The 144,179-nt window shown below is 34.8% G+C and overlaps 3 protein-coding genes across 8 annotated transcripts; 1 reads left to right on the forward strand and 2 right to left on the reverse strand.

Annotated features, from left to right (window-relative positions):
- Positions 1-3,370: 3,370 nt before the first annotated feature.
- LOC128999911 (calcium channel flower) lies at positions 3,371-20,362 on the reverse strand. 3 transcript variants are annotated; one of them, XM_054426686.1, is made up of 7 exons: positions 20,211-20,362; positions 19,944-20,064; positions 17,742-17,823; positions 16,668-16,793; positions 13,516-13,623; positions 11,716-11,850; positions 3,371-5,732 (listed from the first exon to the last, which is right to left on the reverse strand). In XM_054426686.1, the coding sequence occupies exons 1-6, from the start codon at positions 20,211-20,213 to the stop codon at positions 11,739-11,741; spliced, it is 552 nt and encodes a 183-aa protein (XP_054282661.1). In that variant the 5' UTR covers positions 20,214-20,362; the 3' UTR covers positions 3,371-5,732; positions 11,716-11,738. The 3 variants fall into 3 exon arrangements, with proteins under 3 accessions (XP_054282661.1, XP_054282662.1, XP_054282663.1); XM_054426687.1 differs by having other exon boundaries at positions 11,713-11,850; XM_054426688.1 differs by lacking the exon at positions 11,716-11,850.
- Positions 20,363-22,237: 1,875 nt separating this feature from the next.
- Positions 22,238-72,377, forward strand: LOC128999402 (RB1-inducible coiled-coil protein 1). Of its 4 annotated transcripts, none has more exons than XM_054425894.1 (24): positions 22,238-22,336; positions 37,025-37,188; positions 37,535-37,755; positions 38,352-38,516; positions 38,838-38,964; positions 39,807-40,017; positions 41,336-41,506; positions 41,936-42,120; positions 42,361-42,547; positions 46,795-46,974; positions 47,212-47,358; positions 49,059-49,144; positions 50,400-50,496; positions 51,284-51,478; positions 52,131-52,292; positions 52,791-52,901; positions 54,292-54,447; positions 63,815-63,954; positions 64,690-64,869; positions 65,771-65,840; positions 67,635-67,684; positions 68,349-68,482; positions 69,116-69,183; positions 71,141-72,377. In XM_054425894.1, the coding sequence occupies exons 2-24, from the start codon at positions 37,121-37,123 to the stop codon at positions 71,249-71,251; spliced, it is 3,222 nt and encodes a 1,073-aa protein (XP_054281869.1). In that variant the 5' UTR covers positions 22,238-22,336; positions 37,025-37,120; the 3' UTR covers positions 71,252-72,377. The 4 variants fall into 4 exon arrangements, with proteins under 4 accessions (XP_054281869.1, XP_054281872.1, XP_054281871.1 ...); XM_054425897.1 differs by having other exon boundaries at positions 54,295-54,447; XM_054425896.1 differs by having other exon boundaries at positions 51,287-51,478.
- A 982-nt stretch (positions 72,378-73,359) lies between these two features.
- Positions 73,360-93,607, reverse strand: LOC129001128 (uncharacterized). Its single transcript, XM_054428326.1, has 7 exons — positions 93,529-93,607; positions 82,730-82,829; positions 79,945-80,194; positions 79,329-79,447; positions 78,834-78,965; positions 74,773-74,878; positions 73,360-74,220 (listed from the first exon to the last, which is right to left on the reverse strand). The coding sequence occupies exons 1-7, from the start codon at positions 93,540-93,542 to the stop codon at positions 73,394-73,396; spliced, it is 1,548 nt and encodes a 515-aa protein (XP_054284301.1). The 5' UTR covers positions 93,543-93,607; the 3' UTR covers positions 73,360-73,393.
- Positions 93,608-144,179: the final 50,572 nt, after the last annotated feature.

Below are 144,179 nucleotides of genomic sequence, written 5' to 3' on the forward strand. Positions count from 1 at the left end.
TATCTCAGAGAGCTCCTCGCAGTCAAAGAATACTGAATAGGTGATCAGCTTTTTCCTCTGACCTACCACATTTCCTACAAAGTGGTGAGCCATCATGAAAACCCATACGATGCAGATGTTTTCTAAACCGACCATGTCGGGTAATCAGTTCTACTGTTAGTCTAATTCTTCGCCTATCCTGCCTTCGGACATTTTGAGACCGGATAAGCGAAGAATTAGACTAACAGAAGAATTGATTATAATACAACAATAGAACTTGGACGGTTCAGAACACATCTATTCCTACCGATTTTTCAAATAATTGCGACACCTGAGAATATTTTACAAAACAATGTCTTTTTATCATTACTAGCAGAGTACCCATCCTTCGTACAGGGTTGGCGTGTAATTAGTATGAAATGCTTATTGCAGTTATACTCGTGATTTGCGTTTGCAATGGGAGAGGACACGGTTTGTGAAAAGGTAATTCTTTTAATTTACAATATGCTATAGTATAAACATCTACCATAGCCATAACGTTCTACCCACTGCAACTAAACAATAGACAAAATTAAAGTTCTCGCAGATTTTTGTTGCTGCTTGGTTCAAATTAGCTGTTGTCGTAAATGCAAAAAGAATTAATAGTGCTGCACCCGGTTGGCAAACCTATTAACCTTTTAATGCTCTTGAATATCAGAACCAACTTGTGTAGTTGTAACAGCTGGCAAAATTCTTTAATTCCTTTTAAATATGAACAAGAGGTTCTACCCGCGAACTCACGGGTGTACATAGCAGCCACCATTAAGTTAATTAAATCAATTTTGATTTTATATTTCATATTTAATGAGCCCAAGTTTGAGAAATTCAGAAGGAATGTTAAAAGCAGCAGGACCTTCATACATGTGACTGAAGTGGTCGAGGTGAGTCGGCCTACGGTTGTACCTGAACTCGTCGCCCTCTTTCACGAGGTCCTGTTACAGATCGGTGACAGCCTCTTGGACGACCAACACACATGTATTGTTCATCTCATTTGCATTGTCTTTTCAACACTCTAAAGCACTCACTTGTATCAAACAGCTAGAAATAGCATAAGTGTTCATTTACCTCTTTTAAGGAAATAAAAGTAAATAATAATATAAGTAAACAAAAAAACTAATAATGTCAATTGCATTGGCCAGCTGTTGTTCACTAAATTAATCAAATAATGTTAACTTCTAAAACGTGTAAGGCCCTTTGGAAATCGGCCTCTGGGGTAAGAGCCTAAGTTTATACCAATACCTTTCGGCAAATCTACACACACTGAGCTTCATTTTGATGTGCATTATGCCTATAATTTTATATGGTTAATGACCTTAACCATTTACATAAAATTTTATTGTATCACTTTAATAATAACAAGCTGCTATACCCGTGCTTTGCAACGGGAAGAAAATGTGACCTAGAGAGCTATTGAAGTGGTGCTGATGTGTGTTTTAAAATACAGCAACTCTAAGATTTAGTTTGAAAATATAAACTGATTTAAAAGCGTAAACCTACTTACTTTCAAACCCCTAATTTTGATGTTAATAGATCCATAAAAATATGACAACATACCTTAGTGTAGCAATAGCGTCAATTGCTTCATATTGATGCTTCATGAATGACATGTTTTACCATAATTCTTCGATTTTAGTCAAGCCTCTTCACATGTAGCTTACTACATAAATTAAGAAATGAAACTTTGAGCAATACTTTACAAAACACAAAAACCAGCTGTTTCATTAACTAAATTAAATTAAATCATTTAAACATTGTAAGCATGCCAGGCGTAGCCCTTTGCAAATCAGCCTGTGGGGCAGAGCCCTTGGGAAATTCGTCAATATCAATACTTTTTGGCAAATCTACACACTCTCAGCTTCATTTTGATGTGCCATATGCCTATATTTTTATTTGGTAAATGACCTTAACCGTTTACATAAAACTTGATTGTATCACTTTAATAATCTATATAAATAAAATTAGAGTTTTGTCTGTACATTGCTCAGAATTATATATTTTTAGGTTATTTTTACGTTTTATACATTAAAGAAACAGAAGCAAGTCTGTTCTCTATTTCTGTCTGTCTGTCTGTCTTTCTGTAACACTCAAGATGGCATTTTACGCAATCTTCTCCATGAAAACGAGAGTACCTATCAAGATCCAAGTCATTTTAATGTATTCACTGGATTGGCGAGAGTGTCTTTAGCCATTAAAACATGGCCTCACTACTTTGTAAATAAAATTACGGACGTTCAAAAATGCGGTTTTGTGCAATTTTTACCAAGTTTTCGGTAAATTTTTATCACATAATCATCTATGAAATAACGAACAGCTGTTCGGATCAAGATTATTTTTTCTAGCTGTCACTGATATGTTTACAAATGTTGTTTACAAATACCGCAATCATTTCCGATCTTGTTTTGAAAGCAAATCCCAAACAAAGTGAGATTAAAAACATTTTTCTTACATAACGGATTTAATTAATCGCAAGTGTAATATTATAGTGTAACCGTAAATGAAATTAAATAACTAGGCATCATCCAGGTCAGGAACCAGAGATTATTTGTGTATGAAATTGTTCTTGAGTTTTGATAACCAGAAAGAAGACCTTGAATCAGTGTTGTATAGGACTGGGACACTTATAATGATCGTCGCCAATAGCTTACAAACAAGGTTTCCACTCACTGACGGCGCTTCAATGGCGATTGTGTAAAGTAAAAAAGTACAACTGTACAACGAGTAAAAAAATTACAACTGCAGTGGGTGATTGTAAGTAATATAGGTATACAGATGATGCTAAACTCGCTTTTCCAATGTGTCACTTTCTGTTTCTACTCACCGTGTGATGCAATCGCTGGACCATACAGCCAATAGGCTCATAGCCCATCTCTTGGGTACGTACGCCTACCTACTTATTAATATCAACCTTTTCGATGACGATCCTTGATACCTTTACTTTTCCATGGAATCCATGGCCTACCTACTTGAGAAATAAAGTTACATATGTCCAAAAACCCAACACATTTTGTGATTTTTGTCACATTCAACTGACTAAGATCCCCGTGCGTAGAACAGGCATACAGCTAGTATAATAGATAATAGAAACAGATACTGATAGGGTTAACATGGGAAACTCTACACTGTTTGTACAACATAGATTTCTAACTTACTACCCATGTCTTCTTTTATCCCTCAAATATTGTTGAACAAATTAAGGATTTTACTCTTGAATGGTAAATGTTCCCATGTACAAACAACGATAAAATAACTCATGTATCTAATATTAAATGGTTACAATGTAATGTGATGAATAGTGTTAATAATTGTTGATACCGTAGTAGGAAATAAAAATAGGGTAAATAAAAGTTTAGCATGGATATTAATAGTGTAATTAAAAAAACACAAATTATATACATACAATATTGTATTCATTAAACATTTTTACAATGTAGACCATTTTGATATCATGTTCTTTTAGAGGGCTTCCAACACAAAACAGTAAAGACTATTATCATTAGATGATTTTGACAAATATTTTCACTTTTAATTTTTTATAAATATGAATTTTTATGACATCAAAAACAAAATCTCTATGAAAATTGTGCTTTCATGGCAAAAAAATAATAATTGTGTTTATATTAATTAAAAACTGTTTTGCTTAACAACTAGAGGAAACTATTCCCCTTTTATTCACTCACAGCTACAAACAACTGATAAAACATTCTTTCTACAAGCTAATTCTACCAGATAGTCAGATGATGTTTTCTTATTGACTAGTAAGAACCCAGCCTATTCCACCAAGGCCCCACTAGAAAAAACAGGCCATGCTGCAGGATCCATGACGTCACACTTGTGGATAGATTCACTGCCATATCCCATTTTTTTTAGGCAAATAAGCTGGCTGTTTGTCAGACTTAATGGTATTACATCTGGCAACTTTAGTACAACTATCCACCACTGTGACATAGTGCTGCGCTGCCCGCGCTGCAGCATAGCCTTTTTTCTAATGGGGCCTTAATTCCACTCTATATTATACGTTATCAAACATTACTAAAGATATTTTAAATGGTATATCTCACAACTAACACACGCTATATTGTCCTTGGGTCAATTGTTTTGGAAACTGACTGTTTCAAATACTGTTGTTTTCAGTTGACGGTGTAAAGGGAGTAGAAACATTGTTGGATTACCTGGTAAAACCATTAACTTATTCAATTTTTTTACTGTTCACTTTTATAAAATTACTTGTTTTTTGCAAAACATTATTGTAATTTACATGTGAGTTCCATCTGTATTTATCTTTTGTTATTTACATTGATTAGTATCAATTTGGAAGGATACTTTTTAAATGCTTCTTCATTTGTGAAGCTAGTTATGAGGCAAAAATATTACCAGCATAATGATTTCTATAGTCTGTTAAAATTAAAATAAATCACAATTTCAATCTATATTATTAAAATACTTGTTAGACAAAAATAATAACCCTCAATTGACCAAAACTATTTATTAACTTTTTGGACAGTTTTTAAATGCAATTCCACTAATGTTAGTATTACCACACAGTATTTACTAAATACATCTATTACACATACAATAAATAGTACAGCTATGGATAAATAATACGGCTTTAGTTGACGATCTAATAAAAACAATTAGCTGCAAAAGTAAAATTTTTTTGCCTAAAACACCTGATTCGTTGCTACTAAATAAAGTACTTTATTACTATTAACTATAAAATATCTTAAGTGAGCTATCAAGGAATGTAAAATATAATAAAATAATCAGTCAATTGCCTAACTTTATAATAGGATACACTGAGAATCTTCTATAACAGTGAACACGACATACTATCAGCTGTGGCAACAAACATACACTCTCAAACAACTTCTGTACACTAGAGTAGCATCTCAACTATATAGACAGTGATATGCAACCTTAACTTATTACCCTCCTAGTTAAGTGATGTCGGTAAAATATTGGCAAATACTTTTTATTTGAAACCATTGAAACTTGTATGTGCAGAAAATTACTAGCCTAACAGTGTAAGGGGTAAGAAATAGGAAGAACTGGGAATAGGAAAGTGCAAATATTAAACTAGTGTATTAGAGACGTGATTGTTTTATCACTATTCAAGGGATATACGTTGTCAAAATAAAATCTGTTATTAGAGCTGAAGGAAGCATCTTTGACCAGGATAATCAGATATGTTTTTTTTTTTTGGGGGGGGGGGATTGATATTGCCTAGATTACAAGAAACTACCGCTGTATCAACCAGCCAGTTTACTATAATTTTGCAATTTTAGAAACATCAATTCTTCGTATTGTTTTTTAGAATCTCCTCATCTCCACGCTCATTGCAAATATACAAACTTTGCTAATAAGTACCGATATCACTTATATACAATGACTATACAATTTTTAGAGCGACAATCATAGCACGGCTAAAACTATAATCACCAGGACTAACAATTTCATTGGGTAACATGAAAGACAACCTAATTACACGACTGTCTTAGACAGTCTAACAAAAAATATATTTATTCATCGAAATTCAACTATTAACAACTGAAGACACGAGTTTACCCCTAAGGTCGGAGGGTAGGCCACAGCTGAGGAGGGAGGGGGTAAAGAAGGGGGGTCACACAGGGGGCACCTTGGCAGGTTGGCTGACTCCGATAGGCTGCGCGTTGTCTACAAGTTGGGATGCATTCTGTCTCATCTCCTCTGGTGATGCCCTACAACAACACTTAGCTTATCATCTCAGCATAAAATATTAGAAGCCTTCACAACTAGGTGTCATCACTAATCAAAAGTCAGGATGATAAGGTATAACGGTTTCATTTCAACGTAGAGCATAATTTTAAGTTGCGTTTTCAAATTTGAGCTACAAGAATTAAACGGGCACAACCCAAGCAGTTAAACACCTTAAACATAGTTAAGCATGATTGTTAAAAGTAATACTGCGTGCCTCTATCAAGCTTAATTATATTATCTAGCTCCACATAAGAAAGTGCTCAGTTGCCAGCAATTCCTTTGAAATTTTGATGTTTTAATCCTAGAATACATATCTTTACAATAATGAACTCCACTCAAAATAGACAAGCTATATTGGAATGCAATAGTGTTAATAGTGGAGGACATGAAACCCTCATGGTGGTATCTACTTAAGCCTTAGCAGTAAATTAAACTGAAATAACAACTTGTCTTTACTTTACAAGGGGGAAAGTTTTGGGTTAAATTAGTTGTTACCCACAGAATAAATCTAAATATATTTTTGATGAGTATGTTTGGTTTTAGTGAAAGTAAACGAATAAATGTTTGCAGATTTTCATTACATTGGTCATATTTGGTAGAGATCAGCAAAATGAATCACTAATATATGAAAAAAAAAACTTTAAAAATTGCATTATACACAAAAAATTATATTAAATCACTTTCTACCTTATCGTAAAAGCTCAAATTTCAAAACAAATGTATTACATCAACAGTGTTCAAGAAAGTGTACTTTGAAATTTATTGTTGTTTGACTATTCAATGCTAATACTACTATGATGTAAAGTAAGAAAATAATTAATGTGATTTTATTATTTCATCAATCACACTTTCACTGAAAGCCTAGGGCAAAAGTGATAAAAGTGAAACTCATTAGACCTTATTTCCTATTGCAAAATATGTTCAAAACGAGGAAATTTAATAAACACTTTTACGTGAATATGGGATGTTGTGTTATACAGATTACTTATTCAAGCAATTATGGTAATGTTAGGTTGAGATGTCTAACCTAACCCACAACATCTAGAATAGATTGGATTGAGAAAATTTTATTGGCACACTGGTTAACGTAGCAAAATACGGAAAATAACCAGCTGATGAAACTAGATCTTTACCTTATCTGGACCTGGACACAACAAGTAATCTGTCATAATAATATTAATATATTATTATTCTAAAAAGAATTTGAAGTGGCTCTGCCTAACCTAATTAATAAATGATGATGTTTTTGGTTAAGATGGCTTTATCCTTAAATTAATAAATTACCTACTTGATACAAGGACAGTCATCCCCGTTTCTACCTTCTACTCCTCAATTCATTGTAGCAACATTTTCTCATGTATTTATGTAGTATCAATTATTCATAAATTGGATGTTGGTATACCATGCAGAATGCAAATATGACATGAACATGCATCGGTTCTCGTAATGAGGTGTTTTTTTATTAAAATGTTGATAGCTTAGTACAAAATAAAAATAAAATGGCAAATTGCATTAAAAATATATCCATAAACTACAACAGTGAACAGTTTATATTCACCATAAGAATAAAATGGAGATTTTTAATCAAAACTTTTTTTAATTTCCTCCATAAACGTTAGGCATACAATAACGCTTCAATGTACTAAATTATTTCTCAAAATTCATGTTTCTGGCCCCTGGCCAAATTATTAAGACAATAAAAGGTTTTTACGTACCTCTGTCAAATAGTCAAATGATAAAGATTGCTCAGTAGCTTACATGTTTCGTTGTAAAGACAACATTCTCAAAGCTTGCAACTCACCAAGAACACAATTAAAACAAATGCGACCAACCCGGTGCTGGGCTAAATCAGTTCCATGATGGCGCTATTTAAATGTTTGTGTATACATACCGATTTTATGTTTTTTTTATGTTTGTGTCGTATTTGTTTTAATCGTGTTCTTGATGAGTTGCAAGCTTTGAGAATGTTGTCTCGCAACGAAACATGTAAGCTACTGAGCAATCTTTATCATTGGACTATTTGACGGAGGTACTGAAAAACTTATTATCGTCTTAAATTATTTCTTTTTTTAAGGTCAACAAAATGTTTTGGAAATATCAAAATTTTATGTTTCAGTTTCAAAAATGGGAAAAACCAATTTTTACCTCATAAAACCCCCCTTAAACCCCCGTTTCCATAGTTTGATCATGCTGGTTCGCGAACTCGTTCAATGTAGGTTTACACGTTTGTACACAATTTTATTAAAATCTGATTATTTTTGCTCGAGCTATCGCGCTAACGGACACATACAGAGTGAAAAAAAGACCTGGGACAGGTAAATATTTCAGAAATGATAAAGATACAGCGACAAAACTTGGCCCAAAGTTACTGGGCATTAACACCATTTTAATTTTTTATAATTCAGTGATATGATACCTCCTCAGAGAAACTCAGGGGAACTTCGGCCCGCTATGAGTCAGAAGTAAATCTTAAATGTAAGCCAGATTAATGTGAAGGTCAAATTAAAGGCCTTTATTGGTAAAATACAATGCTGCAAACCGGATCTCAAACTGACAACTGAGTAAAAATTTACAGCTATAAAGATTCCTTGAATTTGCTATGTTATTAGGCCTAGATAGAGACGCTACCTCCTCAGGGGTTCTAAAGGTCGGAAGAAAATCATCAATTTACAGTGCGTTCAAACAGCCGTGGCACCTGACGGATTAGGAGACCCCATGGAGTAAAAAAATGACCCCTTGGGGTCTCCTAATCCCTCAGGTGCCACGGCTGTTTGAACGTGCATTGTAAGAATAGATATGCAGACCAAATTAAATATCTTTATTAGTAAGATACAATGTCACAAGCTTAAGATAAAAATAACAACTGACTAAAAAATGGCAGCCGTTAAAAGATTCAAAATTTGGCAGATTCAAGAAATTTTTGAACGGTAGCCATTTTTGACTAGGTTGTCCTTTAAGTTCAAATTTGCGGCAATTTATTCTACTGTAAAGACCTTTAATTTTATTCCCCTTTGATTTGAACTCCTAACAGAGCCCCTGAGGGGTGGTGTATTATTGAATAATGGGTAAAAATAATTTTAATGACCAGTAAATTAGTACCAAAATTTGTAGCTCCATCTTGATTAATTTTTGAAATATTTAACTGTCCAGGGACTTTTCTTCCACCCTGTATACATTCTTAAATAAATAAATATAAAAGGCAAACACCACTGACTGGCAGATGATCACTATATATCTTAAAACAAATACTACCTAGGATTATCAAATTTGGTATAGGTCCCTTTATGGTGTAGATAACTAGATATACAACAAGACGGGGTTTAAAAAAATTGTAAATTTAAGGGGGGTTTGGGGAGGAGGGTTAAAGTGGTTTCTGGTGAAATTATATAATGTAAGCTTTTATATTTTGGTATACAAGCTGAAACAACGCTTGGATCTTAAATCTGATGAAATAGTATATTACGTTAATAGTCCTGAAAATAGGTGTTTACCGGACGAGTCTGGTCGTTCACACATTTTTTTCGTGAACACATTTTGGACGAGTGACGTACAGTATTTTACGCCATATCACTAAATCCGTATAAATCCTTATATATTACCACCGACTAAAGGGCTAACAATCACTAGTCATAACCTCTAAGACTATAATCAGCTGGTTGGTGTCCGGTAAAACTCATTACAGTACAGTAGTACGTAATGAAACCCCATTTGATTAAGCTGACGGCAAACAGCTGTTTTCTGGATTAAATCCTTGTGTGGGAAGTTCGTCAAAACTGTGTAGTGTGGCATAAAATCTTTTGTGTAGAATTCAATTATCAACAACTTTTGTATTTAAGGTTATTTTCTATCTCAAACAGTTTAAGTAAAATCCATTTAAAGTCAAAACAGTTTTAAAATTAACTTTTTCCTCAGTCATATTTGCGCCTCAAATCAAGGCAGTTTCCAAAGGCAGTGAGGCATATATTCTACATAATGAAAATAAATCAATCAATAAAAAGCGGTTAAAATATATCGAACAGTGCTTAAAGTACACACTTTATTAAATTTTAGGAGTTATTGCTCATGCTATTTCTTCCAAAATATGTACGAAATAAAACCAGTAAAAAAATTGGAAATTTTCTTTTTTTTTTATTTTACCTCACTATTAGTTGTTACCATTAGCTAAACTGTTGTAAAATTTGTTGTAAAACGATGATAATTTTCGTTAAAAGTTAATACAGGCAACAGGTATAAATTACAGCAAACCTGAGTACTCACAACAATTCCCAGCAGATTTTCATCAAGATAAGATCATAACAGCTGCTCAAATATTTTGTTTTTGTTTGCATTTTTGATCATATCAAAACAAACTGTTTTTAAAATTTTTTGATTGCAATGATGTGAAGCGTCCTTTTCCTACAGTTTCTTCAAAAACTTCTAATAATGTGGTACATTTTGATGAGATTAACTTCACAGAACTGCCTGCTGCTATGAACTCAGGTTAAAAATTCAAATGTAGTATCGGTGGCACAAGAATATTAATTAATAGAATTTTTAATAGAAGAGACAGCCAAAATCAACAATAATTTCAAATCAGGAGCATGTCGAGAGAGTGAAAGAAAACATTATGACACAAAGAAAAGGTTTTTACTTTTTATGTTACTTAATGCTAGTTTAAGATAGACTATCTAATACTTTTCAATAAATTTATGAGAAAGCCAACCATACCATTGTCAAATTTGGTTTAAGGGTATAGTTATATGCGAATGGAGATAGAACAGGAATAGTATTTTTGGTAAAAACATTATGTAGGTTATTCTTAGTGTAGTTCGAATCGAAGCTACTGATAGAAGACCGTTAATTCGTCAAATGAAGAAGTTCTCCCTTAGTTTGACTTCAGTAGTCCCATGTTGTTGGCGGCTTAGATGATTAGGTCACATACAAATGGATTTGATTTAATTGTTAATAACTGTACTACATGGACAATTAATATAAAAATAGTCATTTTAGCCTGTCACAAAGTCACAACTTCAGTGGAATCATAGTAGTAAAAACCCCAAAAGTATGTCAGGTGAAGCCGATGGGCAACAGCTAGTGTAAATATATATGAATTTGAACGGAGGGTGCTTTTGGCCTCTGAGGGCCTTAAAACAAAAAGTAAATCTGTCCCGAGTCCAAGTTTTACCATGAGACCTACAGTAGTAATAGCTTATTCCCTATGGAAAATTAAAAGAATCAACGGAAGTCAATTAGATTCTCTAACTTCATCACAATAGCTTTCTCCATTCAGTTGGATTATATCTTAATGTTTCTTATTCTTAAGCCTGGTTTACACGATGCCAGTTGGTCAGACAGTTTTCTTTGCCTATTGTCATCATGTGATTGCGGGATTGTTGGAGGGCAGTTATCCTCAACCTACTCCCGGAAAGAAATGGGTTCCAGGGCAATTGGCCTGAAATGTTTACATGAAGCCAATAATTTCATGCCAGTCAATTAATTGTCTCACCTACTGGCATCGTGTGAACCTGGCTTTAACGCAGCAATATAGTTCAAGGCAGCAGATAGTTTTCATGTCAAGTATTTTACAAAGCAACGTAATATTAGTCTTTGTTTTCAAACAGGTTTAGGTCGTTGTTACTATCTTATGTCAACTATCGTCTTTAACTGATAGGCCAATGACAAATGGCATCTGGGTCCTTTAAATTTGAATGCACTATACACTTGTCTAACTAGACAATAATAATCGATGATGCACTCTCAAACCACTTTGAAAAAAAAGCCAAACAATATAGAAAATGAGACTACAGGTAATAAAATCCATATATGGATCACTACAATACACCAAGTATAAATCACAGATAAATCATAAACCTCTTCATTTTCTATTATCAACTAAACTGAATGCGTTTACTACGGGTGTAAGCGGTGAATGACAACAACAGGCAGCTACAAGCGAGACATGCGAGGTTAGTAAGATGTTACTGCCTCAGTGACGTTGGCGACACTGTTTACGTAGGACGCCACACATCCGGGTCCTCCATCAGTGTGGTGTGGTGGTCGGCCTGACTCACCACTCCGGTGGGAGAAGACGCCATGGCTGCCATGTCTTGCTGTGACCCTCTACAGGGCGAACAGGACTTAGTTTCTCACAACTATTTATTTCCAGTTAAAGTTTTATATAAACTTTATTTATAATTTTTTAAAGGGTTTGAATGTTTTAAAACATAGACATTTTTAAATGTACATAAAAAACCCTATGACAACAGGAATTGTCTGCAATGGTGCAGCCGCAACACCTGGTTTGCCCCGCTTGGCCTTAGCCATTTTCGCAGCAGCTACTGACCTTGTAAACAATTGTGGTACACAGTTGTAGATTTTGAAATAACAGTTATTAAAATATATTGTAAACAACTACTGTAAAAGATCTCTTTGAACCAAAAAATAGGTAATCTGAAACAGCTTTGCCCTCTTCATCTCAATTAATCAAGGTTTTACTGTTTACACAGTAATGAAAATAAGAAAATAACTGGTTGGCTGATGTAAATTTTAATGTTCCATTTGGCTATTTTATTTCGTCCTAGGACGCTAGGCACGAGCCCGGGATTGTTTTTCACATTACTTCAGGCTACACCTAGAGATTGCGGCATTATCACTTAGATAAAATCCATTGGTGATTTGGCGATATTTGAACCCGGGACCTCAGGCACCGAAGTCCTGCAATCTAACCACTACACCAGCTCACTCCCCATTTTGGCTATAGATAAGCACTAGATTTAAATTTTGCTTGAGAACACTGTTAAAATTAATGTGATTTGTTTATTATTATTTAATTTAGCACAATAGCTTAAATTATTGTACTTTTACGTACATTAAATTTTTTAATTGATAAAGTATTTATAATTATCAACTTTGACTTGGAAACCAATAGACTCAACTTAAAATGTGAGTAAAAAATCACATTACAGGTAACAGCATTTACAGTCAAATTTGACAGCATCAAAAATATTCAAAAATATTATATGAAAAATATTCAAGATAAGCAAACGGCAATCTTCAAATACATAGCAATTAACGGAACAAGTCCTAGAAATGGTTTTGGTATTTATATCTTAGCCTGTGCAGTTATTATTGTTGAAAAAATACCTGACATTTAACTGACTTATCATACTAATAAATAGCTCGTTTGATAATTACTATCCTCGCATTCCAAGTATGACAAATATTACAGTGAATATTTTTTTCTGATATAAATCCTGTTCACCCAGCCCCACACCATTAGGGAAGGATTAATGTGTTGTGTTAGTTGTTAGTATCACTTTAGACACACACAAGACAAATGCCAAACAAACAATAACACAGCGTATTAAATTAGTAATGTAAATTGCTAACATTGAATGGACTGTGAAATTGAATTATGAATATTTTGCTAAATCATTAATAGTTTATTAATATACAAGTTTTATTTCATTTTATGCTTTCCAGAAGGTAAATATATTCATTCCCCTTGAAAATAAGGGCATAAGTAACGAGTAGTGTTGGTATACATTGTGTTGGTATACTATACATATGTTATTTTATCTGTTTGAAAACCTTTTTCAATAATCAATGCATAGGTCAAAATTGATGCTATAGTACTGTGCTATTGATACCTTAGCACATCAATACCTTAGCTAGTCAACCTTGAACATTTGAGTAATTTGTGTAGTAAATTACAGATGGTGAATGTGTATGTATAGACACATTATGTACGACATGCAAAGCTGTACAACAGGATGACAAACTTACTTGCGACCCAGAGCCATCATCCCGTAAATAACGCCGGTTCCAAGTATCAGACCACTTCCAAACAAGCTTCCCAATCCCGGGCAGAACACAATGGCCGGAATAGCGATACTGGAAACAAAACAAGTAATTACCATTCGATATTTCAACTCCTTGTTTTACGAACATGATGCATCCAAACCAAATCTCAAATCCTCAAGAAGAAATTTGAGAATCAAATATCATATTCAGTTACACCCTTGATAACCAGTCCACCACAACCCGTGGGTTCATTTAAGGTGTTAAAAATGTAATCAAAATATGAATGAACAGTTCAATAACCAAAATTTGCTAAGTTTTCAGGAACATTTTACTTTTCTCTTACCGGTGTGATTTAAATAATTTAGTGATTTTTCAGAAAATTATAATACTGCAATCACAGGAAATGATCACACTGTTGTCGTGATTGTGTAAGATTATCTCCATGTTGCCAAGATTCTGGAATTCGCTGTAATGAAAACCAGTCATAGATTATAAAACTATTTTGTAAGTTGGGATTGTTTTCAAATAAAGTGAATCATAGATAGAATTAAATTCACATATTGCATTTTATAAAAATTGTACTAAGGGGTACAGAATTAAATTTTTTGGGACTCAGATTTTGTTCCAGCAAAATTCCTGAATTTTGCCATTATTATTTTCCACTAGTTACTTCACTCTACACCAGATCTAAAAAAATTAAAGGTATAATGATGTATCCATAAAGATCTATAAGCCTATAGGCTGTTTACTATTCTCAGGACATGATAAAAGTTATCTTGAGAGCAGTTTTTACATATATTTTCTCACATGATTCAATATTTCAGTTAATGATTGTTATTGATCAGTTTTATCTCCTATATCCTTATAATACAACCTAACCTTGATATAACAAACCTCGATATAACGTATTACTTGATATAACAAATTTTTTAAATCCACTAGAACTCTCCATAAGACACAATGAATATTTTACTTCTACATAACAAACAAACCATATCAACAACCTTGATTTAATGAATTTTTGATGATCCCGGCTAAAATAAGACAATGCAATATAGCGAATTTATCATTGTCAGAACCTCTACATAGCAATGTAACTTCTACTTAATGAATTGTCTACGTCTTTCCCTCAATATAACAAACCCCCTCCCCACATTATTGTTTTTGAAAAATCACAGTTTCTTGATAAAAAATTAAATGGAAAAGTGACGTCAACGCTTGCGCTAACATTCGCCTGATCTTTTTTACACATCTGTCCGCCGTGCGCTATGTCCCAACTGATTTCATTCACTGAGGATTGATGACGACGATATGCTTAGTAAACTTGGATTGGGAGATAAGCAACCTGACTTGTTGAATCTGTTGATGAAGAGAAACCTGAGAAAGAATAGAAGAACAAAGAGAAAATATAGCAACATCGTTGTCTTTATTAGCGAATTTCCCATATCGGGAATAAGCTATTACCGTAAGTCTCATGGTAAGACTTGCACCCGGGACAAATTTACTTTTTCATTTTGATGTCCCTAGAAGCCAAAAACACCATGCGTTCAAATTCATATAGGCCCTATATATATATATATACAGGGTGATCAACTCAAGGAGGACACCATTAGGATATCGGAAACAGTAAGAATTAGAGAAAATTTTTAATGGGGGACATTGACATTCGTTTATTTTTTGTGGCAGTTAAAAATATGAATTTAGTTTTTCGAAATTCAGCCACCATTTTCCAAAATGGCGGCTAACTTTGAAATTTATTATGGAACACTGAAATTTCTTAAGTTCTATCCAAAAACCTGATCAAATATAGGGTATTCCATAATAAATTTCTAAGTTAGCCGAATTTCAAAAAACTAAATTCATATTTTTAACTGCCACAAAAAATAAAGGAATGTCCCAAATTTAAAGTTTTCTCTAATTCTGACCGTTTCCGATATTCCAATGGTGTCCTCCTTGAGTTGATCACCCTGTATATGTGTGTCTGTTAGCACGATGACTTGAGCAAAAATGATCTGATTTTGAAGAGTTTAAAATAACAAATAATTTAGTACAATGAAGTGTTTTTGTATCGTTATTGGTTATGGAGAAAATTGTAAATAAAAAATTCCCATGTTATTGTTATAGAGAATAAGTAAACTGTTGTAGTTTGCTTGTTTATGGATATATTTACTGTTAATACTGTTCTATGAAATGTTTGGATCAAACTTGGCAGATCTATTTGTTTTATACTAAGCTATTAATGTTTTACTAAAAAACATACTTTATCACCCTCCCTGTAGGCAGCAAACCTAGGCACTCGTTAAACCTAATGTTATTTGGATGGATATAATTGAAAATCAAATCAGGCAAATGGAAATTTGCATAGTCTGTAGGTTTGTTGCAGCGGGGCGATATTATCTTTATATGATTACACACTTTTATGATGACTTATCAAATGTTTGTATTGTTTTCAATACAATTTGTTTCAACTAAGGCAACACCAATGCTATAGTTGATTACCTATTATTATTGACATTCCTCTGTTGTGATAAAGCAGTACAGTAGCCTATCGGCCTATCTTGAGCAGTAGTTTACAAAACTCTCTACTGTTTTGTTTTGTTCTTTACATGATTGTTATTTATTGCTATACAGTGTTTGGCTAGATTTGAGGTGAGTTTGAGTAAGCTGTGATTTTAAACGTTAGGCTACAGTTTGTAAACTGAACCAAGGTCCAAAGTCAATGACTCAAATTGTGAAAACCCATAAAAATTTGTTTATACTATGTTGGACAACCGTTGTTGTGTTCACTATCCGTAACCTCCCTTCACCTTAATACCCCGGATAATCAAGGTTCTACTTTACAATGCCAATACTGTACTGTAAAATATTGTAGCCAATGCTACTTAATTGTGTAAATGAGGTCAAATCTCGACCTATATTGACCAATGATGTTTCTGAACTTCGACTTTGCGAAATACCTCCAAGCCTAACCTCAATATAACAAACCTTGTTTTGACAAAATCCTTGCTATAACGAAAATGTAGTTCGGTCCCTTCAGATTCGTTATACCGAGGTTGGGCTGTACAAGAAAATAGGCAGGGTGAAAAGCATATTGTAACCAGTTTAATAAAACTCTGTTATCAGTTGACACTCACCCTCCATAAAGAACAGCTCGGTTCCAATACGGACGCTTGTCTACATAGTCACTGAGAGTCTGTACAAAGTCAATAAACATGCAGCAACATGGAGCCTCGATGACAATCACCAAGAATCCGGCAACCCTGCAAAGTCAAAATCAACAAAATAATATATAAATAATAATATTATATAATATATAAATGGATCAATTTATTTTACCACCATCACAATGAGTCAATGAAAATCTTCACTTTAGTAGCCTACTAAGTTAGATCATGTGAACCTTTCCAATGAGGAGGGACGGACAGGGCGGTTGCCAGATCCCTTGGCCTGGATAACCTTGCAGGATATTTTTTTTTCTTGAAAAATTAATTTCACCAACAAATTGTGTTTGAGGTTTCTATTTTTAAGCCTAGCTTTTATTCTTGCAATAGCCATAAGTGTTACGAAGAGTATGAGATCAAAAAAGACAATTTCGTGGGAGACGAATATGGAGTTAACATAACTGTGAAAGATGTTAAATTTCGGCAGAATCACGAGAGACAATAATGGTGTCTCCGCCATCACGGAATATTTCATGACCACGCTGCAAACAGGGAAGATGATCAATTCATGATTTCACCGTCTTCGCAAGAGATGTCGAAAATGTCTCCACGACCATGGATATGTTAACAATTTTGCCGTAACCGTGACAGACGATGATGATGTATGTTGGCACTTAGCCTCTTGCCATATATGAAGAAAGATTTGAATAAAGATCTAGAATAAAGTAACAGAAGCTGGCTTATTATACATTTTGCAGAAGACAATAAACCCCAAATCTAATTATTTATTCTTTCATTAAATCTTTTATCTAGAGGCTGTTCCAATCCAATGCAATCAAAATCATCTCTATATAAAAAAGTCAAAATATGCTACCAGCAAAATAGGAAACTTGGTAGATAAGTGGTAAAAGCCAAATAAAATAAAACGGTACTAAGAGCTCGTTAGCACAATGCTTTTATTTGCTCTTTCGATCAAGCTTAGTTTCTATTACTAAGCTCTGAAACAAATTTATAAAATTTAAATTAAAGACTACTTGATCTACTCACATTTGCCACATGCCGCCTAATAAACAATCTATGTTGCCCAAAAGTATTCCAATACAGTTCCACATGCCCAGGAAAATTGCCACTGAAAAAATCCCAGCCATTAGCCTTGAACTAAAAATATGCCAATACACTAAGTAAAATTTAATAACATTATTCTACAACAAAAATTACAAGTATAAATACATTTTTTAAAGATATTGTATTCCCGTTCTCAACAACACGACAAAATACAAGACAGGTATCCTCCAAATTAAAATTTAATTTCAATTTACGCCTAAAACTTTTAATTTTTAAGATACGGTACCGGTACGCCATTCTGTGAATCATAGGACTATCCTAGTGATTGTTGGTCTATCAAATCAATGGTTCAAACTCAAAAGACTCAACACAGCTGGTGAAACTAGTTCAAGTTCAGTGTGAAGTTTAAAGACTAAATCTATAGTATTGGTATAGGTTAATTCTGCAAGGCTTCATATATTTATGTTAGGTATTGTTAATCTGTGTCTTTATAACTGATAAAGCATTCGTGATCCGGGTTCTATTTTAGAAGAAAATCAGGACCAGGACCGTGAAGTTTTCCCAAGTTTATCTATTAGGCTACATGCGAAACTATGTCCTTGTCAATCTTGTTTTACATCTTGGTCACATAAGTTTACAACTAATGGCTGCAAGAAACTCGTCTTCGTTTGATGAACTAACCTTTATCCATAACAATTATTGTTGATAAGACTTCACATATAAACTAATTTAATTATAAAGAAGGCCTAATTTAACTTAGTTGTACAAACTTATTTGTATATACAACATAACCTAATCAAATGTATAAAATTAAAATTGATTACGTTTCAAAGTCATAAGGCATTCTGGCGTGCATTTGTAAGAAAACAAGACTGAAGAGTTGTATGTTTTAAATTCAGGTCCATAAGGGCCCAAGTAATTAGAGGTTGACTTATTTTAAGTCGGCTTAATGTTTAAACACAAGGTTCAAATATATTTTTCCCTTCCAGATAATTTGTATTTAACATTGATTGTTTTACCTAAACTGTGATAGATACTAGGCCCGACAGCATTTCAATCACTAGGCTATCTAGTTGAAATAAACAAACAAGCACTTTAACCCCTGCTTATATCCATTCCTCTCAACTCTTGATGCAAATAAACTTACTTAGCAAATTACAAAATACAGAACGAAGAGAAAAACATCAGTTGTATTGTATCTATTGAGCAAAGATTACACAAAAGAATTGATAGTTTGTGGATGTTTTAAGTACCGGTAGCCTAAATGTATTTTGAAACGATTGGAAGAATATGGTTGTAGTTTTAGGAATTGATAAGAAAGTTGCTGAGAAATAAAATAATTTGGTAATTTAGAGGGCTACACTTTAGTATCCGGTCCTACACTAATTTGAATGAAGTTTTCGATATATCGATTATTTCATTCGATAGGCCTATATCAAGTTTGTTTAGTTAGGTTAACCTAACCTATCTAACCGAATGAAATAATCGAATATTCAATATTATCGATCGATATATTCATTCGAATGAATGTAGAACAGATACTAAGTTAAAGTGCAGCCATTTAAAGTATTAGCACTGGAATTATGGGGTTTTAGATCAGAAAAATACAGACCAGAAATAGATTTGATCAGATCATAATAAAATTAAACAATAAATCGTTATAAAACTCAAACATTATGTGTGAGTAGCACTTAAACTTACAGTAATCAAAATCATAATAGTGTATCTTATTTTTGTTTAAAAGTACATAATTTTACAGACAACAACAGCAGAGTTGTTTCTTATTTCAGCGTTCAGATCTCAATGGTTTGTACTTAACAAAAATGTTTTGAGTAAATTATAAAATGTGTCTGTTTAAACGATATATTGTTTTATAACGATTACACCCAATTAACTAATACACCCAATTAACCAAGCAAGGCTCGATCCCCCGGTACTGATAAACTAATTACAATATTTGAAAGTCAACAAATCATTAAACAAACAAAAATATGAATATAGGCTACCGTACTTTACTGCAAACAATAAAATTCTTAAATTAACTTACAGTTTTAAAACGTAAGGATTATCCTTATTTCCAAGTAGGATTTATAAAAGATAAGACTTAAAAATACAATAGAAACAAATTGTAGTATATTCGTTAAAGCTTTAGAAAAAATCGGTTTGCATAAACTACCTACTTACTTCCACCACCAACAGTACCTAGACCTCTTCCAGCATATTTCATCCACCATGGAACATCATCCTTTGGCACTGGATCTTCATTTGGTCTCTGCAGTAAACTTCCAATTTTTTCAGCAAAGGACTGTAAAAAATAAGAACAGATTATTTCTTTACTGAAAATTTATTTGGAATCTTAAGCTTTTGTAAGAATCGGTCAATATGTTAGTTCCCCTCTTGCTTTAACAGATTTTACTTCCAGGTTTATGATGAATATACCAAAGATCTTACCATTGTATAATATAATGACCGGATTACTTTCTAAAGGTGAAAAAATCTTCAATATACTGAAAAACGCAGTAAAATCAACAAAGCTACAAAATATGTACGCAAAAATTGAGAACGAAGAACGAAGACACCACACACAGAGAAACAGAAGTGACACAAACTGACAAAGTGAAGTGACGTTTACGTTACATCAATTGAAAAAAATCAACTCAATAAACAGCAGTTTGTAGCAGAAGACAGGGAATTAGGCAAAGGCAAGAGAACTATTTTAAATTTTGTCCCTTCCTTGCTATATATAATTAAAGTTAAATAAGTTAATAATTAAAATGTCCAGACAGTCTTGAAAAGATTAATTAAGTTGACGGTATGCCTGTGTAAGTAGATTGGTTTGTTTGCCTCAACAGGATTGTTTTATTGTAGAGTAGAAAGCATGGTTTTGTTCTTTCTAACTTAAGTTCGAGTGTTTTTGCATGGTTTGCACTGTATGATATATGCTACTTATTTTATAATTAAGTTATTTCCACGATTGCAATGCATGTTATTTCCATGTTAAAAGCAATAAAGACATTTCATTTCGTATGCTCATATATATCATAAGTGTTCTATTTGCGTTTTAGGTTTTATATATAATTAACTTTTTTAGGGGGTTGGAAAAATTGTGACTAAATGTAATTTTTAGCCACTAACAGCTTTTGATTTGTAAAGATTTATTGATAAAATAAAACTACTTTAATTAAAAATATGGCAACTGGGGAGTTCGTCCTTAAAACACCTCATAAACAAGAATACTTCAAATGTTATCTCTGAAAATTTAATATGTACCCAAACCCCTAAAAACGATGAATGTCTTAGACTGCAGCAGAAATAAAACTTTGGGCTAACCAATACAAATAGACTCATTTATTGTAAATTTTGAAGCTAGTTCATGGCCGGTGACACTGATCGCTAGTGTTGACGAAGTTTTTCTATTATTTTAGAGTTTACTTATTTATTCATTCTTCCAATGGTAACATCATTTTTACATTCAAAATTGCATTAAATAAGTTAAATCACTTTATTAAGTGGCATGCATAAACATAGCATGATTAGGTACAAAATAATGCATAAATAAAAAAAAAATTTAAAACAAAACGTTTTTAAACGCACTAAAAAGAAGAAAATAATTTATAAATATGTGGAGAGTATAAATACTTTTAAGATTTAAAACGAAAAACGTGGGGTGCATGCAATAGATAATTTACAATTACCTTCACCTATTGAACTAATGTATTATTATCAGTTGCATGCACCCCACGTTTTTCGTTTTAAATCTTAAAAGTATATACTCTCAACATATTTATAAATTATTTTCTTCTTTTTAGTGCGTTTAAAAACGTTTTGTTTAAAAAAAAGTTTTTATTTATACATTATTTTCTACTTTTTAGTTTTTATTTGTGTGGGTGTTAAATCTATTTCAAGCATCTATATCAGATTACACAGAGGCATGTGGGAAATCTAAGGCTTATTTGAGTTTCTTTTCATATAATTATGTATTACATTAAGGTAATCATGTATTACATTATGGCAATACATTAAATGTATTGCCTACCTACTAACTATAAATATATCAATCTATTTAATTTATTGTTTACGTTATAGAATACTAAATAAATAACATTTGACATTATTAACAACACCATTATATATGTAATCAGATTGTTTATCTTTATTTTGAATCAATCGTAGTCATTTCAAATCAAATCAAATCATTTATTTGGTCATTCAATACAAGCAATGTACAATAGGCTAACATAAGCATTAATAAAACATGCACAACTTTGATACCCTTGATACACTTGACTGAGGGAAAAATATTGAAAAGGAATGGGCAGGAAAAGGCAGTAGCTTATATACATACAGTATTCATTTGTTTGTAATTATTTCGTTAAAGAAGTACTTAATCATTGGTTTCTTGCATTATGTCTCCGCGTTCTTGAGTCAAGGCCAAAGAAAAAAATACAAAAACTCGTCTGCCTCCATGGCCTGCTGATGTCAATGTTAATGTTTGCAAAATTAGAAGTAGAAGTAGAACTGAACTACAAAGTAGTAGTGTCGTAGGTTATTGGAATTTATTGAATTTACGTTATATAGTAAGTATTTAAGTAATTAGCTTCGAAGTAATATACTTGATCTTTGCATGACTTTCCTGAAGCCTTTTCTCAGTATTTTGCAAAATACCTCTGATCTACAGCGTTCTGATGATTTACTTGCGTATTTGTAAACAGTCAACAGTCCTACTTACACAGCTGTAGAGACTGCCATTAATTGGCAAGGAGCAGACATATTATCTAAAGATACAAGTTTAGCTTAAATTTCTGTTGTAAGTAAAGTAATAATGGTTTCCGTTTAAATTGCTTGACATTTATTCTTGTATGCCCTCTTTTATATTTAAAATATTTAAGATAAACCAAACTGCGTAGTTAGTTTATTTGCAGAAATCCTTTGTCTGGGGGTTCTGTTTTGGCAGTCAGCTGGAGTGAAACAAGTGCCAATTCGTTGCGACCTTGCATCATATTAAGAAATATTGCTTGTAATATAGGCTAGTTTCCATTCAAAGCAGATTTTATATAATGTTCAACGGTCACTAGAGTTCAATCTAAGAGAGGCCTTAGTTTATATAGGACTAGGCTAAGGATTGGGATTACATTAAGTTTTAGAGGTTTTAGGCATTGACCTGGAAATTTCCCAACTTTGTTTAAGCCTAGAACTAAGTTACTGCCAATGCTAAAAACTTACTGGATTGTAATAGGCCTATCAAGGAAGGATAATTATTTTAGGGTTTAAATATAATAAACTGATGAATAAATATGATAAACTCTAGACAATAAACTGATTAAGGATTAAAACTGTCACTAGACTGAACTAACTTAGTGAACCTTGTAGGCCTAGGAATTCTATCTTAAAAATTTTGACTTTGAGCTACTTTAAAAACTTGTTAAACCCCAAACTCCAGTAGGCTGCTTGTAATAATTTATAGGCAGAGGATACGCGTCTGGTACCTACTTAACCAGACATGGATTAGGCGTCCAGCAGTTACTGTCATAACCTAACAAAAACATAAACCAACCAAACTTTCTGATCCAGGTAATTATTTAATATATATCTAGGCCTACAACGCGATATCGTGTAATTTTTTGATGTCTACTTACAGTCTTTTTCTCGCTGAATCCAAAAATGCAATAAGTTTTTGTCGGAGAGATTCCTAAGTGACCGTAAAATTAGCCATAGATCTGGCAGTCATTTTATTCACCAGTGGCGGGAATATTTTGGCCCTTTTGTAGTGGTACCATATATTTTGCCACAGAACGTTTATTTGTGAATTTAAGTACTCACATATAAACTTAGGCTACATATTTTCTGTTTCAGTGATAAATGTAGAATATAATCATATAAAAATAATTGTTTTAGGCCTATAAGTTTTAGCTATACGTTTAGGCAAATTTTTGGATTATGCAAATTAGATATTTCGGCTGCACTTTACTTGACGTCCTACACTCATTCGAATGAAAATATCGATCGATATATCGATTGTTTCATTCGATATAACGTTTGGTTAGTTAGGTAAGGTTAACCTAACCTAACTAACCAAACGATATATCGAATGAAACAATCGAATGAAAATATCGAATCGAAAAAACAATCGAATGAGTGTAGGACGTCAAGTAAAGTGCAGCCGATATTTCAAAAGCAACCCACAAGAAAACCACAAAATTTTTTTTTACACATATTATATAAATGTAAAGGTTGTGTGAAATATGATTCCCTACGTGGAAGTATCAATGTTTTTTAAATAGCCTACTGATGAAAATAAAATTATACAAAAATATATTCTACATAAGGTAGGCCTACATATATTTTATTTTTAACTAGGCCTACCAAATTTCTTTTTGTCACGTAGGAAATAATGGAATGCATCAACAGAAAATAAAATGATACTGTACACTAGGAAATAAAAGATTTTTCTTAAAATATACAGGGTGATCAACTCAAGGAGGCCACCATTGGGATATCGGAAACGGTAAGAATTAGAGAAAACTTTAAATGGGGCACATTCCTTTATTTTTTGTGGTAGTTAAAAATATGATTTTATTTTTTTGAAATTCAGCCGCCATTTTCCAAAATGGCGGCCAACTTTGAAATTTCTTATGGAACACCCTATATTTTATCATGTTTTCTGATAGAACAGGCAATTTAAAAACTTTTTTATCCTTGACATTTTTTCGATAAACCCACTCGTTTAGGAGTTACAGCCTATGGAAAAATGACTTCCGGTGTACATTTTACATCATGTAGCTCCTAAACAAGTAGGTTTATAGCGAAAATTCGAAAAGTAAATAAGTCAAATAAGTCTTAAAATTGCATCCATATTCCAAAAAGATCATAAAATTCGTTAAAACTATTAATTCTATTATTTTAAAAATGGCGGCCATTTTCCAAAATGGCGGCAAACTTGAAAAGTGGAAAACTGTGTATTTTATGGTCTTTATGGAATGTGGATGCAATATTAAGACTTCTTTGACTTATTTACTCATCGCATTTTCGCTATAAACCTACTTGTTTAGGAGCTGCTACATGATGTAAAATGTACACCGGAAGTCATTTTTCCATAGGCTGTAACTCCTAAATGAGTGGGTTTATCAAAAAAATGTCAAGGATAAAAAGTTTTTAAATTGCCTGTTCTATCAGAAAACATGATAAAATATAGGGTGTTCCATAAGAAATTTCAAAGTTGGCCGCCATTTTGGAAAATGGCGGCTGAATTTCAAAAAAATAAAATCATATTTTTAACTGCCACAAAAAATAAAGGAATGTCCCCCATTTAAAGTTTTCTCTAATTCTTACCATTTACGATATCCCAATGGTGGCCTCCTTGAGTTGATCACCCTGTATAGTTATGTACAGTAGAACCTCTTTAATCTGAACCCCCGTAATCCGAACGTCCACTAATCCGAACCCCTCATTGCTGTACTCTAAACACAGTACAGCAGTTCTTTATTGTATACTGTATTTAATTTACAGTACGTTTTATTTACCATGTTTGCTACTGTATTAAGTAAACACTGTATTTTACTTTAAAACATTTTTTCACTTTCCCCAAAATAATGTTGATCAATTTTAGCCATGTTTTAGCTATTGTTATGTAAAAACAACAATATGTTCTGTAATCCGAACTATTCAATAGTCCGAACTACCCCTGGTCCCAATTAGTTTGGATTAAAGAGGTTCTACTGTAGTTGAATTCTAACATTTCTGAGTAATTTACGTCAGAATGTAAAATTTTGAAGATTTTTTTCAAAAACAATTTTTATGACATGTTTAAAACAAAATAAAATTTTTACAATCAACCTCATAGATTCAGAGGGAATTATTGGGAATTTATTGTAGTTTCAGAATATGTACTAATATTGTATATCCTACAATTTAATTGACAATCGCCAAAAACAGCTGTTTTTGTATTCAGGTGACCAAAACTTTCTACCGCCAAAATCTATTTTGAACTCTATTGTTTTTCAACCTATGTTTGTTGTTACATAATACCATTATACTCACTGATTAATGTTTTATACATGAAAATGAATCCTCAGAATCTCATCTTTCTAATGGTACCTAGGCTATAAGATTTATTACGTTTTAAAACAGTTATATTTTAATAATAAAAAAACCCGACTCATGTCGTCTTGGTCGATAATCGACCAGGGCGCCACTGAGAACTCACCATAAAACCCCCCTAAAACCCCCGTTCCCATAGTCCGATCATGCTGGTTCTCGAACTCGTTTGAATAAATGTAGGTTTACACGTTTATACCAAATTTAATCAAATTCTGATAATTTTTGTTTGAGTTATCGTGCTAATGGACAGACACATATATATATATTTACGGTAGGCCTATATATATATATATATATGAATTTGAACGGATGGTGTTTTTGCCCTCTAGGAACCTCAAAACGAAAAAGTAAATCGGTCCCAGGTCCAGGTCTTACTATGAGTACTACGGTAATAGATTATTCCCTATATGGGAAATTTGCTAAAAACAAACAAATAAACAGCTGATTTCAATGTTATTATTAGTGAAAGGTCTCATGGTAAGACTTTAATAGGTAATTAATACTTTTCTTTGAAATGGCAACCATACAAAGTAGGTATTTTAAGCCAAGTATGAATGGAGATGAGTGTATGATGAGTGGTCCGATCTTGTAGTCTAATAGTGACTAAGGCCGACATATTCCCTAGACACAGCTGTTAATTAATAGCCCATACAGCTAATGGCGACTAAGGGGCCTACAGTTTATAGTGGAATCCGAACCACTTTTTTTCCTTGGTATATACGAATTGGTCTAATTATCAGGATAGTACTGCAGATAGTTGTAGTACTCACCCGTGCGGACGTTAATCCACACCAGGGAGTATCGCATCCACAGTGCATGCCTATAAATATCCACAATTCGTGACCTCCTAGTAGCTGGATTACAGGACCTAGGCCAGGACTGATTAATTTTTCACAATTTCATTTCATTATAGCCTAATATATAATATACCTATGTGATAACCTCAGTAATTTTCGTCCGATTTTGATAAAATTTGAAACTTTTTCTTTGTGAAGTGGGTTGAAGTGGCGACAATGTAAACTTTCATAAATGAAAATGATTTATAAACAACTTAAGATTTCCATGCTGAAATTTTTTTTAGTAGGGCTATCAGGTTTTGTGTTATCTATATAAATAAAATTAGAGTTTTGTCTGTACATTGCTCAGAATCATAAATTTTTAGGTTATTTTTACGTTTTATACATTAAAGAAGCCGAAACAAGTCTCATCTAAATTTCTGTCTGTCTGTAACACTCAAGATGGCATTTTACGCAATCTTCTCCAGGAAAACGAGAGTACCTATCAAGATCCAAGTCATTTTAATGTATTCACTGGATTGGCGAGAGTGTATTTAGCCATTAAAATATGGCCTCACTACTTTGTAAATAAAATTACGGACTTTCAAAAATGAAGATTTTTGTCAAGTTTTCGTCCAATTTTTACCACATAATCATCTATGAAATAACGAACAGTTGTTCGGATCAAGATTATTTTTCTAGCTGTCACTGATATGTTTACAAATGTTGTTTACAAATACCGCAACCATTTCCGATCACGTTTGGAGGCAAATCCCATCCAAGTGAGATTAAAAACGTTTTTCTTACATAAAGGATTTAATTAATCGCAAGTGGAATAATATAGTGTAACCGTCGCCTAAATTAAATTAAATAACTAGGCATCATCCAGGTCAGACACCAGAGATTCTTTGTGTATAAAATTGTTCTGGAGTTTTGATAACCAGAAAGAAGACATTGAATCAGTGTTGTATACGGCTCGGAAACTTAAATTTATTTATGATCGTCGCCAATAGCTTAGAAACAAGGTTCCACTCATTGACGGCGCTTCAATGGTGGTTGTGTAAAGTGTAAAGTAAAAAATCACAACTGCAGTGGGTGATTGTAATAGAGGTTTACGGATGATGCTAAACTCGATTTTCCAATGTGTCACTTTCTGTTCCTACCATTGACTATATATAATTAATAGTTCCTACTCACCGTGTGATGCAATCGCTGGACCATACAGCCAATAGGCCCATAGCCCATCTCTTGGGTACGTACGCTTACCCAATTATTTATAACAACCTTTTCGACGACGATCCTTGATACCGGTACTTTTCCCTAGAATACATGGCCTACCTACTTAAGAAATAAAATTACAAACGTCCAAAAACCCAACGTTGTGTGATTTTTTTCACATTTCCTTCTAATGTTAATAGATATAGGCCCTACCAAATATAAAGTCAATGATACCAATCATTGTTTAGAGAATACGTAATCTATTAAATAACAGAAAGTTGTTGTATAAGGTTGTTTTTTTTCAAACTGACACCGATAAGTTTAAACAGTTGTTTACAAATAAAGCAATTAATGGGAAATAACTTTGATTGCCGATAACCTTTTACGAGAAAATCCAAAACCAAGAGATCAATAACCTTGATTAATGCATATAATTTGTCGGATGTACTATAGTTCTTAACTACAAACGTTGGTTTTTGGTACGGTAAACTGGTTCTTTTCCTTTGAACCGTTGGTAGCAGCAAGAATCATTTTTACGTACCAACACATCACTGTAATTTAGGCCTACAAATTAGTTACCGTTGGTGTTGTTCCTTATTTATTACAGGCGTATTTGATTTATTTGATGTCTTAACTGTATAAGATTTGCTTTTTCTGTCTGGATTCCAAAATGTTAGTTTATGCTAAGAAAACGATAACGCATAGTAAAACATTTATTCAGCAAACCATCATGAATAATTATTCAAACGCTGTGAACGTTGTTTATGTATCAATAGTTCGTGGCCTATTTTGGTAATTTTTACTATAAATTATCAATCTAAATCGTCTATAGTACTGTACTTCATTTCATAAAGCAAACCGATTCATATAGCATTTCGACAGAATTTCGGGTCATCTTCGGTCCAAGCAAATATAAATTGTTATGATAAAATTTTATGACATTAACAAATATTTCAAATACTAATTTTATATGTACTTTGTTATGCTTAAAGCGTAGCAAATTCCCTAATTAAGTTCTGTATTTTTGTGTGTATGTCTGTTGGTAACGCATTAATGTCCTTATTTCTCATTGTTTCACGGAAAGGACAAGAGCACCTTGATAATGAAAATGTCAACCCGAAAAAGGGTTAAATTGTGAGGTTGAGGTAATACCTTATACTTTTAACCATTGTGGAAAGTAACTTTCAATTATAGGCCTACCTTAGGGCTATAGATCTATAAAGCATTTTTTAGTTTAATCATCTATATATTTAATACACAGTTGTAACACTGTTTTCTCAGTAATTACTGGACCGATCCACAAGTTCTATCTGTCAAATTAAAGGGGATAATGCATAGATTTGCCGAACTTCATTAGAATTCACGTTTTTTCTAAGGGTTAAGACCTACAGCACTTCAAAGGTTGATTCAATACAATTCTTATTCAAGAGTATAATACACAGTTTATAAATTATTCGTCAGCTGTTTAATGTTTGCCAGACATTTGTTATTATTTTTATAACCTCATATTCAGTATGTAATAATTATAATCTAGGAATTCCTGTAAAAAAAATACTATTTGGAACAAAGAAAAGTGTATTTGTTAACTTTTTATACCACAATGTATTATTTATAAATGTATTTGAACATTATTTGTAGCCTATGTCTTGGTGCAAATTTTGTATTTTCGAATAAAGTGTTAGTTTTCTGAAGGAAAGTGGTAATTGAGTTTAAATTTGAGCATGGAATGTGAAAGAATACCCATACGACGGAAACTTCCGCTTGCAAGTTGTAGCCAAAAGAAAATTGCTAATGAGTGGGAAAAATACAAACATTTTACTATAGGGATGAATCTTACTCAAGGTCAGTGTTTGATGTTCTTCTTGAGATGGTGAGTACTATAGATATGTGGAACTACAATTTATCCGTGAACTATTTCCCTATAACAATTTTTTTCGAGTACACAGGGAAGTTGCTTGAGAAACTGTGCCTTACGGTTTTGGTTCTGGCAAAGAAGTGTGTGACTTGATGTTTAATGCCAATGTTGACTCATTACATCGTTATAAAACTTTATCATAACTCCCAGGGTGTGAAAAAAGTACAAAAAGAAAAAAGAAAAGGTGAAAAGTCATTTAGTGTGCGTAAAGAGACAACCATTACGAACAAAACACGTGGAAAGCCATCGAATAAAAAAAGTAAAAAGCAGTGATGGTGTTAAATGAGCTCTGGAAGTTCTTACAAAAAACCATTGACTTTTTGAATTGGGGTCGTTAAATTGGATTTTTCACTACTGAAAATCTATGAATTTATGGGCAGAACAGCGACACAAATATATTCTCCTTATATTGTCACAAGGGGAAGGTAAAATTAGCTCCTTATCAACATTCTGAGTTCAACAAAAATCTTATCAACGGGGCTACATCAAATATGAATAAAGTATCAAAAGAAACAAAAAAAACTTTCAAAAAACTATTTGATTAATAAAAGATCATATGCCAACAACTCTGCATTTGCAATGGTAAGTTTATAAGTCTCACTTAGATGAATCAATATCATTCTGGAAGTATATATGATTTTGAGATCTGGGACTCCTTTTACCACCACGGATTTGACCGGTTATACCCTTTAAAATTGAACCAAAGTATGCTATGAACCAACTTTATGTATACGACGTAAACACAGCTGTTACTCACAGAATGGGTCTAAGATCCGGGAAATGCGACCGACTGCTGATGCGTGATTTAAGAGATTATTTTTATTTCACACAACAAATGTAACGAACAAAAAAACAACGAATGTGGGAATATACATGAACAAATTATCTCCATAGCATATGTAGCTTATTAGGTTATCAGCATTGCGCAGTTCGTATTCTATTTATTTTTCAAACGAAACTGGAATTAATATAAAACATTCATTTGGTTAAACTAATATATCGGTTAGATTAACATAAATAGTTTATACAGGCCAACTATCAGGTCTATTCCATGTAAAAAATCAAGCAGTTGCTAAATAAAACACAAAGATAAACGGTATTTGTTAATTATTATGTATTTTATTGCTGACAATATTCCCGTGGCGGAGCACGGGTGGTTAACTAGTAGGATTTAACATATGAACCAACAAGATCCGGGTGGCATTTAATTGTGAAGCATTAATTTTGGCTTGAAACTGTCAGATAATGTATTTGCGAAGGTTTATATATAAAAGTTTTGTCAGCATATATCTGAAAGTATGCAAACCAACTGCTGTGCTTTATATAAGAAGGTTTTAACTGACTATGATAAGATCCCCTTGCGTAGAACGGGCACACAGCTAGTTTTTATTATATATTTAGTATACTCCAGAATTTGGTGAACAAAATTATATACAATAGGCCTAGTTCATATTTATTCCTAATAATAAGTTTTAAAAGTTGTTAGTAAATGAACCCTGTAACATTTCTAAAATCCATGTGACATAGAGAGAGGGTTAAAAGACAAAATTTATCAATTTTTCTCCGTACCTTTTTAAAGAGCTTAAAAAAACTAATAATTTAGTATATCAAAGTGTTTTTGTACGGTGATTGGTTACGGAGAACATTCAAAAAATTGTAAATTTAAAATTCCTATGTTATTCTTATGGAGAATAATGTAAAATGTTGTAGTTGGCTTGTTTATGGATATATTTTGTTTGATCAAACTTGGCGGATTTATTTATTTCATAGGCCTACTAAGCTATTGATATTTTAATAAAAAAACACACTTTAGTAGTTTCCCTGTAGCAACTAACTTTGGTACTCGTTAAACATAATTGTTAATTTAATAGATTAATTGAAAATTAATCCAGGCAAATGGAAATTCGTTTAGTCGGCAGGTTTGCTGCAGCGGAGGTATTCCATAAGGATAACATGGCACTTTTAGGGCCACTGAGGCAACCAACGCCCTTACCAGATATTCAGTTCATTTTATGGTTAGCAAAACTTCAGAGTGAACTCTTTAGTTGGCACGGTAAGACCTAGACACAGACCAATATACTTTTCATTTTGATGCCCCTAGAGGCCAAAAACACTATTCATTCAAATTTTTATAAACGGTATGTACTATTTATATAGGCCTATATATGTCTGTGAACGGGATTACATGAGTAATTTGTGTCTGATTTTGATGAAATTTGGCTTGAAGATGTAGGGCAGCATAAACTTGAATGAGTTCGGGAACTAGCATGATCGGATCATGGGAATGGGGTTTTATGGGGTAAAAGTGGGGGTTTCTCAATTTTGACACTAAAAAAAAACATTTTAGGCTACCGGTGTAGCCTACTGCTTGAAAACAATTAATTTAGGATATTGAAATAATTAAGCATTTGTTACGGTTATTGGTTACAGAGAAAATTTAAAATATTTTTATTTAAAATTTAAATGTTTTTTTTATTTAGAACTAGCTGACCCGGCGAACTTCGTATCACCTAAGTTATAGGTTTCCCCTAAGACAGACCGATAGAAAGAAAGTACCGTTACGTTTAATTTTCAAGATGATCTCGTTCGCATCGCTCAATCACGTCCTGGTTGAAGTTCGTTCGCTACGCTCACTCACCTTTGGGTTGGAGCTCGTTCGCTACGCTCACTCACCTTTAGGTTGGAGCTCGTTCGCTGCGCTCACTTGCCTTCAGGTTAGCTCGTTCGCTACGCTAACTCGCCTCCAGGTTGAAGTTCGTTCGCTACGCTCACTCACCTTTGGGTTGGAGCTCGTTCACTACGCTCACTCACCTTTAGGTTGGAGCTCGTTCGCTGCGCTCACTTGCCTTCAGGTTAGCTCGTTCGCTACGCTAACTCGCCTCCAGGTTGAAGTTCGTTCGCTACGCTCACTCACCTTTTGGTTGCAAATTAGCTGTTGTCATAAATGTAAAAGAAATAATAGTGCTGCACCCTGTTGGTAATCCTTGTAACTTTAATGCTATTGAACATCATAGAACAGAACCAACTTGTTTAATTGAAACAGCTGTTAAGATTCATTAATTCCATTTCTCATAAGGTTAACATGGGAAACTCCAGAGCCACTGGGGCGGAGCCCTTTTAAGAATTTCGAAACGGGAAATAGTTTACGTCCGATTCGCATACCTACAGAATTTACACACCAAATTTCATAACGATCGGTGAAGTCGTTCCGGAGGAGTTTGCAGACAAACACTGTGACACGAGAATTTTATATATTAGATAGGCAAACTGTAAACCTACATAACTGTAGGTACATAATTTGCTTGTTTATGGATATATTTGGATACAACTTGCAAATTTATTAATCTATTAATATTTTACCAAAAAAACACCCTAATATTTTATTACCTTCCATGTAGCAGCAAACATAGGCACTTTTTACCTAATGTTGTAAATAGATTCAATTGAAAATCCAACCAGGCAAATGGAAATTTGCTTAGTCTGCAGGTTTGCTGCAGGGGTTTACATATATACGTTCGTGAACTTGAGTAATATTTTGAGGATTTTGATGAAATTTTGCGTGAAGATGTAGGACGGACTAAAGATTAATTTTGTACTAACTATCTGTTAATTAAGCTTGCCATATATGCACAGTAATATGAGGTTTTATAATATATATTCAGTAGACCTCTACACATATCATTTTTCAGTTTTTACATGTGAATCTATTTCTATTGTAATTTACATAAACCTATATTTGAGAACCAAACACCTCTGCTGTATTGCAGTAAATTTAATCCAGTGAAAAAGATTTGTTGCATATTTGTACTTCCTACTACATTTAACCTAATCATCATTGTTTTGCATGATATTCTTATCAAATATGCCAAGGTTAAGTACTGTGTGCTTTGCCTTTTTGTATTGTAATATATATTTGTTTCATGGATTAGTTGGTTGTGATCAATTTCTAATGTAAAATAATTGTATCAGGTCATCATAGTCACAGAATTACCTCATTGGTTAGTTTTAAAGTGTTAGTATGGGTAATATTTTTTTTACTAATATCAAAGCCAAATAAAACCTATTGTGATCTGAATAGCTTTCTTACATTGAAAGTAGTTAATAGTTAGTTCAGTTATCTGGTTTTAGTAGGCCTGAATATATATTAGCCTATGTCCTATTCATTGTGAGCAAAAGTATGGAGGAGGTTAAACTAAAAAATTTTAACTCCCACTTAGACAAAAAATAACTTGCAAGTTCATGACATTAAAAACTCACTTCAATAATGTGTTAAGAGGGTTCTACCAGGTCAATTCAAGTTGGCGGCTAAACATGCTAAATGTTTCTAAACATACCTCTACGGTACAAGCTCTCAACACTCTAAAACTAATTTGTTTCCAATGATTGTGTGCTTTTTGTGCTCTTAACATATCAAAGCTTGCAATGGATGAGGATAAATTAATTTTTAATTATTATTAAGAATCTAAAATCACATGTGAAAAACCCAATTTATGGATTTTCAAAATTATTTTGTTTATCCAGTTTCAGTTCATCCAGGGCATAGTTTGGATCTTTGTGAATATTATACAGTTTATTTCAACTCGATAAACAATTAAATAATGTCACGAGGTTCTTTTTCGTAGGACCTTGTTTACGTGGTTACCCCATAAATTTAAAACAAATGTACAAAGGGGAAAAAATCCTCACAAAGACTGTACATCTGCGTGTGGGAGAGTCTTCTTTGTCGCTCACCACTTCACGGACAAAATAACAAGATAAACAAATAATTAAAATAAAAAAGAAGTAAAAAAATCTTTTTTTTTTGCTTTAACGTTGGTAAAAAAAAGACTAAATTGAACATGAACAAATACTATAGATTGAGTTGAACAGGTCCACAATATATGTAATAAACTAAGAATACTTGAATGAGGGTGACAGTACTGAATTAATTTGCATTTTTTTGGCCTAATTTAGTTTTGGAACTGTTATTGACTTTCTTATATCCTGTACTGGGATCTGATGAGCTCTTCGGCAGCATCATCGCTCGGTCCGAGAAGCCAACGCTCGATCTTTGTGCTGAAAACTGTGGCACTGTCTCCCTCCCACTCTCTTATCTGTATAGGGAGATTAGTGCATACAGTAGGACCTCAATATCTCGAATCTGAAGGGGTTATGATAAAAATTCGAGTTATCAAGTTTTTCAAGTTAAAGAGGTTCGAGTTATGAAGGTTCCATATGAAAAGTTCGAGATACTGAGGTGTTGGGGTCTGACAGTGATGTTACGTCACGGCCTTTATAACTCGACTTTAACATGTTAAACCTTTATAAATTGAACTCAAACTGTATTTATACGTACTGAAGAGCAACTTTTGAAGCAAAATAAAACAGTTTTAATGCACATAAAGTAGGCCTACCGGTACTGTATTTATTATTTGGCAATAAGTTTGATAGCCTAAATTACATAAAAATAAAAACATGTTAAATAAAAAAAAATAGTTTAAATACTGTACAAAATACAAAACAATAATACAGTATACCGTACATTAAATCATCCATACACGAAACTAAATTTTCTGTGTATAATGTCTGTTTAAAGCAAACGTTAGTCAAACTCTTTATATATACTGTAAAAACAAGCTACTGTAACAAGAAAAATACTGAATAGCCACAATACTGTACATACAAAAAGTATGTAGAGAGTATTTAAAGGGAAAATACAGTACTGCACTAGTGTGATTAAAATACTAAACAAAATGCAACGTAAAAACTATATCAACAACTGGCAGACTACTGACTACAGTACCTAGCCAAACAGACACATCAGGAAGCAAACACAGGAAGTTGGATTTGCACGTCTCGACAGGAATCAAAAGACAACTGACTTGCACTGTTCAGGCAAAACTTCGAATTATTGAGGCACATTCGTGCGAACTTCGACTTAAAAAGGTAAACTTCGAGTTACTGAGGCTCGATGACGGGAAAATTCGAGTTACAGAGGTAGAATGTTACTGTTCAAAAGTTGTTAAAATTCGACTTATTGAGGTTAAATATTTAGAAACTTCGACTTATAAAGGTACTTTTAACATTATGATTAATGTGGATTTCAAGGGGATTTGTAAAAAATCGAGATATTGAGGAATTCGAGATATCAAGGTTCGAGTAATTGAGGTTCTACTGTATAATGTGTGCTAGATAGTGAGGGGTAAGAAGCTGTGCTTTATTGTTCAATTTAGGAACGGAAATGCCTATGTGTGCTCTAGATCTGGTGTCATATGTATGTAGCGAGTCAGAGAAAATTTTGCTTTTTTTAAATTTTGAAAAGGTTATGATTGTTTTAAGAATAGTTTTCTGATGTTAAGGACTGGAAAAGTACAAAAATAAAAAATAATGGGTAAAGTGTCATTAACCAGAACGAAAAAACAAGTAGAAAAAAGTAAAGAATAACTAGTTTTTAGCGAATTTCCCTATAGGGAAGTAGCTATTACCGTAGGTCTCATGGTAAGACCTAGGCCCGGGACCGATTTACTTTTTCATTTTGATGTCCCCAGAGGCCAAAAACACCATTCGTTCAAATTTTTATATATCTATATATAGAGATATATATATATATATATGTGTCCATCCGCACGATAACTTGAGTAATTTTTGTCCGATTTTGTTAAAATTTGGTTTGAAGGTGTAAGGCGGGATAAACTCGAACGAGTTCGCGAACCAGCATGATCGGACTATGGGAACGGGGGTTTACGGGGGGTTTTATGGGGTAAAAATAGGTTTTTCCCATTTTTGACCCAAAAAAAATAAAATTTTGCAAAATCTTTTCAAACCATTTTGTAGAGCTTAAAAAAACAAATAATTTAGTATATTGAAGTGTTACTATGCGCCTAATGGTTACGGAGAAAATTCCAAAAAAATGTAAATTTTAAATTCCCATGTTATTCTTATGGAGAATGAGTAAACTGTTGTAGTTTGCTTGTTTATGAACATATTTTGATCAAATTTGGAAAATGTTTTTATTTCTTACTAACTATTAACATTTTACAAAAAAAAGTTTTACCCTCCCTGATGCAGCAAACCTAAGTACCTGTTAAAATAATTCTATTTAAATAGGAAATAAATGTTAAATTTTTAAGTAGACATTTTAGTGTAAATCCAATCAGACATAAGGAAATTCGCTTAGTCTGCAGGTTTGCTGCGGCGGGGGTATTTTTACATTACAATGAGCTAGTTATTGATAATATACATTTGCAAACACGTTGAAATTTGTATTTTTTTGTTGATAGTGCCAGACACTGGGGCAAAGGGCGTGAGCAGCATGGAGTGACACAAGCCTAACAGTAACGGTATTGCGGGACCCTGCGCTCACGACAGTAGTCAACATGTTGTACATGTTCAACGTCGACGTTGGGACCATGATGACCTTCGATATCAACTTGGGGATGGAACTGTGAGTAGTTTTATATAATGTTGTGCCATTATAGCAGTAGACATCCAATGCTCAATAGTAAAAAAACAGCTGAATTAATTGAAAATTGAAAAACAATAGTAGCATATTAAATTAAAAATCTTGCAACTAAAAAAAACTATTAGAAAAAATTGTATGTTGTCCTGAAAAATTGTACTTATTATGCAAGTTAATTATAATTAGTTAATCAAGCAGGCCTATAAATCAATATCATATTTTGCTGTGCATAAATTGTTTGGCATTTTTCTGGCATAAAGCTTTATGCTTTAGAGGACAATTGTTAGTGCTGTATTGACTTGTACCACACCTTCTCATGCTATGTTGACAGTGTGTCCGTCCTTCAAGAACACATAGCGAAGGAGCACAAGATCCCCGTTGACATGCAAGTACTGCTCGTGAGTGGGGGGATCACGTTGCCGCCCAACCAGCGAGTGTGCCACTTCTCCGCAGGCACTGACACCAACCCGATCTTCTTATACAACAAGCAGTTCTACCACCACCCCAGTCCTGAGGCACCGCAGGAGCTTCTCTCGTTTGATGCAGGACCAGGTATATTTTGTGGAAGAATTGATAGAAACTAGGGCAGTTACAAAAATAATGATCAAATTTTGAAGTTTGAAAAAAAGACTGAAAGACCGTTTGAGAATTATTATTTTTCTTAATTTCACTAACGTTATTCCCCCTTTGGAACAGAGCTTTTGCATCCTCTATTTCACACCATCTAGAAAGATTTTACCTTTTTGCAGGACATTTTTCTCTAATGATAATAGGTACTAACTTTTAATAATTTATTTTGAATAACATTAAAACACAAAAATCCATGCTTACTATATACAAAATTGAATAATGACATAAGATTATAATTAAGACAATAGCACACATCTCTATGTGCATATTTTGAGCTTGATTCAAAAATGCAAGGAAAGCCAAGAATGGAGTGAGATGATCAGTGTAGCTTTTTTTTTCAAAGATCATCTGGGCTAAGACAATTAAAAGCCCAAAGATCAAGACATCTGGGCCCAGTTTCAAACCATGAAAAAGGCACAGATTTTTCTCAGGATTGAAACTGCAACTTACAATGTTTAGGCTCTTTTTAACAAACGAATATTGAGGCAATGGTTGCTGACCTTTTTATGTGTGTACAGAACACCCAGACATGAAGGCAGAGGTAGACACCAGCCTAGTGTTGCCTGACACCATCAACACTGTGGTGGTCCGATCTCATCTGGCGCAGAGGTTCTGTGAGATGGCTCGGGATGAGATGAGAGCTTGCGAACGTCTGGTGCACGAACAACATCTCATGCATCAAGGTGGGTACAGTAGACCTTCTCTATCCTCACATTAGTTACTGAATTTCTATTTATCAATTTTGTAATCTGAAGTGTATGATTTTCAACCTTGAAGTGACATGGATTAGAATCGAAAAACCCTTAATTTTGTGACATAAACTTTGGCCAACATTCATCTACAATTTCAGGTAAATAGATCCTGTGGTTTTTCACAATCAAACAACAAACAGACCGACATTACAATGTGTATAGATTAGTATTGGTTTTACTTATCTGTTTTACTTGTTTAGTGGGACTTTTTATCATGACGTTTTGTATTTATTTATATTTCTCAATGTTAAGGATATGCTGCAGTCATCGCCAACATGGACGACACGATCCCAACTGTGAAAGCCAACATGGATAATTTTGTCAGCTACTTTCAAGAGTTTTTAGAGAGCAAACAACACTACTATCAGCTATCAGAGACGTACGTGTTTATTGTTACTCATTTTCTATGTTTAGATCAACGTACAATGAAGCATTATTATATTTTATTTCTACAGTTTAACTGTTTAAAACAATGAGCGATTCATACATTTAAACACTTTATTCTTTGTTATTACATTTAGAACTAAAGATAAAACCTTATATCTAGATAAATTATAAAGATAAATTATATATCTAGAACTAAAGATAAAACCGGCCATTACAAACTTTCTAATCTACTGATTTTAATTGCATTAAAGCTTTAGGTGTATATAATATAATGTCTATAATCTAATAATTTAATTTGACTCCTTCTATGTAAGTATAATAAAAAGAGAGTAAAAAACTATTTATAATTTTTATTTTACTAACATGATTTTTCATTACAATTTTAATTTCTATTTATGTCTTTAGTAGCTATGTTTATTATTTTATTAAGCAATCTAGGCCAATGTTGCTGCTGGTTACATTTATAAAAAAATATTTTTTATATTTTTTGTTATTTTTTTAAGTTATTTTTTTGTTGGCTTACTAAAAAATAAAAAGTTATGAAACTTTGAATAACTTATCATATTTTACTCATAACTTATGCTATGATGGGAAGTAAACCATCTTGGTTTAATTGGCAGTCTCTCTAATAACAAAGATTTATTTTGAGACAGTATGTTCTCAATAAAATCAAACTCGTACATTTCAGGTCCTCTGTCTCATCGGAGACAGCCGATTGGAGGGTTTCTAGGCAAAATTTGCCTTGGATTGGTAAAAACAGCCCATGTGAAGTTTAGATTATCTATATCTTGATTGGTCTGCGGTCAGGTGTTATTGCCTAAACTCTTGTTGCAGAGTGGGGGAAGTAGCGCAGACGCTAGCCACCATCCCTCTGATGCCTTCCCTGGTAGATCTAGCAGTGCAGGACCCTCTGGCCAACGTAAGCAGTTGTCAGGAACTGTCTCAACGCAAGAACAACGTGTCACTGCTGGACTGGCTACACCTCCGCAACTCCAACGACAGCTTCCACAAGCTCTCTCAGATGTGCTCCAAGGGCATACAACAGGTGAAATAACACACATAATATCCTTGATACTGCATTAGCTTTCAGACCTACTTTACTCATTGTGTGGTTGTTTTTGAAACTGTATGAAACATTCAAGAATAACAGTTTTAAAGCAATTGTTGAAAAAATGTTGATCTAGTGTTCAGAGCAGTGTTTCCCAACCTTTTTCCGTTCAGGGCACACTAACTAGAACACGTTTGTAGTCACGGCACACTTTTCTACAAAAATATTGTGACAAAAATATCATGACCACAGTCGTGTCCGCCGTGCTACCTGCGTCAGTGTGTTCCTTATAAATGTGGCTGGCTACCTTCATTAAATGTATTTTGTATTAAAAATGTGTGAACTTTATGTTTAATGTTGAATGTAATTTTTAATGTTGAACTTTATGCTTAATTAACAAGATGACGTGTATTTGAATCTTATAACGAAGGCTTCTATCAGATTTATGGACCAATCAATTTGATGACATGGGTTTGAAAATGGGTTATTTATGACCCGAAACTAGTCACCCTTGACTATTTTAAGGACTGGACACGGAATAAAAAGGTACGGAACCTATCATATCATTCGTACATCAGTCCCGGTGGCAATAATGTTCGAAATATCAAGGGATGAGAAGTACTTTTTTATATTTCCTTCAAACAGACGCAGACTTTTCAAAATTGGAAACATGGATTCAACACTGACAAGTAATTCTACACAAAAGATTGTGTTCTCATGAACGCGCAACCGCACTTAAAGCACCTCTATTACGACATCAAAAGTTTTTTAACTACTTCAAATTTCGCGGCACACCTACAGAGGCCTACCGGCACACTGGTTGGGAAACACTGGTTCAGAGAAAGGAATGTAGACCATTAAGTTCCAGTCTTACTTAGTAATGCTTAAATTAAGACATCAAACAAAAGAAAATAAATCAAACTCGTATCATTCGTTGCTAGAAGTGCCTTGTAATTTATATGGTGATGACTATGATTAAAATTAGAATTTGGTAAAAGAAGCCGTAATATAATTTGAGTTACCAATTACTACCCAAATCCGTACAATAAAAATCTGTTTGCTGCTGGAATTTTTAAATGCAAAAAATGCACTGAATTAAATCATACACTGGTTCTTTTGTTTTGGTAATTATTTTGTTTTTTGTTTGGAAACTACATGTTGTGAAAATATTCTTCTTAAGAAGGCCTAGATAATTTGATGCTGAAGTTAAAAAATCTAGTAGACTATTATTTTATGCATTTTCAACAGGTAAACTCAGTGCTTATTAAATTAATCACTTAATATTTGCTCAAGCAAAGCTTGGTTAATGTTTTAGCACAACGAAGATATAGTGAGTTCACTGCAAGCATTGTTGAGTCACGCGGTGACACAGTCACAGGATGAGAACATGCGCAACATCGGTGGACTGTCAGAGAGGTTCTCTGGGCTGGAGCGACTACTGAGGGAGATACGCAGCTGTGTTCAGGAGCAGGGCGACTTGGCTCAGGTATTTAGCATGAAATAAGATTTAGGGTGAAGTACAGCATTGGCGTGAATTAGAAAGTTGTAATGAGAGAAAATTATACAATTTCAATCACTTCAATTTTGGTTGTAGGGTACAGGATAAGTAATGCAAATTGACTGGTTTTAATGGTTAATTAATGTGAGACTGGTTGTCAAAAGGTTAAGAGATTATGAGACTTAGACTTTAGGCACAAATCCTGATCATTTCCAGGAGACAAATATAAAACTATATCATCTTTTATGTCAATTCATAATTCAACTGTCATAGTAACAAAATCTAAGGGAGAAAATATATCTTGTAGGAACAGGAAATAAAAGTGGAGTGGTCAATATAGATCAAGCCTACTTTCAGTATCAACAAATCAACGGTTATTTAGCTTTTATAGGTAGCTAAAGTTCCATTTGGTTGCAGGCTTTGCAGCAGAACTCTACCCGCGCCAGCAACCTAGGTGACGCCAGTATACTGCCAGACCTGTGCGCCAGTCACCGTCGCCAGTTGCTGGTGATGCAGACCAACCACAGGAAGATACGAGACATCCGGCGACGCATAGTGGCGGCCAAGACTGAGCTCATACAGAACATCTACATGAGAATGAAGTAGGTCCAGTCACAATATAGTATTGCAGATAATAGACATTAGACAGTACAGGTGTCATAAGATGTTAAAAGTACCTTAAGTTGTTAGTTATTCGAAAATTCCTTGAAAACTTGAAAATCGTAATAGATAGTACAGAACAACACAAATAGCTGTGACTGAAATAATATTTAACCTAGTTCCTACTGTCAACCCATTTCGTACAAGTAAAAACAAGTATGACTGATCAACTTGTGTTTCAGGTGGGTTAATGGAGTAGAGACGGAGATTGCTCATGTGTTTGAACGGACTCAGATGTACATGAACAGTCTGAAGGTGTTAAAGGAACAGCTGACCATCCTGCAGCAGACGCACAACATTCCCCACCTCTACCTGACAGCTGTGGCGGAGGTGGTCAGACGGAGGACATTCTCTCACGCCTTCCTCATGGTAAGTGACTACAGTAACAGTATAGATGTAAGCTATAATGAATTAGTATGTGTACAAGCAGCAATGCATCAATAAGAGGGTGAAATTTTAAAGTTTGTTTTTGTTAGATTGTTGTAGGTTTCATTCACTATAATTTCAAAATTTGTTATTAGAACCTCGTCAAATATGACACTGATGAGACGACACATACAAGCACAATCCCAATTCAGCTAGTTTTGAGTGATTATTATGATGAATTAAATTTAGGCTCTGACATGATACTGTAACTATAATTAAATGACTTTCTATACAGGCTCACTTACATACTTTAATAAGGAGTTGTCATCAACATATGATTTCTTAACACACATGGTTTATGTTATTGTTTCTAATGTTTATGTTTGTGTTTATATATTTTTCATTCAGTTAAAATAGTTGAATAAAATGGGTTGTACATTTTCTTGTATCTTGTTATTATATAATTTAAGGACTTGATAACTGGCGACGAGGAAACCCAAAATGGAGTCAACTGGCATTACAAGTTACAAAAGGATTAGAAAATCAATCAAGGCACAATTTACTAAATTAACAAACAAGCTGAACAATCACGAAATTGATCCTGGGCAAGTTGACGAACGTCTAGAACTTCTGGACTCAACATGGACTAAATTTCTTGAAGTACAAGAGAACATAGAACTAATAATAAACGACACAGACCTGGATGAAGAAGTAAATTACAAGATGGACATTGAAGAAGTATTCATTAAGTTGAAGATTATGTTGAGGCAGTTGAAACCTATTTCACTTTCGAATTCAACTCAAGAAATCAATGGTAATGCAAGCAACTCTACTGGCAATACAGCTTCAACATTCCATATTTCATTTGTACCTTACAGTGAAGATGAATCTTTTGACAATTTTACAAAAAGACTTGAAGTATTTATGCACCTGAAACACATATCAGACGAAACTACAAAGACATTCACCCTACTTAATGCCCTACCTCCTACGTTACATCAAAAGCTCTACAACATTTGTACACCTGAAACGCCACTTCAGAAAGATTATGATGACCTTATAGCTTTACTAAAGCAATACTTGGATCCTCAACCAAGCGTTTGGGCACGGCAACATAATTTTATAGTACGAGAGCAAATGGTAGGTGAATCCGTTACAGATTTTACAGTTGAACTAAAGAAACTTGTAACTCCTTGTGAATTCAAATGTTCTTGTGGAAAATCTACAGCTGAAACTATGCTACGTTTACAGTTCATTAGGGGATTGCGAGACGCTGAGATAAGAACGAAACTACTACAAGTAGAATCAGACAAGACCTTCCAGGAAGTCATAAATACTGCTAAGATAATGGAACTATCTAAAACTGAAAATACAATGATTACATCTTCACAAAATAAAGCCGAAATCAATCAAGTGATCTCAAAGCCTACTAATAAACAATTCAATACAAACAGTGAAATGAGAACTAAATGTACAGGACACAACAACAGTTCATTCACATTCCAATCACTTAAGGGGAAGTGTTACAGATGCGGTGACGAAAAGCATAAAGCTAACAAATGTAAATTTACTGAACACTGGTGTAGAAAATGTGGAAAGATGGGTCACATCGCTCGAGTGTGTCTGAGCGAGAATTCCATGGCAAAATTTAAGAACTTGGGAAACACATGTCAAGCTGATGTCTTAGTTGAAGAAGATGAGTCTTATGAAATGAACTTAATAACTTCAAAAAACTCAGATAAGTTTAATTTGAAGGTGAACATTGAGGGAAATGAAATTACAATGGAACTAGATACTGGAGCCGCATTGAGCACCATATCTTACAAGGATTACATGAATCTAGGATTGAACAAATCCATTCACAAAACGAAAGTGGAACTTCGTACTTATACTGGGGAGGTTTTCGAGCCTGTTGGATATGTATTTGTGAAATGCACGTACAAAAATCACGATTTCATTGGTAAACTATACGTGATCAACCGGAATGTCGATCCTATCTTTGGACGTGATTGGATAAGGGAAGTTAAACTAGATTGGGCTGACCTTAGGAGTATTACAAGTTCCCACATGCATGCAGATATCGATAGACTGATTGAGAATTACAAGGATGTATTTGATCAAAATATTGGTGTTATTCCTGAGGTAGAAGGTCATATACAACTACTTGAAGATGCCAAACCGGTTTACATGAAACCTCGTTTAGTGCCATATGCTTTAAGACCTAAAGTTGAAGAAGAACTGGACAGATTGGAAAAAATAGGAATCATCTCGAAGGTCGAACAAAAAAAATTGGGGAACTCCAATTGTTCCAGTCGTGAAACCCAGCGGCAAGATCAGAATATGTGCAGATTTCAAAGTGACCTTAAATAAACAAATTAAGGACATCAAATACTCTATTCCACGTATAGAGGACATTTTTGCAAAAATGAGTGGTGGTAAGTACTTTTGTACACTAGACATTAGTAACGCTTATTTACACATGGCAATGGACCAAGAAAGTGCGCTACTTCAAACAATCAGTACACATAAAGGACAATATAAGGTAAATCGACTCATGTTCGGAATCAAGACGGCTCCGGCTCTATGGCAAGGGTTTATGGACAAAATACTTTCTGGAATTGATGGTGTTCAGTGTTTTTTTGACGATATTATTATTCAAGGTTCGACTGAGTCTGAGGCCCTAACAAGGCTAGAAAGTGTTTTGAAAGTCATCAGGAGACACAACCTCAAAATATATAAACACAAACATAAACATTAGAAACAATAACATAAACCATGTGTGTTAAGAAATCATATGTTGATGACAACTCCTTATTAATCCTCCCCCTCAAATTTACACGGCCGAATGTGGTTAATGTGCCTTCTCCAAACCTGCCCATTGTCCATCTCGATTTGATAATGCACCAATCCTTCTCTCCTTCTTACGTTTCCAAATTTCCACTTTCCGTCTTTTCCGAAATTACGCACCTGAACCCTACAAGGAAAAGTACTCAATGAACTTCATCTAGGACACTTAGGAGTTGTGAAAATGAAAAATCTTGCAAGAAGTTTTTGTTACTGGAGACACATTGACCGTAACATAGAAGATCTAGCAAAGTCTTGTCGTCCATGCTGTTTGAAGCAGAATCTTCCTGAAAAAGTAGATGTCCATCCTTGGCTGGTTCCATCAGGACCTTGGCAACGAATACACATCGACTTTGCAGGTCCAATTTATGGGCAATACCTTTTTGTTATCGTTGATGCCTATTCAAAGTGGGTTGAAGTCATACCAACCAAAACTACAACATCTAATTGGTGCATTCAACAGCTCAGAAAACTCTTCTCCACCTTTGGTTACCCGTTCACGTTAGTCTCTGACAATGGCCCTAACTTCACATCATCTATTTTCAACCAATTTCTACAAGCTTGTGGCGTCACACACAAATTCTCTGCCCCCTATCACCCTGCAACCAACGGACAGGCAGAGAGATTTGTTCAGACTGTAAAGAAACAGTTAATAGCAATGGAGAATGATGGAGGAGATTTGCACTTCAAAATAAATCACATCCTAATGTCACTAAGAAATGCCACAAATGCTACAGGGTCCTCGGCATATGAACTTATGTTTGGGAGACGAATAAGGACAAGGCTGGATCTTATGAAGAAACCCCAAGATCACACAGAAATGCCCGACGGATGTACTAAAATCAAAAGAGAGTTTCGGGTGGGGGACAGGGTTCAGGTGCGTAATTTCGGAAAAGACGGAAAGTGGAAATTTGGAAACGTAAGAAGGAGAGAAGGATTGGTGCATTATCAAATCGAGATGGACAATGGGCAGGTTTGGAGAAGGCACATTAACCACATTCGGCCGTGTAAATTTGAGGGGGAGGATTAATAAGGAGTTGTCATCAACATATGATTTCTTAACACACATAGTTTATGTTATTGTTTCTAATGTTTATGTTTGTGTTTATATATTTTTCATTCAGTTAAAATAGTTGAATAAAATGGGTTGTACATTTTCTTGTATCTTGTTATTATATAATTTAAGGACTTGATATACTTGTTTTTCTAAAGTTAGATTCAACTTTTATTAATTTGGTTCAAAGAGTTTTTTAAGTAGAATAAATAGCAGCATTAAAGTTAAAAATCTATTGATTAAATTGTTGATTGTCTTCATTAACAGTGAAGGTACACAATGCAGTAATATTTTTGGTACCAGTATTGATGCAGTGTTTGGCTAGCTGTTGTGATGAGCCGTTGTGTTACAGTGGGCCAACGACCTCGCCTGTCAGCTGTGTGCAGTCCACTCTGAGGAAGTGGCCCGCAGACAGAACTTTCAGTCTCAGTTTGACGGCCACATGCTCAACACACTGTTTCCAGGACTAGAGGACAGCCCACCTCCCTTCGCCACTCAAGCCCCCGAGTCTTTTGACACTAAACTGCCCAAGGTGAGATTGAAATATATAAATTAATAAATAACAATACAACAGAACTTGCATATTTTCAAACACCAAGGGACCGACAAACAAATTCAAATAAGATAAAATAGTTAATACAAATATTAAAAGTCAAATAGAGATATACTTTGAATTTATATAAGTTTGTCAGTGTCTTCATCATGTCAAACACTAGTGTTCATACATTAATGTAAAAAAATATTTTAAAATCATTAACCTTTTTTTCAGATTACCATAGAAGATTTAGAACTGTTAAAAGAGAAAGTAGCAGATTATGCCTTGACAGTGTCTATGCCAGACCTCAATGCCATTACTCAGTTTTTTGCTTCAAGATCAATAACAAATCCTATGAAACCTAAGGAAGTTGAAAGATTGGTAAGTTTATTATGTTTGAGATATTTTGTTTTTCTTAGGTGAATGCTCATAAGATGTACGTATATGTTTTTGTACTGATTTTTAATTTGCTAATGAAATTCCTAATACATGCACACAATTTTGTGTTGTTTGGTTGAAATATTGCAGTGTAGGGAAGTAAAATGAGTACAGGAAAGTAAGTAAATGCATGAATCAGCTACTTTGCGTGTTAATCAGTGCAAGAAACAACGCTTTGTCAGATAACTATAGAAAAAATCCTTCCCATACCCAAGCTTAAAAATATTGTTCTTAAACAACTGGTAATCCCCCAGGTAGGCCCTAACATAAATGTTGTAATTATAGCTCATATTAAGATTTAAAAAATAGTAGTACAGGAGACTCTCGCTCATTCGAATCGGCCTTGTCTGGACTCCCGCTAGTCCTTACTGACATGTGATATTGATCGCTTGTGTGGACAACATTTTATTTGTATTATTTTAGGGTTAATTTCATGATTTGTGATGTACTTTTTGGTTTTATAACCAGGGAACGAGTTATATTTTATGATTAGATTGTTTTATTTGGTCAAACAAGGTTTTAAATGACTGAAATAAAAAGAAACAAATTGTTAACAAAACACGACCTCTACAAATAGACAACCAGTGAACCATAGTGCACCGGACACAACAAAAAAATTGTCTTCAGCTGATCCATAAGGTTAAGAAAGCTATTTAGGGAGTATGTTTTATCCATGGGATAGCTTATGCAAATGCTTCAGCTGATCCATAAGGTAAAAAAATACAGGGTGTTTTTTTTTAAGTGTGGGATGAAGTGTGGGACCATTGGGATCTCAGTAACTAATGATTTTACAGCAAACTTTAAATGGGAACATTCCCTTGTTTTTAAAGAGGTTCAAAAATAATTAAATAAAATTTGTGTAAATAGCCGCCATTTTCCAATATGGCGGTCAATTTTGAAATTTCTTATGGAACATCCCAAGTCAAATAAGTCTTAAAATTGCATCCACATTCCATAAAGACCATAAAAATCGTTAAAAATATTAATTCTATTATTTAAAAAATGGCAGCCATTTTCCAAAATGGTGGCAAATTTGAAAAGTGGAAAACAGTGTATTTTATGGTCTTTATGGAATGTGGATGCAATTTTAAGACTTATTTGACTTATTTACTCTTCGCATTTTCGCTATAAACCTACTTGTTTAGGAGCTATATGATGTAAAATGTACACCGGAAGTCATTGTTCCATAGGCTGTAACTCCTAAACGAGTGGGTTTATCGAAAAAAATGTCAAGAATAAAAAAGTGTTTAAATTGCATGTTCTATCCTAAAAACATGATAACATATAGGGTGTTCCATAAGAAATTTCAAAGTTGACCGCCATATTGGAAAATGGCGGCCATTAAGGGAATGTTCCCCATTTAAAGTTTGTTGTAAAATCATTAGTTACTGAGATCCCAATAGTGGCACACTAAAAAAAAACACCCTGTATACTTAGGGAGTATGTTTTATCCATGGTATAACTTATGCAAATGCTCTATGTAGCTAAAGGAAGGTGGTAAAGGATTAAAAAATAAGAGCCTCCGTTGTGAGAAAATGCAAAAAAAATCACTTGTGACCCAGTAAAATCTTGATACTGAAGTGTTAAGACAAGTTGACTGTAATATAAAATTTGATTTTACTTGCATTTGTAATTTGTCTCAGGTTGAAGAGGTAACAGCAATGGAACAGCCGTCAGATAGTCAGGCAGGCGCAGGATATCTGGCGTCTGTGTTGCCAATCACTGATAGGTGAGTGGAACTCATACTCTCGTCCCCACGAGGTATTTAGGCTCACCAATTAACTACCAGCAATTTCTCCAATCATGAGTGATTTCTTCATCGGCTCACAACATTCTCGTGTTAGGCTATGTCTTCTTTCCACCTTTTCTTTCAATGAGCATGGGTTTTCTTTTGTTCAGGGTTTCCTTCCATGGTTGTTTTACCATCTCCCTTGCATATTACCTGTCCAGTTTATTTCAGAAATAATTGTTCTTCCCATAAACTTAGTGTTTAAAAACATCTCTCTTAGTCGCATATTATGCTTGATTTTCTTTTCTCATTTTGTGTATATTACATGTCAGCAGTAGGGGGAGGAATTGGTGTTTCTATATTCAACATTATGGTCATGTTTTTATTTGTAAATTATAAAACTAGGGCATCCACTTGCTAGACTTTAAAATGTGATATTTTATATTTATAGACATTTACGCTAAGGACTAGATGGATTTTTCAAAGTCCATTTGAATATCATCATCATGAACATCAGCATAATTTTTGTTTGTCACTTTGTATTGTTTGTCAATAGTGTCCCTTATTTATATATATATATATATCTAATATATAAAATTCTCGTGTCACAGTGTTTGTCTGCAAACTCCTCCGGAACGACTTCACCGATCGTTATGAAATTTGGTGTGTAAATTCTGTAGGTATGCGAATCGGACGTAAACTATTTCCCGTTCGAAATTATTAAAAGGGCTCCGCCCCAGTGGCTCTGGAGTTTCCCATGTTAACCTTATGAGAAATGGAATTAATGAATCTTAACAGCTGTTTCAATTAAACAAGCTGGTTCTGTTCTATGATGTTCAATAGCATTAAAGTTACAAGGATTACCAACAGGGTGCAGCACTATTATTTCTTTTACATTTTATGACAACAGCTAATTTGCAACCAAAAGGTGAGTGAGCGTAGCGAACGAACTTCAACCAGGACGTGATTGAGCGATGCGAACGAGATCATCTTGAATATTAAATGTAATGGTACTTTCTTTCCATCGGTCTGTCTTAGGGGAAACCTATAACTTAGGCGATACGAAGTTCGCCGGGTCAGCTAGTATATATATAAAAAAAAAAACAGGAGTAAAGATACCTTTACTACTGTCAGTAAACTAGAATTTTACACTATTTCAAATAAGTTTTTTTTTTATTTGGCTATTAGATTGACCAAAAAGTTTATCACTTGGTTATTCTCAAAAATAATTTTTTAATGAAAATAATTTGTGCAGGGGTTTTGAATCAGAAACTGACACTGAAGAGTTTGAAAAAGTTGGTCAAAGTCCAACAGATTTGGCTTTTGAGAAAAGAGGTGAAAATGATCAAGAGGTAAGTTTAACAGTAGTAGTATTAGGATAGGTAAGATTGAAATTTCTGACAGAACTTTGTCAAAATAAATGGTTAAGTAAATCATATATATCAGAAGATTTGTAGCTAATGAAGTAACAACCAAAGTAATGTTCATAAATTTAAGTGCTTAAAAAACTTGTTTTAGAGGTTCAAATTTTGTATTTTATTTACCAAAGAATACAATGAATGTAAATGTAACTTAGAAACTGTAAAAGACATTCTGGTTATGAGAATCTAATTAATTAGAAAACGATTTTACAATAAATAGTATGCTGTAGAAATAAAGGTTTCATTGAATGGATTGATTCATCTTTTATACAAAATCTTACTGATTTATGACAATAATGTGATGATAAATTATCTTCAAATGGGTAACATTACTTACATTAGCACAATCATAAGAATCTGGACAGTATTTTTTCTTTCTGAGCTTGGTTTACACTAAACAAAAAAGGATACAGAAAGAAAATGGACTGAACAGTCTGGTAAATGCTTTCTGTGTTATCAAAGAGAAGCTGCTACAGGAATCGGGACATTACACACACTGCTACGACACTCACGTCTACTGAATCCTCAAAAGAAAATTTTATCGACATTTGCTTGTCATGGTGTTTTTTTTTTGCCTCATGTCATGTCATTTCATTTCCCATCTAAGTTAGTTTTTAGTTTGAGATGCTTGGCTCAAGAACTTATTGGTTTTTCGTTCCTGCCTAGTGTAGCCAAACCTTAAGTACTAAACTTTGTTACTTTTGATGTTGTCAACCAGCAGAAGGCTGGGCGGTTGAGCAGAGCCAGGGAGGAGATGGAGAAGTCTATAGTGAACATCAGACACGACCTGAGCTCTCTCAAGGATTGGCTCAAGAGTGAACACGACCACGTACACAGCTTCCTACAACAGCTGACCACGGCGTACCACAACGACGTCCACTCCAAGACTCAGCTCATCTACCAACTCAGACAGGTCAGTGATAAGAAGAATGATTTATTGATTTATTCAAAATTTATTTGTGTGATTGTATAGGCTTAGCGCTCTTACAGCAGGTGTAGTTGTTAATTATTTATGTTTATTTTGATGATTTCTCTTAGGCATGTTTTGAATTTACGTTTTTAGCTTCTGCCACTATAAGAACTCTGCAGGTTCACTGGGCAAGTCACCCTGGTCTACACTCATTTGAAAGGCATTGTTGCAGTATTGTGGCCATTCTACCTCGTTCATTTTGTTGTAACAGTTGATTGATGGCACTAAATGGATCTTATTTCAGTCGGCTTAGTTTTGTTAAAACTCCTACTTAGCTCTTTATTTTGACTTCTTCCTTTTTTGCACTATTTTACTCGATTATTGAAAGCGTTGCCATTTTTTTTCTGTTCCATTAAATTTGCTCATACTTTTTTCTTTTTAGCATTGTGTGAACAGTAGGCTAATGTTTTGCACTAAGGATTATATTTTTTTTATTTAATATTTTGGTTACCTTCATCACTTACTTTAAATGTTACTTCCATAAAAATAAATAGTTGAGTCAATCAATAGATATTACTTATTTTATAAATTAACATTGTGTACCAAAAGCTACAGGTTTTGGCCAGTGTAGATAAAAGTAGTGAATGTATTATAGGAGGTGGCTGATCGGGAGGCAGAGCTGGGAGAGATGAGAGCCATGACAGAGGAGTTGCAGAAACGGCTGACATTGAGTCTGGAGACAGAGGCGAGGGAGAGGGAGAGGAGGGAGGAGGCGGAGGCCACCAGGGAGAGGGCAGTGAAGGAGGCTACGGAACAGGTCTGTAGAATGTCTTACAGGTCACTTGCCTTGTTAGACAGGACTGTTTTGACAACCGGATCTACAAAGAGTCATCGGACTCAGGCTGGAGGTTCAAAATTGTAGTCTGTGAGGGTTGTGTGTAAATTAACGTCATCAACAAGTTCCTGACGCAACCAAGCGAACTAGTTTTAAATTGGGCATCAATGAAAATCTTTACTTCATCCACTAATATTCTGACCATGTAGTATTACCACCCCATGTTTCAGCATGAGTTCTCAAAGTCAAAGGCATGTCAAGTATCAAGTATAATTTAAGTTTCAAATTGAAAACTCAAACTTCATGGTATTTCTTTAAAATATCTATTTTTTAAATAAAAAAACATTAATTATTAAAAAAAAAACTTTTGATTTGCTTATACAAAGCTGATTTACATACAGTGATTTTTTTCAATTTTGTAATTTACACTTAGATAAATTATTTTGATGAATTTTGTATAAAGCTTGATTGTTATCCCAGCTGGCTCATGATCACAAGATGGAGATGGAAGCAGTCAGGTCTCGGTTTCGCCTCATGGCCACTGCCTCAATGGAACGCAGCCCCTCTGAGCTCAGTCTGGAGAGAATGGACGTAAGTTGTCAAACTTTTTGTCATATTCATTTTTAATATGAAGTCACATAGTTTTAATACTACAGTAGAACTCCTTAGAATCCTTTTCCCAAAAGTTAGTGATACTTGTAGCTTTATATAGATGATATAAGTTAGGGTTTCAAAAATCTAGGATGGAGTAGATTTGTCAACACTCCAGTACCATAATGAACTTCCAAAGCTATATACTGAGATAAACATCTTTGAAATATTTTTTTTTATGTTGACACACAAATTAAATTTACGTAGCATTTTCTAAAAAAAACCAGAAAGGAAAAGTGAGAAAACGAATATCCTCCATACTTACATTGGGTTCCTGTACTAAGAACTACATAGTTTTTTGCTCTTAGTAACCAACCTCATGTTAGGCGTGATTGTCGTCGGTATGACTCCGCGGTCACGGCACGATCGTCGGTATGACTTGCGGTCTCGGCGGGATTGTCGGTATGACTCCGCTGTCACGGCGCGATCGTCGAGATGACTTCGCTTCCTGCGTTCGTGGAACTATCATGAACATCTCTCGCGATAGCAGCGTCACCGTCAGTCGTGAAGCGGCAAAATCGCCGACGATCGGATCAAATCCCGTCCCGAACAATTCCCGATTTAAATGTAATTCCGTCCCGAAAATCGGGAATATTTACCCGTCCATCCCTACAAAAAACGATGACGATGTTACAGTGACGTTGGGAGACGATGATGGTTTAAACAGGATCGCGAGACAGGTTTTTGATTTTGCTGCGATGGCGGCTTCTGCTTTCTTTAATAACGATTATTATTACTGCGGTTTTAAATGATTTTTGTAATCAATTCGCATAATCGGTGATTCGAATAGTTAGAGTTTGGATAGTTGGAGTTCTATTGTATTAGGTTATTTCACGTCTTTCGTTTGTCCAAAAAAGTTGTACACAAACAAATAAGTGACAAGGCGTGTCAGTTTTTATGAGTAATTTTTACCTTTAAAATTTCTATTAATATCTATTTAACTCAATACAACTTCTTAAAGCTTTGTCTGACATGTTCTGTAGACTGGCAGTCAAGTTTGGATCTACTACACTTAAGCGGTTGATAAGTGATGTTAATGTGGTATACTGTTAATTTGATCAATGATTTGGTTTGAAATTGTGGGTATGTGTCAATTATTTGTGAGTTACACCTCTAATAAGGAAGGGATTTTGCCTATCCTTACCACCTACAACAAAAAAAGGTGTTTGCACACCTTTGTACAGTTTACAAGAAAAAAAAACATTTTTCATCGTTAATTATTTTCTGTTGATACAAAAGTGGAGAATTGGTAAGCTGGTTTACTACTAGGCTATACGTAGCTCCTGAGTTATCAGTAGAATATCTATACAAGCTGGTACGTGTTATGCAGCAGAAGGATAGTGTGGGTGAAGAGGTGATGGCGCAAGTGAGAGCTGAGCTGACACAGGAGAAAGAGAGAGCTGTGGAGGAGGAGCGGCAACGCTGGCAGTCACGGCTTGACCACGAGATGCACCAGCTCAAGATACGAGCGGACGCTGAGAAACAGGTCAGTCTATCACCTCAGAGTTGTCAAAGATAAAGAAGATCAGAGTATTCAACTTTATCAGTAATGCACAACAGCGCACACTGTCCATGTTTTTTGTACGATTTTTATAAAAAAAAACATTCTACAACCTTAACGTGGGAATGAAATATCTAGTTCTATTCTAGTCAAAGCTTGTAGCCTTTTTCTTTGTGTGGTAGCGTAAACGTCAACTCCATTAACGTAGTTGCATTAAACTATTTAAACTTCACCACTGTCCCAGTATAGCGATTAATATTTGTCCGGAATTGGCCAATTAACTTAAAGTTTCTGTGCATGACAAAAGCTTAATTAGGCTTACCTTCAAACAAGGCTTTCTCGGGACTACTTAGTCCACAGTGTCATGTCTTGGATTTGCCGTTTTTTGCTTCTGTAAGTTGCCGTCAGTGACCATGGCTGGAGTAACATCAGTTGTCGATTCTCTTTGCTCTCTTCCTTCAAGAGACTTAAAACTACTCACTTGACCAGCGTAGGAGATGCCTCAAGCACACATGGCAGTGTTTACATGGAGGGAAACATCACAGTCTTCTTCTATTGAGCAAATAATGCCCAGCGACAACTGTGGTTTATAGAAGGCAGTTCTTGACCATCATGGGCTTGTTCTTGTCTCGGTCAACCTTTATTGTAAAGGTGATTTGAGAAAAAAAAACTGTAGATTCGAGATGCAAAGAAAAAATGCTAAATTTTCCCTCTTAGATGCCTTCTTCATAATGCAGTTTATTTTTAAGCAACTAAATGGTTAAATGAAAGTAGAAGTGCAATTTGGATTAAAGCCTTACTATAGTAATAAAAATTTTGCAATCGCTACTTGAAGAAATAATGTTGACTCATATTGCCATAAACCTCACTAAATAGTAAATACCACACTTAGCTATAAATATTAGTTATAGTTAACTACCTCCAGCAAATTGAGTTTTATTTAGTAAGCAATATTAATTTTAATTTGTCTCCTACTCTTCCTTTTTGTATTACAGTTTGTTATATACAAATTAATAGTTGTGAAAGGAACAAATTTAATAGTTTAGGTTTATACAAATATTTACCACTTGTACCAAGAGCGAATGCTGGTTTACAGGTTTACTACTTTTCTCCAAATAAATTTTATCACCTTGAAAAATTGATAGAATCGTTGAATCAGAATCATATATGTATTAATAACAATACTCGTAAAATAGTTCAAAATCAGCAACCCTGTCATAGATTGATTATCTTTGATGCCCTTTTCTTTGCATGCATTTAAAAAAGTTGTTTGTACCAATTTTGACAACTTTGTCTCTTGCTATTGATTGAGGCTCATGTACTATTTTATCAAATAACAACATGTAGTTGCTTTGCTCCTTAAATTATGATAGAAAACTATGCCTTTTGTAAAATAACTCATATGAAAGGAAATTATTGCTAGTGAAAAGGTTTTGTAATATGTCTTTCTCTTCATGTTGTAGGCCTGCTTTAAAATGCATGCATCATTGGTTCTATAAAACCAGCTATTGTTTAGAATCGGAAGTTGTGATTCCTTTCTGCATTGCTTTGTAAACTCTTGAACATTTTTTGTAACCATTATTTTATTCTTTAGTTCCATCCCTTTATTTATACATCACAATCTTGGCCTAGAGCCTTAAAAAACAAAATGACAGGCTTACCTAAATGGGAAGGAGTCCACTCTAGAACAATAAACACAACACTTAACACAAAACACAAAGATAGTACATTTACTCCCTCCAAGAGTTTGGTGTTTTGTGTTGTAGCTGTTTGGTTTGTGTTTGTACCATAATAGTGTTTGTTCTGTTAAGCCTGCATGTATGCACTGCTTGTCCATGTAACACTGTTGGTGTTGTTGTTCCTAGGAAGCTGTTACTCTGGTGTTCGTTGTGGGTGTTGGTGTTGCGATGTTTATCGCTTTGTATTTCTACCCCTAACTGTGCATACGGACTGTAACTTGCGTATGGTAACAATAGTCGTAGTCTAATAGCATGACAAGTATGATTGCTCAGTTTAATCAAACTTATTGTTTTGGTTTGTAAGATTTATTTTATGCCATTTAAATTATATGACTGTAGAACCTCTTTAAGCCGTCACCTTTAAAAAATTTAACATAATTGGAACAAATTGAAATGGAAAGCAGGATTAAAATGATTTAGAATACTGTAAAATAAATCATATCTGGCTTTTAATTGACTTCTTTGTTGTAAAAATACACAAGTGGTCAAAATAAACAGTACATCTCAACGTTAACCTTATGGAAATAACGCAGTGTGATGTATAAATGGAAACTTCAAGGGCAGAGAGCGCAATTCTCTAAATGCATAACTTTGCGTAATAAAATAGCCCTATACTTTGATTGCCGGCTGGACCTTGTACCTACCTGCTAGGGATCCGACTCACGCACACACACTCATCTCCGTCCTAATTTTCTGAAAGCCTCGATCCCCTTCACTACATAATACAGTGGAGTCCCGATAATCCGAACTTCAGTAATCCGAAAGTCTGCTTAATCCAAAACCAAAAAATATACCGTATTTTTTATAAAAAAAAAAAAATATTTTTTTTTATTAAACTTTTAACACAGTTAGCTGTACCTCGTCAAAGTATTCTGTAGCGGCTGGGCGAGATAGACTTTTTTTGTAGAGTATTTTAGTAAATATTTCACCATTTTTATTATTACTGTAACATTTTTCATTTTCGTCCGCCAAATCACAAATGGATTTTATTAAGTGATAATGCTGCAGCCACTAGGTCTAGCCTTAAGTAATGTGAAAAACAATCCCGGGCTCGTGCCTGCGTCCTAAGACAAAAAACAAAAATTTCAAGAAAAACAAAAAAACTTTTAATCCGAAATGGGCCCGTTCCCAACCATTTCGGACTAATGGGACTCTACTGTATATACATAGAAAGAAATATAACACCTGTTGTATGATACATCAAAATTGCTTTTCATTTTTAAGTTCAATATACAGTAAAACTATGTTAATTGTTTTGTTTTATTCCATGAGAAATGAGTCCAACACAAAATGATAATGACATAAAAAGGTTAACAGAATAGGGATGATCAGGAGCGTAAATTCTCGATTTGTTAGGAAACATATATATTGTTCAATATAATTTTACTCAACTGTACACAAAATCATTGATGGATTTGATAACGAAGGTAAAATTTAAAAGATTAATAATCTAATGTTTACAAGCCAGTGATGACTCGCACAGTAGGTTAAAGGTTAACGGTCTGTTCTAATTCTTTTCGGTGAGGTCTGCGTGTGTGTGAGCCCACACACTTTCAGCTAGCTAAACTCGATGAGCAATCAAAGGATAGTGTACCTACTTAATGAGTCCAGTTTCTTAATATTTCATGGTGTTGACACAAGCAACGAAAGATCTTTATTGTCAAACTATATTGAAAACCATTGTAATATGGCAGAGTATGTTGATAACAGTAGTTCAGTATATTTATAAATCTCATTTTAGTGTAATATTAATATTTAAATATTATTCAATTCGCCCGGGTTTGTTGTTAGCCTAGTCAATAGTGCTCATGATTTGTTAGTACTAAAGTCAGACAATTTTGTAAAATTGTTATTTTTTAACCTTTAAGATTATGTTGGTAGATCAGATAAAGGCTGACTATAAGAGGTTCTACTGTACATAAAATTGTTGTGATTTAGTTTGTGAAGTAAGGAAACAACTGTTCTGTTTTCTATTTAATTTCTTTTATGAGATTCATGTTTTTTACAAGCCCTATTTTAAGGCCTAGTCATACTTTGCTGGTTGCTTAACTATCATTCATTGTAAACAAATCTTTTTCTAACATGTTCATCTTAGTGCCAGTGATGGTTGTAAGTTGTAACTTATTTATATTAAACTATTTAAGAGCGATATAAAAATATTCGTAAACAGACCAGTGACACATATTTTCTCCCTGTTAGCTTCACTTCACAGGGGGCCGAAATTAATTGCGTTGACTGTTAGTGTGCATCATTATTATGGTGAATAGTGGTATTGGGTATAGTGTGATGAAAAATAGCGTTCATACCATGGACTGAAATGTTTATGCACCTCTCAATCGTATTAAGTTCTCGAATTCGTCTCAAACTTAAAAACCAATCTCAAGCCAGCAAAACCTCATTTTCGGTCCTAGGTATGAAATATACTATTATGTCTTTATCGCCTGCAAAGTTCCATCATTACATTGTTTACTACGCAAAAAGAATACAGGGTGTTTTTAAAAGAATGCCGGGATTTTTTTCCTTGATTTTTTTATTACAAGACTTGGCTTAAAAATTCATTTTTTAAACTGAAATGGTTGTCTAAAACACTCGTAAGCCATATTCATATTACTCGTACGTATATGGCCTCTAATTTTTTGGGAGATCTTAAGAAAACTGTTATATCCCTGGAGAACATATCTTTAAATAGTTCAACCCTAGGACTTAGCTGCTAATCCCCCCTGTTTAACTTGACATAAAATTTATATCCCATTGCCAGCTCCGTGAAATACCTAGTTAGTTAAAGAGCTAGTTAGTTGTTATTTGATCTTGAAGTTTTTGGCAACATTTCTTATGAGGCCATGCCTGTAAGTAAAGTGGTGAAGCCTTAGTATGCTATTTAATAATTTTATTTTAAAATCTACCTTTTGATGGCAAAAGAAGTATTTTATAATAGTCAGATTACATGATTGGTGCTTCTTTTACTTTTTTCCCATTGGTGACCAACAAACTGCAACCAGCCAGGTTTTGCTAGGCCTATTAGGAGGTATTTTTGTTTTGTTTCTTAAAAAAAATAATGGAATAAGACTCAACAGGTTGAAAGAGGCTCAGAAAATATTTGAATTTGTAAAAATTGTTTGAGGCAAACCATCTTTTTTGTAATTCAAACTAATAGGTAGCTTAGCTACCAATTCCGAGTAGCTTCAGTCTTCAGTTAGGATAGTGTTTTGCAATCGATAGTAATTAGATTTTAAACTTAAGAACTGACTTTTTGCACATGTTTTTTAGATCTGAGTGTTAACTCACTATACCAAAAAATTTCATTCATTTTTATAAAGTTTAAAACACTTTTTTACCCACCCCTGTTGCAGCAAACCTAAGTACTCGTTAAACTAATTCTATTTAAATAGGGAATAAATGTGATATTTTTAAGGAGGCATTTTAGTGTAAATCCAATCAGGCAAATTGAAATTCGCTGCGGCGGGGGTATCATACAGTTTACATAAGAATGGTTTTTTCCACAGATGCTGTAGACTAAATTTTAAGAAAGTGACATTTTAGTCTGATCAAGTGTCATATCATCTCGAGTGAATATAGGCTGTGTCAGATTACCATTAGGTTACGTAACGTGTAATGTCCTCTTGATTTACTATTTATTTACAACGGTGATATGTGATATTTATTTGTATTGTTGTTACTTTACTCGAATGGGTGTTGGTTTTCAATAGCACCAATTATTAAGATAAATACTTCAAGTGAAAAAAAATATTGAAGGACCTATGCTTACTCTTAAGTAATATGACTGTTTTGTGTTCTGTTATCTACATTGTTATGAACTTATGTAGCCTATAATACACTTAGAATCATCTCCTGGTCAGTTTGTGTTGAGATTTACTGTTTTTAAGTTTGTGTTTTATTCGCAGACCTATCCCAAAACTCTCTCACTGAGTCATATAAATGTTGCTTTTGGATATGCTAATGTATATACCAGAATTTTGGAGTCGTGCTGTCGCTGACTGGCGGACTAGGCTAGACGAGGGAGCGGTATAAGATAGAACTGATACCACTACACTGTTACTATCAGCTGATCTAATACAGTACAAGTGAAATTTATTCTTTGACAACCTCAGCAACAGCAGCGCTCATATATGCTGGTGTAGACACAAGAAAATTTAAACGCTACATTTTGATTAGCTTAGCGAGACTTCTGGGTTAGGATTCTGTGGTTTTATTGTTTATGCCGATCTCAAGATTACGTCAGCTGTTGTGATGTCACTGGGTTTATTACAAGCAATTGTTGTGAGTCTGTGCAATGTAAGTGACAATCATATTAACAAAACTTCTGCTATAAGAAATATTTATAGGTTTAGTATTATTATACTAAAAATTTATGCCACTTACTCATTTTTTAGGAAAAACCACTTTAAAGTGTGTATTATCTGAATTTATAGTGATCCAAAATGAGTACAGCAAGGTGGTTGAGTTAGCATGACTCCACTTAAGTAAATTGGTTTAAAATTCTCTTTGCTTCGATAGTGGTCAGCCCAATAATCACATCAGCTGACATTGTAGGCTATTATCTTACAACACAAAGTGTTGGACAGGTGTATAGTGAACTAAAAACCACAACGTTTGTATATTTTAGCAATGTATTTTATTTTTATATCATAAAAACCTATAAAAGATCAAGTGAAATCCATTTAGATTGCTAAGCAACTTATTAAGTGGTAAAAACCCATTTGATTAGATGTGAAGTTATAATCAAAATTATATTTTTTGGTATTGCCTATGATTATTTGTAGCATTGCAATATGATACAGTCTTAACTTAACAACCTCATAAGTTAGTTAACAATGCAAATGGTGGTTTTATAATTATTAACCCTCAGATTATCTTATACATGTTATACATTAATCACCGTAACAACTATAAATGATACTTTGCTCAAACTGTATAGTGTAACTTTAGTTTAATTTTTATTCAACCCCATTTATGTTGGTACTTGTACCATTCTATATAACATTGTAATGCAGTAGACTCCTTTTAAGATGACCCTACATAAATCTAACATAATAAAACCGTAACTTTATGCTATCTAAAATTGTGGGTAAACCGACCTTAACTCAAGAGCGTTAAGAGTTGTCTGTATTTACTACTTTCCTTCAAAGTTGAAGGTTGTTTATCTATTCCATACATTGATCTCTAGCGATTTTATGAAGCTTTGGGCTCTTTGACAAATTGTCCAAAATACTGTTGGCAACTAATTTGATTTCTTGTATCTTTTTAATTATGTTTTTGCATTTTAACAAAAAAAATTGTTATGGTTTTGCTACAATTCTTTTATATTCTTGTTTCTATACTTACTACTAAAACTGATTTTTTGAAATTGAAATTAAATTGAGCTGAAATCAGCAAAAGAAATATGCAATTACTCAGATTCCATCATATTGTGTATGTGTCAATGGTGTATGGGTTTACGTTTTACCCATAGTAATTATTTTTTCACTCTTACTACAAAGTCAGCATTATAAATTATTATGGATGGAATTAGTCTTATTTATTGGTGTAAAGTTATTTTTGTTATGTTATTTTTTTATGTTATTTTTTACAAGGGAAAGGTTATCTTATCCCATTATCTTCATCTTTTTATTTGTATCTACAAATGGATACTGAAAGGTGCAATAAATTGAGTGAAAACTTTGTCTAATTTTGTTAAACCTTTTTATGTGTGAAAAAATGTTTAAAAAACATTAAAAAATAAAATAATTTTGTCAAATTTTATTTTTAGCAATTTATTTTAGTTGAAATTCGGAACTTAACTATAAATTTTTCACAAAATAGTAATTTTTCATGTAAAACTTGAACTTCTAAATCTTTAAAAACAATTTTTATGTTATGATCTGTTAAAATTTGCAATGCTTCATTGTCTAATACTCAACAAGCATCAAATAAGTAAAAGTAAGGTTAAAAAGAATAAAAATACCAAATATAACTTTGACATACCGGTAATATTATGGTTTAAAGACGGTATTTAAGAAATCTTTGAATTATTTTCTTTTAAACTCAACAAGGTAATTATGAATCAATGATAAAAAGTGATGTCTCAGTCAATGAATATAATTATGAACAAATAATGCATTGCTTTTGCTATACCCTGAAATAATGTGGTTTGTAATTTTTTATTTTACTGGTACGGCGGTAGATGTATATAGAACAACTTTCTATTTCTACTTTTTACAAAGTTTCTTAATCGGTAAGCGTAATAGCTGCAAAGGTGAGATTCGTCTGAGTCTTATGCAAGGATTATTTTTCGTTTCACAAACATAAATACTTTACATATTCTATTTAATAATAATAACAAATTTTAGTCCCAAGGTGGTCATGTTGTCCAACTAGTGAAATCAGTTAATCCATTTTGTATGATCCTACTTAAACTTGATATGCATTCACAATGACTACCAAAAACAGTTTTTCTGTTTGTCAATATAGCACAAAACCAAACTATTTTGTGTTAACTAAAATAATTATTAAAACATCAAACTATTATACTTCAAGCGAACACACCATTTTTCTGAATCTGCATGAATCCATAGACATCACTCTTGTATTTATTGATAGAACTGCTGTCAAACAATCATGTGGATTCAAATATCTTTCTCCTGAAGTATATTCCAAATAATTAGAACAATGCAAACAAAACTTAAATTGTAGCATTTATACTTTTTCATTGAAATGGCGACCATACAAAGTAGGTATTTTTAGCCAAGTATGTATGGTGATGAGTGTAGGATGGGTGGCGCGATCTTGTAGTCTTGTTAGTGACTAAGGCCAATATATCCCTTAGACACAGCTGTTAATTAATTCCCCATACTAATGGCAACTAAGGAACCTAAAGTGGAATCCAAACCACATTTTTGCCTTGGTATTAACGAATTGGTCTAATTATCAGGATAGTACTGTGGATAGTCGTAGTACTCACTTGTGCGGACGTTAATTCACACCAGGGAGTATCACATCTACAGTGCATGTCCATTAATATCTACAATTCGATTATTAACTGATTATTGTGATAATTGCAATCATGGATCATTGCCGTTTTTATCATTACACATTATTAAATTATGGACAAACACTTTGATCTCTTGATGGGCTATGAAGAACTCAAGTAAGTATTTTAAGTATTTATTTTTTTAGAGGAGTGATCTTGGCTTTGGAACACATTTAGAAAATAGAGTCCAAGCAAGTTAAGAGGATACACCAATAATTAACCAGAAAAATTTCATTAATCACACACTCATTCTTCTTGATTCACATTTGGGTTAGAACTTAACTCGTGTGTACATAAGAAATGGCAATTTAATTAAATGTCTACTGCCTCACAAACATACAATGTAACCAACCAACATCAGTTAAAACATAGAGTAATTTATACAACCTATGTACACTAGAGCTTTACTGATCAAAAACATATTTAGTTATTTCTAATTACCAGTGAAATGTTTTCTATTTTGATTCATAAGATTCTGTGATTTTTTCAAATCTTAATGTGAATAAAGAGCTAGGTGTTGTTCAAATGCGGAGTCTTATTCATTAATTTTCTAAGAATGTTTCTTAATTGATGAGTTTCCTTGCAGATATGGTTCAACGAGGCGATGAGACGTGTTCTGGTAGAGAAGGATCGTCAGTTGGAGAACCTGAGAGTTCATAGTATCCACCTGGAGACTGAGTGTCAGAACCATAGAGACACTATCCACAGACTAACTGGCACCACTGGGTAAGTGCAGAACATTGAGTTGTTCATTAGGTTAACAAAGAAAGTTACAAAAGACTGAGCTGTTAACTTTAGAGCTACTCAGAGCGATTTAACTCGAGAGTAACATAACCAAGCTTCCAACAACTTTCTATCCGAGTATCACTCAATAAAACCGGATGAAAGCCGTACCTGTTATGTGGTGCATTGGTACATATTAAAAAATGCTACGTATGGGCTTTTAGTTCAGTGGCCAAGCTGTCAAAGCATGACAGGTGTTATGTAGAGTACACTCAGATGTTGATAAGCACTCAATTCTATGGTGTGATCCGGAGTGAATTCTTCTTGGCCAGGAGACATTGCTGGTAGAGAGAGGCTTTGAATCCTGTCAGGTGTGGTGAGAAAATTATAGCAACAACTTTGAAGCTTGGTGAGGTTAAGTTTTGATATTGCACACTCTGTGCGTGGCAGGTACACTTCCACATGGAGATGGGATAAGAATAAGAATAATAAGAATAAGAATCATTTATTCCATTGATCTTTTTACAAAGAAATAGGACACGTCATATACATTACAAAATAATCATCCAAATACAATCAAGTTTCTGATACATCCAAATATTATAAAAAGTACAATTAATTAGGTATAATAGCTTATTTGAATTAAAATTTACATCAAAATTACACTTGATAAAGTCACTTATGCTGTATTGCTGTATACATACATATTACCTGATGCTGATGTGGTGTGTTGTGTAGGTCCTTGACAAGCGAGGGCTCTCTGCTAGAGCGTGTGGAGGCTCTAGAGGCAGCCAAGGTGAAGCTAGAGGCAGAGCTGGCCGAGGCCCGAGGCTCCTCTCCTAACACATCTGTTACTCTCGCCTCCTCTGCCCCCACTCACCAAGACATGAGCACTTCCATCGCAGCTCTGTGTGACAGGTAAGACATGCTTATACACAAAGATTTCATCACAATTAGACTATCCTTTATGAAAAAAAATACCTAGTTCAGAGGTCTATATTTATTTTTGTTAGTTGTTTAGTTACAAGAGGTTTTACTGTATCTACCTGCTATAAGTATCCTATTTCCAAACTAACAATCGTCCATAGATGTTGTACTTTAAGTCGGAGTTACTAAATTTTATTCAAAGCCTAGCATGGCTGCAATAGAGTCTACATGCCAATGCTGCAGGCATCAAGGATAAGTAGTGTTATATGTGATTGTCTGCAGTTTGTAGCTTCTGAAGGCGAATAAAAATCAGCAAATCTTCTGGAGATCTTATATTTATCTACCACTCCTTACCTTACAAGTCTTAAGGGAGTTCTACCCGTAACCTGAATTTCAATTCAAGATGGCGGATTAAATGGATTGTAATATAGTTCGGTATTAAACATGCCTCTATTGTAAAAGCTCTCGACATTCTAAAACTAATTTGTATCCAATGATTGTGTGCTTTTTGTGCTCTTAACATATCAGAGCTTGCAATGGATGGAGACAAATTAATTCTTAACTATTATTGAGAAGTTAAAATCACATGTGAAAAAGAATAACTTACCTACGGATTTTCAAAATGATTTTGTAAACACTTAAAGAAACAATTACGAAGTTTCAGTTCATCAAGTGCATAGTTTTTATCTTTGTGAATATTTTACAGTTTATTTCAACTAGATAAACACTTTAATAATGAAATGGCACGAAGTTCTTTTTTGTAGGACCATGTTAACGTGGTAACAGCCGGCGGGTTGAACCCTCTTAAAAAAAGCATGTAGGAAAAAGTCAATGAACATAATGTGTTTTAGGTTTAACTTCATTAACTGTCATATGCTTTATATTTTTTTAGTGAGGCAGGATTAAGAGATGCTGCAACAAGTCCAGATCCTGTCAGGAAGACGCAGATAAAGGATAAACTGGTAAGCTATAGAGTTCCATGAATAGTGGATTTGGAGGAACACACTGAATTCCTGAAATAAAACATAACTAGTTGCTCTGCCCGTGCTTCGCTACGGGGTGAGAATGCAGAAAAGAATAATTTGGTTTTACTTTAAGATACTATAATATACTTTAAGGAACAGTTACAACACACTTACCAGGAAACATATAGGCAAAGGCTCAATCGTACTTATTGATTATTTAAATGAATCTATATATTAATGTATTACAGTATCATCATTTTATATAGTGTATATCATTTAAAATATATGCAAAAGTATAACCATAGACTAAGCAACACAAGTAGACTCCTCATCCCATTGTAAATTTTGAAGCTTGTTTTTGTGTCTAGTTCATGTACCTCCACACTGGTCACTGGGGTAGACGAAATTTTGTTTCTATTATTTTAGGGTTATTTTCATGATTTGTGCTTTACTATTTGGTTTTATATCAAGGAGACTAGTTATTGTTTATGATTATATAGTTTTATTTGGTTAAATGAGGTTTTAAATGACTGAAATAACAAGAAACAAATTGTAAACAAAACACAACCTCTACAGACTCTACGGACGTACAGAACTAACAATAAAATTGGCTTCAGCTGTTCCATAAGGATGACAAATCTACTAAGGGAGTATGTTTTATCTATGGTATAACTTATTGACCACACGGCACCACGATTACTAGAAAAATACCGGTATGGATCATAAACATCAACAAATGACGTTTTTGGCCCGAAAATAAACATGATTTAACATTGCTTAAATGGAACTGCCAAAACTGCATATGTTCAATGCTATTAGTATAGGATTCGGGCCAGCAACGTTATTTGTTTATGTTTATGATCCATACCGGGTATTTTTCTAGTATTCGTGACATGGCACTAAGAAACAATTCTCCTTGTAAACAAATTAAATTAAATAGCAGAACAGCATTTCTGACAACAGCTGGAGTTTCATAACGTTTGTTTCCCATGTTAATCTTATGGAGAAATACCAAACTTTAAAGGGCCCCAGGGCCTCACTCTCTAATTATTTCCCTATAAAGAAGTTTCCTGCACAACTTCACGTTACGCTCTTTCAGCTCTTTCCAATTACACCAAAAACATGTCAATCGGTTCAGTAGTTTCAGAGGAATAATTGTCACAAAAAATCTGCTTGCGTATTAAATAAGTACTAGTGGTCATCCTGTGGTCGAAACTCGACCAAAAATAATTAATGTACAGACTTCTCTATTTTCTCCCCACACTGTAAATAAAACATGTGATTGGGATTTCTTCCATTTGTTTTGATTTTCTATTTACATTTTGTTGTTATTTCGTCACCATCATGGCAACCCAGTTGGTCCATGTTAATTTTTTGAAGTTTTCAAATTCGTTTTTTGTGCTTATTTTTTAGCCTATTTTAATTTATAAAGGGATTCTGCACATCTACAGGCAAATATCTTTCTAACAGTATGCGTAGATTTCCCCTGCGATGCACACGAGCTGAGAAAAAAGGTTTTAAAGAAACATGCTTGCCTATTAATATATAGATAGATAGATTTTGCTGTTCTTGTATTACTATGAAATTTAATTCCAGAAACAATACTTATACAGTATTCATAGTTATGTCACTGTAGGGCTTTGGATTTTAATTATTGCATGATTGCATTAATTTGTATCTCATTGTTTATATTTAATTTGAAATACACTATGATGCCGATATACAATGACAACAATAGAGAAAGTTAATACCTTGTATACAAATATTTTCCACTGATCAAATTTGTTTCAGACCAAAAGCACAACTTCACTCATTCAGCAGGGAAAAGTCAGTGTTGGATCGTAAGTACAATATTAAAATCAATTGCTAGATTCTAACCAGTCTGTTGGTTTTTGTTTTCTGTAGCTTTGTTAGTATAAAACCGATTTGTCAACCTCTTTTTACCTCTTTCACAATCTTAATGCGTTGTATGGTTCCTAAAAAATACAAAAGAATATTTTTTTGTCATACTTATTAGGGATGAACAGAATCATACTTTTAGTTTGGGTCGGGATTTTTCCCCCACAATTGCAGGGAAATCATCGTTTTAGCAGAAAAATTGTAAAGATATCCTATAATCTCGACGAAATCGTGATCATCTCCCTTCATCGCTGAGATATCATTATATTCACTCTCGATCGTAGAGACATCAGCCAATGAATACAAAAATTATAAGAAGCGCAATGCCTTTGTACAAAATTCAGTCTGGGAATATTTGAATTTCAGATAGTTCCCGCGGCGGTTGCTAGGTAGACTACCCGCATAGAAACAATGTTGCAAAGAAACATGTGAAGGTAAACATGTTTCAAAAACCTCAGTTATTTGAGTATGGCTAATTTCTGGCCCCTTGTCTTCACCAACTATTGTACTTTAGCTAGTACTACCAAACGTCCTTTTTAGGCACTCTTTAGGTTAAGTCTGGGAGTAATGGCGTGAGAGTTCAGTACAGGATATGGTCTGTTTCAGTTGCAACATAGGAGAGACAGTGTTGGTAGTTTGGGATGATAGTTACCAGAGTTACATGATCCTACAGGAGAGCTCCACTCTGTACTTCCTGCACCCAGACAGTCTAGGAGCCATGTCTCTCATGTGTTCTCTAGGTAATCAACAGTATCTGTCTTAAAACCATTAATTCATTTTCAGGATGTTTTTCAAGTTTTTATCGTTCTTTAAATATAAATAAGAGGTAATGCATTATCAGTAAGTAATAAAAACATTAAAAAAATTTTTTTTTTCTATTTCAAGACACGTTTCAACAAAAGATTTCATGAGGTACCCTTGTAGACAACTATAGTGTTGTCTTGATAGCAAATAGTTTTAGAGCACCAGAATTAATTGGCTCAACTCCCTAACAAAATTGTGTTATCCCACATAAGGTACTTAATTATTTTCTGGTGGTAAATAGGGACAGGAGGCATGACTTTCTACAAACTTTATGAATGTTATTTATTGTCTGGGAAATTCGGGTTGTACCTTAAAAGGAACTCTTGCTACAAAGTTAATTCTAATGATGGGTAAAACACAAAGACCATAATTTTTTATATTGATAAAAGCAACATTTGACCACTTGTAGAGCAATTAAGTTTTCCAGTATTGTTGGCTATTTTTTATACATATAGACCTTATTAAAGGACCTGGTTCCCAAATAGTGAGTAAGGTATACTTGTCCTGATTTTTTCACCCAATAAATAACCTAACCATTTGTTTTTAAGACTCAATTATTGTTGTTCCAGATGGGAGTCCAAGACGTATTTACAGTGTTGCCGAGGTGGTTGAAAAAGAATACTGTCACGCCAGAAAGGTAGGTTGGCTTACTTAATTTTTTACAATGTTTTTAAGGTTGTGGTAGCAACGGTTTTAAATGTAGTAATATACATAATTAGAGATTCTATTGAGAGTGTGAAACTTGGTTCTCAAAGAAACTTGCAAAAGTTAAAAGATGCAATGCTTTTTTATTTGTTTTTTTTTTAAAGAAAGTTTTGAAATCACATTAATATCTATATATTAATTACCTAAGCCGATTCCTTGCGTCAAAATTGTGGGTGACTGGGAAGTCGTAGAATGACGGGACAGGGCTCAAATTAAAGGTCTCAATCCCGGGACGGTGGGAAAAATAGTGAAATTCCCAAAATTTTAACACAAAATTAGGTAGGTATAATCATAGATAAAACATACTCCTTAGTAGATTTCCCTTCCTTATGGAACAGCTGAACCCAATTTTATTGTTTCCGTCCGGTGTACCGTATATGTTGTGTTTTGTTTACAATTTGTTTATATTATTTTAGGGTTAGTTTCTCATGTTTTGTGCCTCACTATTTGATTATATAGCTAGTGGACAAGTCATTGTTTATGATTAGACAGTTTCATTTGGTTAAACGAGGTTTTAAATTACTGAAATAGCAAGGAACAAATTGTAAACAAAACACGACTCCACAGTACACTGGACAGAACCAACAGTTAAATTGGCTTCAGCTGTTCCATAAGGATGGGAAATCTACTAAGGGAGTATGTTTTATCTATGGTATATGTTATCTTGGTAATGTTCTCCATAAGAATAGCATTAGAAGCCATTTACTGCTGATCTTTGTTTACTTCAATACAGCTGATTGCGATTTATCACTAAGCCGGTATGCAATATTAACATTTAGATGACTTATTTGCCGGTCAATTCTGCAACGTACTATATAAAACCAGGGATAACGTTACCTATAATGTTAAGACTTTTTAGTTACGTCATAGAATGTTGAAATAAATTATCTTACTGTGAAACTTTTCAAATTTGTGTATTTTTAACGTTTACAATGAAATAACCACATTGACTAAGTAATTACCGATTCAAGATTAAATGGAGAACCTTTGCTTTGTTTTTATTTCAAAACATATGTTCGAAGATTTATTCTACACTTTCTTTGTAAATTGACTAACAAAAAAAATTTTAATTTGAGATTTATTGTAGTGTATAATCAATATTTTGTATGAAGTGGAATATAACCTCAATGGCTACTCTTAGAAAATAACTGGGAATAAAGATGGAATAGTAAAGTAAAGGAATTATATTTGTAAATTAAATAAGTACTATGACATGTTCCAATGGGCGAAAAAAAAAAACAACATTGTTTGGAGGAGATTTTAAACAGGTACTGTCTGTTGCTCCAAGCAAAAATGGTTAAAATTATATAGGTTAGCCTAGAATCAGAATGTATGGTATATAATAGTAAAGGGAGCATCCACATATATAACAATAAAACCTAAATCCGTTTCTTTACAAACCAAAACTATGCATGTCAATGCTGATGAAAAGTATTTTTGTGATTGGTTTCTATAACTGGGTAATGAACCCCTAACCAATTGAAAATCTTAATTTTCCTTCGGGATTGCGATGAAAGAGTGAATTTTTCCTTCACAAAATCTTCATAGTTCTCTGAAAGCAACAGTAAAAGCCTGGCTTGACTCAGCCTACTATCTTTAAAATAATAGGCTGAATTTCATTAAAAATCCAACTATTGGAATGGGTTATGGACCCAATTGATTTGGATGGTTAGAGTTCTACTGTTACTGATTAGTTGGTTGTCCCATTAGTCAAATGTTACAAAATAAGGACTCTCAAGATGACTCTTACTAGCTTACAGCAGTTTTCTTTCTTTATCTTCTTGGTTGGCTGCTCTTAGGTCTATTTAATATCTTTGGTAATCTGACCCCCCTAATCACTTAGGTTGCAGACTGTAACTAAAATTCTCATTGAGTGATTTGTGTTGTAGCCTGTGAACCGATACAACGTAGCCAAAGGCACCAAGTTCTACAGAGTGAAAGTGAAGCCTCTGTCAGTTCTATCTCACAACTCCCAGTCCAGCAGCGGCTGCAGCGCTTAAATATCATGAGAAATTTTACTTTATCCTACACCTGGTAATTTTAACTAAACAAATTGTTGGTAGGAAACACTCTGTTTTGTTGGGTATACTTCTATTGTTATTCTACATTCAAATTATATTGTTGTTTTCTCTAGTTTATCAGAGTGCAAGCTGTGTTTAATTTGTGTTAGTAGAGGATATTTTATTTTAATGTGACGTTTTTGTGTGATAAAATACGGTGTATTAATTTAGAGGCAATCATAATAGTGTTTTAGTTTGTTTTATCTTTGACCAATAGTGTAATGATTTTATGTAAGTAAATGTCTAGATGTAAGATTAAAAGTAGGTGAGTTGTTTTGAACAATAAAATTTAGCTACAAGAGACAACAATCGCAAAATAGAAGCAAATTTTTTTTGTGAAGTTGTAATGTCTTTGTTTGGAAATCATGTGTTGTATTTATGGATAGAAACTACTTATTTTTTCGAGGACAGTGGTAGAATTAACAAACTCTCTGTAGTTAGTAGCTGTAGTATGTCTGTATACTTTCACAATTAACATCACAATGTAGACTGTATATCTGCTCACAAGAGAATACGCAAGGACATAATGTATTCTGCGAGTGTCGTATTTATCAGTTGTCGTCGGTAGTTAGGTTTTTGCCACTTGTGTAGTGATATTATGTAGTATTTTGATCTCGCAGGGACATAATTACAAGTTGAATCATAATAGTTTAGTCGTACGTCAAACAATGTACCTGATTATAAGGTATGGAGTTCTAATCAGATTTATGAATCAACATTTTTTATCTCTTTTTTCCGATCCAGAGTCAAATTAGCATTTTTTTTATAGAAATAGGCACTTACCGAATTTGGCCACCATTCTGTGTAACAATGTGGCCAAGTATTCATCATTTTGTCTGCACACCAAGTTATAACCTATTTAATTAGTGTAGTTGTTTTGTAAATATTGTACATGGATGTAAATAGCACAGCAAAGGTTGTATATTTTGTTTGCAGTAATTCTGTGATAGCTTGCTCATCAGCATAGGGCATAAGATTGTGATTATGTCAGTTGTCTGTTGCAAGTCTGTTTTCCAGATTTTGTAATTATCTCAACTTCTCATAAAATACATATTGTTAAATTGTAGTTGAAGTTTTAATGTTCTGCTTACCTTTGAACTTCCGTTGGAAATCACATGTAAATTTGTGAGGATAGCAAACATAATGTTTGATTTTTCTGTGACTTTAATTACTGATAAGTCTGAATCTGTATGGTCACTCAACAAATTATGTATTGAGAGTAGTGATTAAAGGCTGCATATTTTCTTAATGATTCTCCTCGAAAGTCATCAAATTGTATTCATTGACGCTTTACCTATTCTGGCCTGATTATCCAGCCAGTTTCTATTTTACATAATGATAATATACTCTATTCTTTTTAGTAGCTAGAAAAATATGTAGGCAAGGCAAATAGCACCTTAAAAATTAAAACAGATCATTGGTGGAAATAGCCTAGGGCTTTTTTAGAAATTATCATAGTGATTTACATAACAATTTTATCCTTGATGTGGTGTCTTTAAAATTTATTTACATTTTGAGAAATCTGTGTTAGTTGACTAGCATAACCGTAGCAAGTGTACTTATGAATATTCTGTGTATTTGCACCACACTGTACTATAAGTTGTATATAGCGATGTAATGTATATTTTCGTACACAGGAGATGTTGTGTAGATGTTGAGCCTTTATTTAGTCACTACTTTAAGATCGTTTTGTACCAATCATCTTGCTGCGTTTGTGATGTCCTTTGAGTATAGGTAAATTAATTTTATATTTGATCTATTGAGATAACAGATTATTAGATTTTTACGACTAGTTGTAATTTCTCCTGCAAATACATGTCTATCAAAAAGTTGCTGGGTTTTATTTACCTTCAAAACGCTAGTTGTTTTTAATTGGTACTCTCTTCACAAGGTATGTAGAGAGGGAAAATTCTTCCTAAAATAGAGCCCTTCCAGTCTGACTATGTTTTAGTGAAGGTGCATTATTTTCCAATAACAAAAGATAGGATAGGATATTAAAAAAAGGTTCAGCCAAGAATATTTAAAAAGCGTATTTTGTAATTAAATTATTTGTACATTTTATGACTTATTTACAATTTAAATCTAATGGTGCGGTAAGTGCTGGAAGTAGTTGTTGTTTTGAAACTGAAATGACTGGAAGAAGTTTGTGTCCGTAAGTGTACTCGCGGGTTGCGGGAAAGCGAGGCAATCTTCTTGCGAACTATTGCTTTGGTCAGGAAATTGCGGGGGTCGAGCGTAACACTCGATGCTAGGTTCGTAAGGAGCCATCAGTCGGGACTCGTGCATCGTCGGTTGAAACTCGTCAGGTACAATCATATGTTCAGAACCAAGGTATCTCGTGTCTTCGTAGTACATCCTAGAGTGCTCGCCCTCAAACTTATTGTAATTGTCTTTGTCGTCAAAGTGAAAGTTCATCAGCCCTAACGCTTCACGCTGCATGTACTCGGAGGGGTAGTGAGATCGTGAGACCGAACACGCAGAGTCTTCTATCGCAGGCTGAGACGCTGACTCGGGGGAACACTGGGGTAACTGACAGCTACTGTTGCTGTCCTCCACACTCATTGAGGATCCAGGTAGCATCCAGTAGGGCTCCGGCTCGGACTTTAAGCTACGGTGAATGGTTCCGCTGCCTAGGTCCAACAGAGTGGTGGGAGACTTGGAGGTGGACTCTGTCATGGTCATCTCTGTCGTCCGTAGAGGTTGGTCAAGCTGGAAGATCTCCTCTGGTTGGAAGAGATCGTTGCAGAGGTTGAAGTCGTAGAGAGGTGCGGGTGTGTTCTCCATGTAGTGTTCTGGAGTGCCCTGAGTGGTATTCTCTGCAGGCCAGTAGGTGTCCCAGGTGTTCTGCATGGAGGGACACACTCGGGACGAACACACACACTCAAACGGAGGACACGAACAGCTGTATCCTGCAACACAATGATCCATTACAATACTTGTAACAACTACAGTAAAATAACTTATGGCAAAAACTTGACAGTTAGACTTCTGAAAATCTGAGTCCCATCAAAGAAACCTAATGGAAGCTATGACAAAATTGATTCTAATTTATCACTCACTTTCAATATTATTGCTATAGCACAACAGTAAGTAGTAAAATAAGAAACAACGTCAGTACCTATTTATTCAGAGAAACCAAATATATTTATTTTATAATTTAAACCCCATTTTGTAAAATTAAATAAATCCTACATTTTATCTCTAATCCATCCCTGAAAGTTTGAATGAAAGTTTAAAAGTTTTATTGTGATTTTTGGTTTGAGATTAAAAATGCCCATTACTTATTACAAATTTTATATCCTATTTTTCATGTAGGATTTTACAATCTATACTTCAACCAATAGAAAAAATATTTAACCATTAAGTTTCAAAAGTTCTGAATAAAGGATCATAAACCATAAATAAGTTACTTATGCTAGCTTTCTCTTATTTAAAATGTTAACTAAAATCTCTTGCAATACCTGTCTTGTCCACATCTGAGATGAGAGGAGGAGGGAGGAGCTGTCTGCTGTTGGGTGTTTCCTCCATATCACAGGAAGATCTCTTGGTATCCCTCAGGGTAAGTAACTGCAAAAACATTATCAGTTTAAGAAACTTTCAACTACTACTTAGATTTCATGAATAAATCTCAATTTTGTTAGGGGTTTTCATTATATATATATTATATATATATATATATTAAATCCCTAAATACAATTGTTTGCAAAGGTCTATCTACTACGTAATAAATAAATAAATATATATAGACATTTAATGAAGAACAATCAATGTAATAGCATTATTTTACTTCTGCTCAATATACAAGTATCCAATAAGTCAATGGTACTATCTTGATCTTGTATTTTGCTACTTGGAGCGCTAGTGGTCATTCTTGTACAACAACGTACTGTACCACCATTGATTCTCAGTTAGTACATACATTTGCCACCTAAGAGCTAGGTGTACGTAGCATCGGTAAAGTATTTAGAAGTGCCAGGGATTACTACTTCGAAGCGCTAGCATTTAGAGAATTGAGTTGAGAGTACAGTTGATAAGACGAGTAAATAAACAACATTATACAAAAAAATTTATGTACAATTTAGTTTTCGCTAACAAATTTGTATTAGTACAAAGATTTAAAACATCTACGCTTAACGAAAATTATAAATTTAAATGAGAAATATTTTTTTTCTGACGATTAGATTATGTCTACTGTTTTACTGTTCAATAGTCGAGAGGAATTGGAATCTAGTTAAAACTCGAGTAATTATTTTTTGAAGCAATTTGAAATCAAAATAAATAAGGAACTTAGTGAATATTTTGACTCATTAGTCACATCTCACATCTAATTGGCTTTATACGTATACAAGTACAGCGTTAAATTAAATTTTCTATCATTTTAAAATCGTAATGTATGCCAGAGATGGAAATAAAATTTAATTCAATATAAAAAAACTTGCACATCAGACTATAGTGAGCTGGGTGTATGGAGATGAGGGGTGTTTGGAACATCTGTTGCTAACCGACATGGTCGAGTGGTTAAGCATTTTATTTTACCCCTGAGTTAACCACCGCAGTCATCCCCAATGAAGTCTCTATATTACAAAATTATATGAAACATGACCAGTCACAAAATATTTGGTATTTACTTTATAGCTTGATTTCATTGGGAACGCAGTGGAACGGCCTAAATTCTTTTCATATTTCTTAATAAAAATGAATTCTAACCGCTCAGCTAGGATGGGGCCTGATTGTTTGTTTAAACCCAGTTTTGAAACATATTATACTGATGCTACACACTTGTGGTTACCGTTTTTCGTTGTTCTGTAGTACGGTACAATTTTAAAGAACAGCGGAATTTTTAGAGGGAGGCGTACTGGTGTACAAGATACAGAGGAGTCAGGAGTATTAGCACCCGCTAGTCCCGATAAGATTCATTTCAGAAACTTACAATACAACTTTCGGAGCTCAAGACAAGAGAGTGTGTCACTACAATCTACCGATGAGTTACTTTACGAAAGCAGGGAAGCTGCAGGGTCCAGTTTCGAGCCATAAAAACTACTGAACTGACTTCTCAGGATCGAACCAGCGATCTTTGACTGCTATAGCAACTTTATAGCCCTTCATCGCATTTCGTGTCAAAGAAAGTATTTGCAAAGAAAAAGGTAACAGCTCAGTTGAATTGAGGTGTACCAAGATTTGACCAAGGGAGCCTACCAATACCGCCGAGACAAAACAATATAGTTACATTTGACATCCAACTATTCCGTTTCAATACAGTGACAAAGACTGCCCACTCCGTACCCCACCCGGGGGAAATGAGTATGTTTAGAGGTTAGTCTGTGAAAGGTGGTAATCTGTGTTGAGCTACGAGGGGCTGGCGGCGCGCGCGCGCGTGTGGTCGGGGCGGACCGATGCAAATAGTCCCGCGCAAGCTCCGTAACTTACTTTCTATTAGCCTAATGCCATCGCGACGGCGTTGTACACTGCCTGCTCGCTAGTCGCAGCTCGCGGCCTACTGCACATTTAAGTGTGTACTTTTTGACCCGGAGTGTGCATTTCAAATCTAAGATGAGTGTTGAATTGATTTCGATTTCTTATGGTATCTTAATAAGGCCAGTAGTTTTTTTGTCCCAATCATACAAGGACAACTGGGCCCATTTTGCAGTTTTTCTCGTTCTTAACATAAGATCACTTCATGAAACCAGAGAGCAAAATGTGTCATCTAAATAAGTTAAAAATAAAGATGAAGAGAAGGGCACATGATGTTCAGCGGGCCGTAGGCTACTTCCGTGGCATATGGTGTAAGTTACCCATCAAATGGTTTATTTTTTCCTAGGATGAGTTTGCACATTGCGTCTGAAGTTCAGCGTGTACAGTATTTAACTTTTCTTCTGTTGCAGGCTGTTTTTTTTCCGCAGTACGGTTACCAGTTCCAAGACAGGTCTATTACATGCACCTTTTGGCCAGGACAGCCACTTGTAAGAGTTAATAAGAGTTCGTTTGGCTCACTCATCCGTTCTCGTTTGGAATACTGTCAAGAGTGTCAAGACCCTTAAGTTTTATTCTATGCATAGAAGTAAATAAAGGTCTTACATTCCGATGTAACATCTAATGAAGACCGCACAGTTTCATAGTATGACCTTAAGAAATAACAAAAGTACTGTCACGCTACTCAAAAAATAGTGGCAATTGTTTCAAAAAGCAAGTCACTTCACAGAAAAGGCTTACCGTCACCTAACCAGTCATCGGGAATATCGTAACTGAATTGAACCTTCCAAGCATTGGATACTGTTCAATTGCTTTCTCACGGTGGTAAGATTAGATGTAGATGTTACAGACCGAAATTAAGGACGTCATAAGATCTGTGATCTGTCAGATAGCGTTGGTTCTCCAGGCATTGAATCACAATCATATAGTCAATGTTTGACCTATGGTGGCTCTACCAGGTGGATTGCTGGGTTTCGTTTTTAAGAGCAAAACTGGACTTCAAGGGATAAGTGTACTGGGCTCGGAATGTAAAACAGATGAATTCATTTCCTTTTATTTAAGACAAAAACGTATATCTTTAGAAACAAATTAATACCAGTGCATTGTATTGACTTTTTTTTAAATGTATACATGATCTCTGGCGGCTGAATGAAGAAGCTCCCCGAACTACTGTATTAGTATAATACATCCATTCTACGTCAATATTTAATAAATCCTCGTCCTGTCTATATTTAGGAATGCACGATCCGATCCTATTAGATGTGGCTATCATCTCACGATGAGCTTTAGTTTCCTCACTCACCCCTCTCTTCGTCGTATCGCGGTACACCCTTGTCTGGACGACACATCCAACCACTTGTCTCCACGATGCTATCAGGAGATCTCGTTACCATCGCCCATCGCCCGGAAGTGTGACGCCCCCGCCACGGGCACGAGTGGGCGCTACTCCGCTTGGACGGTTTAATTGCAGACGAAAGTGTCGTTCCGTGATTTGTGGTCGCGACCGCCGTACTCATGCGTATGCATGGCACCTGCGCCGGGAGGCAGCATGAGCATGCAATGTGCTCTACAGTTTACCCTCGCCCACGCACACACAGGTGACATCGTCGTCTTGTTCTAGTTAGGAGATTTTACATCTTAAGTAAATTATTTGGTTAGTGTTTAGGTGTTATTGGCTCCGTTTTCTCTGATAGAATTATTGCTTCTCTTCTGTTTTCACAGTTTTCGATAATTCTAGTTATTGCTGTCTTCCCGTTAAACCACAAACCTACAGTTCCACATCGATCGTTCCTTTAATATCACCGATTATTGCTATATCAAAACTTGTAGTAAACCTCAACTCCGTTCGTACAGCATCTGCCATTGGCTATTTTAAACATATACTGAGACCATCCAACTTCAAGCGAGGTATCCACGATTCAATTACATTTGAGTTGAAAACCCATCCATCCAGTTAATCCAACGAAGGGGCACGACCAACTTTTCGTGAAGCTAAATGAATTGAAAAGAGGTGTTTAAGAACTAGCAATGTGTTATACTGATGATATCTTACCTTGTTGCCGAGTGTGGCCTCTCTTGCCAGGAGGACTGCGAGGCCTCGCACTCTCCGGCCCGCGCCCAGGCTGCGTCGAGCCTCACTGGTGGACTTGGCCTCCGGCCTCAAGTGGTCGTGGACACCCTTGGCCTGCAGAGAAACAAAACAAACGGTCAAAAAAGATCGGATATGCCATTGACATAAATAATATTGCAGTATCCAAAGTCAGTGAACAAACTTAGATGCGATACTGTAAATAAAATAAATGCAGAACTTTAACTAACGAATTAGGAAACCCATTTCATGCATTGATTAGAAAGAACTTGAGGGATGACGAATTTTTAGGACAGCTGTTCATATGGTAGGTACCTATTTTGGATCTTGTAGTTAATTTCCCCCAACAAATTATTTTATAATAACCCTCTTTGAATGGTAAAATTGAAACTAGAATTTCAAAATCACACTCGTCCTTCTAACCCATACGCCGAACCGGGTGTTGATATTGTCACGTACCTGAAAGAATATAGCGTGTTCCGTATGCCTCCAGAAGTGAGTGACGGGATAGCCGCAGTGACCTCGGCACGGAAGGATCTCCAGACGCCCAGTGCACTGACGGTTGGGACAAGGCTTGCCTGTGACAAGAACAACTGTTAGACAATCCAGCCAAGTTGGTGGGTATATAGTTCTAAAATGTTTGACGTTTCTTCAGATGCAGCACTTGCGATTTGGTATGAGAAAAGATAGATGTTAAAACTGCTTTTACTCAAAAACCTTCTAAAGGAAAAACTTCCTTTTACTTATGATGGCCATTTGTACGCAAGTTAACTTTACCCAAAGCTCAAATGATCACTAAAATATACTGTATTGGTGACTATAGGTGTTCAAGTTGCGATGAACGTAATTCTTAAGTTTTAACTACTCAATTATTCAATTACGTAAAAGACGAACAAATCACCTACTTCTTGAGGCATAATTTACAACACTAAACTTATGTGACTGTATGAACAATATACATAATCTATTTTTGTAAACTTAGTACAACATTATATGTGGGAGTAAATATATTTTATTTACTCTAATGCCCGATATTAAATGACCTAAACTGCTCTATTCTGTTTCCTCCACTGACCTTGTTGCTTTTTCCTCGCCTTGTCACAGATGGCAGGTCTCAAGTGCACCGAGTCACCGTTGGGCAGGACACACCGTCTGGAACACACCAGGACACCCAGACAGGACTTCTTGAGGATGTGTACGTTGTGGTTGTTGGTGTTCCTCATGGCCCAACCCGAGGCGTGTCTCTTGGCCTCCTCGCTGGAGGGAGGGTAGACCAGCCTGCAGTGGCCGTCAGCCCATTCCTGCCACTGGTTGAACTCACTCACCTGCAAATAGTACACAATATAATCGCCATTTCTCTCGTCAGTGGAGATTCGTAGGCACTGGAATCATAAATACTGTGGTTTTCAGCGTCAACTCCTTCGTCAGTTAGAGATTGCTTTCACACTTTGTGTCCTTCCTTTGTAGACGCATCTTTAGTAGCAAGGATGAGACGAGTACTTTTCAGTCCAGAAATAGTGTGAGTGGCAGTCGAAGTTGCGGAAATGCTTTCAGTAGGGATAGTTGAGCAATTTTTAGATACAAATGTTAGGTAAGTTTGTATTTTGCACACGAAAACGGAAGTAAGAAAGATGCGTACTGAAACATGCATTGTAGTTGGTTGAAAACGAGTAACATAAAATACGGATGCAAATACAAAAGGAACCGAATTCTCAGAGAGCTCATTGGAAGTAGTAGTAGGCTACACATTGTAGCAAAACTAGTACGTAAAAAGCTCAGATGACAAGAAATTTGAATAATGCAAACAGCGAAAGACGTTTAGAATGCCAGAAATGGGATGCCCAGGAACACTGAATCCAAACTGGCCTGACCGGGTGACAAGTTGCTTAAAACATGAGGAAAGCCGCGGCAGATGAGTTTACGACGTGTATTTTGGTGGACATATACCGAACAGCATCAACTTGGTTATCCAACTTTATAGTCATACTAGCTGTGTACCCGTTCTACGCACGGGGATCTTATAATATTCAGTTGAAACCTTCTTATATAACGAACAGCAGTTGGTTTGCATATTTTAAGATATGCTGGCCAAACTATTATACATAGCTTCATTTTATGTTGTTTTTTGTTGTTCCGGATCGGTATGACAATCAATAAAAGGTTAAATTACCTCTGTGTCTGCCGGTCGATCCTATAACGGTAGGCTTACTTTTATTTTTACTATCTGATCTCGTTTGCATGGCTCAATCACGTCCTGGTTGAAGTTCGTTCGCTACGCTCACTCACCTGTATGTTGGAGCTCGTTCGCTGCGCTCACTTTCCTTCAGGTTAGCTCGTTCGCTACGCTCACTTGCCTTCAGGTTAGCTCGTTCGCTACGCTCACTCGCCTCCAGGTTGCAAATTAGCTGTTGTCATAAATGTAAAAGAAATAATAGTGCTAGTGCTGCACCCTGTTGGTAATCCTTGTAACTTTAATGCTATTGAACATCACAGAACAGAACCAACTTGTTTAATTGAAACAGCTGTTAAGATTCAATAATTTCATTTCTCATAAGGTTAACATGGGCTTCCAGAAATTCCACGTCAAAAATCGACAAAAACTTGATTTTCAAGGGTTTACTGTTAAATATCTAACTGTCTCATATTCGATGAAATACGTCTAAAACCATCTCATATATGTATAGTATTTGGAAAATAAGTTTCAGGCGGGACAGTGCTATAGTTATTGAGGAGTAGTTGTAATAAAGTGCGTATTTTAGCGTTACCAAGAGAATGACAGATAGACAGACAGACAGACAGACAGACAGACAGACAGAAATTGAGATAAGGTTTGATTCGGTTTCTCTGACCTATGAAATGTAAAAATAACCAAAAAGTTCATTATTCTAAGCAATGTACAGACAAAACTCTAATTTTATTTATATAGATAAGCAGTCACATCCAATATAACATTTAGTTTTAAAATTTACCCTACCCAAATAATTCCAAAAGAGAAACTAATCAGAGAGACCCAAATGTCTCTAAAACAAAAACTAAATATTAACCACATATGTTCCTTTGATTGAATGTGTTTTTGTTGATGGTGAGTTTAGTGGAACATGCCCACAATAATCTCCTAAATATCGTCACACCATACTTTTGGCAGTAAAAAAACACAACTCGAAAATTAGTCTACAAGCATAAAATGTTTACATAGGGGAGATCTGCGCTAGCAGTGACATTTTTTAGTCAATCAATTGCAAAAAATAGTATATAACATTAGTTGTGGAAATCCTTATAGAATGGTGTATTTACTGTTATTACCGATTGCCTGTTACTACCAGCGAACTGCGGCAGTCCAGTTATATTAGTCTTTGATATTAATGTCACTTGGACATTTCGTAAACTAATATTCCCACGGTAATGAGGCTACCTTCTAGCTACTGTAGACTTAAAGGTTTTCACCTGGGAAAAATACTGAATCCGTTACAGCAAAAGCAAACTGTCGCCGTTCGGTAATTGATATTTTTTTCGTTTTAACGGCAGTAATCAATTGATTTGATCAATATAAGATCGAATGGGTGGGTTACTTCTGATAACCTTACAACTTCGGACAAAATAAGACGTTGCAAACAAACAAATCGCTATACAGCTATATCCTTTCGGATTTTATGATTGAAGATACCTAATTTTGAATGCAGTAGATTTACAAAAAATGTCGATAAACAAGGAATGTTACAAGATTAGGTCTAAGTTAGATGTTTGATATAACATAAATACTTAGAATGCTAAGGAGCATGTAGTCTTAACGAGCAACAAAGGACACAGTGTGTGAAGGCAATGGAGGATATCTTTGTATCAAACATTGAACGTAAACTCACCCGAGGTACGCTTGAGTCGTTGATGTCCCAGTCAGCCAGTCTAGACGAGCTTCCCCTAGAGTAGCCGTACACTGACATGGCCGGCGACCCGGGCTCTCTTCTGCAACATACATAAATAACATCTTTATTAAGCCATCGTATTATATTTTGACATGATAACTTTTGTTATAAAAAGTAAAATTGTTCCATTAAAAAGTTGCATAGGAAATGACTTCAACATCCACCTCGAAGGCCAGATAACTTTTTGTTTTAACTGTCTCTGATGCTCCCAGTTCTGATGCTTTGGTTGGTTTGTCATCAGGATCTTATGAACTGAGATTAAAGTCTGAAGAACACAAGATTACATACAACATAAAATCATGTACAAAACCAACGTCCCTATATGCTAACTGCATTTTTCTTAAATCTATCCTACTAATATTATAAATGAGAAATTTTATAAATCCAACCTTTCTCATGGATGTTTGTGACAAGTAAACGCGAAAAGCACTGGTCGGATTGGGCTGAAATTTGGGGTGATGATAGCTCACATTCCCGATTAATATATAGGCATGTTGTTATAACAAAACTCCTTTCAGGCTCCGCCCCAGTGGCATTGGAGTTTCCCATGTTACCTTATGGGTATTCACATTTAAAAAGAATAAAAGAATTTTGTCAGGTGGTTCGACCAAACAAGTTGGTTTTGTGATATTCATCAATAGTACAAGTAATAAGGTTCACCAACAGGGTGCAGAACTAATATTATATTTTAGAGAATTTCCCATATAGGGAATAAGCTATTACCGTAGAAGTACTCATAGTAAGACATGGACCCGGGACCGATTTACTTTTTCGTGTTGAGGTCCCTAGAAGCCAAAAACACTATCCGTTCAAATTCATATATATGGTTGTGTTCACAAAGGTGGATATGTAACTATTTTATACAACAGATTTAAACATCAATATTTTCTCTTCAGTGTCCTATCTGTTGCAAAGCACGGGTAAAGCAGCTAGTATTAAAATAAAAGTACCCATGTCATTATCTGTATTAACTTGACTTGTAAAAGGTGAGCTAAAACTAACAAATTATTTAGTTTATTTTTTGTGTTAAAGTCAAACCACAAGTCACCTTAATGACACTAAAATAAGCCAACTAATTCTCCTACAATGCAGTCAGCAGTATGTACACTCAACACAGGTCATGTCTGTTTTAGTGTTATACACAAGATGTAAAATTAAATTTAATACCAAAATATATAATGAAAAACATTAATTGCTATAAAAAAAGAAAACTCGTGCCGGAAATTAATAAGGCTTATTAAATAAGGCCATATTCACACGGAACCTATTTGAATGTCGAGTTTTTGAACCGAGGTAATGCAACCTTTATTTGCTTATAATGGCGAATTAAGATAACCCGTCCTTGATTCAAAATTCCTCAAATTATCCTGTCTTTACGGTTTATCGTGGCCGGATCGGTTTCATGGGAACTGGTTTACGTCAAAACAGGTGATATTTAATTAGACCGATATTGTAAACACGGTTCGGTCGAGTTGTCTGAATATGCAATGTTTCATAACGTGTCTGGGCGTGGTCGGGACTCGTGGTCGAATTCGATCAACCGCACGCGTGCGAACCTGTTACAAATCTTTAATGTCTGAGATTAGTAATGAGCGTAAACATCGCGTGTCTCATAACTATCACAAAAATATCGACTGCGATCTTTCAACAGTGAACAGACATATTTCGGATATCCTACGAATGGATTTAAGTAATTAACACCATTGGAAATTACTTCACTGCGAGGAAACAGTCAAAATCAGGGTCCTTTCACTATCTAAAGTCGATTTGATGTAAAACGTCGGTTTGATATTATGGATGGTATCATTAATTTTTGTATGGTACAATGACGAATAACATCTGTGCCCTGAATCGATCACGATTTAAAATCCAACAAGAAACCCTTAGACTTGGAAGTACTTTTTAATCATCCTGCTAACATAAAATAAACTTAGGCTATAAGTGATTTTCTAATATGATACAGAACAATTTATATTAGTTAGATCGGAGAGTCATTTAATGATATTCGGGTAATGCATGGAGACCGTTGTTTTTTATTTACATTGTTTATAACATGTAGAAAAAAGCGAACACATAAAAACATAAATACACACTTCAAATCCCATCTTTCAAGACTATGTTTATGAGTAAATCTCATAAGGTCCTCATTTTGCAACATAATAGTAAATGTGAAAAAGGCTTAAAAACGTAATGGGGTTATTCATTCGGTTTGAATCAGAATGATACAGGTGCAGTTTTAAATGAAACAACAAATCACAATGAACGTTATTTTGCTGGTGTCGTTAGTGTGTGTAAGGCCCAATCAATATTCAATGATCTATCAATGATATATAATCAACCCCTCAACCTCAATACACTTTTTATATACTGTATACAAACACACACATACACACAAGAAGGCATTGAACATATGATAACAGGAACAAAAAAAAACTACAAGAGTTAATAATGGAATTAGAAGAACTGAAATGAAGTGATTGTTTAAATTATTCTCAGTTAATGCTTTCAAACATTTACATCTAACAAAACTTTATTTAAATATAAAGATATGCCAATCTGTCGCAACAGCGTACCTTCATCGTAAGCCTCCAGAAATGCAAATTTATCGTCAAACCTGAAGGTCTCCGAAAACATGTACCTATCGTAGGTCAATCACAAACGGCTAACACAGTGAGAATAAATAACAGAAAAATTTCCCGATGGTTCCAATCTTGAACAGCTCAACTTGTACTTATACGACACAATGCTATTACAATAGATGCCCGGCTAATACACGGCATATTCCCGGCTAAGTGTCGCCGGTAGGTGGTATTTGTCAATATTATCAAAGCCGCCGTGTAGGGCCCGCAGCCCACAGTTCTTGCCTGGACGTTCACACGACTCTAAATTGGACGTTTTGTTCGTCAAGTACGCATGTACTTACACCCCTCTTAGGTGTATTGTTGCACTGTTGCTGCCCGCGTATTGTTGGCCTGCTACCCTACGGTTGTAAAGATTTTATCGTTCTTCAATTAGTGTTTGGTGGGTAAATTGTTTACGAAACAGGACTTTGGTTCCATTTTGCGTAATTTGCGATCAGTGTGGTTTGTAAGAACAGTATTAGTATTGGTACTGTTGTTTTTAGTGATATATTTGCTAGATTTTATAACCTTGGGTATTAACCCACGCGTTTATTTTTACAAGGTTTACTTTAACTTGCGATTCATTTTTTGCTATAACTTTGAAAAAATAATAGTCTGTCAGTTTTTTTTTTTCAACTAATGTTCTGAAGAAAAATTCAATCCATAATGATAAATCAAAAACCGTGTGGCTGTTGTAGCCAAGCTAATTAAAGTCCTATTGACAATATTTATTTTAAAGTTTTAAACAATATTGATACATGCCTTCCCAAGTCAAAAATTGCTCAGTGTATAGTTGTTGTAACATCCAAATTCACAAGTTAAGGTTCGGTATGATACAAAAACTCGATCTTGTCAGGTAACACAATAAATATATCACAACTGCACAAACTTGTTTGTGTACTCACAGCTTACGATAGTAAACAGCAAAATAGCGACTACTTCCAAGCGCACCATTAAAGTCTTTTGAAACTATTACACCAAAAGACATACATTTGCACACATTGACGAATAGTGATAGTTTACTACTTCCCGGCACAGGCTTCGTATATCATCAAACGAGTGGGTTTACAATGACATGTAGTTCGAATATAATTTTTGCTATTTTCTCTCGTATTCGGATGTTTGCAGTGTATTCGGATGATGCACTTCTCTGGTTGGAATTGTACGAGCTAAATTCCTATACATAAGGAATATATAGTCAATGGTTGAAGCTATCCACCCAAAGCCCGAGTCTTTTGCGGGCTGTAATGTCTTTGATTACTCTTTGTTAATGTAATTGATCAGCTGACTATTAAAATAAGTTTGTTTATAATTTTTGTTGTTTGTTATTGTTTTGAATAGTGATTTTACAGAAGCCATCTCCCTAAGGAAAGATTGTGGAAGTTTATCATCAACGCATATAACAGAGGTAATCTTTCCCTTTTTTTGAGAATATATGTTGTATAGTCATAGTTTAAGGTAATACAATTAATTCCGAATACAATTTACACCGGGGTCCGGAACAGTTTAGAGTCTACTACATACGCAACACGACTCTCTACGTCTACGTGTTCAGTTCCCCCTTTCCTCGGTGTCCCAAGTCCGCAGTTCCAGGTCCAGGTCGTGTCGATGCGACGTGTCTGTCGCACAGTTTACGGCGGTTCGTGGTCCGTTCCCACACAGACACGTTCGCGGCAACAGAACGTTTAATACCCACAGTTAACACCCGAGTTTGTCCCGTACACTCCGGGGTATGTGGCTTAGGGTACGGAAATGGATTTTACAATCATGTATATTTTTCAATTTATCAAAAGCTCATATTTTTGTGAAAAATTTAATCCGATTTTTAAGTACATTCTTTTATAGTTTACTACTTTCCATGAAACATACTTGGGAAATCTTTAAGCGAGCGTGCATACAATATCATGTAAGCCTCTAATTCGATTTACATAGGAATATCGTACAGAACAAAACGTCTTCTAAATAAACCGAACAAAAATTGTCTTTAACTGAAGGAAGATGATATGTTGTTGTAGGCTGTCTCATTGTATGAAGGAGTATCAGTATGGTAAATGTATACTTTTTGGTAGTTTATTTCATCACACGATCGACCTCTAAGGCATTCTGAAATGATATACTTGTTAACAAAAATAATACAAGATGTAAAGTTAAAGTAGATGGTCGTGTGTGTGTCGTACATTTCAGTTAAATTGTAGTTTGTTCCACGTCCTTTTGCTTTGACACCAACCACTATCTTCGCAAATGCCACAACGCGACCATCTCCCAAAATCAAGAGCGACAACATTTAGTTCACGAACTTGAATGGAAGTTATGTTGTTCATAACTGGAGCGGACGGCGGACGGGGCCGCGCGGAATCTTGCTTTAGGCGGCGCAGAGCGAACAAGTGTCAGAAGCACGTGTGCGAGATTTTGTACCCACAAATCTGAGACTTTACGCGGACCCCCCGCCCAGACCACGCACACCAACACACACGCACACACACACACAGGTACCGAGGGATAACAGGTACCTCGCCGCCTAAACAGGTGAGGAGAAACCAATCTGACTTACATTTAATAGTCAATCCAGTCCTTGGATTTCGCGTATCTTAAGCCGATCTTGATTAGATCCATCCGTGTGGAAAATCGACTATTATATTTTCAATTTCATTATTATAAATCGTAGGTACAGGGTACACTATTTTCTGAAATATTTAATTCTCGTAGTGGCTTATGTAGGTAGAAAATTTCTAAATGGTTTTCGACCTGTGTTCAAGATTGTTGGTAAGATTGGTGTTGGATTGTAGGTCCATTGGAAATAAACTCGTTTGGTAAACTTAACTTTAGATGTCAATAGAATTGGGAGTGGGATGTTAATGGTAGAATACTAAACGATTATTATTTTATTTTATAATATCTTATACAAACACTATATTGCGTGCAGGTAAAATCTAATAAATACTTTTCAATTTTTTAGAGTGGTTTAAAGAAACAGTTAGCACACAGTGAATTGCACAAAGTCCACCCAACAATTCTCTAAAGCATTTGAATTTTAAAAGTAAAAAGTTGTTTTCAAACCGTTCATTAAAGTGCATAAATAATTCACAATCCAATATTAGTTTTATAATGTTATAGCTTGTACCAATACTATGAATTCAGGTGATTTAAATAAATTCTAAGATTTCCCTAAGAGTGTAATTTTGCATAAACAATAATAAGTGTGAACTGTACAAAGTTATGTTTACTATTACAATAATTTGAAAGAAATACCTTTATGCAAAGTTTGTCTAAATGATTCAAACCCACGATCATCTGCAAGGCTTTCCACGATTCACGATTTTTTTTAAACGTTCCAGACTAGTTTTTGTTTGATTTAGAAAGTTATAACATTGACCACCTTCTTTTATGTAGGAATCTTTAAAAAAACTACCAAGAGATCCTGAAGCTACCTTTTTTCCTCAGCCAAACTCGTGTACATCTGTAGTCCAACCCATCCTGATCAGAGGTATTGTCATGACCGCGACACAACGACACAATTCAACACAACAGTACCGCACACGACACAACACAGCGCTACTCAACGCGGCACCAGTTGAGCGCACCCGCGCCCGCAGCACGAAGGAGATATTAATGAGCGACTATAATAGAAATCAAAGACAGCTAGATAACGGTCCAGCGGAGTGGTGGGGGGTGGGAGGGGTTTAAACTAGAGTGCACAACAGTTGACAAATCGTAGACCGAGGATTCTGCGGGATTATATTTAGCCTACTTGCTTATATGTTACTGATGATTTTTAAGTATTGTTTTATATTGGTATAAGGTATAAGGTTAATCCTTAAAATGTGAGAATTTAAATATTATACAGTAACGCCTAATGAGACATTAAGCACACTAGCTGGCAGCAATACAAAAGCAGTATTAAACAATTGATACATAATATCATGTTATTGTATACAACTTGCATCAAATAACTGTTATTTCAAGCGTTTTGGGTAAATCCTCAAAGAATTAATAACATTTCCAGGAAGTATATTATTATAATTAATTGTCAAATACCAGGTAAAAACTCAGAAAACCTGTCATATTTTCTAAAACTGTAAAACGGAATCAGATACTTTTAGTATTATTTCATGTTTCCTTTTCTGCTTCAATTAGTTTAAAATACCCATTTTACTGCCAAAACGCCGTTCAAAAAGGTAGCCTAGCACAGCACTTTGTAGATTTTGTAAGAGATCAATGTTGCATATTTATCTTTTTAAACTCCCTAAACTCGATAAGTTGAAATTCTCATTCATATTAGAACCAACATGATCAGACAGAAAAATGCTTTATAATTGATGGGAGGCTATATTATTTCCATTATAACATTAAAAAATCTGAGTTGATTTGAACTAATTTATAAAACTCATTATGATAAAAAAAAACACCCTTCTTCCTATGCATATTTACAGTTATTACTTTTGATTATTTATAATTAAAGTGGTTTAAATACCTGTAATGTCGACAATCCAAGTGGTTGTGTAACGCCACTTGGATTATCGACATTACAGGTATTTAAACCACTTTAATTGTATCTTGATAATCCGGAGGCTACCCATTCGAAAAAAATAAGATTATTCATAGCTTGGGCAAGAATGATATCATATGACAATTGTATGTACGAGACGCTTCTAAAAATATCAACCACTCAAAATATTTAAACGTTGTTACTACTAAACTGTATGCTACAAAATACTTAGAATGAAAACTGCAATATTAGCTATTGAAGTTTTTGAATAAAAAAGAAATAAAATACGTGTAAAAGTAGCTGATGGAAACAAAAACATATTTAAACTTATAAGCAATTGGTACTTCGGTTCCCAACTCTTAACCTTAAATAATGTAGAGCTACTACATTAAGTAAACGAACGGGAACTGTGCTAAAGAGGATTTAAGAATAAAACTAACCCCGTTTAGAAAAATTAAGGATGCACTACATTAAGGATCAATTAAGTATGTATATGTTTCATATCCGTTCATTTTGTACTATAGATATGATTTAAAAAATTTCATTTATTGCATCATGCCTTTTAAAACATACTAACTCAGTAGTACAACGAATAATAGTTGAAAATCATACTTCCTCCAATGGCTAGAAAGTAAATGTATTAAATTAACAAAGAAGTTCATGAAACAGTACAGTTAAAAGGGGGCTCTTCCTATTCAATTAGTGAAAGCTTTAGCACTGTATTGTTAGTCATACAGTTTCTTTTTACACCACCGGGTTCTTTTCCAATAATTCACAACCATTACTTTTTTATTGCAATTCCGATATTTTTAACAGGTATCTGAGTTTATGAATACGTCAATTATAAAATAAAACTTTTATAAACTAGCATAACCAACAAAATTTGCTGGTTATGAAAGAATCTGGTAGTGAATAATCGGAATTGCAATAAAAAAAGTAGTGGTAGTGAATTAACGGAAAAGTACCCACAACAGGATATTACGTTGCTAGTAACACATAAAAAAGTTAAAATACATATTAATCTTATAAAGATTAAATAAATAAAATTTGTTATAAAAATTGCGTTCTAGTTTAGGGGTGGTTGGTTAAGTTTTGGTTAGCGAGCGGTCCAAGAATAAATTGACAAATAAGAGCCCTGGTCTCCAAAATATTTTATAATATAAAAATTAATATTAATACTCACAAAGCAAACAATGTGACGTTTACCTAAATAAATAACACGAAAGATAAATGCGTTGAAAATACAAATAAAACATTCTAAAAACACGTCTTATTATTCGAGCTTATGACTCTTCTTCGTACGAGAACATTGATTAGTCGTCTAATGAGAAGAACTCAAGAATTTGTATAAAAACCCCTGAATTGCGTTAAACATGAACACAATATACATTCAACATAATGTTTACACGCTGCAAAGTAAAATGGTATGGTACAACTCGTATACTGATGAGCAACATAAAGTAAAGTTAACTGACTCGTCCCGCCGCTTAAATAATGTGAAACTAATATGCAGGCGCAGAATGCAAAATGGGTACACTTCCCGGCGCAGAATAGGCAAATATCATTACAGGAGGATGTTATATTGCTTTAGAATGGAAACGTTTTTACACGCATGGCATATGTTATTTATTGTGCGTGAACGGATAAATTTACAAACGCATTTACTTAATTTGAGTATTGTAATGGTATTGTATTGGTTTTATTCCTAAATAATGCTGAATTTTCAAATTATTAATCTTTTTCGGTAGGTATTAAAATACATCAACATAGGACTCTTTACAATTCACTCACCGATGCATACTAGTAATAGATTTAATTTCATTGCTGAATGTACAATTCGTCTCGAAAATGTTTTAAATCTATCATAAAACCATACTAGGTAAATGGAGTATTATAATGTTACAAATCAAACAATTATTTGTTTACTATCTTATTTAATTTTTTTAAACATTCTTTTCATGTAATATAACATACAATACAGAATGTGTCGAATACATACGAAATAACCTATGCTACAAGACATGCTGAATCAACAAGAAAATTATTCAAACACTAAAACACGTTTCCAGTTTTCTGTAAACGCGTGTTTTGCAGAAGTCCAAGGTGCTATCACCGGAAACAGCCTCTTATCACCGGAACTCCCTCAAGTTGAGGGTGATAACATAGATAAGAGACAAGGGAAGGCAAGTAATGACCTCAGGTATACCTAGGGTCAATCATAACACCGGCACCTCTAAAAGTAACCGTTAAACCTAGTAAAACATTCTCTTTTCGCTAGGATCTCATCGAGGCACTTCAGTTCAGTTATATTACAATTAAAGTATTACATTATTTGCTTGTCTATAGGATCATTTGTGATAGTTCCGGGCTTGTTTTTATGTCTTATAATATGCAAAATAAATTGTAGTTGTAGTGTGACTGCGATGGTAAAATGTAGTAACGACGTTAACCAACTGAACCAACACGTTGTAGTCAGTGTCAGTTGATTTTTGGGAATACAATTCTGTCTCTATGGCTTACAACTAATCCTGATAAGTAGTTACAAAACTTAATTTTTATGATTACCTGCAGAAAAAAGTTACTGAACATTTTCTGAAATTTGGTGTTTCATGGTAAAAGTATATACGTCCAAGACAAGTATGTATATAACTTCATATTAATAATACAAGCGTGTATAAAAATAATACTTTCTTATTAAATGTAGGTATTAATACAATTAAGCAATGCATTTAATTACAATACAAATATATATTGCATACTTTAAAATATACATATCTACCTGTATGATATAAGTGACAAAAATAACATAAATAAATAAAATTATTTTACCACAAAATAGAAAATTATGTTAGCTTAACTTGAACTAGAAAGGTGTATAATTTTCTTAGCAATATGAGATAGTAACATGTAAGGAAATGCTACAACAACACTATCGATTTATAATACTATAGTAGTGGAAGATAATTAATTGATGTTGAGCGATGCATTTATGAGTAATCTTTTTCTGAATATCCCATTTAAAACAACTCCGTACTGAAACTCTCCACTAGCGCACCATTGATAATTTATACTGTCAGATTGAATGGTGATATGCGATCGTCGAAATCACTTTCAGCGGGAAAGAAAACTGGCCTAGAGCGCCGTGCCGCTTCGTGTTTATCTTTTAATTAATTTTAATTTAATTTAAGTATTTCTAATAAACTGATGTAGAGTACCGGTAAAGTAAGTCGTACACATTCTTTTATTTTAATATATAAAACGGTTTTACGTTTGTGTTAACGGTTACAATACTTATAATCATATTTTTTTTTTACATGGATTATTAACAGTATATTAAACAGGGTTTGAACACTGTGCATTTTGAAAGATAGATCATGAAACAGTGTTTTCATAACGTTCAATTTAACATAATTTAGCTTTTCTGTTTAAATGCATGAGTTCAGGTTACAATGAATGCCTTAGCATATTCATGGATTACATATTTAATGACAGAAAAGGATTAAGAGTTCATAGGTTATTCGTGTGTATATTTATCTATTAATAAAAAATATCTTCATAAAGTTATCTTCACTTAACATACAAATTACAATTGTAATACTCAACATGCAATCACTTTAAAACAAATTACTTACAGAATAACGACCATATCAATCCAGTAAGTTAGTTATCACAGTCAGTTGATAGGTAACACAATCCAACTCACTCCCCGAGTGTCGGCGACCGACTGGCTATGGTCTGCGTCATGGACCACGCCGTCGCGGTAGGCTCCTCCCACCGACCAATCACAGAGCAGACCACGCCCCCTCCCCCAGGCAGTGGTGGGGGGCGGGGGTGTCTGCACAAAGAACAGAATTGGCTCAAGTGGCTCACTTAACACCAATAATCAACCCCATTGAGGAAAGGTTAGTTTAACGCAGATCAAAACGACCCCCGTTCCGACAAAGCGGAGCAACAGAGTAGGGGATGATTTCGGTGTCTGTAGCAACGGCTGTCGGGTGGGACTTGCAGGTTCCGAGGAATGAGTATTGTAGTCGGCTTCTGAAACAAAGGGAACGAATGAAAACAATGAGACTGGGTAGGTTTTAATAGATGGATGGATTATTAATCAATTGTATATAATGTTGACTTTTGAATCCAACAGAGTTGCTTGAACTTGACAGAATCATGTCTATAGTAATGTCACAGCGAGTTGATTTGAAAAAGAAAATTGATGTAATAAGCGAGTATCGTGATAAGCGATTTTCCCAATTACAGTTGGTATGTAAAATAAATAAATAAATAAATTAAATATAAATACAGGTAAAGGCTAGCTCTCGATTATGTCATAAAACTAGGCTGTTAGTGTCATGATAACTTGGGTCACATCTTAGACACCTTAGATAAAACAGGCCAATCAAAGGTAAACTCAAGCGCAATTTTTAAGGTCAGCGTAAGTCGTGGGGCCAACTTAAACCGAAACCAAAAAGCATCAAAGAATTTCTGGGGTAAAATCAAGGATTGGTTAACATTGGTAACAAAAGAGTTCGAAAATTTACAAAAAAAGGGAGTGAACAATATTTCTGAATGCATAAGGTTTAATATTATTTGACAAACAATTTACCATTCATTGTCATTCTGATTTTGTTTTTGGAACTACTGTATAACATAAAACTCATATAAAAATGCAAAGTTTCACAGAATATGACTCGTTCTATATAGATACTTAGACTATTGATATAACTTAAGAATCCAATAGTCAATGATAGATTATTAAACAGTATTTGTTAAAACATCCCCTTTTGTCATTGCCATTTTTGTTGGAATAAAGAAAACTATTGGAAATAAATGCAAAGTATTGTGACTGCCATGCACTATTGTTATTGACCACATGTAGTAATCATTGCCATCTCATCTAGCCCCTTTTCATCAATGACCAGACCGGCCAGCGCCGATGAAAAAAGTTAAACCCGTAGCCTATTCATGAATATTTATTTAGAGTAAAAAGAGGTGTACCTCTGGGATCTGTTCTTATTCTTAGCCCTGTGCTATTTATTCTCTTAATAAATGATATCCCACTCCCATTGCATCGGTGTACCTATGCAGTATGTGCCAGTATAGGAATCTGAATAGATTTGTTTTTAAGATGGAGAAAAAGCCATTCGAGTTATATATGATTTTTTCACGAGATTTTCTTGTAAGGAATCGATTAAGTCAGCTGCTCTCTTGACTCTCCCTTCATTATACATCATAAAGACATGTTTTATGTTTAAAACTATATTCCTTCTGCCTTATATTGTAATTCAAATCCATGTTTGTAGCCCCTGGCCTGTTGGACATATTCTTTATGCACATCTGGCCGCACGAAACGCGCGTCCCATCCATTCAACTTATTTCTTTTCAACATAAACATTTTCAGTTGAATAAGCTTTTAATCATCTTACTGAACCAGGGATTGATTTTCTCAGGATTAAGAAAAACACTACATGAAAAGCTTGATACAGAGTTAGAGATTTTCAAGCTGACATACATTCTGTTGCATTTCTGTTAGATTACAGTAAATCTTTTTAATCTAGACTGTCAATCAAGACTGTCAATTGTTTTAGATAGTAGGCTGAATTTAGTTTTTAGTCAAGATATGTTAAAATTTTATATAACTCGACTTTTCCAAAGGAATGTATTTTGGAATCACGGACTTATGAATTATTACACAATAACGTAGAGCTGGTGAATGATGTTAGTGTTGGGCAACCGTAGACTTTAAAACGCACTCCCCTGTGTTTATAAACATGTCCATAAATAAATAAATTTAGGGGAGCCTTGTCTTAACCATTCATATTATCATGAAACACGTTAACATTTTAAAATCCCGGCTGCTTCTGGGAAACTTCATTTTTTCATCGGAAGCCTATCCTACTCAGTTGGATGTTCAACTGTTCTTTCGGTTTACGCCACTGACATTTTTTAATTTTTCCCCCAGAAGGAAGCGAACCAAACCTTAGTCTTATCCATCTACTATCTAACCCAAACTTTTGTAAGGTACAGTAATTAGATAATTGGAAAGTAAATCATCCATGGCATCTTAGTGACCACCTCTAGTATTGAAGGTACGCATTTTACCTATTGTGCCATACGTAACCTAAAAATAAATCCCTGAAGTCACTGCTACCAGATTTGCAAGTAAAGGTCTTCTTGCTCATAATTTGCATTTTGTAAATCAATCACAGACCAGCCAGTCAAACGCCCTATTTAATCTCTTATCTTCTAATCGACCCGACTCGCTTTGCAGCCGACTAATTGTCTCGCATGAAATCAAATTACTGTTACGACTTTGCGAAATATGTAAAAGGATAACCAGGCTGGACAGAGCCGTCAAGGTCGCCTTATCTGATGATATCTAAACACGGTAACCGGCGCCGAGCACATGAAAATTGATAAATTGGGGATAATAACAGAAGAACCGAACAACCGGCCACTCGTAATAAACGGGTTTAGCTTGTCAGTTGATTGATGAAATAACACGTATTAGACCAGCAACTGTACCAGATTGTGCGATAAGTAATTTACATTGCGTGTTGTACGTAGTCGACAGCTTTATCGTGAAATTGAGATTCGGGATATACATGAGGAGATTATTTTATTTTGCAAGGCTTACAGTCAGAATTTACTCGTCGTTGAACCATATTGGACCTATAGTGTAAAGATGCGTTCACCGGAAGAGACACACACATACACAAATAGAAACCACTCTTATTTACACCAGAAAAGATAGTTTATACTTTAAACAATTCCACTTGAGTGTGTTTAATGTGATATTATGTGATAAATCCTTTGATCGCAACCTCTATATACCATGGCTCTGTATCGTTGCCAGGCTATACAACCCCATAGACTGATTTAGCAATTGATCAAACCCACCGGTCTGCACTAACGAAACTTGTTAATACAAATCTCAAAATGGAGCATAATTTAATTGGCTCATGGTTTAAACGTAGCTCATTCAAATATGTTCTTTTTTAAGAAATTTCTACCGTTCGTCTACATAGAGAGCATAGAGAGTTCTACGTTTCTCCAGAGATAAAGATCATACATACTCTAATAGGTTGTACATGTTTTATGTTACTCTTGAATGCCGATATATTCTTCAGAGTGTTGAGGTCTCTGATAAAAAAATAATGAAAATTTGTCAATTGATAATCTATTTTATGAACCGAACGACTGTTCAGTGCACTTTACGTTCAAATACACAGCACATGTTTCAAAGGAAGAATATCTACGTTGCCAACGCCAACACAATACGAGTAATCCACCTCTTCCCCCTTCATCACCAGTAGAGCAGACACGTCTTGCGGCGCCCAGGAACAGGAAGTGAGGACCCAGGATCGAATCCGCACCTGAATTGTGTCAAAGTAAAACAAAAGACGCGCCAATCCTTCCCACGGTAATCGATACAAGATGTTCCCTCACGCCCGCATGCTCCGGTTCGCCGTCGGCCGCACGCCGCACGCCGCACGCCGCACGCGACTGCAGATCACTAATTGAGCTCCGGACGGTTTACACAAGTTTTTACCGCAGCTGCCGCGGATATATGCGAAGGTAAGTGGGAAGTGGAATCACTACCTGCTTGTGAGACGATTCGGTGGCCAGTCTCCGGGCAGTCTGGCGTCTGATAGAAATATCCTGACTAGTGATGGGCCGATTCCGATTCTCGATTCCAAAATACTCTCGATTCCGCCGGAATCGAATCGAGCATTCGATTCGAATCTCCGTGGGTTTGGGATCGATTCCGACTCTCTTCGATTCTTTGATAAAATTGGTTAAAATAAGCCATAAACGTCATATAAAGCAACAAAGAAACAAAATAAATTCAGATTGCTAATGATTTGCTTGCAACTCTGAGCAAACAACAAGTCCTGGTCGTATCGTCACTAACTCAGCGAGACTAGAGCGAGCGTATTGCAAAAATAATAGATGCGAACTCAATACAGATAGTAGCCTACAATGAGAAACAGTTAACAGATGGGAATTGGAGATTCGGGCAAACTGGACTGGAGCGAGTAAGCATTGCGTCACAGCTCACAAGACATACAAGGAAAGGGATGAGCATCGATTTAGATCAACCAGTGGTACCAAGGCTACTAACCACGAATACTAGAAAAGTAGAAAAATACCGGTATGGATCATAAACATAAACAAATGACATTTTTGGCCCGAAAATACACATTATTTCACATTGCTTAAATTGAACTGCCAAAACATATGTTCAACGCTATTCGTAGAGGATTCGGGCCAACAACGTCATTTGTTTATGTTTATGATCCATACCGGTATTTTTCTAGTATTGGTGCTACTAACTGAATCATTGCATCGCTACATCGATGTTATCAGTAACCGATAACATCGTTGTGAAAACATCGATGTTTTTGGGACTAAGACATAGATTTTTTTCTTCAATTTTTCGTCTGGTCTCTGTACTCTCCAGTAACGGAAAGCATCGATATCTCAATTACACTTGGTCAAAAACATCGATGTGAAAAACAACGAAAATCTATAGAAAAACATCGGTGATGCGAAAACATCTACTATCGATGCTCATCCCTAAACAGAGCTGAGCTACCATTCATTAAGTATAACAAAACACTTTGCATTCGGTCCCGAAACGTCACTACTCAACGAGACTAGAGCGAGCGTCCTATAGCCTAAAAGCGACTTGGGCTTGGGCTTGGCAATATAATTTTGTACAGTGAATTGGAAGGTTTTAACTACCTATAAATGTTCAAGTGCGCGAAATTGTAAATAAACTTGTTTAGTGTTGCAATCAACGGGTAAATCTTCGAACACTGGGTATTTTAATGGCCGATAGGCAGAGTAGTTTTGCAGGTTCCGTTATTGTCTGCCAACAGTGGCAACACTGATAAAGTGAAAAATACTTAAATGCTCCAGTACGGACGGCATCAACAAATCGTATTGAGTACTGAGTTTTAATCTTAAATCTTCCAAGACTCTTTTTTGTAGGCTATGCTTGGATATACATTTTGATTTTGCTTATAATGTTCATATTTTATTTTTTTTTATTTCAAATGGACAATCGACAATGGTTTCGGACGTGAACTTTAGGAGGGTGTACAAACAACGGTAATGAATTGAGAGTGCAAAAATAAATATAGGAATTTGATTTTATTAAGAAACTAGACTTCTTTCCAATATTGATTTGATTTGTATACCTGTAAAGATTCATGTTAAAATTAGGTAAGTAAGCTGTAAAGATTTATTAATCTTTTCTCCATTTTAATGATTTGATTTTCCTTATTTATATCATACACAAGTGTTGATTCAGTTTTAGTGTAATATACTGATTGTGTTTTGTTTTGTAATACTAATAATAAACCAACAAATATGTAAGGTAAATGCACCAGTAGCTGACAGTGCTCCAGAAGCTGACAGTTTGAGTTTCTTAACATTATAATGTGGTCTCTTAAAAATATTTACACATGATTGCATTGTTAGAAGAACATATGTTTATTCTTGATTTGTTCACAAAAAATTCAGTGAAATTTAGCCCATACTCGCTGAATGGTGGTGGTTTGAAAGCGACCCTGTCTGTACATACCACATTAAGTCGATTCCCTTAATGAAATTGTTAAGAAAGTAAGTTTGGTTTTTTGTCATTTTGCTAAATTTCTTAAATAGTACTAATGATTAGGCTCATTATTTTTATCAATTATACCTTTGTTGACAATTTTATGATAAAATTGGGGTGTTAGGGGTTTTGGATTTAAAATTATATCAATGTCAGTCTTTGGTACACAAAAGCCATACAAGTTCCACTAGCTGACAGGGGGATATTTGCTGCTTGCACAATATTAAATTGGTTTTACCCATCAAAATTTGCATGCTATTTATAATTTATGCGATCTCATATTTTTATAAAATGATTTAAATTTTTTAAATAATAAGCCAAATTATCTTAAAAAAATTATTTTTTGTTAAATATATATATTTTTTAATGTAAATATTTTGTATTTTAAAATATATCAAATAAATTTTCTTAATAACGTTTTACATAATTTTATAATTTAATTATTAAGTTAGATTTTATTCGTCTTATAAATTATAAAACCCTTAGGTTTAGCAGCTATATAGTAGGCCCTATTTAGTACATTTATAGTTCCAGTGTCAGCTACTGGGACAACTGACAGTCAGCTACTGGTACAAGCACTTTTTTCACTGTCAGCCACTGGAACACGTACAAAGGTTGAATTAAGTTTAAAAATGTTATAAAATATATTTAAAAACCCCTTTTTGTATGACAAATTTGAAAACTACACTAAATTTAGAATCACATAAAATCCGTAATATCTCTTTAAGTTAGTTCCTTTTTATTCAAAACCACGGATTATTAAGTGCGTATAGTTTCTTATACTGTCAGCTACTGGTGCGTTTACCTTATGTACCTAACACTGTTTTTTTTCCTTTTTGACTTTTTCTACTTACTTTTGTTGTGAATCGTGTGACTTAAATGTAGATCAGATACCAAATATTAATATTATTGATCTATTGCTTAAGCTGTATAATTAATTATGTTTTTGTTTCAACTAGGCCTACTCCTAGAAGTTTATATAAGGTTAGGTTAGTTTGTATATAAATTAAAAATCAAGAATTGGATAGGGGCTGATTTTTTATAATGATAATGAATGATTTTTTATAGTACATATAAAAGTTATTTTATAATATTCTATGGCTAGTATTTTACAATAACCTTGTAAATGTGTATTGAATGTGTGACATTCTAAATTCTACATATAGATAACATGCTTGGTAAGCTTGTACTGATTTCACAATTTTAAACACATTCATAAAACATAATTGAATTTGGAATCGGAATCGAGTCCGGAATCGAGATTCGAATCTTAAATTTAAGAATCGGAATCGGAATCGGAATCGAGAAATTTTGGAATCGGCCCATCACTAATCCTGACGTCAACACATGTCACCTATCACGGAGAATGCGTATTGGCTCTTTTTGCTTCAGCGAAATTTCCATTAGGTAAAGTGTTACAGCAGCTGCCAACACTATCAAGAAGACACACTATCATAGTATCATAGTAGTAACACTATCATAGTAAGACCATTTTACTACTTTGTTCCTGGCCCCAATAACTCTCCGAATTCCGAAATTCCCCAATTTAAAATTGGTTTAAAACCTGTAAACTCCAACGTCTTCTCTAATGTTCTTTATTTTATTTTATTTTATTTTTTTACCAACCAACCAGCCCAATCTGACGATTCGGGAAGGAAGAGGTGTTAATGGTGGAAAATTCTTTAAAAAAATACGATTTCGGGATTAGGATGATTCATAATTATTCTAAGCATCTTGGTTGTAAAGATGTTAACAATTTTATAAACCTCTAAAAGTACAAGTAAACACTAATTTATTCTATTAAAACATTTCACATTTTAATCAAGCTGCTTGGTTGACATTAAGAGGAGTTTTTCGTGGCGAAATTCTACTGTTTTACTATATAATATGCTACACAAACCTTTGTAGGTTTAGGTAAATATGAACAGTTTTAAAACCAGAGTGTTAATATGTCACTTATTGTTGTGATAAACATTTTGTAGCAAATGTGTTCAATTTAAGACATATTTTATCCATGTCTGCATACATTGTACCATAATTGGAAGTGTGCTGATATTGATTACAACACTCTCTCTTGCAAGATGTGTCTTTTATAGCCTCGTGGCCAAAACCAGTTGACTCCGCATTCAAGATCACAAATTAATCAGACTAATGATCAATGACAGGTAGTTCCAATTTATAATCTCAAAAAAACTACAGATTTCAGACTCCGCTTGGGGGCAAACTGGCGAATTTGAGATCACGAAACGAACACGAAACCACTTAGCTGACAAGAGGTTTCGTAATAGTTCGGTCAAGTTTTTCTTTATGTTTGTACTGGTAACTTCTTGAACTCAATTTGGGGACAAGCACATAATGGTGAACGCCCAGTGAAAACTCGTATTAGTTTAAACCACACTGATGTGTCCACACTGTGCTTTTACAGTGTATGTGGATTGGTAATTACGCCTTTTTGATGCTTAAATGTTGCTTAATATCAATCGTACATGACAGGAATGAGGTTTATCTGGTAGAGAGAGGTAGAGAGAGAGACATTGTTGAGTCCTAACTTAGCCACTTAAATAAAATAATGTTTCGTTTCTTATGTAAAATTAGAAGTTGAATTGCCCATAAAGATACGACTCTAATGTAGTTATTGCCAACATGGTAAAGCTGTATTATGTGTACATCCATAGCAGCTTAACTATTTGAGAATTCGGGGTTGAACTCTGTTAGCGATTCAAATAAAAACTAATTGATAAATTGAAAAAAATTCCAAAATACTTACGAACCAGTCACACTAATTTAGAACAGAACCAGGGACCTTGATACTCAGTGTGTCCGGTAACAATTAAAATACTTGACCAAACAAATCGTCCGATATGCTAATCAACTCTCATTAGCTATCACACGTTACATAGATATGATTAGATACTAGATCGTAACTTGTACAGAGAAAGCACCCTGTGTGGTCCTCTAGTCCTAGTCTGATACAGATTTGAGACAATCTCTCTGATTTATCTGACGAACCGACAACAGACCTTGTCTAGCCATCAGCAGCGACTGGAGAAGTGGGTGGATCCGGGAGAATTCTCAAATAAAGGAATTCAATTTCTCTCAAAATACAGAACATTTCATTTTTGAAAGATTTATGGACCTGCAAGTGTATAAAAAACAATGGTAATTACTGCAGAATTTTATCTCAGAGGACAAATTAGGGTTATATAGAAGTAATAAATGAAAGAACGCAAACAAAAAAATAAGACAGAAAACATAAATGGTACATTAAAAGGAGTTTGGTAAAATACTGAATAGAGTAAGATTACATTCGAATATTAACTACGAAACGTTTATAATTCCTCAACCATTTGGGAATAATTTTGAGAACGCCTAAAACTTTAAAATCTTGATTATATCTTTGAATAAATTGCCACATTCGTGGAATATAGAGAAAAAATCCATTACAGCAAATTATCTGTGATTAGCTTTAGCATGTACACTACGGTAATTGCTACTACTCTAACTTTCCTATCAGGAAATATGCTAAAACGATGATTAAAGGTATGAAATAATATATTAAAGTGGCAGCCCTCATCTGAAAAAGACCCCTCGGTTTTAATGCATCTGACCAATTATTTTCAATCCAATCTATCAGTTTTTAGCACAGTGAGTTCAGCTTTTTGTTTTCAATTTCAATGTTTATTGCTATTAGAAATATCAAAAGTATTCTTGTATTTACTATTTAATCCCTCCAATGCTCCGAGCTTGTGGACAACTGCGATATCAGTGGAGGCATCGGCTTACAACTCCATTTTATCATATTAACATTCATTACACGAGACTTTCTAAACGAGCAACTATGACTACAACATCAAAGCTCAGTTCCGTAAGAATGTATAATGATCCCGTTTATGTCTAAGTCTATTATGCAAGGAACATCTCAATTCCCCGAGCCCTAGGGATATTTGACATGTTCACATTATCCCTATTGCTGAGTTTAACGCGGTTGTAGAGCTTGCCGCCTCTGGCTGAATTCATTACAAAATTTGGCTGTTTGTATTACATTATCAGGTATAAACCAGTTCCGAGCAGGAAAGCGGACATTTAAATGTAGCATTAGCTGGAATTATCGCTCGAGCCGTTGCCGTTTTCAGCAAGGACGACTATAAAGTGTTTATATGGTGATGTATCGTCCACAAGTCGAGGTTGGGGACGATATTTAAATGGCATGTGTTAAGGGCATGTGTTAAATTAACGTTCATTCACTATCTATAAACCTGATTTTAATTTTAATTGTTGTAACGGCTTTGGGTGTTTTACAGAGGCGTTGTAAGGGTTCAAAACCTGGCCTTTATCATTCTTGAGCTTTTAAGAAATGGTCCTTGTTATGGAAACTCTTTTGTTAGTCAGTAACCTAACCACACAGTTATCTTACTCCGTGTACTCACTCAACCTATGCTGAGTTTAACTTGTGATTAACACACGTGCATAACGAATGTCGTTACCTATGTTTGAAACAAAATTAAAAAATTTGATTTGCTATAGTGGAAATTTGTATACTTAATAAATTAAGGACTTACTCTGTAACATCCCCCTTTTCAGCCATCCCTCTTAACCGATTTACACGATTTAGGTGTCATTTTTAAGATTGTGATCCATCAAAACAAACAAATCAAAAACAAATGGTAACTAAAAAGGTAATTTCCTCAAGGGCTTCATCCCCTCTGAGCTTAACTGATTTCTAGAGTTCACTTGATCCAGATGACCAACTTTCTTTATAACAAGCTTAATATAATATGAATTACCTTACAGTGGACCCATCACTGGAATTGTATACCATAGCCAGATTGTAAATAAGAGACAGTACTTTATGAGAATGGATTTAAAATAGGCTATTTTGTTTATAATTGCAACCTGATTAATATAGATAAATAAGTCACTCATTTTTGAAAAGTAAAATGGTGTGACAATATTATTTTTACTTTGAAATTAAGTTTTGGGCCTTAGTGAAAAACGACCTAATCAACAACCCTGATTGTAGAAAACCTCCTGGAAGGCCCAATTTGAGATGGCAAGATAAAGTAAGACGATATGAAGGAGAAGGAAACAATGGATCAAGAAATCTGGAGGCAGTGTATTGGCGAGGCGAAGTACCTCCTTGGGTACCAAGAGCCACGGCAGTAAGTATTAAAATGTGTGCAGATAGATCCCCACGTTTAGTGTTATTTGTAAATAGGACCTTTCCGTTAATTCACTACCCACCACTATTTTTTATTGCAATCCCGTTTATTCACTACAGTACCTGAATTGTTTCATAATTAGCAAGTTTGGTTGGAAATGTTACTCCTGTATTTGAGCATGGTTAAAACATAGTTAATCCATGCCCTTGTGAATTATCAATACATTTTTAAACTGGAATATCTTTCCTATAGAGAAAGTTAAATCTTTAGCTCATCCTACATGCATGCTTGACACATCGCTGTGCCGGGTGCCAAAAGACAAAGCAGATTCCCACTAACAATGCCTACTATCAATCAGGCAGTTGTGCGGTAGGCGTAGGCGGGAACTACACCTGGCGGCGCGCGAGTGTGGCGCATGCGCAGTTTGTACGCATGCTCAGAGCAGTGTGACGTCACCACGCACGTGCAGAAGACTCTCCATTAGTTGATCACTCGTCCGCGAACATCGCTGACAACGACATCAACTAACTGAGCTATCCGTCGCTCAACTGTGACTCTGCCACACCTGGTCGACCACTTAGGGTTTGTTTCAATTCGGGGGGATAGCCTTGGTGTTTCCACTTCTTTATTCAGTTAAGCAAGTAGTATCTAAAGTTATTTTTTATAAGTATATTATATTTATATGTACGATTTTAGCTTGATGAAGTAGGACCATGGATTACACGCATTCCTTGTCATCCTTATGAATCAGCTAAGGATTAAATTTTAACGTTAGTTCCGCCCGGTTTACGTAGGCCTTAAGGATGTTTTGTTGTGTACGACTGTATATGAAAAAGCAAAAAGCTGTAGCCATTTATTCAAATTGATGAACAAACCCCTCAAATAGTGTGCTATTATACAAATTCTAATTATTACAATCACAGTAATTTACAATACACTAGTTTATATAACATAAAATATGTTATTAGCATAAACAATGAACAAGATGTTCTTTTAAATTTGACGTATTCGTATTCGACATAAATCGGAATCGTGTCATAGAATAGAACTGTAAAACATGTTTGCGAATTTCTACGTAAAATGCTATCCTCTATGATGTCATCGTATTACAGCGGGCATATTTTACGTTATTTCAAAATCGTTTAGCTATGTTATGTCAAGAATACAGGAATGTTTTTTAACCGTTAAAATCTACAAGGAGAAATTCCAATCAAACCACACATTTACTTGTACGTAAACGCGAATGTTTTGGATAAACTATGTGCTAAGCAATTAAATGAAGGTATTATGACACCCATAATGGGAAATTAAATATCAAACTTCTTTCCGCAGTCAGTTTATTGGCGACCTGTGTTCCTTTCGCAAACATGTTCTGAAAACCTGTTTCCATCGTGTAATGTAGAAACGGGTTAATGAAAAGATTTAAATTTTAAACATACATTAGTCCATCAGAATGGTTTATTGTACAAGTTGGTCTCGTAATTGTTGGAAATCTTGCAACACATATTCGGTTTATGAACTAAATATGAACATTGCTTGATCGAGATTTGACTAATTTCAAACGAGTTTTAATTTTTTCTTTTAACTTTTTAGATCCGTAAAAATTAAAGTATAAATGTATTTAAAGATTGTAAAAACAACAACAATAACAACAATAACAATAAAACCACAATTAATTATTCGTTCTTGAAGCTGGAATAATACACAAATTAATGAAATCACATTTTAAGACATTATATGAAAGTGAAGTGATTGGTATTAATTTCCATTATTTCAAATCAATCAATAATTTAACAACATTTGAATAACTTAATAAGAGGCAACTCCAATTTTGAAACTGTCCTACAATACTACAATGCCACGCGTGTAACCTACCGTGCTGAAAATAATAAACGGTATCAGCATTCTGACACATACTTTCTCCCATAAGTTTGTCAAAAACTTTTATCATGTGTAAGTTGTGAGAGTAAATAACTGTATACGCAAATGAGATTTGTACAATTTTGTTCAGAATTTAAAGGATTATAACATGCTAAATTTTTATCAAAATCGTTCGGGCCATTTTTGGGAAAATCATATTTTTTCGTTATTTTATGGGGTTTTATGGAAAAATCCCCATTAAAAATAAAAATTTCCAAAGAATTAAAAAAAGACTATCAAAACTGTAAGGAGTATAACATGCTATGTTAAATCAAAACCGGATGTTTTTCTAAAATCCTATTTTTTGTTATTTTATGGGAAAATAACATATTTGACTATAACTTTTGAACCGTAATTTTTACAGATATGGGATTTGTACCATTTTATTCAGAATGTAAAGGGCTACAACATACTAAATTTTTATGAAAATCGTTCGGGCCATTTTCGAGAAAATCCGTTTTTTCCTGTTTTTTATGAGTTTTTATGGGAAAATTCCCATTAAAAATAAAAATTTCAAAAAAATGAAAAAAACGCCTGGAGATACCATGGATTAGAACCTACATACCAAATTTCATCGAAATCGGACCACAGGTGTGGTCTCTAGCTCTGTACACATCCAGACACACAGACACACACACACACACACACACACACACAGACATCACTTCGAAAACTACTTTTTTAGGTCCAGGGGGACCCAAAACGAATATATCCACTCAAAACTCAAACTCGAAAATTTTGACGAAAACAATACTTTCTCCATATACTATGTATAGGGGGAGAAAGTAAAAATGCACGAAAAAACCCCAATCTAATCAAAAGTGTTATTAAGAATTCCCACAACAATGGGTTATAAATCTCGTCAGTTATTAGATATTGACAAGTAAAACAAACAGAGGGGTTTGTCGCCGGGGACTGAAGAATTCCAAGACTGATTCGTTGTGGGAGGACGAGGAAGGCGGCAAAAACCGGTAACTTACAAATCGTCGCGACGGTAGCTCACCATCTCACCGCCACCGGACGGTGAAAAAACTAACAAGCTTCCAACAGACGCCGCGACCTGCGCGTGCCGTCGTACCTGGGGTGTTGACTGGGCAAGGCGTCATCTAGACCTGGACAATATCTGCCGGAGTCCGATATGACAATGGTGTGCTCAGACGTGAAACTTCAGACACTTCTGAGTCTCTATAGAGTGACCAGAAGTGACGGAGATCCTTGTCCTTGTTGTTGTTGGCGCGTCCATATTTTGTTGTAATACTTGTTGTTGACGCTAGGCATAGGAAATTATTTTATGGCTATGGTAGGACTTATCAATGGTGAATCATGCACTAAAAACAAGTTTTGTTCCTACCCATCAACGATGATTTAGTTTGTAATATGTATCCTGCAATTCCATTCTATGTACGGACATATTCGTTGTCATCGTATTATTTGTTGTAGAAGACCGCTCAAACAACCCGAACTATCATATACAATACCTATTGTGGAACATCTGTATCAAGATTGATCACACTCATAAGGTCACAACAAGGATGTTAGTGTACATAGGGGGGGGGGGGTTGCAGTTTGATGTCAAGTCTCGGGGAGAGCGGCAATACGCGAGACTGAGCGAGAAGCAGCTGTCAATGTAGACAGGTGTCCGACTAGACTAGCAGAATAGCAACTTAACAGTACCATAGATAAAACATACTCCCGGTTAGTTTATGACAATACTTAAGCTTATTATCATCACATACTGATTAACCGTCATAAAACAGGTACGGGTACATGCAAGGAGAAACTCTGTAAACTACGAATAATCACAGACTGAAACTGTGGTCCATCTTCTTCACCAAGACAGGCAAAAAATCATAAGTTACAGAAATAACGATTTAAGATTTTTTTAAATTGAGAACAGATCAATGAAAACTTTAATAGCAAACATACATTTTGCATAACTTCTTATTTTATAAATTCTCAGTATAAAATTCCAAAACAAGAAATAAAGATTAGTACGTTCATAATGATGACTAAAACCGAGTAAGTTTAATAACATTTTTTTACAAACAAAATGTATTAGAAATGAAACAAGGAGAAAGTTAGACACAATGTTGATGGACAACAAAGAATAAATCTTTCTTACTTCTTAAATAAAAATATTCCAATTTCTCGTTTATAAAAATACAAAATAATGTATGGTATACTAATCGAAGGTAACAATTCCATCCACTATGATATAATGTTTCTAAAAATGAACAATAAACAACAATTTACATTACAAATATTTGAAAACAGTGAGAACAGTAGGTTCGTGACTCGTGCAATTATATAAAATCGAAAAAAAAACACGGCTAAAATGTTAGTCACAAACAGATTCGGTGTTTTAGTTAAGCTGTACCAGATGTAGCTGTAACCACTGTTAATTAACTGTATCTCCCGATCATCCGGCGTCACAAACTCAGACACAAGCGCAGTTTCGATCGGATAAAGAAGAGGACAAATATTTTGCGACTAATTACACTAGGGTAGAAATCACTGGCGTGGAATCGCACTTGTCTGTTCCCACCGATCAAAGCAAAAGGCTCAATCACGCTCTCTCTCTCTCTCTCTCCTCACCCCCTTCACCCCCCAATGTTCCTCTCTCTCTCTCATTAGTTCACAATCGCACCAGTGTATTGGAATCGCTCACATTCAGCTCTCATGTTATTTATACACGGCTCACAAAATCCGTTCAAATATTGATAGCGATTTATTTGCCCGGTGATATGGGCTACCCACAGCGCGTTGTGCACAATCAACAATGTAAAGCGATCGGCAAATCAGGTGGAACAATATGTTTGGGAGACTCGCCCAGGGGTGCAATTGTGGGAATACATGGGAAAAAGTTGTATTTTTACAAAAAATATTTTGCGTTATAACTGATAGATATAAATCAGTAGTTCTGAGAGTAAATGTTGATTTTTCAATGGAGAAGTTAATAGTTGCCTTATGTGAACGTGAATACAAAATTGCAATAAAAAAGATTATACTTTTGGAAAAAATCTATTTTGAATTAGAAATGCATGGTTTAACAGCGTAGGGTGTTTAAATGTTGTGTTGTAGTTACTGTTGTTACTGTATCTATACACGGAGAACGTTCTCCACACTTGAGAGACATATATTTTTTGTTTTCTATATTTTGTTCTATATTTCATCAGTTCAGATTAAAATATACTCCATAGGCCCATCAGATACAGTACGCTGAAATAAAATTAAATAAAACGAAACACCTCAATCTCAAACTTCTTATCCAAAACGTTTTGATCAATTTTAATCACAGTACAAACAAATTCCCCTTGCTCGAAGATTAGCAAACGAATCCAAAACGTCCACAAAAGGGAGTAAAACAAACAGAATTAATTGAACAATTCCTCAGCATTCAACTTATCTGAAACGCTTTGAAGGCAATTACATCCCTTACGAATTGTTCGGATTCGATGAATTAATTCAAAGGTCGAACAATGACAGAGGATTGCAGGAGATATCTAAAATTGCGAGATTAACAGAAGTCAAGCCCAGCCGGTGTCGATCCTCTAAGCCCCGGCGAGGGGTGTGGTAGGGTGGGGGGGGGGGGTGATAAGAAGATCGAAGCAGGTAGAGATAAGCCCAACTAATTAAACAAGTGTCCGACCTTCTCTCTGTTCCCATTGATCACATGATCTCGCCAACTCTCGGTTTCTCTCGATTATTCCTTATCTAACAATTGTTCTTGGAGTAAGATCGGACCTTTATGTTTACACAGATGTTCAAGTCTTAACGCCAAAGACCTCTAGAAAACGGGTCATGATTTTATGTTCAGGGAGGTCTTGGTAATAATATAAAAAAGCGAGTACAAGCTGCTAAAAAAACTAGTTTACAAATGGCTATAGACATAGTTTGTAGTGTTTAAATATTTTAAAACCTAATAGAATAAATTTATTTCATTCTTGTTTGTAAATTCATCCCCTGTTGCATATCTAAGCTCTTGTTAAACAAAAATGTGATAAGAAGAAGAACATGAACATTTAATTTTATAAGTTTATAACGACTTACGGTTTATTCTAATATAAATGATAAAAAGTAATAATAATTGTCGTTGTTTGTAAATATTGATGACGTTTTTTTATGAAAAGGAAAACTGCATTATTTTCATATTATTTAACCAAAAATTGTAGTTACATTTAACCTATGTACAATATTGGTAAAGTTTTAAATAATTTGTAACATAAAACATTCTCTTTGTGCTATGAATGGAGTTTTTCTTTATACTAGGCTACATTACGTGTATAGCTAAAGTGTTTCTGTACTTCTTAAAAATTAAAGATTACTTCCCTTCATGTAATTCTGTACACCAGTTTAGTACGGGTTAGCAGAAGAAGTAGTCAAGCAATTAATGTTCTGAACTCGAAAGGCTATATTAATTAACACTTTGTGGTTATTGAGTTATTAACATGCGTATGATACTACAGTAATTTGCCCCCAGCCGCTGTATCCGTGTAGACAGTCTTTTGTCTTAAGATGGACAGGTGATTTTGTGAAACCATTTACTACTTACTATTTGGTGGAACAGAAGGTAACCCTGTATTGAAGTAGACCCTTTTATATGTCAGAGCACAGAATCGGAAAAATGTGAGACAGTTTTGTAAGTGAGACCAAATATTTTTTTAGGAAATGGTAGTAGGCTAAGCGAGTAAATTACTCACAATATTATTAACACACCTCAATACATTTACCTATATACCCTTTTTGAATGTCAGATATAAAATAATTAAATGTCAAGACATTGATCTAGAACATGCACAATATTTATTTTCTTATTCCTAACATCCATCCCTCTATAAAAGCCCACATTGTTTTGCAAATTTTGAGAAGTAAATTGTGTCAAAGTACACCAAAATCATTAAAGTATATTGAGAATATAATTTGCATATTGAAAACTTTTTGCTTGATTTAGATTCGTAAAAGAGATTTTAATGATAACCAGGTCTAAAGAAGGCCCTGTTTAGGTGAATATTCGATCAAATGAGAAAAGAAAATTTGTCGATCGGTCAGCATAACAACAAGGTCCAGATCCACGATATAGGATAAAAACAGTAAAATATGACAAAGCAGAATTTCTAAACTTGCACACACTGAATTGTCCCTTGAAAACCTCTCGACACCAACCAATGGTAATAGTAAGTCTTTGCCGGATTTGATTGCCAATTCCTTGCAGAAGCATTTGCAATTCATACATTGAGAGCGAGAGACAGACAGACAGACAGACAACATTGTAATTCACGTGATTTACATGAGCAGGCCGAGTGTCTACATTACAACATATAAATATCTCCTAATGGTTGTCACTGCAACTGTCTTTTAAATTTAAGGTTTTAATATTGAAGTTTAGCTCGTTGATTGTGTCCTTGAAGGCAAGGTTAGCAGTGTTTATCTTTTTAAATTTCAAGTTTAAATGGAAAATGGATATCCAAAGAGGTACTCTACCAAACGTTTTATAGTAGGTAGTATTGTCTTATAAAAATGCAAAACAAGTTCTTCACAAAGTTTACTGTATTTTCAAAACTCTAAATATAGACTAACGGTTTATTTACCCTGCTTATTAACTGTTTAATTTCTAACATTCTATTTTACGGAATAGGTTAAGTATGGATCAATTTTTATGTTTCAAAAACATTTTACATTAGACATAAAAGTTGCTTTACAAGAAGTTAAAAATAGGCCTATGACTTACACTAGCTCTAAAATCTGTCACAATCCATACATTATATAAACTACCAGGAGATTTTGTAATCAGATACTAGGAGATATAATAAAACAATCAGAGCGGGAAACATGAGAAAACTCTAGAATAATAAAAAACAATTATACTTTTTAATAACGCTATTTCAGAGGCAATAAATACATATCCAGCCACTGAGATTGTCCAAGCAAATAATAATCCAACAGGACATTTTACGCTACCCAGTACCCCTGTATAGGCCAATCACCGGAGAGTAGGTAGGCAAGATTTAATTTAGAATTATTATTCTTCAACACCAAGCTAACAGCTAAGATGGTGTTTGCTGAGATAACCTATCATTTGGTGTTTCCCCTCAGATGGTAGGATGCTGCACAAATTACTCCAATGCATGGTTATAACAAATTATACTTTTATTCTTCAAAATAATGAAAATGCTTTATAATCTTCCTTATAAATGATACCTAATATTACTATATCAGTAATTAAATGGCAACAGTCTTACTTGGTAAAATTCCTACGGTTTGACTGGCTTAAATAGGCTGTGATTCCCAGTTCCTACGGACTATGACTGTTTCGAAGTACAGTAGGCCTAATGCTTGGAACTCGTCTGTAACAATTTCAAAAGAAATAATAACAGGTAAACTAAAGTAATACTAGTTTCACATAATTGAGGCAAACATAATTAATTTAAGGTGATTTTACAATTTATAAAATATTCTCAGAACATGTGCTTTTTCAATCCAACACCAGTAATAATACTCAACTTTCACTTAACATGAAAGTTGAGTATTTAATATTTGACATTTACAAAGTTATTAACTGACAGACAATCAAAAGAATATATATAATCATAGGTAAAAACATGGCAAACAAGATTATTTACAATACAATACCACATAAATCAATTTTCTTATTTTTAAAATGTTTCCTACTTACATTTTCACGAGTTTGTACAATTTTTAAGGGAATCAGCCAACTAAGAAAGATTTGAAGAAACAGCTCATTACAAAAATGACTTTAGTTAATTAACAGCTGTTCTCCAGTTCTGCCAACAAGGTGAAGTGCAATAACAGTCAAACTGGTTAGCCATTGATCATGATATTATATGTACATTTTATATTCTGTGAATTAAAATAATTTAAACTAGTGTACATGTTGCTCGAATTCGAGCAATTGCAAAGTGTTACATGATTTATTTTAAAACGAATAACAGTCATATTTACAATTAATTTAAAAGAGTCAACTCAAGATTACCGGTGTGTAACTCAGACCGTGTTTATCTTCGTTATTGATAAACCTAAAGCATTCCGGCCGGTTTTCTCCTTCTCAAAATACCTCGCTGTACAGGCAACACAGGTCATTGATAGAGGGCCAATTGAGAACGAAAAGTCGTTTTGGGATAGTGTTAGGGAGCATTTGTAACCAATAGTTGAGATTGTCCAGGGTCAGGTGCTGACTGTGATGAGTTAAACCTATTACGCGCCACTGTTCTGTAGCTGCGGTCGTTATCACGATTACACCTCCTGTCTATATGTGTCGTTGTCGTCGCAACGGAGGCATTTAAAAGAAAAAAAAATAAACAAATTATAGCTACACAAAACAATGATAAATGCACAAATTTAAGTTACAATCATGCTAACACGATCCGTCATAGCGACACAAAACAACGATAAATACACAAATTTAAGATACAACCATACTAACACGATCCGTCTTGGGGGTTATGTTTAAACAAACTCAAATAGTAAATAAACGTAGGCCTACTCAATATGTTTCATTGAATTTAAAAATAAATAACAGCAGTTAAATTATACAGCTGATCAAAATGTAAACAATTATGTTCTTCATAAGGATAACATGGGAACTTTCAAAGCCACTGGGGCAGAGCCCAAGGGACTTTAAAAAAATGTAAGGCCAGTTTGCAAATCTACGCGACACGCTCCTTCCAATGAGACGTCAATGGATAAAATCGGTTAAGAAATGGCGGAGGAGTTCATCCGACAAAGTTTCATGTAGCGTATTAATTATATAGATTTAATTAACATTTCCCTTACATCAGTATAACATAACCAATCATATTATCAATAGGATAGGATAAAATATACGAGACTTTAAACTTTTTGATAACAAAATTAGACCAATCTCAATCTCAAGTCCCACGCAATAAATAATCACAAAACACTTAAACAACAATACAATTCACACGGCTATAAAGCAAACACCCAAACAGTCACTAATGAATAGCCAGCCACTCACCGTATAAAGGGGTCAATCTATTGTGAGAGCGGCGGAACGTACCAACCCCTAAAAAACTGGACACATGGACTGCGGTCATCCTTAGACAAAACAACCCTCCATATGCAAAACAGCGACACGCGTCCAAGGGATGATTTAGTAGATTTAGTAGACCGTTTCCGGTGTCACCGGACCGGATGGGGGTGTCGCGCGCTCATTGTCTAGCTATAGTTTTTGTAATATTTACATCGGCCTTTAACTGCCTAATGAGGGTGAGTGAAACTCGATCGTCGCTCATTAGATAAACTTATGAGTGGGGGACAGCCATGGGAATTGAATCGTAATTGTCTTCGTGACAGGTTCAATTGTTTTTGATTTGTGTGAATGTAAACATAAGATACATAAGATGTCTTGCTGGGTTGCTGCAAATAAAGATTCACCAAACTTTTCAAATCTTCACTTAAAAAAAAATACGTTTAAAATGGATTTTGTGCAAACAGTCGAATAAGCTAAGAGTTGTATGCACATTTTTTGCCTGATATAACGTTTGTACCGGTAAAATTCAAGTGTGACGAGAGATTTGCAACATCTCAGCACCGAGTAGATTTATCATGTAATGTTCCAGCCCATGTTAGGAACATTACCCTTGAGTCTCTCATAAAAACACAACCGATCTGAACGATTTTTATTAAAATTTAGTATGTCATGGCCCTTCTCAAACTCTTCACAAAATGGCGCAACCCCCAATACTGTAACAAGTACGGTGTAAAATTATTGCAACTTTGGTGATTTAACCCACAAAATACCATAGTTACTCCCATTAGCTTGTTTTTGGTAAGGGTTGTTTACAAGCTAATGGAAGAAAGTGCGTATATCAGATTGCTGATACCGTTTATTTTTAAGTTAAGGTTGTTGAAGTTCAGTTCAGAGTATATTACTAATAACGTCTGTAATGATTTATGTAGGTTATACAGGATAAAATACCTTCTCAATGCGCATACAATACACTGTTGTCGATCACTGTTGTAGCATCTATTTTGTTCTCGTATATTTACCGGTATAGTCTTGTAAACAAATCATAACTAGTGCCATAGATAAAACATGCTAGTGCATAAATATATCGAAAAGTGAATTAACATTTATTTTATTATATTCATATATATACGTCAATATTTCTTAATTTAGTTTAAAGTTTATAACAATTGCTCACTTATACCATTGACTTTATACTTTTGACTGTAAGACACGCCAGTAACCATAAATAGTAAAAAAACAACAATTAAAGTTTTTTCCTTAATTCAAGGTACTAGTCACTCAATATGCTGACTTAACGACAACCATAATAACACAGTTATCCCAGTATATTGAGGTAGTGTGCCCGCATCAGTGGGTATATTTATCAAGCAATGACGCGTGCCCAAGCCACTGCCACCTGTATCATCGTAAGAAGCTTAGTCCTACCCACTGCCTGCTAGATATCAGCTCTTATTAGGTTTGGTACGGCAAATAAAATTGATGTTGAGCTTTGTTGGATAATTAACTTTAACAAATCAGAGGACGTGCAGAAAATTCCCTTCTTACTGGTAATGATAATAACTTGAATTTATGTTATAAAAGTTAGAGTTTAACCTACAAGGGATTTGTCTCACAGCCAAAGAGTTCAGTCCCATATGTGAAATTGATGAATGATTCAAAGTTTACTAAGTAGCATAAGCTACGAAATTATTGATTTTGTATTTTTACAAGCTACATTTAGCAAGGTATAAATGCATAGGTTCATGAGGTGAATTGTTTTAATGATTAAACCAGATAGAAAAACACAAAGAATCCTTCAACATGGTTTTGCCACGAATAACTGTTTGAAATTAAGTTTTTTTGTTTGGTTATTTTACTATTAAGACGACGGTTATTACTATTAATCAATTCATGTTTTATACAACGAATTCAATAAATTAATCAATCAAAGTATTTGAATTAATAACACGTATTACAGACGATAGGGCAAGAGGCCCTGTCACTCTTCATTTATAATAATCGCCTCACTGGTCAGAACTGTTTGTAAAACAATCGCTTGACCAGTGCGGGTGGAGGGGACTCTCCTTACAAGGAATTCAACTACACTACAAATGGTAATGACTGTTGAGTTTTATTCCCATTGAATTACTACACTCAAAACTTCCAAAGGCCTAAAATGAACCCATGTATGTGTATGTTCCAGCATGTATACTGGAAAGGTACACCAATGGTTATGGAGAATAGCCCTTTTTAAAAAGTAATTTCAATTTAAGACGGTTACATAAAACCAGTAAATAAGCGAACAAGAGCTAAGGTGACTGAACTATTACTATTCTGACTATACAAACTTAGTGTTAAAAAATGTTACTCTGTTAAGTCAACATAAAAATTCCTCCTCAATCGCACATATATGACATACCTCTAGCATGCTCTAGCCTTCAAAACCATAAAATACTCCTATACACACACATGTCTTCTCTGAATCTGGTTCATAAAAGCTTTTCTTCTTATTTCACTCTCTCGTCTATCCAATAATTTGAGCCTCTTAAGATATTCTAATTCATCGGTTTATCATTATTAAACTCTTAGCTAGCCAGACAATATACCACTATAGATTTTCGATCAACTTTCTGTTGGTCGATCCCCTCCCTCTTCTAAACATTGTCCTAATTGATTAGCCAATCCTCTGATGTTTATACCATGGCGTTCTAAACACTTTCCTTCAAGCCGTATGTTTTTTGTGTCCACACCTTTCAATTTAAGTTTCACAAACGCTTTATGGGAAAGCGGCCCAAAACCGCTATCAAATATTTGTGGATATGCAAGTTTAGATAGTCCCTCTCACACCAAATTCTGAAGCTCTAACTCCTAAGCTAACACACTCAATGTTGTGTTTATTCCTTGCATGATCTATATTCGTGACTACTTGGTTTATTAACAAGTCATGTTCACAGACGTAACGCGGTGAGAAAACTGAGCACAACAAAACAAACAGTTTGTTCAAGAGGTCATTTGAAACACAGCAACAGTGTGGAGTGGTAGTCAAGTACCTGAGAATAGGGGTGAAATGAGCAATGGTGGGGACTCCTGGCTACTCTGACCCCCAGAACCTCCCCTGTGACTCCTGTACTCCCCCAGACTCCCCACCGAGGACCCCAGGCCGGGGTTGATGTTCCCAGGACGTGCCTTCCAAACATATTGCTGTCGTCTTCGCAGGGGGTGGTACAACTCGAGTGTCTACACTGTTTGAAAGTGGTGTACGACGATTGTGACAAGCCTCTTCAAATGTTTGACCGTGTGAAACAGTTTTTTAAATGGAGGAAAATGTTAATACATATTTTATATAGCCCCTCTGCTGTTAGACTTACTATACCAAATATTCCGGAGTTATAGATCGGTTACAATAAAATTCGTATGTTTCGATGCTATGTCATCATCGTCAGCAGGTACGTGATGATGCCACTGGATGAAGAGAATCACAAACGTACTGACTGATGATCCCTTAACATCGCAAATAAGTTCAAATCTGACTGATGTATAGAAGGACTGACGGAATAATTACGTTGTACAACGAGAAACAATTTACTTTAGCACTTCCCTAGAGGGAAATTTGCAAAAACAGGATAGTGCATTTTTTATTGACTTATACGATGCTGTTGTGACTTGTACGATGACTTATAGATGTGTGTAGCAATTTACCTTCTCAAGCGCCTCCACAGTGAGGTGAAGAAAAGCCGAAGTGTTGCTCAACACAGCCAAAAGGCGCATTACTGTAGTGCGATTGGATAATAACTACAATAGAAGTAAACGCAAAATAGTCATGTTTTATGAACTTTTCATTGTTGTGACATGCCATGATGTTATTGAGGTAAAGGTTACTCTTTAAAGTCGCATGTTCTAATGGAACTGGACAGGAAGACTGCCATCGACTAGGAAATTTTGCAAGTATAGAGAGTAAATTTATTCTATGGTCGATTCGTCTGTGCTAGAAATAATGTAGGTTATTACAAAATATAATCTGTCACGGTAAAGGGTATAACAGTACCTCCCTCAATATCTCCCCGATGGCTTTGTTGCCAGAAATTGTAATTTGGAACTGAACTGATAAACAAAACTGTAATATTTTCCCATTAGTCTGTTTCACGACAACTCTTTCAGCTAAAAATTCAGGCCTTCAACAACATGTATGTTTTTAAACACGAAGAAAAACTTTGGAGGCAATCCTGTAGCTAGAATCTTATAAAGGATCAACGTTTGAAGGACCCAAGCTTTCTCAACAACCTTTAAATTAATTTATGGCGTCATTGGAGCATAAACATTAGTATACGAAGAACTTATTAATCGTTGAATGTATAAATAGCATATTATAGATTCGAAAACCAGTGTTTTCAATCCGTTAGGCTGGCAACCGGAATTTAACTGCGGGTAATTTTCAAAGAAAACATAAATTAAAGGTTGCCTAATTAATGTTCCGACATTTGTCTACAAGGTGCTGGGTGCTACAAAACTGTACTGCGCCCGGCAGTAGTGTTGAATTCTTTATTAGCTCTAAATGACCAAGCTAGCCCGACCAGTTCTCCGAGAGATCTATTTTGATTACTCCCAAGAGCGATATCGCCCTCCTTAGTAGATTTATTGGCTTCAGAATGTCGATATCGGGACAATCAGAGATTTAACATCAATCCACCTAGTTATCCCTGCGCCTTCACGACGTTTGGCCAATGTGCTTGTTTGTTTAAATTAATGTGAAAAAATTACTCGTCGAGAAAAACTCGCATATGAGGAGTTGATCCTCCTAACCTGCAAGTCCAATTGAACAAGGCCGCATTGTTGCTTTGTAAATTTGGGCAAGACCTTCCTAACATACACATCCTCGATTGTGATATGAAAAGAAAGTTCTTCCTTATCAGTAATAGCGAACCTAACGTCATAGATTACAGAGTATACCTTCAATCTACGCTAACATGAAGGATTAATTTTGTCTGGGAGGAATAAGAATATGACTAAAATAAGAAGCACTATATTATATGTAATGTAATGAGCTTTACTTCTGCTTAAAAAGACAAGTCTTCCGTTGAATGAATAGGTATGAAAAAACACCACCAAAAGAAACAGCAAATGGCACACTAAAACATTGAATCCCTCCCCCACCTGTATACTCTCAATAGTCTCAATCATACGTTTTGTTGTATTCTCCACAGTTTCACTTCTCAAGAACTTCGTCACCCATCTCACACTATATCTAACAATAATTGCCCATAATTCGTTAAAATTTCAAATTTATGTAAAGTTAAGCAACGGCTTAATTAAGTTGTACGGATCGATTAATCGTATAATAAATCAATTAATAACTATTAGCCACGATGAGGGGGTTCGTCCTCTTCTCCTACTCTAATCTGGTCCAATTATTTAATCGTAGTCACCTCATCCACTAAGCTGTCCAAAATTGTTCACTGAGTGGTTCTTCATTGGCCTAATTCCATAAACTATGAAAAACCCAGTAGTTTGGTTAATCGACGTAAATGCCACACCGGCAGCTACCGGACCTTTAGATTAAGACAGTCAATTTTCGGTTTAATAACTACAATAAGTCTGGCAGCAAGTGTCTCTATTACCATATCTAAACTGTTATGATCACCGGCTCCAGAGTCTGGTCACACCTCACCCCTTCCGTATCCACATAGGAATGCTCTAATAAAGTTTTAATGCCTTAATCTTGTAGATTCCATTCGTTTTTATACTTTGGTCGATCCTAATAATGTTATTATAAGACATTGATCTAGATTTCGGCTTCACTTCTACGGAAGTCTAGTTAGAACCAGTTCTCGTTTAATGTATAGAAGCCGCCGCTGTCGTCCGGCGAGGACTCTAATGGGTTTGGTTTCAGTAGCTGAAATTGCCTTGTTTAGAATTCCGTCGGCTGCTAGATTAGTTTACCCAAGAATTAACCGGGTGGAAGAAGCTCTTGCCACTGTATACACGGATAAACTTTCCTCCTGGGGAATACAAACACCACAAGTATGTTTGACCATTAAGACCTAAACATTGGGAATAAAGTAAACATAATGTGGCCTAGCACTGTATCTCCACCTGTTAGTAGCCCTGACACTTTCGTCTTCATGTATGAGAAGTTTTTATAAAAATTTAACATTTTTTAATTACTTTTTTGTTTTAATGGAACCAAGTATATCCAAAACGATATGTCATTATTGTAGTTTTTTTCTTATTGTTGTCTTACGATTTGTCTCTTTGATTTTCGTTGCGCAACTGTGTTCGCATTGACTCAATGTAGTTGAAAATCGCTGGCTCTCAAACAACCGGTGCGATTTCTATCTACACAGCACTCGAATTAGAAACCGCAGAGGGAGGACAACCGCTACCGCTCTTCGTGCATAAACGGGGCCTAAATATTTTATTTTGTTCACACGCATAACTGCATTTGAATTTACAGGAAAGGCAGACAGAGTTCCTAGGTTCATTACATTTCCACACAACTATCCCTAGACCTGCCTTAACCTAACTAGCCCCCAGCTCATTCATCCTACCCCAATTCAAGTTGTGAGAAAAAGAGCAACATTGTTGAGCGTTTAACACAAGATCAATTAAGCCCTCATGATTTTCAGCGCAGTACCAGCATGTACAGTAGCATGCGGCCCTATGCACGTGTACCGGGACACGGGATTAGCAACCCCGATTGAGATTGATTGTTGAGTCCTAGAAGGGTGAATCCCTCACGCGTTAAGAGCGTTAAATTTAATTCGTATTTATTAACAGGAGTCGGCTGGAGACTTGCGTCTTTATTGAAGATGATGAGACAAATCTATGTTTACGCTGATCCTACCACGTGGTTCATAATCTGATTGTGGGATTGTCGGTGTAAAGTCTGGCTAACCACCTGTGTTGTCGAGGTGGATCTGGAATTATGAGTGCGGATAATTATTTGAAATAGGATGGTTAGTTATTTTGTATGTATTTTTGGGAAGTAAACAGATTTTACAAATGTTTTTCAAGCAATGCCACAGCGGGAATTCGTTTCAGTTTGTGAGTATGTCAAGATATTCAATTTTCCATAGTATACTGTGCCGATTGAACGGTGAATTTACATCTTCATTCAATTAAACCAACACCGTTGACTCCAATAGTCAATGCAAACTCATTTTGGACTTTCTGTATGGACCATATAGGTTTTGTTCGTTTTCAACTCTTTAAAGCCCAGTTCAAATATTTTATTTTTGTAAACGAACTGTCTAAACCCTTTGTTGCACTTAAACGTAAACGTTTTGTTGCATAACACACAACCCCATTAATTAATAGCCCAATAGTCCAGAATAGATCTCGCTAACGGGGCGAAAATACCCGTATCAAGCTTAATACTGTTAAATATATTTATAGTATTATCTTCAGAGTTTACCTCCTCTAGATCATACTATAACCACAAATAAACTTAAGCCCCCAATATAACAGGCAGCTGTTTATTTACAACAACTCCGCGTATTTTAAACCCTCAAAATCCATTCCCAGCACACGCCTCCCACGAGTTTATGCGGGGAGTTGACGCAAACATACGTCGCTTGACGGATCATGCGGTCCGCTGATGAGGCATTCATAGACTCTCCCTGCCAGAGGACAGCTCATCCATTAATGAGGAACAATCCTGGGCTCGTTACCCGCCCTCCGCGTCAGATACACCAGTAACCGGTAAACACAACGTGGGAGAGGTACGAGTTTATTGGTAGTTGTAGTTATTGCAAGTATTAATCTTCAGTAAAACGGAGATCAATCTGGTCAAATGATACAACGCAGGGCTTCGTTTTCCAAGGTCCCGGGTTTTAATACTACCAATCCCCTATGGTTTTTGCTATGTGATAATACCACGAACCTTTAGGCCTAACCTAAGTAAAGTGTAAAATGGTTACAAGCTAGAGCGTCCTAGAATGTAGGACATCAAACAAGTTAAGTAACAAAGTAAATATGTGTTCTATTGCAGTGGTAATCATAAGTTGAGAAGGAATAAGTTATTACATTTCAAAACAATACAAGACCATTACGCCTGATATCAACCATTTCAACCAGCGACCTAACCTGGCCTTTTTTTGTGATGGAGAAAAAGAGAGCCAGTTTCTGATTACTGTACTGTAGTAATCTCATAAATCACTCAGTGTAATCAGGGAATCTTGAATACCTAACTATTGGTAACCGTAACCAGAAACCATAACTCGAGATCCGTCATTGGTGCTTATATCAGTGAGGCTTTCTTAGCTGTACGGTACTTAGCAAATGGGCGATACAAACATTTCGTAACGGTATACAATACCCAATTTGAACTTAGGTGAATTTGAAGTTCTTTATTTTTGCTACACTTCTGCTTCACAACGACTGCTCTTCTTTTGAAAGCTTGGCAGTCAATTCTGTCTCTACGTTATTCCCAAATATGTCTGTCTCAAGTAAATTCGGGGACTCCAAATTTTAAGCAAATAAAGTGTTTAACGCCATGGACTCCCAACAGTGACAGGGCTAACTGTACTACGATATAACCGTCAAGAATACTTCCACCTGTATTTTTAACAGGGCCTAAGTTTGGCATTAATGAAGACAGTTGACATTATTGCTATGGCTACTATGTACCTGACATCGCCAGTGTCCAGTAAAGTCCAGTGACGAGAGGAAGGTCTGTAAAACACGAGCCTTGTAGAGACTGACGGAGTATTGGAATGCCTGGGTCTTGTTATCTTGTCAAGATCAGGTCCTAGGATTAGGCCTAATTAACATAACGTTATGGTAGTATACTGCAGTGGCGACATTTTCATGGGTTATTCCCTCTAAGTCACTCTACTGCCTCGAGCATGAGGACCTCCAGAGATGAAGACAGGCAAACGCTTGACCCTGAAATGCATGTAATTTAATTGGACTCTGATTGAAGCTAGTGTAAATTGTTCTATAAACTACAGATAAGATAGCAACTGTATAGAAGAATTTTCCGTCAATAATATTCTAACCACCAAAAAGACAAAATACTCCCGAAACAGCAAACCTCCAGGCTCAAAGATTACTAAGTTTACTGCTATCAGGAATACAAGATTTTATTGAATTGCAGATGCCTACTGTGAAATAAAGTTATTGTAAAATTGTATTAAGACATCCATAAGCAATCCGTTTATTTATAAATGAAATGGAATTAAGTGCGATTTGACAACTTGTTTAGTTTTGCACTAAACAATAGGCAATCAATAGGCATTGGACAAAAAAACAATACAATATTACGTTTATAGGTTTGGTCCAAATTTTATCAAATTTTTAAGACCGCAGAATCGACGCAATTCCCTAAAAGAAAGTGATTTCCTCAATCAGGAAAGAGAAGCTGTCGGTTTAGTGAGCTAATCTAAAATAGCTATTTTTTTACTGCAGGAAACTGCCCAAAACCAGGCGCATTTCGTTAATTTATAAAAATACCCCAAACATACAGTAGCACTTAATAGGCTATCACCAATCCTAGTAGATCTAGTTAGAGATTTTTAACTTTAAATCCAGCTGCGCGTCTTATGAAATTAGAGACTGGGAAACATTTGAGTAAACATAACACTCGGTGATAATGAACAGACCAATAGTAGGGGAGAGTAGATTAGAATAAAGTGGTAGTCAATTTGTGCCTGGATGACTCACCCTGATGACAATCAGTAGCATATGTCTAGGGCGGCATAGCAGCACAGCTGGTCTCCCTCCCCCCACCCCTGTGGCAGCATCCTACCTGACGTGCCGTACTGTCTGGCAGATGGCAAACATTGAATTAAATAGGGAACGCCCGAGTGACCGCGGCTTTCGGCACACCGATATGTTATTGGATCCCACTGAACTGCCAGATTGTGTGAAAACTACTGGGAGCCGTTGGAGGTTTGATTACTGAAGTGGGCGGATCGTTGTTTGGAGGCTGAGATTATTAAATGATGTTTATTGTAGAGTAGTTATAAACCGTTCTATATACTTATAGTTGCAGAATGTTGATGGAATATTACCTCATCGTGTATAGTATTTGAAAAAGTGTAGTTTCTGATCGAAACGAGTGTCTGTGTCCAGTATATCGATTCCACGGTTTATTGCCGATGATTAGGATATGTTTCGTGCAATTAGACTACATTGACCACATGAATCTATATACATCATCCTTATTAAAACTGTAAAGCACTGTGGCTATGTGAGCTGAGAGGGTCTTGTTGGTCAATACTACAGAAGAAGCTTATCTCAAGTCAGTACACACTTCTTAAACTCTCCTTTGCTTTAAAATACCCATGCTGGTGTATTGGCGTCGTTTAGATCTAATCCAACCAATAGCATAGGAAATAAAATCGCCAATGTGCCACTTACATTTCAAAAGTACTGTAGTACTTTATATGTTCCACAGTATACATTACATAAAATTACCTAGTAATCACCTAACACCCACCGATCTAAATTTCCCTGCTTATCGGGATGTCCGAACTTTTCCGGATGTAAATTTGGTCGATTTCCACTTGAGATAGACGTACCGTATGTTGGATGGCAATTGTCTGTGACGCAGCATATGCCCGCGAGAGACAATGATTGAACAATTAATGCGACGGTATCTCACGCGAGATCATGTCAGCTGTGTAAAAGCACGTCAGCTGGTCCGGCACGCGTACATCAGCTGATCTATTAATCTGTATTGTTATTGGTCCTCTGACACCTCGACGTGACCAATTGATGAACGATGGACGGTCACCGCGCCGACACGCTGTAAATTCCTGTTTAATTTAACTCCAAAAGTCTCTCTGCCACCCTTATGTGATGACGTGTGAATTGGTTGAAAGAGGGTTTTTTGTAATGCTATTAATTTTAGTTAAGGTTTTATTTTTTTTTGAGATTTTGATGATGAAATGAAAAAAAATATTTATTTACAGGCAATGTTAGCTAATAGTTTCAGGTGGGCTTATTCCATTTATGGGAAATTCGCTAAAAAAAACTCTTAAGTATTACATGCACAGCCTTTCAAGTTTTGTTCTACCAGTGAAGGTTACAATCCTAAACATGTCTGAAAAAAATACAGTAATATATAGAAATGACGTTTTTAAATGTTCCTTGGTGAATTTCTCAAAGTTTAATTTGGATCGGAGGGGATAATAAAACAAATTAAAAGTATTATTTGTATAATTGGAACACGAATATAATTTAGGAGAACTCACCTGAACCGATTTAGACCAGAATTAGTCTGACCACGGCAACAGTAGTGGGTTTTTATGTAGGATTGACTAATAAGTCAACCGGGACAAGGAGGATGGAGAAGAGCCAAGATTTGAGACGAGGACCGAGCTGTCATGCAGACGCTTCCCAAGACGTACAGCCTCAGACCACCTCATAACTCCTGGCTGGGCATTCTACTGTTGAGCTCATAAGTAGCTGCTACAGGGTGATGGATTGGCGTATGAACAGTCGAACTTTGGCTTCCACATTTACTCGGACGTTTCGTGGGAAAATGGGGATATTGCAGTAGTTGCGTGAGGTACTTCGGCTTTAGTGAGGGATTTTAGTTCTTTAGATTTGGTAAACGTGAACATTGAAGCTTTGGAATTTGTTGTGGGGTTTTCTTCTTTTCTAATGATATGGTAACAGTAAAATATCTTCAGAAGACTCTACGTCGACGGTTGGATTGTGACCAGAAGTTGGCTTCTACATTTACCTCGGCGTTTCGTGGGAAACTGAGTACATTGCAGCATAGATTAAAGGTATGCTTGCAGTCGCTGCAGGCCGTAGTTTGGATTTAGTTGGCAGATATGGAAACTTTCCGTTAATCATAGTTGGTAAGTTTGAAAATATAAGCTTTCAAAACGTTTTATTCATATAGCAACGGCCTCTATAAATTAAGGCTAAAGAGGGCTAGCCACTAGAACATCAGTGGGTTAATTTAGTTGAAAACTACGATATCTTCACGTCACAATAAGGGAAACACTTTCCCATCGACATTGGCAAGTAACAAGTAGCCATTCACTCAAGTTATTTGTACTAATTCACTTAAATTGAATTTAGAATACGTTTAAAGATGATTTATTGAGTTGAGTTATGTATATTAAGAAGGGTAACCAGGCAGTCAACGTGGGGTGTTTTTTTGTCCTAGGACGCTAGGCACAGGCCTGGGATTGTTTTTCACATTACTTCAGGCTAGACCTAGAGGTTGTGGCATTATCACTTAGATAATATCCATTGGTAACTTGGCGGGGATCGATCGAACCCGGGACCTGAAGTCCCGCGCTCTAACCACTACGCCAGCTCGCTCCCCACAACGTGGGGTGGTAGCATGTCCAAAAATAAGCAAATTATAAAGATTTAAAGGTGACTCCAAACTAACATTATATTGGACACACCTATTTCAATGACCTTCATAACTATTTACTTAGTTTTACAGTATATTGTTATGCTATACTGCATTCACAGATTATTCACAATGGCATTTAAATTTTTTCGGTCCGGGTATTGTTAAAGGTGCTGTCGTGTTCACTGCAGTAGCACATGTTCTACTTTGGTCCTTTTGAAAAGCAACAACATAGGAACCTTAGTTTTGTTTATTTATTTTTCATTTGAAAACTTATTATATCCCTTTTATATATTAACTTCCCTAGGCTCCATCTCAGAAATTTGAATTTCTGGGTCAAGAGATGTTGAAACAGCTACATGAGTAAAACACTCCAAGGACAAAGGTCCAGCAGCATACTTTTTTGGAAATTTACGCTCAGTTATTCTGGTCGTTGTGCAGGATAGAAGTACTGAAATATACACAAGCTTGTATAATATAACAGATTTAAAAGCCTTTTCTGAAATAATTGCATCTTCTTCACCAAGAGAAGGCTGCCACTTTGTAGGACAGTCGACTCCAGAAGCCAATCCATTGCTGTCAGACGGGCTGATATCTCCAATGATTCATCTACCATTAAAAGGTTCCTGATACCTTGTCACTGAGCGGAACGGTCGGGACGAAACTTAGAGAGAAAATGTCAAAGACATCCAAAACGTTTATTCGGCTTCCCCGACACTTGTCAGGGTTTGGTAGCTTCGGACTAGACATCCCGATCCGCTTGTTGGATGTTGTAGATTTTTACTAAAAATACCATTTGAATATTGTAAAAAGCTAGAAATACATTGGTACTGATTAAATTAAGTCGTAATTTTAGTTATACTTATGTTTTAATGACATGGTTAGATCGCCAATGTGCTTAATTTGATAAACATAGTTATTTTACTTTTAACGTTTTAATTCAAAATAAAATTATTTAGCAAAGAGTTTGTTTAGCTAACTATTTCTTGACAAATGTGTTTTTATAAGGTAACCCGCGGGCTTTGCCCCGTTTAACTTCTTAATTTTCAAGATTATCTCGTTCGCATGGCTCAATCACGTCCTGGTTGAAGTTTGTTCGCTACGCTCACTCACCTTTAGGTTGGAGCTCGTTCGCTGCGCTCACTTGCCTTCAGGTTAGCTCGTTCGCTACGCTAACTCGCCTCCAGGTTGAAGTTCGTTCGCTACGCTCACTCACCTTTTGGTTGCAAATTAGCTGTTGTCATAAATGTAAAAGAAATAATAGTGCTGCACCCTGTTGGTAATCCTTGTAACTTTAATGCTATTGAACATCATAGAACAGAACCAACTTTGTTTAATTGAAACAGCTGTTAAGATTCAATAATTCCATTTCTCATAAGGTTAACATGGGAAACTCCAGAGCCACTGGGGCGGAGCCCGAAAGGATTTTTGAAATAAGAATATGCCTATATGTTAATCGGGAATGTGAGCTATCATCATGCCAAATTTCAGCCCAATCCGACCAGTATTTTTCGAGTTTACTTTTCCCATACACACATACACACATACAGCAACCACCTCTTTTTTATAATAGTATAGATAGATAGATAGATTTGATAGAGTGTATAATCTGTAATGTATAAATGAGTACACAATGCCTTGTTTGATAAAGTAAGTAACAAAAATCTTATCATTTAAAAATTGCCATGTAGTTATAACACCCTTCTTAGTAAGAAGATTGTCTTTTAAAGGATCTCAATACTTCGTAGTTTAAATTAACATAACTAAATCGACATTATTCAATATCTAATCATTACAACAAAATAATCTGTTCACCGTGTAATTCAAACCAAAAACCATCTGCCAGTCATCCTTTATGTAGACGATCATAACCACACGAAAATAGCCAACATAATAGTCGTATAATTGATGTGGCGTGCGTCAGAAATTAACTCATCAACGTGGTATGGGGTTGAGATCCGTGGGATCGCCAATCATGGTGTTAGATTGCAGCTTCTATGGGAATACGTAACTCAAGCCGGTCTGTCTGATTATGTAGTTTGTGGCCAATTAACTAGGCAACTTACCATCAGATGAAGCGGAACCACCCCTCCATACAGGGTGTCACCGATCGCATTATTTCTGGACCAAAGATGAACTTAAGTATCATGTTAAATATTTGTTTATTATTTTAAACTAAAAGCTATTAATCTGTTTTTTTTTTTTTAATAAGGGATTTTCCACAAATAGTGTAAGTAATATCAAACAAAAGATTTACGGAAACAATTATTTTTATCCTAGTATTAAGGTGGTGTAAATCATGACGGCTTACAATCAAACCTTGATGTTAACGGGGTCTTTTAACGATTGCCGAATTCAAATAAACCCGTAGTCTAGTATTCTGATTATTAACTATAAGAGTTTTCACGATATTTACAACTATTGTTGCATTTAACATACATACACTTGACTGTACAATCTCTTTTGTTTTGCATGTTGTATTTTTATGATGGTTTTAAAAATTTGTTTAGTTATCGGAACAGCAACCTTATCCGACTATTATACGAGTACAAACATACAATTGTTTTCCGGCAATCCAAAAAATGTCTTAAATTAAAACAATTATTGTTGAGTTGTAACCAAAATGAAATAATTCTAATGGATCTTATTCACGACATTCATAAACCTACAGCGACTCCCTCAGCAGTATTCTGGCTGCAACGCCATCAACCCCTTGTCAGTGTTCTCGGGTTGATTATGATGGGAAACAATCCAATCAACACTGTACGTTTACCGTGTGAAGACAATTTGACACCAACAGTCAGCAATCACAACATCTAAACGGCGATCGCGACTTGCGTCCCCTATATTGGGGTAGGGGGATAATCTGATAAGAGACAGCCCCAGTGATAACGTAGGCGTGTGAATATTTGGCCACATCATTTAGGGTCGCAAGATAAAGTCACCCGCAGAAGTGAGAGGCAATTAAATTACACACTTTGTTCCAAACTTGTTCAAAAACGTAATTTCGAATCTTACAAAAAGATAACGAATAATTTAACTTATGTGTGCTCTTTGTTCTTTGAAGATTAGGTTTTGGAAGATTAGGTTAATTGAAAACTACTGTATAAAACTATGGATGGTTAAATAATAAATATGCAAACCGTTATATTGTTTAGTAGAATACGTTATGACAGAATTCGGAAAAGAGTGTAAGTACATGAAAATGTAATAGTGAGTTTGTGAAGCGTAAATCATCACTGGAACGTTTAAACGTTAATAAACGTCTTAGTTTTTTTTTCTTTTAGTCTTTCGTTAACGATTTCGTTAACACATAAAATCAGAATATAAGTTGCCGTCTTTTCAATGAAGGGGGGGAGGTAGTTTTTGTACTATACTAATTTCCGGGTAAATAAAGTGTGTTATTATTTAGATTAAATTTCTCTTTTATTTTGCCTTTATTGAAAGTTTATTACTTTTTATTCATAATTCTTTTTTTAAGGCTGTACTGTAGTGAACGAGGTAGCTAAAATATGCTAACATGAATTTTAATTTAAATAGATATTTGAGCTACTCTAATGCTTTGACCCAACAAAATAGCGAGCACGCAACAAAATGACAAGTACACCCAGTCAAATTCGAATAAATATAGCCACTCAATATGACCTGTATATTCTGTGTAGTATCTTGTATCATCCTCTATGGATTAAATTACACATGTTATTTCTATGCTAAAGTTAAATCCAGTTTTGAAATAGAAATGAACGTAGGTACATATAATTGACTAATTTCTGTCAAAAACGAAAAATTGTTAACCAATAAGGCTTGGAAAGCACATCTTATACATGTGAACAAACTATAGCTTCTTGACACATCTAATATCTAATCTAATATATATGCACAGTATACCAAACATTAAAGAAGCGCGCAGAATATTAAATTGTAGCACAATCTGTGAGTTAGCACACTCATTGAACTATATTCCTTTGATTAAAATGTTGCCGCAGCTGATCTATATACATAGGATGTCTACTTCAATATCCAAGAGCCTATGCGTCTATGTATGTATACTAGAGCCAGGAGAGAGGCACTCTCTCCTTGGTATCTATAGATTAGTCCTGGTGGAAGAGTATCACACTCCGGCACGCTTATCCACCTAGTGTCTTGCACGTCGACAGATTGACTCGTGCCAGGTGGTCCAAAGTTCCCACGCCTCTTCACACGCGCCCAACCCTCCACCCTTCACCCGGTATTTAAATAAGCCTCGTTAATACGGGGTAATGGGTTATAACAGGGGCACAATGAACATCTCCTAAACAAATTTATCTTGTTGTACAAAAGGACGACTGCGATTGTTTGATTAACGGATCGAATTCGATTTGAATATTAAATGTAACTGGATAGTTTCATGATTCACGGCTGTTAGTGGCCTAATGACTCTGCCGTTGGCCCTCTTTGGGAATTATTGGAGCCCTAAACCATTGACTATACACCTCTACAGAGACCCCATGACGACCACCAGAAGCCCCAAGATAAGCACGTAGAGACATCTCTTGCGCCACCCTTAGATGCCGATGTGGGGACTTAAGGGTGGATCATTGTTCTCATTGCAGTTCATTGAACTGTAACAATCAACAGTACGTGGTACACTAATGGAAGATTTACGTATGGACTTTTTGTGATTGTTCAACTGGGTGGTGACAATCGATGGTTATTTTTAACGCTCAGTATGACAGCTAAAGCTATGTGACAATATGAAACGTGTGTCTATTATGTGTCTTGGAATTTCACTTGGGGCGAAAAGCGTGGAAACAATTTCCTATTTCATAAAAAAAGTGTTAAGGGTTGTACCACATTTGAAATTGTTTATTATTATCTCCAATGTACAACCTCTTTATTAATGGATTTTGTAAATATAAACTTATTTAAAATAGATAATAAAATTCCAATAAAGTAGAGGTGTATAGTCAATGCCTAAACTGTCGATTTAGAGCGTCGTGTAGTCCAAGGGTTTGCTTGATGTCTAATTGATCAATGTTTAGTATTATAAACCCGAAGGTGTGCTCTTTGCTACATCGCTCCACCTGAAATCGGACGCGAGTGGTTCTACTTGAAGAGTACAAGAAGATCTTATCCACACCAAAGCTCTCTCTACCGTTGTCTACCTTCAGCTATACCAGTTAGTTATATCGAAAAATCCGTACCGTCATCAGCTATTATGAGGCTATGGATGATATTTGGATTAGTCTTTTGATGTGAATTTTTAATTAATCATAGTGGAGTAAAACCTCACAAAAAGAGTCCTTACACCTTCCTGTGAAGAAAGAGACCGCGATTGATTTGGCTAACATGTTATTACATTCATTTAAAATTATAACTTAAGCATTTTGACGATGAATTATGTTTAATTGGTTTAAAATGAAAGTTTTCATTTATAATTAACACTAGTGTACCTGTTGCTCGAATTCGAGCAATTGCGAAGCATTACAGGCGACTCACGAAGATTATGGAAATACTCACGATCTACACAACAGTTAGATATGATCAAAATCTTTTGTAAATATCTTATCTTTTCTCAAAAAGCTGATCTTGTTTTTTAGTGTTTCTACAAATTTTTCCCTCTCATAGCCGCATTAGGTTGTCTAAAATAACGATTATAAATGAAAAAATACCCCCGCCGCAGCAAACCTGCAGACTAAGCGAATTTCCATATATACACAGCTGGAATTCCACTAAATTGTTCCCTTAAAATTGTCAGATTTATTTCCTATTTAAACATCATTAATACTAATGAGTACTTAGGTTTGCTGCTACAGGGAAGAAAATAGGGGGGTTTTATTGAAATATTAATAGCTCAGTATGAAGTAAACAAAATTTCAAAATTTCATTAATATATGTCCATACACAAGCAAGGTACAACACTGTATTTATTCTCCATAAGAATAACATGGTAATTTTAAATTTACATTATTTTGCGATTTTTCCGTAACCGTTATTCATGCAACAATGCTTCAATATACTAAATTATTTGTTTTTTTAAGCTCTACAAAATGGTTTAGAAAGAAATTGCAAAATTGTATGTTTTCAGGGTGAAAAATTAGAAAAACCCATTTTTACCCCATAAAACCCCCTATAAACCCCTGTTCCCATAGTCCGATCATGCTGGTTCGCGAACTCGTTCGAATAAATGTAGGTTTACACGTTTATACCAAATTTCATCAAAATCGGATCCGTTTTGCTTGAGTTATCGCGCTAACGGACACATATATAAATATATATATATATATATATATAAATATATATATATATAAATATATATATATATATGAATTTGAACGGATGGTGTTTTTGGCCTATGGGGACCTCAAAACGAAAAACTAAATCGGTCCCGGGTCCAGGTCTTACCATGAGACCTACGGTAATAGCTTATTCCCTATATGGGAAATTCGCTAAAAACAACATTATTTCTTTTCTTCTACTTGGTTGTGTTCTATGACTTTTTCAATGTTTCCATTGTTTGCAAATCGGTTATTTCAATGATTGCTCAAGAAATGTAGCATATTGTTAATTGAGTTTTATTTTTAGCCTCTATCAAATTGTCCAGGATTTCTTGCTTTTTTCCATTGTAATAATTTCACCAACCCAAGTTTCGTCTACAGATGCAATACGCCAAAGAATATCACCTACGTACAATCTCCAAGAAGTGGTAAAAAAAGGCAGAAACCAAGCCATACAATAGATATAAGTTAACTCCATAAGAAATAATTTTAAGAGTTACTGTGATATTAGGATTTTCCACTGATTTGGTAATCTATATCTATATCTATATATTAATAGGCAAGCATGTTTCTTTAAAACCTTTTTTCTCAGCTCGTGTGCATCGTGGGGTAAATCTACGCATACCGTTAGAAAGCTATTTTCCTGTAGGTGTGCAGAATCCCTTTATAAATTTAAATAGGCTCAAAGATAAGCACAAAAAATGAGTTTAAAAATTTGAAAAAATTAACATGGATCTTATGCGTTGCCATGCTGGTGACGAAATAACAACGAAATATAAACAGAAAATCAAAACAAATGGAAGAAACTCCAATCACGTGTTTTATTTACAGTGTGGGGTGAAAATAGAGAAGTGAGTAAGTTTACATTACATATTTTTGGTCGAGTTTCGACCACTGGACGACCTCTCGTACTTATTTAATACGCAAGCAGGTTTTTTGTGACAATTACTCCTCCGAAACTACTGAACCAATTGACATGTTTTTGGTGTCATTGGAAAGAGGGTAACGTGAAGTTGTGCAGGAAACTTTCTTTTTAGGGAAATAATGAGAGATTGAGGGCCTGGAGCCCTTTAAAGTTTCGTATTTCTCCATAAGGATAACATGGGATATCATTTTTATTTACAGAAACATATGTTTGTTACTTGAAAATAGTCAAAGGCTACTAGATAATAATTGCTGTGTATTATGACTCTTAATGTATACCTACTACATTTCAATCAAGGATTGTGTACCTTAATGTTTACCCATAATGGATCTTACTACTTTATTTTAATGCTGGGAATAGTAAAATTTAGTGGAGAATAAGTTACCATGATTTAGAAAACTTTACTATAATAATTTATGTATTTAAATCATAAATCTTTGACATTATTAATTCATTTGAAACTAAACAGCTGATCGACAAATCAAACAAATCATCTACTTCATGTGAATAATGTTATTACACAACCATCGTTTTTTTTAACCAATATCTTGATACCTTTTTACCTGTGGGTGTATTTTGAGTTTGCAGTTATGAAAGCACCAAGCCAAGTAACTTTTATCAAATGTTCTTTATAAACTAACAGTATTAATGAATTACTACATGAACTTGACAAGTTAGGTAATTAATGGTCAGTATGCCAAGGGGAAGAAGAGTGAGTCCTCAAAAACAGACGAAAGCGGAGACATCCATCTAGAAAATCCAACTGAGTTTTTAAATATAGAGGTCAGTGGATTGCCAAGACACAGATTAGACTAATAAAAGGGGGCAGGGGAATTATTGGTGAGGAATAAATACTCAAAAATCAATAAACAATCACAAAGGGCCTTATTAATGGCACAAGGCTTCATGTGATCAGAATGGTTAACAACTTAATAGAATGTAAAGTCTTAACTGGAACAAGTGAGTGGGGACGTATTTTGATTTCGAGGATAAAAATTCACCCGTCTGAAAAAACTTACCTTTTAAAATGGAAAGATGCTAATTTCTGTTACCTTTGGCATTTGCAGCGCTGTTCTTACCCAGACCAATTTCAGTCATGAGCAACTATATTATATGTTGTTTTAAGTAAGGCTACATCTTTTAATAGGATACGCATATTCGTTACGGAAAACTCTGACCAGGGTAATCTTCCTGAAGGTAACTTTAAGGCTAAAATCGTAGTAGGTATTCATGGAAGTGCTTTTGTGATTAAAATATTGTTTTTTAGTGTTTATTTTTAAAAGTGTGTTTTCTTCAAGCAGCATTTTTATGACCCTCAAAATATGCTACATAGGCCTATTGGTTTGATATTATAAAATGTTTTGTTAAATGTGTTTTAAAAATCTTTAAAAATAACTACCCTATAACCTTGCTCGCTGCCTATAACATACTTGAACTTGAACACTTATTAATTTACTAAATATAATACACATTACAGCTAGAAAATGGCTGGACTGCTTCCCTTCCAAGGCTTCATTATTACTGTTTAAGTTTTGTCGTCGAGTCAATAGGTATATATAATACGATGAATTTGTTTTCTAAATTCATATGTTATTTTGCGGGGCATTGAGCCGCACAGGTTCACTAGTACTTATTTAATACGCAAGCAGGATTTTTGTGACAATTACTCCTCCGAAACTACTGAACCGATTGACATGTTTTTGGTGTCATTGGAAAGAGCGTAACTTGAAGTTGTGCAGGAAACTTTCTTTTTAGGGAAATAATTAGAGAGTGAGGCCCTGGGGCCCTTTAAAGTTTCGTATTTCTCCATAAGGATAACATGGGAGATAATTTTTATTTACAGAAACATATGTTTGTTTCTTGAAAATAGTCAAAGTCTACTACATAATAATTGCTGAGTATTATGACTGTTAATGTATATTACATTTAAATCTAGGATTGTATACCTTAAAGTTTACTCATAATGGATCTTACTACTTTATTTTAATGCTGGGAATGGTAAAATTCAGTTGTGAATAAGTTACCATGATTTAGAAAACTTTAATATAATAATTTATGTATTTAAAATCACAAATCTTTGACAATATTATTTCATTTGAAACTAAACAGCTGATCAACAAATCAAACAAATCATCTACTTCATGTGAATAATATTGTTACACAAACATAATTTTTGTTAACCAATAACTTGATTCTTTTTTACTTGTGGGTGTATTTTGAGTTTGCAGTTATGATAGCACTAAGCCAAGTAACTTTTATCTAATTTTCTTTATAAACTAACAGTATTAATGAATTACTACATGGACTTGACAATTTATTGTCAGTATACCAAGGGAAAGAAGAGCGGGTCCTCGAAAACAGACGAAGGCGGAGACACCCATCTAGAAAATCCAACTGAGTTTTTAAATATAAAATAGAGGTCAGTGGATTGCCAAGACACAGATTAGACTAATAAAAGGGGGCAGTGGTTTTATTGATGAGGAATATTAATACATCAAAAAGGGCCTCATTAATGGGATAAGGCTTCATGTGATTAGAACGGTCAACAACTTAATAGAATGAAAAGTCCTAACTGGAACAAGTGAGTTGGGACATATTTTGATTTCGAGGATAAAAATTTGCCCGTCTGAAACAAACTTACCGGCTGCACTTTAACCTTTGTAATGTATGTGTAATTAACCTAACCTAACTAATCAAACGATTTATCGAGTGAAACAATCGAATGAAAATATCGAATCGAAAAAACAATCGATATTTTCATTCGATTGTTTCATTCGATATATCGTTTGATTAGTTAGGTTAGGTTAACCTTACCTAACATTACCAAACGATATATCGAATGAAGCAATCAATTAATCGATATATCGATCGATATTTTTATTCGAATGAGTGTAGGACGTCAAGTAAAGCCAACTTACCTTTTAAAATGGAAAGATGCTAATTTCTGTTATCTTTGGCATTTGCAGCACAAGCACTTTAATTAAAGAGCAGCACTGTTCTTACCCAGACCAATTTCAGTGCATGAGCAACTATATTATTATGTTGTTTTAAGTAAGGCAACATCTTTTAGTAGGATACGCATATTTATTACGGAAAATTCTGACCAGGGTAATATTCCTGAAGGTAACTTTATGACTAAAATCGTAGTATTCATGGAAGTGCTTTTGTGAAAAAATTTTGTTTTGTAGTGTTTATTTTTTTAAGTGTTTTCTTCAAGCAGCATTTTATGACCCTCAAAATATGCTACACAGGCCTATTGGTTTGATATGATCAAATTGTTTGTTGAATCTGTTTTTAAAAATCTTTAAAAAATAACTACCCTATAACATACTTGAACTTCAACACTTATTAATTTACTAAATATAATACACATTCAGCTAGAAAAAGGCTGGACTGCTTCGCTTTTAAGGCTTTATTATTACTGTATTTAATTTTCGACGTCGAGTCAATATATAACACGATGAATTTGTTTTCTAAATTCATATGTTATTTTGCGGGGCATTGAGCCGCACAGGTTCACTAGTAGAACATTATATTGCAAAACATGACACGATGCAGAATAAAATCAATTTTAAAATCAGAAAAACCCATTGCAAATACTGTACTTCATTTTGAAAAATCCAATAAATCACAATTTAAATATTAACAGCTGTTTCATTAAAAAGTAGTGTAGAATGCATATGGTAAACAAATTTGAAGAGGCAACTTTAAAGGCTTCTGGGGCAGAGCCCCAAGGGAATTTACCTCGTTCCTCTTTTGATGGCTCATCTATAGACGAAGACCTTTCTTTAGAGACCCCTACCAAGTTTCTACGCCCAGCAGTTCTCTCAAATTAGCTGGGACAAAAACCCAGTTTTTCCTCCATAAGAATAACATGGGATGGGAATTCAAAGGCCACTGGGGCAGAGCCCCATGGGAATTTACCACGTTTCTCTTTTGATGGCTCATCTACAGACCAAGACCTTTCTTTAGACACCTCTACCGAGTTTCTACGCCCAGCCGTTCTCTCAATTTAGCTATGACAAAGAAAAACAGTTTCAAATTAATATATAGATAATCACAATATACGTTATGCCTTCTTTACAACATCTAAGCGCTACCTACCTAGGACTATTTGTAAAAGTCAAACACCTATAGCTTAATGTTTGACTATCTGCCTTAGCAGGATAGTTTATTAAGTTCCTGTAAGCCATTACTACTATTTCCCCCTAGGTGAAGGAAGCCGACAGAAACTCCGAGGGATAGTAGGGGTTTCATCTTGTGATTTCCAACAGGGTGCAACACTATAAATTCTTTTTGCATTTATGACAACAGCTAATTTGAATCAAGCAGCAACAAAAAGCTGTGAGGGGTAGACCCGTACTGCGCCAAGTCTAAATAATCCCTCTTTAGCAAACGCCCGTACTGCGCCAGCACTAGTCCAGGTAGGCGAGGGGGCGCCTTCTGGTTAACCTACCCATTGGAATTTGAAATGTAAACAAACCACACACCCTATTGGTATTGCGAATGTAAACAAACATCACAGCTTTCGTTATTTGACCTAGGTCAACACCCCTTGTCGCTAATTTAACAAATCATGCTCTTCACCGCATCCGAATATTTTTGCGTTTCTCAGTGCCATTGAGGAATCACAATTAGACACATGTTTAGCAATCAACGGTGCTTTGGAAAATGAAAAAATACAAGAAAGAAAGCCACGCTTCTTCGACAACAGTTTGTCAAAACAAAAATTAATCAATTAGGAGCCGGTGACTTGGACCTACTTTGTTTCTTGAAGTGTGTTGCTATCAATTTTGCACCCATTTAGGCCTAAACAAAAACATTACTTTTTTGATACACTACTGTGAAATTGCCTTTACACCATACTACACAGAAGCAGGTACTTTTCTTAAGACTATTCTCCATTTTTAGGCGTTTCCGTGATAGCAAGTAATAATCTCGGTCGTTTCTGTGATCACAGAAAATTGTTACGGATATTACGCACGCATTTGCTTCCCATTTTATCACCTTATTAGCTAGTGGGATGGTGCTCAGAATGTTTACTTAACTAATTTGCTTTAGTTGAACGCTAAATTAATCGTTTTACCGTGGAAAACGTGTCATTATATAACAATTGAAATTTTGACAGGTTTTCTATTAATACGGTAGCAAAAAAAAACTGAATTACTAATTCATCAACTTAAATGTGTCTTCGAATCATTGTTGTATCTTTGTTTATCGCTTTTGCCATAGTTTTTCATACAACCGATTTATTTTCGTTACCATGGATATTGAAAACTGCATTTATATTAATTCATTCAATGCACGCAGTAATTTCAACGAAACATGCTTTAATAAAAGTATGCCTATATAAGTAACTTCTTTGTATAAACAAGCCGATCTGCCATCTCCTAAGAAGATTGTTCAACCCGGAAGACAAGGGTTCCGTCCTCTCAACGTTCAAGAGTAAGAGATTGTCACGTCACGTCAAATGTGTGGATATAAACGCCTAAGTTGTACTATTTGATTGAGTAAGTACACGTCTATTGAGTGTTAATATAAGAGCAATAGCCTACATATAAATAGAATGCAATTGTTCAATTAATGTTAATAGGACTAAATCTAAAGCAATATAAATCGCTCGAAATGTATTCAGTAATTTGTAGTTTTAAACACAAACTTAGCACACAACACTGATGCGTAATAATAACGTAATCTATTTGATTAGTAATATCAATAAGGTCGTAATACTATGTGTTGGGCATCACCCTACACTAGATCCAAACATCTACAGTATCTAGAAAGAAAACAAAACAAGGATAGATATATTAGACGATAAATTATTCCTAGATATTGGATACTTAAGTCCCTCCATAATGATTATGTTGATTAAATTAAATCAAATATTTTGTTATCCAATTTGTAAACTCAAATCTCTCTAGATTTTGAAATTTGGATTACTTTACCACGTCGTATTGTCATCAGATTTCATGTTAAATATTATCTATTTTTTTTATTGAGAGAAAATTTCCGGTTAAACGTTTGCATTATAAAAATAATTGTTGTAGTTCTAAGTTATTGTTAAAGGATATCTCATTGAGACATAAGAGGTCGACTAATGTGTGTGATATGTTTACTTCCGAATCTTTCAAATTACCTTCAGTTGTAATATGTTACGAGTTGGGAAAATTATGCTTTATAAATGTAAACTGTGACTTCTAAAGGAAATATTGTTGAAAAAGATTACTAAATTTAAATGCTGAAATAAACGTCAGAAATTAAAATAAAAGACGATTTGTCTCAGATTTAACGCAGGAGTGGGATTGGACTAGAGACTGGAGGAGACAGTATATACGTACGGTATATTATGTTATTTTCTCTAAATTATCATTATCATTATGAATTTTTAAGCCGCTCCTCGACCCGAAAGAGTCAAGTCACAGCTTGTCAGAGAATGAGAGAATGGAGATATGATACCACGATCACACCAATGGAATGGACACAGCAATGTAATCCATACTCTCATATGGATGTATTAATTCACTTACATCCCTGCGAGAGGCAAATGCAATTATTTACATTTTATGTATTTTAGTAAAAAGAACTTCTTATGAGTTTAATAAATATAGTAGTAAAAAGTTAAGTAGCTTTTAAAATTTATATATACGATAGCAGAAGTTTGTTTAAATTGTATAACTTGTATAAAACAGAGCTCTCGCAATGCAAAATATTGCTTTGTTTACATTGGGCCTGCAATAGTTCAGGGGTTTACCACCAGATGGCATTGGGGTATATCTCTGGCGGCTAGTTTAAGAATTAGCTACCCTTACAAATTACCATCTAAAGATTGATGTGGTCAATAAGGATTCAATTAATATGCATTAGCTTAAAACTGACAGAAACGAAGATATATATTTATAGAAATATGAAATGAAACATTTTCTCAATTTGAGTAAACCCTAATACACTTTTATTATTTCATGTTTGTGTACGTATGTTGAGAGTTGCTAAGAATATTCACACCAAAACTGCAGCATCAATGGAAGTGTTGAAAACTTGACTAATGATGCAAATTTGAGAGCAACACATTTCTGAACTGAACCTTAGGTGAGTAACATTAACTTCAATCCTCAATTTTATTACAGATAATACTGATATAATTTTTGTGTTAAATGAATTAACATTCACACAACTTTCAAAAGTTAAATTTTACCTCCTTCCATAACCATTCATGTTTAGCCTAAAAATGCAATGTTGAATGTTATCACAGCCTGAACATTGGACTACGCCATAATAGTCTGTGATGTTTTATATGAATATTTACAGTATTTATATTAAGTTTACATTAGACCTGCATTTCAGCAGTTAAAATTGTAACAATTGTGTTTCGTATTTTAATATTGCTATTTTCAAACACCTTTCAGTAAGCATGTAAATAACACTTGAGTTGCTTTTCTATGGTTAATTTAAACTTTACAACAAATATTTAACACGACAAATGCAACAAAATGTTTAATAGTGGTGGTACGATTGGCATTTCATGAACGAACAGAACAGGCAAACAATCACAAATTTTACAATTAGAACTACTGACAGGTTCTGTAAATCCATATAAGTTTAATACTTAATATTTCAAAGCACAGTAGCATTGAAATTATAATATCCTACATAAAGTGAGTCCCCAGTGAAAACTATGTTAATTTAGAAGATTGAACAGTAGATAGCTACTTGGGTACTGCTAACTTCTTACTGTGTAAATCAAACATTGCAGTTCCATTGAATGATCCTCAATTTCAACGGAAACACCTAAATGAACCAGAGAAGAAATATTTCTTGAGCCATCACAGTCGCTAGGTGGGTCGACAATTGGGTCTGTACAGTGTAGCCTACATACAACGGATTGTTGGGAATGAAATGAGAGGTTTGCCAAACTATACATGGTGTGTATAGCGTCTAGAGAAAGCTTCTTTCAAGAACTTTGAAAATCCTAGAACGTTATGAAAAATTCAAGTTGAACCTTAATTTGTATTCGAAAAATGAAATATATGCGTTTCAATATAGTATCGAGGTATTGTTTTAGTCTAGCACAAAACAGATAGCATTCTCTTGGTATAAAATTCGCATTATCTAATTAAATTGAATCAAACCGACAGCTAATATCAGCCTGAGAGTGTACTGCTGTCCATAATTTGATTTGTGTCATTTTTAACTACAGTACTTTAAACCTAGCCAATTCAGAAAACATGTTGGAACTATAACTTCTTGTCAATGTCATCACCATAGTATAGAAAACTCAAGAGACAATAATATAATTTGTACTGTGCTCTCTGAATTTGTTGTATTCGTTTCGGTAAATAAAAAGTAATTATTCCAACGAAAACTTCACATTTGTTTTCTAACTGGCAATTCAAAACCAGCAACGTAAGTATTTCCATTTATTATTTTGTAATACAATATGTATTACAACATCTTCTTGATTTAATCAGAAGATGTGTTTAAAACTAAAGACATTGTCGTCACGACGTTTAAGCCTATTTTATGTAAATAGATGGTGAAATAAGGTGAATTTGGAATAAATTGAGAGGCAAAACATACACACACCTACGCGGTACCATTATTACTGCACATTTGCGAACATATAGAAAAAGTAAAATATTCTTTACTGGTGAGGACCTACTGCTCAAGACACTACGGAGTTTATATGAGGGTTCTCCTATCTTGCCTGCATTTAACATAGATTACTCATGTAATTATTATAAGTAGACTTTCGGTCAATTGTGTCTTGTTTACGCCAGTGGCATTTTTTATGCAATAAACTAAAAGAATGCGTAGAAGGGAAAGTGGTTCAATCCTCTTAAGGTTTGTTGTGGCATTAGTCAAATTTTACAATTTTTTAAAATTTGGAAGTTGAGTAAGACTAGTTGAGTATTAGGCCAGTTGCTAGTAAATTCTAGAAAAATCTGAAAAATCAGACAAAAAAAGCTGGATAAAATTAAGCTATTTTATTGAAGAGTTGAAACGGTTAGATATGACGCGGAGTTAACGGAAAAAATTATTTCCCTACTGATTTGTTTAATTCGCTCTGAATATCTTTAGGTGAGGGATGATATGGTGGCAAAGCGCGGGGCTTTAGTCCGCAAGGTCCCAGGTTCAAATCCTTCCAATGACCAATGGGATTTTGCTATGTAATAGAGCCACGACCATCATGACTTAGCATAAATTAATAGGTGGAACTTTTCGGGTTCCAAAAGAAATCTAAGTTGCCTAACAGCATTGAGGAAACTAAATGAATGTGTTACAAACCTCAAATCCCAAACCTACAATTTCTTATCTAGCTCTGAAAAATCAACCTCGAATCAAGCTCGAATCCAACAAATCAGAAATCATTAAAATCGACCCAGCCGGTCTCGAGTTATAAACTGTTGAACTAAAACGACTTTGTTATATATATATATAGATATATATATATATATAGATATATATATACTAGCTGGCCCGACAGACGTCGTCCTGTCCTAATGTGGTTTTATGTCAAATGCTCGTTCATTTTCAAGATGAGCTCGTTCGCATCATCGCTCAATCACGTCCTGGTTGAAGTTCGTTCGCTACGCTCACTCACCTTTAGGTTGGAGCTCGTTCGCTGCGCTCACTTGCCTTCAGGTTAGCTCGTTCTCTACGGTAACTCGCCTCCAGGTTGAAGTTCGTTCGCTACGCTCACTCACCTTTTGGTTGCAAATTAGCTGTTGTCAAAAATTTAAAAAAATAATAGTGCTGCACCCTGTTGGTAAACCTATTAACTTGTTAATGCTATTGAACATCACAGAATCGAATTGTTTAGTTGAACCAGCTGTTAAGATTATTTAACTCCATTTAAATATGAGTACTCATAAGGTAAACATGGGAAACTCCAGAACCACTGGATCGGAGCCCTTTTGGCGGATCTGCACTAAACTTCACACAAACCATCCTTGAATAATGCTTAATAATGCCTGATATTTTCATCACAATCTGTCGAGCGGTTTCGGAGTCCATAAAGGACAAACAAACAAACATACATACATTGGATTTTATATACAGGGTGTTTTTTTTTAAAACTTGCATCTTTATTTATGTAAAAACCG

Source organism: Macrosteles quadrilineatus, unplaced genomic scaffold (genome assembly GCF_028750875.1).
Source record: "Macrosteles quadrilineatus isolate MER2022 unplaced genomic scaffold, UCM_ALF_1.0 Scaffold_8__2_contigs__length_117827958, whole genome shotgun sequence".
In the NCBI taxonomy this organism is placed as follows: Eukaryota; Metazoa; Arthropoda; class Insecta; order Hemiptera; family Cicadellidae; genus Macrosteles; species Macrosteles quadrilineatus.

Coding starts and splice junctions, on each gene's coding strand:
- LOC128999911 (XM_054426686.1), bottom strand. Junction 16,794..17,741: donor TTAGGCGGCATGTGGCAAAT/GTGAGTAGATCA, acceptor TTGACTTTGCAG/GGTTGCCGGATTCTTGGTGA. Junction 13,624..16,667: donor CGAGCTGTTCTTTATGGAGG/GTGAGTGTCAAC, acceptor TTTTGTTTCCAG/TATCGCTATTCCGGCCATTG.
- LOC128999402 (XM_054425894.1), top strand. CDS start 37,121: ATGTTGTACATGTTCAACGTCGACGTTGGGACCATGATGACCTTCGAT. Junction 47,359..49,058: donor CTAAGGAAGTTGAAAGATTG/GTAAGTTTATTA, acceptor AATTTGTCTCAG/GTTGAAGAGGTAACAGCAAT. Junction 67,685..68,348: donor GGAAAAGTCAGTGTTGGATC/GTAAGTACAATA, acceptor GGTCTGTTTCAG/TTGCAACATAGGAGAGACAG.
- LOC129001128 (XM_054428326.1), bottom strand. Junction 80,195..82,729: donor ACGACTCAAGCGTACCTCGG/GTGAGTTTACGT, acceptor TACTATTTGCAG/GTGAGTGAGTTCAACCAGTG. Junction 78,966..79,328: donor AACACGCTATATTCTTTCAG/GTACGTGACAAT, acceptor GTTTCTCTGCAG/GCCAAGGGTGTCCACGACCA.